This window comes from Gymnogyps californianus, chromosome 27 (genome assembly GCF_018139145.2).
Source record: "Gymnogyps californianus isolate 813 chromosome 27, ASM1813914v2, whole genome shotgun sequence".
NCBI lineage: Eukaryota > Metazoa > Chordata > Aves > Accipitriformes > Cathartidae > Gymnogyps > Gymnogyps californianus.
In genome coordinates, this window is record NC_059497.1 from 7,453,618 (window position 1) to 7,594,587 (window position 140,970).

The 140,970-nt window shown below is 54.0% G+C and overlaps 3 protein-coding genes across 4 annotated transcripts; all 3 read right to left on the bottom strand.

The window, feature by feature from the left end:
* Positions 1-5,159: 5,159 nt before the first annotated feature.
* Positions 5,160-54,400, bottom strand: CACNA1S (calcium voltage-gated channel subunit alpha1 S). 2 transcript variants are annotated; one of them, XM_050911592.1, is made up of 44 exons: positions 54,240-54,400; positions 49,345-49,450; positions 40,278-40,417; positions 39,578-39,711; positions 38,832-38,984; positions 38,335-38,540; positions 37,630-37,733; positions 35,697-35,845; positions 34,607-34,688; positions 33,915-34,075; positions 32,951-33,176; positions 32,178-32,385; positions 31,728-31,848; positions 31,123-31,237; positions 30,910-31,003; positions 30,075-30,144; positions 29,698-29,830; positions 29,282-29,411; positions 27,660-27,719; positions 26,926-27,032; positions 26,407-26,494; positions 26,035-26,142; positions 25,132-25,184; positions 24,714-24,860; positions 24,228-24,429; positions 22,627-22,785; positions 22,173-22,283; positions 21,580-21,663; positions 18,494-18,550; positions 16,370-16,498; positions 15,650-15,715; positions 15,030-15,121; positions 14,366-14,525; positions 13,686-13,813; positions 13,146-13,242; positions 11,621-11,723; positions 10,402-10,503; positions 10,155-10,279; positions 8,959-9,087; positions 8,019-8,218; positions 7,174-7,238; positions 6,591-6,700; positions 5,887-5,991; positions 5,160-5,638 (listed from the first exon to the last, which is right to left on the bottom strand). In XM_050911592.1, the coding sequence occupies exons 1-44, from the start codon at positions 54,398-54,400 to the stop codon at positions 5,378-5,380; spliced, it is 5,541 nt and encodes a 1,846-aa protein (XP_050767549.1). In that variant the 3' UTR covers positions 5,160-5,377. The 2 variants fall into 2 exon arrangements, with proteins under 2 accessions (XP_050767549.1, XP_050767548.1); XM_050911591.1 differs by having other exon boundaries at positions 5,887-6,003.
* A 4,488-nt stretch (positions 54,401-58,888) lies between these two features.
* LOC127026293 (lysozyme C-like) lies at positions 58,889-61,269 on the bottom strand. The gene is made up of 4 exons (XM_050911466.1): positions 61,116-61,269; positions 60,612-60,770; positions 60,293-60,371; positions 58,889-59,890 (listed from the first exon to the last, which is right to left on the bottom strand). The coding sequence occupies exons 1-4, from the start codon at positions 61,267-61,269 to the stop codon at positions 59,830-59,832; spliced, it is 453 nt and encodes a 150-aa protein (XP_050767423.1). The 3' UTR covers positions 58,889-59,829.
* A 14,970-nt stretch (positions 61,270-76,239) lies between these two features.
* LOC127026122 (olfactory receptor 1020-like) lies at positions 76,240-77,174 on the bottom strand. The gene is given in 2 exon segments (XM_050911190.1): positions 76,240-76,385; positions 76,388-77,174. Coding segments are annotated over 2 exon segments (933 nt in total).
* Between the last annotated feature and the right edge of the window lie 63,796 nt (positions 77,175-140,970).

Consider the following 140,970-nt stretch of genomic DNA (forward strand, 5'->3'; position numbering starts at 1 on the left):
AAGTGCGCGCCCCGCACAGCCCCTCCCCACGCACACACACGCCCGCATCCCCCCCCGGTCGCACCCCACCTCCCACGCACTCGCACTCTCACACGGACTCACACTCACACGCAGTCATACACACACACACACACACACACACACACACGCTCACACTCACCTCCACATCTCCCCCACGGAGTCACCCGCACACACTCCACACAAAGGCATCCTGCCCCCACCCCGCACACACAGACACATTCTCTCGCACACACACAGACGCACTCACACACACACACAGAGTCTCTCACACACACGCACTCTCACATACAATCTCACACTCACACACACTCATGCTCACACTCACACACACACACTCACCTCCACATCCCCCCACGGAGTCACTCTCACACACTCCACGCAAAGGCATTCAGCCCCCACCCCGCATGCACAGACACATTCTCTTGCACACACACACTCACACACACACACTCACACACATATACACACGCACACACAGACACTCACACTCGCACGTACACACACACTCACACACATACACAGACACTCTCACACTCACACATACACACACACACACTCACACACACACTCTCACACACACACTCACACACGCAGACACTCTCACACTCACACACACACTCTCACCCGTCGGTCCCTGCTGCCCCCTGCTGGGCCAGCGGCTCCGCGCCCGCCTGCGAACTGCTGTACCGAGCTGTACCGGGCTGTACCGAGCTGTACCGGGCTGTACCGAGCTGTACCGAGGTGCACCGAGCTGTACCGAGATGTACCGAGCTGCACCGAGCTGCACCGAGCTGTACCGAGCTGTACCGAGCTGCACCGTGCTGTACCGAGCTGTACCGAGGTGCACCGAGCTGTACCGAGCTGTACCGAGCTGCACCGAGCTGCACCGTGCTGTACCGAGCTGTACTGAGCTGCACCGTACTGTACCGAGCTGTACCGGGCTGTACTGGAGCTGTACCAGCGTCTACGGGGGCTGTGCAGGGACGTACCGGGGTGTACCGGTGCTGTACAGGGCGTCCCCCCCCGGGGACGGCAGAAGAGCAGCCCGGGGTCCTGCAGGGTGGGTGCTGCCCGTCTCCGAGAAGGAGCGGGCCCCCGGCAGATCCTGGTGTGGAAGGACCCCCGGGGGGCTGGGGGACCCCGGGGCAGCCATCAGCTGCCTGCCAGCCCAGTGCAGCCAAGTGCAGCCCAGCGCAGCCCAGTGCCAGTCCAGTGCAGCCTGCATCAGCATAGTGTAGCCCGGTTCAGCCCAGTGCAGCCCAGTGCCAGTCCAGTGCAGCCTGGATCAGCATAGTGTAGCCCGGTTCAGCCCAGTGCAGCCCAGTGCAGCCCAGTGCCAGTCCAGTGCAGCCTGGATCAGGATAGTGTAGCCCGGTTCAGCCTGGTGCAGCCCAGTGCAGTCTGGTGCTGCCCAGTGCATCCCGGTGTGGCTCCAGTCCAGACCTGACTCCCTTACCAGCCCCTGGAACGCACAGGATCTCGTTCCCCCTGGCCTCTGCCTGCCCTCTCCTGCCTGCCCTTCTGCCTGTCCTGTCCCTGAGCCTCTGCCTGTCACCCAGCTCCTCTGTTTCCAGGTGCAAATGGGAGAGGCCTGCAGCCAGCCCCGGTGGCTCTGGTGCTGCTGGGGGTAACACTGAAGCTCTCCCCATTCCTGCCCACGAGTGGGACACAAGGAGGGGGCATCACGTCCCTGTGACAGCCCACCCCTGCCATTGCTGGCATGCAGCCCCCTGGGCGGCCCCCAGCTCCCCGCTAGTGGACAAACACCGGGACACCACGGTGAGGGGCTGGCAAAGGCGGCTTATCGGCAGCGGCAGGAGCTGGGCAGCCTGCAAGAGACCACTGCGTGTAAATGAGGGTGCAGGTGGTGCTGGGTGTGCACACAGGCGGAGGCAGGGTCACTCAGCACAGCTGTCAGCCCACACGCTGCCCCCAGCCACCCACCACTGACGAGGCCATGCTACGCTTGGCGCCGAGGAGGGAAACACCTCCCTGCAAAGGCGTTAATGACAGCCCCAAGTGGTCCCCAGACCAAACCCTCCAGCCCCACTGTGCCGATAAAGGATGTTTCCAGCCTGCTCTGGGGTGCGGTGACTTGGTTTGGGACAGGGGACAGAGAGCAGGACCCTGCAGGTCCCTGCCCCTGCAAGCAGCAGTGCCTGGAGGAGGACGGAGGTGAGTGACCACCTCGAGGACTTTTCTTCCCATATGGTTGGCATCACTCAAACATCTCCATGGCTTCACCTGGTCCCATCCCAGAGCTCTGCAGTGTGGGGCAATGACATCATTGAGCAGCAGGAGCCAGCGCAGGGCAGTGCTCAGCTGGGTGCTCCTGTCAGAGCCACTGGGACTCGGGGCTGGTGACCCTGTGGGTTGCCCAAGGCCGTGGCGAGAGCTCGTCCCAAGAGGACAGGGGGTGAGGCTGACGGCATGGGCATGACAGGACAGTGCCCAGGTGCCAACATGGCTCTCCAGCACGCCCAGTCCGTACTGTGTGGCTGTGGGGGCCAAGCAGCAAGCTGGGCACCCACGCAGCAGAGGACGGTGCCTACAGGGTGACTGGCTCCAGACTATGAGCTGCTCTCAGGAGGCTAGCGAGGGGGACATGTCCAGGGCCCATCAGGGAGCAGGACTGGGGACAGGCAGGCGCCAAGGAGCTGAAGAAGTCCTGTCCTGGCTTCCCTGTCAGTTGCCTTCACGCTGCTGGGGCTGATGCCAGATGGATGTGCTGCGCTGTGCTAGCAGTGCGGGCAGAGCCTGTGCTGCCCAGGGACAGAGGGAGCCTCTGGCTTAGCAGGACAAAGCATCTCCCAGCCGGAAGCAGGTGTGGGACCCACAGGGGAACCCCAGCTCTGCAGGTCGGTGTTGATGTCAGGGTGAACAGCAACGGAGTGTGAGGGGAAACTGAGGCACACTGAGGTTTACTTTGAGGAGCCCAGGCTGTGTCCTGGGAGAGGTTGCCCATCTGCTCTGGGACAGCCAAGACATGCCAGCACTGGTGGCTGACAGCTAGTGAAGTCAGAGCTGTGCCCAGCGCGGAGCCCAGCACCTGCCCTCTGCTCTGGGGTCTGGATGCCTTCACCTCAACAGCACCGTCCCTTCACCCCATCAGCTCGTGCTCCTCCTGAGGCTCCCAAGGTACCAGAACCATGTGCCATGTGTGCACGGGGCTCTGTACCCTGGGGGAGCTGGCTTGGCATCTGCTGGGATGGGTAAGTTCCAGGGCACCTCATGCTGGTACAGCATCATGGGGATGAGCAGGATACAGCGTGACTGTTGTCCTGCAAGGATGTGAGGAGCTGGCATTTCTCTTCCTTTGTGCTGGGGGGCCATGTTTGCAAGGACACCTGGGTCGGGGGGACTTCCCACCCTGAGCTGCTGTTTTTTCTGAAGCTGGACCCTTCCCCACCAAAGCTCCAGGCAGAGAGGGGCAGTGACCGTGCCATGGTGTTGCTGGCCCTATCTTCCTACTTCTACCCTTGTGCCACCCATGTCAGAAGCCAGATCTGTCCCGCAATTCAGCTGGAAATCAACTCAAGAAAGACCACTTCAGATGCTAGTTTGGGGCAAATCAGCCCTGGTGCAGCCCCAGACCCCAGCAGAGGTTGTAGATGCACTGCCCCATCACCAGACTCTGTCCCCACCATAGTGTCACCCTTCATGTTTGGAGTCCCCTGTGAGCACCCACCTGCCTTGGAAAGTGGCACACACAGTCCCACACCTCACTAAAGGGACCAGGAAACCACCAGCATTCACCTTGTAACTAAATGAAACACATCCTTGACATACCCTTGGCAGAGCAGATGCCAGAACCTCACTGGCAACCACCTCGTGCCCCTTCAAGAGCGGGTGGATGTGTTTGTGAGTGTGTGTGTGCGTGTGTGTGTGTGTAAGGGGGTGTATGTCCTGCCCCAGGGCAGGGAACCAAGAGCAAGGGATGCAGCGGCTGTCCCTACGCTATCCCTGCTGATTGCCTGCATCCCCTCAGGGGAAAGCTGTCTGCGCTGCCATGTCCCCTGTACAAGATGGGCTCTCCAGCACTCGGGCTGCAGCTGGAGCTCAGCAACAGCCATTTCCTTTTTATTAAGTTAACAAATAAATGCCCTGCTGGAGAGCAGGCAAGCTCTATTGATTCAGCACCTCCCCTGGGACCCATCAGTTTGCTGCATTTTAATATATATTAGGCAAGGAAGAGCCCTGCGTTGCCCAGTTTGACTGGGCTGGGGGCCCTCTGGAGCAAGATCCCAGCAAAGAGATGGCCTGGAGAGACGGGGCTGCCCCAGTGCTCAGCACCCAGACCCCACCTGGGGCACGGAGGTCTGTAAAGCCAAACCCCTGGGCAGACCCATTCCCGGAGAGGAATAACCTCAGCTGCTACTTGATACCAGGCAGCAGTGGACAGTGCACAGGCAGTGCTGGGCAGTGCTGGGACGGGCATGCAGCAAGCGCTGTGCTCCCCACGCTCTCCTGGCTGTGGCATCTCTGGCCTGTCCCCTGCAAAGCAGTGGGGATGTCTGTGTGGCTGGATGAGACCCTCCTGTGGGCTGGGCTGAGTGGTGGGTGCCTAAGCCCAAGAGCCGTGTTTGGAGATACCTGAAGGGACAGAAATCGCACTGCAGTGGCCGACTCTCCTCTTGGTTAGACCCAGGGCTGCTGCACTGACCTGGACATGCTCTCACGCCTCTGCCCCATCCCCAGTTTTTTACCCAGCTGGGAGAGTAAGCCAAGAAGCCCCCAAGCCTCACTCTGGCACAAAGCCTGTGCCTGCCTGCTGCCCCAGCCCAAGGTAGATCTGCCCAAGCCACTTGTCCTCCTCCCCACAGGACAGGCTTGGCTTCAAGCAGGAGGAACAGGCTCCAGCAGAGATGTAAGGACACTGGGTCCAGCTGCTGGGATATCAGGAGACCCCCAGAGCTTGGCACCCTCAAAATGGCTCGTTGAGGCATGAGCACTTGGGAGCAGGGACAGACCTCCCTCAGCATGGGGACTGGAGGCTGCCACATCACTGCCAGCTCTGGTTAAATGTGGTCTCGCATTTGCAGCCTCCTCCCCAGGCTGGGCTAGGCAGCCGTGGACACAGTCTCTGTGGGCAAGGGGGCAGAGGAAGGAGGGGACAGGGGGATCCACGGAGTCACACAGCAGGAACACTTTAATGACCTGTCCAGCTCTTGCAAGACCCTGCTGGCACAGCATTGTCCTGTCCTGCACCCTGGAGACCCGGCCCAAAAATCCTCCTGCAGCTGGACAGAGCCCACCGGGACCCCAGGCAGAGAGGGGGAGCAGTGCGGCATTGCTCCACTAACACCCTGCAAGCTCCTGAAGGGACTGTGCCCGCTGGGCTGCATCGGCAGGTGGCTCACAGGCGAGTGGCAGCAGTGGTCTTTTGGGAGGGGGCTGCACTGAGCCCTGGGGAGCTGGCTGGTGATGCGGCCAAGGTGTCCTGGGGGGCAGAGCCAGTTTTTGTACCCTGCAGGGTTTCTCTTCCCTTTAGCAGCTCCACGGCTGCTTTCTCCACTTCATCCATCTCCAGCTGGTTGCTGGCCGCCATCTCGTCCCTGGTCACTGCTACGAAGGATGGGTCACGGGCCAGAGCTGCAAGGCCCCCGGAGATCAGAGCCTGCAGCAGAGGATGGGGTCACAGCCCAATGCGTGCTCAGTCTGTAGAAGTGTCCCTGGCTGCAAGCAGCCCACCCTCGCCTCCTTTTCCCTGCTGCCCTCTGTGCTGGCACATACCTGCTGCTCACCCTCGTCTCTAAGCTTTCCCCTCCAACCTCCCAACGTGGCATTAGCATGGCACCCCTGCCAGCCCCTTTCAATCCCTGGCAGCCCTGTCTTTCCCTCTGCCAGGCTGTGCCCCTGCCTTACCTCCTGAATGAGAAAGGTGATGGCCGGGGTGGAGGATGTGCTTGGGTCACCGCTTTCACCCTGCTGGTACCCTGAGCTGGACGCCGTTCCCGTCACAGTGCCATCCTCTCTGGGCAGCTGGGCGAGAGGAGAAAAGAGCTGCAGCCTGGGCTTGGGCAATGCCCATGGAAGATCTCTCCCATGTTAATGTCGGGGCTGCAGGTACTGTCCCCAGCCTGGACACACACTCCCATCCTGCTGGAGCTCCTGGGTCCAGGGCACCACCCGCAATGGGACCAGCAGGGCCATGTGGGCAGAGAGAGCTGGGAACCAGCCCTTATCTCCTGCTCTGGCACTTGCCAAGCGATGAGGCACTGTGGGCACTGAGGCACTGCCAAGGGCAGCCAAGGCAGTGTGGGAGCAAACCTAACGCACCCCCTTTTTTCTGCCCTGGCTCTGGAGGCAGCCGGGAAGCCAGAGAGATGCTGCTTTGAGCTGTCCCAGCTTGGATGAGCAACCCGTGCCCACTGCAGCAGCGGGGTGGGGGCCCGGCTCCTTCCCTGAGCTGATCAGAAAGGAAAGCTCCAGCAAAGCTAGCTTCATGGCGGGGAGCCCCAGAGACCAGCTCCCCCCCAGCATGGCTGTGACAGCCTTTCCCAGGAGGGGAGGGAGGTTCATGCATGTCCCCCGCATTGCTGCCTCTGGACATACATTGCCCCCTTTACCTCCTGCGGGAGAAGGCGCAGCCCTGATGATGGGTGACCCCCAGAGGTGGCCCCTCGCCTCCTGCTTGGCCTCCGTTGCAGGCTCTCCATGGGTAAGGGGTAGTTGCGCTCTGGGAGAGGGAAAGGTGGGGACATCAGATGGGCACAAGAGCAAGGACACCACTGCCACCCAGAGCTGGGAACGAGTTAACTGGACTGGGGGAACCAAAGGGTTTAGGCGTTCAGGACCCACCGAAGTCCCAGTGCCTGCCCACTGCCCTGTGCTGGCTCCTCACTCATGGTTGGGAAGAAGTCCCTGTTCGTGGAAATGAACATGGTCTTGTGGCCCTGCTGCCTGGGGGTGGCCAGTCCTCCCCCAGCCCAAGGCACTGGCTCCATGCTCCATCACCCCGGAAGGTGGGAAGGTGGAAGGAAGGTCTCCTGGAGCTCCCCAGACAGGTCCTGCTGTGCTTGGGGCTCTCAGCTAACCTCCAAGTTGTTGGGGTCTGCGTCTCCTCCTGCCTGCCAACATCAGCCCCTTCCTCCTACCCTGGCCCTTGGGCTGGTCCAGATCCCCCAGAAGAGGAACAATGCTGAGACTCACTCCGTGCTGGACGCCTGGGTGCTGCTGGCACCGTCTTCCTCAGCACCTCGTCCTCGTACTCCATCCTGGCAAGGGCAGGCAGGTGGGTCAGCCTCAGCAGGGAGCACGCGCCAAGACCAGCTCCACCCAGGGGTGCAGCCCTCCCCACCTTCTCCACCCTGGGGAATGCAGCTGTGGGGGGCAGACCAGGAGGGGCACCTGGGATGGATGAACAGGGCGGAGACCCCAAGAAGTAGGATTAAGTAAATCCTCTTACATCAGTAACCCTTGTCCCTGTGCCCAGGCAGGTGCTGGTGGCCCCTACCTGGGCCTTGGCACTCAGAGATTGGTGGGGAAGGGGGAAGGGTCGTTCCTGCGATCCCTGGAGCCCTGCTGTACACCTCGATCCTCACGGCACCGAGATGAAGGAGCGATCAGAAGGACAAGAAGGGCATGTAGGGAGTCACACATGCTGACGTGCGGAGCGACACACCAGACCTGGAGCTACCCTGCATGTTCTGGGGACATTTCTGGGAGTGCCAGACTGGGGTCCAGGGACCAGCAAGGTGTGTCTGCCCTCCCTGTCCCCTTGCCTGGGCCCTGGCTCCCACTCCAAGGGCTGAGTTTCTGCACAAAGCTCCTGTGTCCATGGAGCCACTTCCACAGCCAGTGCTCGATTCCTCCCCCAGTCTGCAGAGACCTCGCTGCTGCAACTCAGCCACTTCTCCAGACCTTACTGATCCATGAAGAGCCCCTGGGCAAGACCGATGGGCAGCCAGCCGCCAGCACAGCCCTGCTGGGAGCTGCCGGGCACAGCCCAGCTCTGTCCCTCCTCGCCTGCCTACATGAGGCTCACCAGCCCTTACCCCTCCAGCCAGTTGTTGCTGTTGGCGTTGTTGATGTTGGTGTTGCCTTCCTGGGGGAAATCATCGAGGAAGACGGGGGAATCGAGGTCCTCACTGCCCACCTCTGTGAACTGCAGGGGCCTCTGGCTGGCCACGTGGGGCTGCAGGGGGCTGCTGGGCTCCAGGAAGCTGTCGACCTGGCCAAACAAGCCACCCGTCCTCTGCAACCAACAGGGAGGGCATCAGGGGATGGAGCTCTGGGCTGCTCTGGGGCCATTCCCATGGGAGGAGACATGTGGGGGTGCCCGTGGGAACAGTGGTCTCTCTGCTCGTCTCTCTGCTTGGGCCTCGCAGACCGCACGGTTTCAAAAGCCTCACTGCCCAGGTGGGGAAACTGAGGCACTGAGGGGTGATGGTCATGCAGCAGCACTGGGAGGAGAGCCAGCCCTGTGCGTGACAAATCCTGCCACCTCTGTGGGACAGCCTGAGCTGGTGGCACCTCTGGACACAACAGGAGGTGCAACCCTGCAACACCGCAGCTGCCCAGGCTGTCTCAAAGACTCCTAGGGAGTGGGAAGTGAATCTGTTCCTGCTCTGGTGATGATGACACCTGAGCTGTCCTGCCTTAGCCTGGCAGAAGGTGTGAATGGAGCCCTCCAAACCTGTGGGTAAACATTCAGCACACCCCTTCCAGGCATATGAGCAGGATCCTTTTACAGAGGGGAAACTGAGGCAGAGAGCAGGTTGCCCAGGATGACTCAACCAGGATGTCCTGATGCTCAGGGAGAGGAAAGAAGTGCTGATCCATCCTTGTAGTCCACACTACAGTCTTTCATGGTCAGGCTTACCTCTGTGGACTGTCCTCCAGCTGCTGGTAGCCATGCTGACCCACCACCAACACATCAAAATGGGGGCTGGGTGGGACCACCACCACCTGGGGTGCCCTGAGGGCTGCGCTCACCCTGTATATCCCTTCCTCCATGGCAGCCTCCACCATTGCTCTTTCCAGCTCCTCCTCAGCAGTCAGGTCCCCAGAAATGGCCCGATGGATTTCAGGAGCAGCTTCTTCTTCAATGCTCCTCAGCCCAGCCTGGTGGGGACAAGAAGGCATGGCTGGATGTGGCCTGGCCCCACCACCCCTCTCACTTTGGGCTTTGGAGAGGGAAACATGATGAAGCATGCTCACCTGGTAAGCCATGCTGCCCTGCCAGGTCTCCTACCAGGGACAGGCCATGGGTTGCCCTGCAACTGGCTGGCTCTGTGCTTGGTGAAACAGCTTCTGGGCTAATGCTGTCCCACAAAGGGGTATGCTAAGGGCAGCCTGACGAAGGGTCTGGCTGGTGATGCCCAAGGGGTAGCTGTGCCTTTGTCCCTGATCTGGAGATACCTGATCTGGGGCCTGGCTCTTTTCCTTGCCTTGCACCTTTGAGGCCTGGTCTTTTTTCTCTACAAGTGATTTCCTCCCTATAAGGTCAGGAGAGGCTGGGGACATCCCAGCTGCTCTGGCCAGGCACACAAATCATCTCCCATCCCACCCTGACAGCATCCTTCAGGGCTGCTGTGCTGGCTTCTCTGACTGCAGTGGTCCTGCTCAAGATCAGCCACATCAATCCCTCTCCACCTGATGTTGCACCAGATAATGAGAGATGATGCAGAGAGCAACAGGCACACAGAACTATCCACAACACTGCTAAGGTGAGGAAAGGGAGAAGGCCCTGGGAATGGAGAAGAGTAGGTGGATAAGGGCCTGGATGAGCAGCACTCGGCCCATACATTGGTCTGTGGTGGTGGTTTCCAGGTCTTAAAACTGCTTGGCGAGGCATCAGACCCTGCTGAGCCCTCTCTGCAGCTGAAGTCAGCGGGGCAGAGAGTCAAAAATCTCCTTTGCTTGCAGAGTCACCTACACCTTGGAGACTAAGGTCACCCTCAGCGGTGGAGTGCTCATGGCCAGTTCAGTGCTGGTTCACCTGGGGCCACCTCATTTCCAGAGCCTGAGGTACAGACGTCCCTATGCGTCATTGCAGCTCTGTCTCTCTAAGTCACCCTGGACTTTCCTGAGCTGGAGGAAGCCTCTTCTCTGACCTGCAGAGCTCCTCACCACACCCTGCCTGCCCCCAGGAAGGGTCACCCCTCCAACACCACCCACACGCTACCAACCTGGATCTCCACAGGGTTCTTCTTGGGCCGGTACCCATAATACTCCTCCTGGCGCTTCATGAACTTCCTGAAATGCTCTTGGATGAGGAAAGTAGCATAGAATTTGCCCACTGTCACCTCATCATCTGGAGGGGAGGAAACCAACCTGATGATACTGCCTATCACAAGGCCCCAAGTTGTCAGAGCAGCTGAGACCCCGAGCAGGTCTCAGCTCTGCCCCTCTGGGAAGTACCACCAGGTGACATACCTCCAATAGGTGGGATGACCTGGTCCAAAAGCTTCATACTCGTTCGCTTCCAGATTTTTTTGATAATGGCTCTGAGCTCCTCGTTGGCCTGCTCAAAGTTACCTGTGAGAAAAGCAAACAGGATAGAGCGGTTCATTCCCATGGGAACTTGAACATGAGTGAAGACAAAGCATGTGAAAACCTGGCCAGACTCCTCCAGGGTGTGACAGCTCCTCTCCAGCCTCCCCACCCAACAAAAATGAGCTTTGTAAGAATGAGGCTTTGATTTTAGCAAAAAGACTTTAACTATAGAGTGAGTCACACCTAGCGCTCTGGTGGAGCATTAGTGCCACCATCTCTATTCTGGTGATCAGCAACAGATTTCGACCTCCCCTTTCGTGTTCTCACAAGCTTTACCATTCCTGCTCGCCTGCAATCCCAATCTGTCCCCATGCGTGCTCCAAGATCTCCTGTGCTCCTCCCAGGGCTGCCAGCACTTCCCAGCTGGAGGGAAGGCACCCATGCCATGCTGCTGGAAGACGCCAGCCCCAGTGGTCCACCACTGCCCAGCCTCACCTCCTGCCAGAGCTGGCTGCCCCAGCCCAGCTACAGAGCTGCTCGTGTGATACTGCCTAACCCACAGGCATGGAAACAAGCTGGTGTGGCATCTTCCCAAGGCAGGGCTTCGCAAACCACGCAGCTGGCAAGGAAGGAGGTGAAAGCAACCCCTCCCCAGCACAGCTAAATTCAAAGAGGATCCATCGCCTTCCATTCCAGTTTGAGATTATAAATACATGGGGAAACACAAAACTGGAGCAGGTGGTGCTATGCCAGGGACAGGGGGAGATCAGACTACACTCAACAGTGTGGGAAGGGAGGCCAGTGGCTGTGCATTGTGGCAGGGATGGGAACTGGGTGAGAACCGCTCCTGAGCTGTTCAGGCTGAAGTTACACAGCTGGGGTGGCATTGGTTCACTCTTCAGGGCTGCAACACATGTGCCTGCAACTAATAATGTCCTCCAGGCTTGGCCTGAGCAGCCCCATGCATGTGCCCATGGTCTCTGGTCCAATGAGAGAACTAATAGCATGAAGCTGAGGGTTGCACCAGAGGGTCTAGCCCCACAGAAAAGTGCCCTGAGGTCCCTGGACAGTGTGGGGGAACGGTGCGTCGCCAGCACCCTGCAGCACAAGGAGTGGGTCACCCCATCAGGCTGTAGAGGCAGACAGGAGCATCGCTTACCTTCTGTCTTGATCTTGAGGGCTGTCCTCACCAGCGCAAAGAGGGTTGCATTGAAGGTGACGGTGCCGTCGCTGTTCAGGGGCATGTTCATGCACACTAGACGCTGCACAGCAAACCAGCAACTGTGAGCCCAGGTGGCAGAGCAGGCTGGCAGCTCCCCGCAAACACACAGCCTGTCCTGGCCGGAGGGCAGCCACACTGGCTGGGGAGAGGCTCTGCTCGGGGCACTGAGCTGCTGGCCAAGGAGCCCTCCCAGCTCTACCTGCTCTGCCCAGGCCCACGGGGCTCTGCACCACCGCTTGGAAGCACGTGGGCCAGGGGGAGCAACATCACTCATCCTAACCAGCCAGCTAAACCAGACCAAGCTGTGGGGACAGCCAGGTCAGATCTGTAGAAATAACCCAACCTATGGGGCACTGGTGCCATGGGAGAAAATCACAGAATCATAGAATCACTTAGGTTGGAAAAGACCTTTATGATCATCAAGTCCAACTGTAAACCTAATACTGCCAAGTCCACCACTAAACCATGTCCCTAAGGACCACATCTACATATCTTTTAAATACCTCCAAGGATAGTGACTCAACTGCTTCCCTGGGCAGCCTGTTCCAGTGCTTGATGACCCTTTCAGTGAAGAAATTTTTCCTAATAGCCAATCTAAACCTCCCCTGGCACAACTTGAGGCCGTTTCCTCTCGTCCTATCACTTGCTACTTGGGAAAAGAGACTGATACCCACCCTGCTACAACCTCCTTTCAGGTAGTTCTAATGAGCGATAAGGTCTCCCCTGAGCCTCCTTTTCTCCAGACTAAACAACCAGCCAGCAAGAGACACAGCGTTGCTCTCAGGGAGATGGGAGTCATTCTGTGTTGTACTCCACCCTCCAAAAAGTGCCCCAGGCTGCCGTGAGGGATCTGGGGATCAAACCTCCTAACAAGTTTGCCCAAGACCCACGAGGGTTTACACCAGTGCCTGAGCCCCTGCCCATGTGGTTTACACGTGAGCCTCACACAGGCCGTGGATTTGTGCAGAATGAGCTAAGCCAGGAAAAGTGTACTCATGCCTACAGAGCCCGTGTTTCCAGCTCTCTCAGTGCTATGAGCCCTTGGAAACAAACTTCTACAGCCCAGCTGACATGGCCAGGTACTCAGGCCCAGCATTGCCCTCCTGCACCAGATGCAAATGGGGGGCACCCCAGTGTGGCTTGGGAGTCCCTCTGCACTGAGGGCTCCAGGTCGGGCAGAGACCAGCTCACCAGTGCCATCCCCCTTGGTGTGGGGGTGAACACAGGCAAGTCCTTATCTTCAGGAGCCTGAAACACATCAGCTCCATGCAGGTTAACAGCATCTCTCCTTACCCCCAGAATACTCCTCTCCATTAAACACAAGAGGTCAGAGCATGCATATAAACCATGACACTGGGAAGCTGGCTGGATTGTCACCCTCAGCCTCCCCGAGGAGGATGCAGAGACAGCATGGGGAAGGTGCCCCTGTGCCCACACACCCTGCCACCCTCTTGGCTCTTACCTTACAAGCTACACGGTGTGGGCAGAACTTCCCGAAGCCCAGGGGAGGCTGGATACGTCTCAGCAGAGTCACTACATCCAAGTGTTTGATTCTGCCCCTGCGGAGGCAACAAACTGCATCAGCAGTGTGGTGGCAGACACGGGGCACAGTGGTTCGAGCAGGGGCTGGGTGGGTTCATCCTTGTAGCCTGCCCTGTGCTTCTGAGGTGGGAAAATCCCTACACTTCCCTATGCTTCTCTTGGGGAAAGCAGCTGCTCCCCATGGCACCGGACAGCAGATAAAGGTGTGCAGTGGCATGGGAAGAGTTGGCAGCATCACCAGGACTGGATAAAGTGGAGGCTGGAAGTCTTATGTCCCCAAACATTCTGATGGCTTGTATCAGCCCTGGAATATGCTGGCAAGTCCACATCCACCTCTGAGATGCTGGGATCTAACTCTTAGACAGTGCCACAGCTCACACTACTATGTGTGTCTCAGGGCAGTCCACCCCAGGCTCCCCATGGACCATCCCCTCTGTGCCACTCACCCCCTGTCACTCACTTGGCCTCGGGGTCATACTCAGCCCAGATCCGTTTGAACTCGTCCAGGTGATGGGGCCCAAGGATGGACCAGTCACGTGTAAGGTAGTCAAAGTTGTCCATGATGACGGCCACAAAGAGGTTTATGATCTGAGGGCAGAGGAGCGAGTGTGAAGGACGCAGGTTAGGTCAGGGCCAAGCACTCAGCAAGTCACTGGGCAGAGGGACAGTGACAGCCCTTGCAGCTGGCAGCATGGACCAAGGCAGTGCTGCCTGCAGGCCCCGGCCAGGGCCATGGTAAAACGCAGGCAGACATGTTGGGGAGAAGGGGCTTGGGTTACCCTGGAGCCACGGGATGCTGTGGGTCACCTCAGGGATGGGCCTCCCACCCAAGGAGATCATGTGAAAGGCTGGAGCAGGCACAGGGCATCTCTTCCCTCTCCACCCTTGCAAGAGCCAACACAGACACATCTGGACGGCAGCACATGTGGGCTGTGGGAAGGAACTAACGGGGGATCCTGGGCCTCACAGGAGTGCGGTGCCAGGTTTACAGCATGGCTGGGTAGATGGGCTGGGGGATGATGCCCCTAGGAAGAGGATGCTGTGGGCTCAGCCCCACGAGATGCAAGGCTAACTCAACACTAGGGGCTGCCCAGGGCCAGGACAGGGGTGCCAAAGGGAGCCCCATGGGAGCCAGCATACCAGGAAGGCGCAGAGCATGTAGAAGCTGATGAAATAGAAGTAGGCGAACCCCGTGCCGCAGGTGTACTCCTCGCCCTCGGCAAAGTCTGACTCGGGGTCACACAGCTTGCCATAGCTGCAGTCCAGCAGGATCTCCTGCCAGGCCTCGCCAGTCGCACACCTGGGGAGAGGGGATGACTGCTGGTCCCTGCCTGTCCTGGACGTGAGCTGGGCACGTACGGAGGGCTGTGGCCAGCCCAGCACACAAGGGAATGGGGAGCCACTGGGAAAGGAGCGGTCAGGATCCTGGGCTTGCTGTGCTGCTGTGGGGAGTCTGCTATTGAAAGCTCAAAAAAGTGAAGTGTTTGGAGTCAAGGAAAGCCTTGGGCTGAGCTCTTGCTTCCCCTTGAGTTTCTTCACAATTCACAAATTAAAATCCAGTCTGGGAAGGAAACATTCAGAACAGAACCCCAAAAGTGCCCCTCTCTCCTGCAGCTCAGCCACACCAGGCAAACTGACAGCCGCTCCTGAAATGCTTCCACTGCTGCAAGAGATTTTTCTGTAGGGCAAAAAAGAAATCAACTACAGAAATGCTGGTCTCCCTCACTCCAAGCTGGTAGGCTCCTGTGCCGACTCTGAGCCCAGCTCCCTTCTGGAGCTGCTCGCTCACCAAGACAAGACTGACCTGAAGAGCAGCAACACAGCTTGTGGAAAGGTTTGGAAGTTGTTGTTTCGGTTGATCTGGGTCCCGTCCACCATGGCAATCTTCCCAAACATCTGCAAATCACATTGTCAGGTCACCAGCACCCTTTTTCAGGCACCGACCACCCTCCAGAGCACCCCTGTCCCTGAGCACCTCTTCTTCTTGTTTACTTGGCTTTGGGTGTCCCCAAAAGAGACTGAGACCGGGGTGTGAGTGCTCTGGGGCTCATGAGCTCCTTGGACATTCCTGCCTATGCTGAAAATGCCCCTATCTACACTGTTCATCTGGGCCAAGGAGACAATTATGAACCAGGCACAAACACTGATGACTGTGTGTCTAGGTTGTGCTGTTGACTCCGAAAATGCTATTTGCTGTGTGCCTTCGTTGCCCTAGCTGCAGCCTGGGGATGGGAGGAGGCTGCTGGGGCTGTAAGCATCCTTGGAAACCAGGGTGAAATAGTCCCATCATGTGCAAAGTCCCAGGGAGTGCGTGGCAGAGGACCTAGTCCCTCTCTGTCCCATCTCCCCAGATGCTATCAGGCTCAGGGCCTGTTCAAGACCAGGGTCTTGTTCAAGACCAAATCCCACCCCTGTGCCTCTCACCTGCATGCCGATCACAGCATAGATGAAAAAAAGCATCACAATCAGCAGGGCTACGTAGGGCAGAGCCTGCGACAAAAGGACCATAGCTCGTGTGAGACACCAGCCCAGCATCAAGGCAATCCAGGGACAGGAGGCTGGGTCTGGAGCTACTGCGTGAGGCCAGCATCCAGGCCTCCACGTGGGGAGGGGACAGCTTACTTTCTGCCTGTTCCTCTAACCGCCCTCCCACTAGCCCCACTCTCCAGTTCTCATGCATGGGAGGCTTATGCCAACCCCCAAGGAAGCACTGGGTCTCTGCAGCTGGGACGAAGGCTGAGCACAACCCAGGGATGCCCAGGGCTGAGGGAGCTGCCCAGGCTCAGCGGCTGTGTGCTGAGATTCTGCAGTATGCCCTTGAGCTACCCACTTGGCGCAGAGCCCAGCCTTGCTGGGACCAGGGCTGATGGGCCTGGGCAGGCCCTGCCTGCTTGCTCAGCCCAGCTCTGACACGTGGTGATGACAGCCAGAGAGACCCCCAACATCTTCCCACCCATACAGGCAATGTTCTCCTACACAGCACAAGCCCCCGGTCCAGTCTGAGGCCATCAGCCTGCCGGCACTGGAGCTTTCCTCCTCTGCCTGGTGAGGACAGACTGCTGACTCAGCTAGCCTGAGGATCAGAGCTTGCTGCCAGCCCAGAACATGCGCTTGTCTGGGAGGGGAGCACTGTTCCTCACATACCTGGAAGGATTTGATGAAGGTCCACAGAAGGGTCCTGACACCTTCCCCCCGGCTCAGCAGCTTCACCAGCCGCATCACCCGGAACAGTCGGAAGAAAGTGATGGAGACGCGGGAGTTGTCATCGGGGTCCTGCAGGCAGAGCACAACACTTGGAGGGCAGCAGGTGCTGATGCCTCCAGGCAGACAAGGCAGGGTCCAGGTCTTGGGCGGGGAAGGGTAACAAGATTCCCTGCCCCAGGCACCAGTCATGGTCCCCACAGCCCTTGCCTGCACGGAGGACCAGACTGCAAAGGAGACGTGCCGGCACCTTCCCTCCAGCCTTCCCAATGAGTTCATCTCCCCAGCCCCACTGCCTCACATTCCTGCCCCCCAGGCTGCTTCGGATGCCTGGTTATGGGTATGAGAGCAATCCCGTTAGCTAGGGGGATGGGACACTGCAGGGGCAAAGGCATGCTGTAACGCAGGCTGGGAGAGCTGTGCTGTTCACCGCATGCCAGACAGGGCCACTCAAGGACAGGTTCAGGTCCCTCCAGGCTCCCGCCCAGCACGTACCATATGGGACACTCTCACCTCAGGGCCTATTTGTAAGGTGAGCTGTAGGCCAGGCACATGAAGGGTTAATGATGGCTGTTTAAGCACAGAAAGGTTGGTTTGAGAATGTCCCAGCAGGGCTCTCCTGGACCAAAGGAGGGACTGAAGGCAGGGTGGCTCTGGGGCGGTGCTGCCCAGTGTCACCCCTACCTGCAGTGATGCCTAATCTCTTGGGGTGGCTGTGGGCCTCCCCTTGGAGGGGCGAACAGCCATGTCTGAGGGCTGGGAACTCCTGGGTTCAAGGCAGAATGGGCAGGCAGGAGGGGAGCCAGCAGGCACAGCTCCTGGGCTCAAAGGGCCAGGTTTTGTCTGGGAGCTCCTGGGACACTGGCAGTTGGAGATGCTGGGGGCTTGGTCACCTGCTCCCTTGGTTGCTCCCGCATGGCACAGCCTCAACCCCAGCCTTTGCCACCAGGAACCATGAGCAGACCCTCCTGGCCTCCGCCAGGCACTGTCCATCCCGACTCTATCACTGCTTGGGATGCCTTTCCCACTGCCCCCTTGGCCTCCCAGAGCCTTACTGCTGCCACTGGATCCCCCTCACTCCCATCATCCAGCCCACCCGCTCCCAGCTATTTCAGGGCAACAAAACCCAACTGTAAACACCCCTCCCAGCAGCTCCATCTTCCCCAATCTGGCATTTCTGAGTTCCCAGGGCTGCAGTGAAAAATACCATCTCCTCTCCCCACCCCTTTCTTTTGCCTTTCACTCTCCTAGTGCCTAGCACCTGCCCAGCGAGCACGGCAGTCAGGAACATCTCATCAGCTCCAGTGGACCATGTCCCCGCCGCTGGCACCTGCACAGTGCCCAGCGAAGCCCAGCTTCCCCTCCACAGTTCCCAGCACCAGGGCCTGGGACCCCTGGGACCCCTGGGAAGAGGTGCCTGGGACCCTGCAGCCAGCCCCTGCACATTTTCAGAGCTCCTACAGGAGCTCCTATGGGCCAACCCAGGGCACCCCACCCCACTGCACCCCCATGGTGGTCTCAGCCACCAGTGCAGGGCTTGGCCCACTCAGCCCCCCAGCACATGAGGCCAGCAGCCACGGGACAGAGCCAGCTCCCTGGGGGAAGGCACAGCGCAAGAGTCGCCCCTCTAACCATTCCTCTGGCTAACAGTGTCAGAGGCTGCATTCATGCAGGCAAATCCCTTCAGGCCTTACACAGACAGGGTGATGGTCAGAGGAACCTCAACAGCCAGGGACACCTTTGTTAGATGCTCCATTCAGGTCAGATATCGCAGTGCCGGGGAGGGGGATGGTGGAGGGCTGGGCTGGGCTGGGCCAGCAGATGGACCCAGGAGGGCTGGGGAACAGCCCGGCACATCTCAGGGTGGGAAGGAATGTCTGTGTGTGGGGTGTCTTGCCCCAAGTCCCTCTCAGCAAAGGGAGAGCTACACCCCAGAGAGAGCAGCTGGGTCTGGTGTCTCTTAATGACATGCAGGACACATGCAAACACCGGCCACAGGCACGCTGGCATGGCCATGGGCAGCGAAGGGGACGGGGCACACCGCAAGCACATGCAGCTGATATTTACAATGCTATCACAGCCTCCACCAAGGCAGTACAATCCGCCACTGGATGCAAGAACAGTCTGTCAAGAGAACAAGAGAGTCAGCAGGAGAAGTGAGGCAGGACTGAGAGGGAGGGAGGGATGGGTGGTTGCAGAAGACGACGACACGGACACAGAAGAAAGAGTAAGATGGAAATGGAGAACAAGAGGAGGAGCATAGGAGAAGGACAGGCAGAGACCCACCATCACTTGGGCTCACGGACAAGGTGAAGTGACTTTTGAGGGGCAGAGGCAGCAGATGGATGGCCAGGGAAACACACTGATGATGAGGGACTTACCCACTTCTGTGCCCCACTGCATCTCACCTGCTGTGACATATACATCTCGGGCAGGGGTGTATGGGCCAGGAAATCTGGGCCAAACCTCAGGACTGTGTCATTTTGCTGCCTCCATGGACACCCCCAGGTCTGGCCCGGGGCTGTGGCAGGTGGGATGTGGAGGCAAGCTGACCAGCTCAAGCCAACCCACAGCTCCTCCGCAGCAAGCTGGGCTGCTCTCAGCACGGCTGCTTGGACACCAGGATGAAACTGGTGCAGGTTTGCTGGGAGCGAGCACCGAGACTGGTACTCCCATGTGTCGGTAGGAAGCAAACCACTGCCCAGCACCGCTCACCCACTAACCGAGAGGCAGGAACTCCTGGTCTGCATGCACATCGGCATATGCAGGGCACATGCATTCACACGCAGAGGAGTGCTCACTCACACATACACACACGCACACAAACCCTTGAGGCTCCTCAAAGCTAGCCAGAGACACACTTCAGGGTACACTGGGGCAGGGGGACTCCTTCCCAGTGCAGACACCAACACCTGACCCTCGGTGGGGTGCCCCAGCCCCAGCGCCCCCCGCACAGACCAGGCTTGTTCCTGGGCGCCCAGCCACTGACTGCAGGAGGCTTTGGGTAGGCTGGGAGGGTCGGCCCTTGCGAAGGGGCTGAGCTTCCAGGGCAGGCAGTGCCAGGAGTGACACAGCAGCATGGACACTGCCAGCCCCCTACACTTCAGAGCTTGGGGTAGCACTGCCAGAGGGACCCCCATCCCTACTTCCCTCTTGCCCCAGACCCCTCAATACCCCCTGGGATCTGGGGGAACTCAATGATTCAACAGCCGTGAGGATATGGCTGTGGTGGCTAGCAGAGGGCTCCTGACAGCACAACTCTCCCCACTGCCTCACCCTGACAGCCACACACAGAGACATAAGGGAGGAGAAAACAGGCGGAATGGAAAGAGAGAGGAGGAGAAGACAGACTTTGCAAACCAGAGTCACGTGCCTGGGTGCCACCAGGAATGGCTCGGCTGCTGCGAGGTGTCACCCAGCACCCAGACCTGGGGGAGAGGACCAGGGAAGCTCGTATAGGACCATTCCTGAAATCCTGCCTGGCCTTCTGCACAGCCCTGCCACTGCCAACGGCATTGTGGCACACAGAGCACAGCACCTGGGTCAGTCCCTGCCAGCCCAGCACCAGACTCCGCTGGGCGTTTGTGACCTGTGTCCCTGGGCATCCCCACAGACCCATGGCCGAGCACAGCAGTACTCTGGCATCTGTGCCAACTGACCCAGCCTCTCGCTCCACAAGGACTGAAAATTTCTACCCAGTGCAGGGCCTCGAGCACCCTTTGCACTTCATTTCTGAGTGACAACAGGATGGGGAAGGAGGTAGCACACTAGGAAATGATACCCTACAGGCAATGGGAAACCAGGTCACAGGTGCAGAGAGCCGGGGGGCCAAGGATGGGGTCCTGGAGGACCTGGTGACAGATGAAAGCTGCTGGCACTGGCATGAAATCTGGGAGCCCGTCAAGGCTGAGAAGCCCAGAGGCTAGAGGACAGCAGTATCGATATGCAGGGCTGTGCAGGGAGGAGCCTGTTGCTGTCACAGGGGAGGAAGGTGCATGGTTTTGCTCATCCCAGCTCTGTGAGGCCTGGACCACCCTCCAGAGAAGGTGGTGACTGCCACCAAGGGCCCCTGAACACCCTCTCCTCCCTGGCACAGAGAATGGCTGAAGGTCACCCTGCGCAGGGGTGGCAGTGGCAGCAGCTCTGCCAGATGCAGCCCTGCAGTGCACCAGAGCTGGCAAGCCCTGCTCCCGAGAGGAGACGGCATGCGAGGTCACTAGAGAGGGTTAATCTATAAACTACTCGATCCTACAGCTGCTTCTAGAGTTACCATCAGATCTGCTAAATGCAGCATATGATCTCCCGGTGCAGAGGGGCATTTTCAGTGCCAGACACAGTGTGGATGTCCCAGTGCTATGAAAGGCAGTGGCATGCTGGCTTCCTAGCATTGCTCTGAAAATGCTCCCAGCAGAGCACTGACCATATAGCCACTGCCTGCAGCCACCCAGCCATGTAGTTTATATGGTGTAGAGCTCCTGAAATAGTGTATAGAGTATACGCATGCACACATATACAGTCAGTATGTGTATATGTATGGATCACTGTACAAAGGGACACACACAAAGCAAACGCCTTGAAATTCGATGTGTCTGATCCTCCCCTGGCATGGGACAGCAGTGTCCTGTGGGTACAGGGAGCTGTGGAAACCCTTTTTCTTCCCACCTGCACTGATCTGAAGCTGGACCCGTGGGTGACTGCCTGTCCAGGCGCACGCACAGGGAAGACAGGCAGGGTGAGTGGGGCAGGGGCTGGCACGCATCCTGCTGCTCATGGTCCAGTCCTGAGTGTGTAGACTATTTTCCATAGGATCACAGTGCCTACAAATTCAGGGGACGGGAGCGGAGGCGGCAGTGTGACATGTCTGCCGGCTGGGGATGGTCCCCTATGTTTAATCAGTGCTTTAAGGTCCACAGGGCCACGGCTGTGACCTCCACACACTCATGCCACAGGCTGATCCTAGCTTGTCCCTCAGAACCAAGCAGAGCAGGGAGAGAGGAGACGACACCAACACTCTGCAGAGCTGGACACCACATTGGCATCCCTGTCTCGCCCCAGGGCAGGCACTGCGGCACAGCCTCAGGTGGGTGCTGGCAGCGGTGCTATGTGGGGTGCTCTGTGGGGACACCCTTGTGCTCAAGCAGCCTGACACTTACGTCAATCTCACTGAGGATGACGTCAATGATGCTGCCAATCACTATGAGGAAGTCGAAGACATTCCAGGGGTCTCCGAAGTAGCCCTGCCAGGAAAGAGCCAGAGAAGAGGAGTGAACATCCAAGAGTTAAGTCAAGGAGGACACAGATGCTGGAGCCCAGAGGAAGGAGTGCCAGAAAGATCACCAGTGACCTCTGGCATCTCAGGGAGAGCCAGAAGAAGGGATGGTGGTCAGACCTTGTAGTCTCTGGTCAATTGTTTGGTCCTGTCTTGCAATGGTGTGAAATGAGGAGGGTGGATTGAGGTGGCTAGAGCTATGACCCCACCAGTGACAGATGACCCTGAAGATGGGAGCAATGGCCGGCCGGATTGGGTTGGATTTGGCTAGTAAGGGTAGCCCTCACAAACAGTAGTCCTTCCAGAAACTCACAGGTCCTCTGCATGGGAGTCCCCAGGGGTCTGACAAGGAGAAGTTCTCTGGAGTTGCAGGCCTGGGCGTGCTTGTTCTTGAGAGATGCCAAATGCAGGGTAAATGAACCACCCTGGCCTGGCCTGAGGCCCTCTCCTGCTCTCCAGACCATGCCCTCCTCTCACCTTGGCTTTAAAGGCCATGAGCTTGAGGATCATCTCCAGAGTGAAAAGGATGGTGAAGGCCACGTTGAGGATGTCTGAGATGTGGTTCATTTCTGCAGACTGGTTGTAATGCTGAGGAGAAGGCAGAAGGAGCCACGTTAGCCCACAGCAGGTCCAGCCTCCGTTGTGAGCTCAGAGGTGTGTGCTGGATGCAGATCCCCCTCCCACAGACCTATGGCTCAGCAATGGTCAGCAAAAAGGAAATTTCCTCCCTGCAGCCCCTTCTCTGGGGTCCCCACATCCAACCAGCCCCACTTTGCCCCTATCCCCAGGGGTGCTGAGCACACACCATGAGCTTTGCTGTGTAGGAAAGACCTCCTCCCCAGAAACTCTCTTGGAGGTGGCAGGGCTGAGCTAGCCTGTCCGCTGCTGTGGACACCCCTCTGCCACCCGTGGTGGGCACTGTGCCCCTTACCTGCATGCCCAGGCAGATGGTGTTCAGCAGGATCAGGAAGAACATGAGGTACTCAAAGTAGGAGGAGGTGACCACATACCAGATCTGGTACTGGTAGGGGTTCTTGGGGATGTAGCGCCGCAGCGGGCGAGCCTTCAGCGCATACTGCACACACTGGCGCTGGGGAGGGGAGGGCAGGTGTGATCCCACAGTGGGGCACAGGGCAGTGCCAGGGGCACAGGCACAGAGTCAGCACCACCAGCAACACTGCACGTCCCCACAGACACAAGCTGGATCCCCCCTTTCTCTCTCAGCCCAGCGGCATGGGCCGGGGACAGCGATGGTTCAAGTATCTGCTGTGCTTTCTGCAAATACACCCCCAGAGCACCCACATGGGACCAAGCTTCCAAAGCCACCGCTTGCCTCCAAAGATTGCCACGCTGCCCTTGTACCGACCCCTCCAGTCCTGAGCCCGCCTCGTTATCACAGTACTTTCCCAGGGTCTCTCAGGACTGGGCCAATAGCAGCCTGAAGACATCACATGAACCAGGGGTGAAGGAGGCACTGAGTTTTCTCTCTGCACCTGAGAGGTGCTGAGCAGGCCCTTCCCTCCCCAGAAGGCCAGGGCCATCTCTGCTGGGTTCATGTGCAGCTCACATCACCCCCGGCACCCTCAGCTCAAGGTGCCCGTGCTGCCTCTGCAGTTTGCTCAGCACATGAGCATGCCAGCACCTCCTCTGGGCCAGCAGGCATCCCTGTCTAGCTGTCCTCCCCAGCACATGCCACGTCCTCTGCTGATGCCAGTCTCACTTCTGCTGGTTTCAACCTTGATGTCCCCAGCCAGAATCACAGCATGACAGCATCACAGAAGGGCTGACAGTGGAAGCTGCCTCTGGAGCTGGTCTAGTCAAAGTTCCCTGCCCAAAGCAGGGCCAGCTAGAGCATGTTGCCCAGGACTGTGTCCAGCTGGGTTTTGAATACCTCCAAAGATGGAGACTTCACAACCTCTCTGGGCAACCTGTTCCAGTGCTTGACCACCCTCACCATAAAAAAGGGGGTTTTTAATCTTTAAATGGCATTTCTTATTTTCTCCAGTTTGTGCCCGTTGGCTTTTGTCCTGTCACTGGGCACAACTGAAAAGAGCCTGGCTCCACCTTCTTTACACCTTCCCATGAGGTATTTATACACATAGGTAAGATCCCTGTGAGCCTTCTCTTCTCAACACCAGACTCAGCTCTCAGCCTCTCCTTGTATCACAGATGCTCCAGACCCTCAGTCATCTCAGTGGCGTTTTGCTGGACTCACTCCAGTACGTCCATGTCACTTTTCTACTGGGGAGCCCAGAACTGGGCACAACCCTCTGCTCCTGCTCAGTCTGGGCACCCTACCTGCACCAGAAGGCCCACTCCCTGGTTCTGGTCCACTCTGCCCTTCCCTTGGAAGGCTTGCGTTGTGCCAGGCATGGATCCAGCTGACCCTGCCCCAGCAGCGAACAGACCTGGGGCAGGTTCAACTCATCTGCACCAGCAGTGCCACCACTAAGGGCTGATCCAAATCAGCCAGCCCCAGCAGTGCCAGATCCAGGGCTGGTCCACCTTGCCCTGTCCCAGCAGTCTCATTACCTGGTTCTTGTCCAGCTCACAGTTCTTGTACTCGCTCTCCCCCTGCTCCTGGAAGGTGACAATGACAAAGCCCACAAAGATATTCATCATGAAGAAGGCAATGAGGATGATGTAGATGATGAAGAACATTGCAATCTCCACCCGGTAGTTGTAGATAGGGCCTGTATCCTCAGCATTAGTGTCAATGGCCATGTACAGCAGCCTACAGGAGGGAAAGCGAGGCAACAGAGATCCTAATTAGGTGGGAAAGACCATCTCTCTCCTCTCAAAGGTTATGGAGAGCTCTGGGGACATCCCAAATCCAACAACGGTGGGACAGGGCTGCTGGGGTGACCTTGTCAGCTCCACAGCCACTGCCAGGATGGCTAGCCCTTGCTCCTCAGCCTGGGCAGCTCTTCTTTCTTTACCATGGTAAAGGCGTGCGGCAGTGACCTGCTCCCAGCACAGACCCATCCCTCGGCAGGCCCCACGCACAGCCAGACTCACTCTGGCCAGCCCTCGAAGGTGGAGACAGTGAAAAGTGACATCATGGCTGAGAAGACGTTGTCGAAGTGGAAGTTGCTGTGCAACCAGACACGCTCCTGTAGCTCAATCTGTGTGGGGTCCCCATCCACGTAGTTGACGAAATAACCCCTGCAGCAGAAGGGATGCGGTGCTCAGTGGGCAGGGTCCCCTTCAGCCCACCCGCTGCAGCGCTGGCCCAGGGCTCTTTGGTCCCTGAGAGGGGAGGATAGCCCTGTGCTTGTTTCTGATTTACCCCAGGGTGAGGGAGAACGGCACGAGACCTCAGCTCCGCTTTTTGGATGCAACATCCCCATGCAGGAATTCAAGTGGCCCCTGCCACACACACCCCTCCCATCCCTGGCCACTGCCCTGCTGGGGCTGAGCTGCAGAGACCTCTTACCTGCACTCCTTCTCTGTCATCTTGGATGGATCTGTGCATCTATAGAACTTGCCCTGCATTTAACAGAGATCAGAAGAGGCTAGGATTTCGCCGTGAGTTCAGAAGCCCTGGGGAGTTTTGACTTTTTCACAGCCCACAGTCAGTTCCCACCCTGCCTCCGTGCTGACTCTGGCCCCTGCCTCACACCACCGCTGCCTTGCCCACTCTGCATGCCAACGCAACCCAGTTCACAGGGTGTTTCAGGAGCCATGGCAGACCCTGGGGTCAATCCCAGGCTGAGACAAGTAAAAGTTGCCCAGTGATGGGAACATATCTCCCAGGGCCCTGAGCTGAGACCAATCTAGCTCATCCTATCTGGGAGCCAACTATTTGGAAAATAGGGAAGAAAGCAGTAACCATAGAATTAACTAAAATTAAGGTATGCTGACAGGTTTGCTCAGTCTGCAGGGTGTCCTGAAAGCTCTCCCCACATCGGCTGGGAATTTAAGCTCAACAAAGCTGAGCTCAGCCAGGGCCAGCTCTGCCTTGGAGCAGCCAAGGTCCAGAGAGCAAGAGTGGTGCTGTGAAAAAGGCAACACTTTGCATCTAAAGTGCAGAGGAAGTCAGAAGCACTTGCTGCCTTAGAAAGGGGAAACTGAGGCACTAAGTGGGGCAAGGCAGCTGGTCCCTTTACCTCTGCTGTTTGGACCTGACAGAGTCCTGGGTGTTTCCTGCCCTCCTCCCACTGCAGGCTCTTCTGCCGGGAGGTCTGGTGCAGGCAGGTCTTCTTGCAGAGCACAGAGAGTACGGCCTGTGCTGACCTCAACACTGGGAGACACCATCCCCAAGGGCTATGACTAGAAGAGCCTGCCCAGGATATGCCTGAGAAGAACGTCTCTCCTGCCAATCTGAGACACCTCTCACCTTGAAGAGCTGGACGCCGATGCAGGCAAACATGAACTGCAGCAATGTCGTGACGACCACAATGTTACCGATAGTCTTGATGGCCACGAACACACACTGGACCACATGCTGCGGAGGTCGAGGACAGCGCACATGTGAGCATGCCTGGGGCAAGCCCCTGCTGCGTGTCCCACACCCTTTCACTGCAGGGATGGGCCCCAGGAAGAGCAGGAGCCTGCCGAGAGCAGTGGGATGGGGCAGACCCCTTCCACAGGCAGGGAGTGGGAATTGGGTTCCTGGCCCCGCAAACCCCACAGGGCACGATGCCTGCCACATAACCTCCTGTGAGGACTTGCATGGGCCGAGGACCCCCAGCCCCAGCCTCCCTCTTACCTTCAGCCCCTTTGCCCTGTTAATGGCTCGCAGAGGCCTCAGCACCCTCAGCACCCGGAGGATCTTCACCACTGAGATGGCACTGGACCTGAGAAGGAAGGCAGAGCTGAGATGGGGCGATTCTCCTGCCCAGGCCAGCCTGGCACAGCCCCACCAAGCAGCCATGGAGGCCAGGCTGGGACCAGGGGTGAGGGGCAAGGGATGGCAGAGACACGTGGATGTCACTAAGCCATCACCCCACATAAGGCCAAGGGACACTGGCAGCTGGAGAAAGCATCTTCAAATTGAATTCCTACCCAGATCTTCACCTTTGACACTCAAGGAGTTCGCCTCCCTGCCCCCCAGTTGTCCATGCCCTGTCCCCCTAAGCATGACTTTATGGACACTAACACATGGGCTAATGCCCAGCCCTTGGGCTGGCTGCTCTTTCTGCATCCAGCACAGAGAGCTGCAGCACCCCAGCTGCCCTGCCAGGCTAAACAGACCGGTGCCCACCCCGTGAAGCATGGAGGTGCTTACTCGATTCCCATGGAGATGAGGGAGACAGCGACCACCAGCAAGTCGAGGATATTGAAAGAGTTCCTGCAGAAGGAGCCTTTGTGCAGGAAAGCACCATAGGCTGTCATCTGGGGAGCAGAAGGAGTTAGGAGAGAGGCCAGGCAGGGCTCAGGGGCATGGTCCCTCCACAGCCCTGGGGCAGACAAAGCACGAGGGGCTTCTCACAGCTCCATGGCCTGGGGACCCTATCCTGTTCAGACCTCTACCTCTGCAGCCAGGGAGGAAGCTGACTTCAGCTGGAAATCCTCTGTACTGTACTGGCTGGAGACAAAACACTTCCCAGTCATTCAGCAAATTAAAGAGGAGAAGAGTAAAGAGACTTGGAGTGGGAGCAACATGCAGCAGCTGCTTGAATTATTGTTTTACTCCACAGATATCCATTGCATTCTCTTTCTCAATGTTTTTCTTAAGGGCATGTCAGAACGAAAATGCTGGTGCCATGGCCCATCTGTCCCTGTGTCACAGCACAGCTGACTTGGCTGCTTGACCTCACTTGAGGGGACACGGGGCCTCTGGGGCAGGTCACACACCACCTAGACTGCCTGAACTCTGGGGACGTGAGGATCAGCTGGCAGCTTCTCCTCGCTGGGACCTCGAGCTTGCGCCCAAAGAGCATGAGTGCCCATGGCCAGAAGAGTCTAGACCCCAGTGCTGGGTCATGTGCATGGCCAGGACCACGGGGCAGAGGGACTCACCTTCAAGACGATTTCGACTGTGAAGACAGATGTGAAACCAATGTCAAAGTATCCGAGAATCTGGGGACAGAAGCACCAGAACTGGATGAGATTTGGGTAATATGGGAAATGCTCCAGTGTGTTCAAATATCCTGGCATTGTGGTTTTGCCCTCCACTCTGTGGACTGGGGAGTCCCTCTAGCTCAACAGAGCCTGCAAACCCAGTGCCAAGAGGACTCCTGAACTTCCCTCAGCTTTGCTGATTTTCCCCAGTGCATGATCCAACCTGCAGCCTGGGACCAAGCTCTCATTTTCCAAGTGAGTGAGGAGCTCTCATTTTCCAGTGACCTGATTCACCTGAAAGCATCTGATCCCCAAAAGCACTGAGTGCCCTGGGAAGCTGGTCTCATGTGAGACCCTCCAGTCCGTGCCAGACGCTGCACCGGTGCAGACCCATTTGTGCCTTGTGTGCCTAGACCTGTGGCTACCACTGCTCCATGCCACCAGCATTTCAGGGTCCTGCACGCACCAGTGGTTCAGTTTGCCACCTGTGACGGTGTGCTCGCCCCGCAGCCTGACCTGTATTTCCCATAACCCTGCTCAAATGATAACCACCAGTGGCAGTCGTAATGGATGCGTTTGGTTGTGTGGATTTGGGGGAGACAGATAACACAATAGCCAAGGGCTAATTTGAGCAATGCACCCACCTAACCATAGTGCCAGTCAATGTCCGACTCAAGCCAAATTTGGAAGAAACTAACATCTGTAGTAGGTATGTAAATATGACTATAAGTCAACTATCTTACTCCATAAATAGTGGACAGCCCAGGGCCCATTGAGCTCTCCTGCATGGCAGCGGGCTGCATGCCAGGATCTTCTCTTCAGTAGCGACGCCTCTCAAGGTTACTCCTCGAGGCTGAGAGAATCCTTATGGTGTCAGATACTCGGTAAGTGAATTGGGAATAAGCATGCTGAAACTTTGAAATTTTAGCTAAGTGATACAAAGGATTGAGCGTGCACACATAATCCTGTAGACATAAACCAGTGGCCAAGTCTGGGACTAAGTCTGGATCCAGCCGCACCTAAACTCCTCTCTGAGAAGGAGTTTAGAATGCAAAGGGGTCCTTTCTGAACCTCATGACTCAACGGGAGGTCTCCCTGACAGTTTTGTCTGACCCTGCCCTCTATGCAGCAAATAATCAAGTGTACCTTGCCATCGAATCTTGTTAAACCACTGTCACATTTACTATCAAACTTTGTTAAATTGCTGTTTTATATCAATAAACATATTGCTACTTCTCTCTTATGAGTGAAGTGCGTCACTCCATCCACGACACCACCTCACAGGATGTCCCTATCCCCAATAAGCCACCACAGCCTTGAACCAAGGTAATCTTGCACACCCTGTCAGGTGGATCTCTTCACCCAGAAGTAAACTGAGACATAGAGCAGTAAAAACTTGTCCCACCTGTGCCCTGAATGGAAAACACAACCAGCCTCTCCTCCCAGAGTGTACTGCCCTCCCAGAGGCAGGGATGAAATCACAGCTATCTGCCTAGGCACAACATCTGGCAAGCAAGTCTCTGCTGACTGGGGAGCTGGGGGTCTCCACCCATCCCAACCCTCCACAGCTACACAGGCACCTGGTTGCGGAAGGACTCAGCCCGGATGGGATCCTCGGCTGCCAGCGAGATGCTGCTGAGCAGAATGAAGAGCAGGATGAAGTTGGTGAACCAGGTGGCGTTGACAATTCTGTGGCACAGCATCCGAAACCTGTCAGGGACAGACACAGCATGAGATGCTCTGAGGGGCCAGAGGGACATCAGATAGGGCCATGGTAGCCTGGAAGAGGGTTATGGCTAAACCTTGAGGACATGAAGGCCCTAGGCATGAAGGGATGTCTATACCAGCCCTTCCACAGAGAAGACTTTTCCCAGTGAGCTGGCTCCCTTCAGAGCTGGCTGTTACGCACAAGTAGGACCCCACTGGGAAGGGTCGGTGCCAGAGGTACCCGAGCCAGCCCTGGCTCCACAAGGCAGGGAGAAGGGTCAGTGCCTACTTGTTGGTTGGGCTGAAGATGAAGAAGGAGCTGGCTTCAGGCATGGGCACGGCCTTCTCTTTCAGCTGTAGCTCTGCAAGGGGACGTGGCCGAGGACTCAGGGGGATTTCAGGCTCATCTTCCTCATCGTCACCTGCATGGTGGCCACAAGCAGGGAAAAGGAAAGAATCACCCAGAGAGGGAGAGGGAATGTGACCTTATGGACAATCCTCTGATCCTGTGATCCTGATTTGGCATCTGTGCCAGAAGGACCTCAGTACCCCGAGGCTGGTGGAGGGTCACCACATCCTTCGCTCCTCACACAGCCAGGGTTCTGGCATCATCCCTCTGCAGTGCCTCCCCAGCCTTCCTGCTGCCCTGCCAGGGACAAGTCTTACCTGGAAAATCTGCAGAAGGGTAAGGGTCTTTGATCTCATTGACATTGGATTCAAATTCGTCCACTTTTAACTGAAACAAGGGAGAGACAGAGAGGAGGACATGCAGCTGCGTGTGCCAGTATTGCTGCCAAATGTTGCATGTTGGCCAGACCCTATCATCTTGGAAGCCATGTGGGGCATTTGGCCCGTACAGCACCAAGCACATGGAGTCCTGGCCCAGGATGGAGCAGGGTGAGGAGAAACACCTCAGGGATGCTGCAATCTGAGCAAAGAGCAATACCAACAGGATGGGACAGGGGAATGTGTGCTGGGCAAGAGCCTGGGGCCATGCACCTATACCATGGGTGGAATAAGACATGGGGTGACTCCTGGTTGAGTTCCCATGGGGCATCTCTGGAAAGTGGATAGGGAAGTAGCTGCTGGCCAGATGCTTGTAAGAGGCAGCTCAGCACACAGTCAGCACACCTGAAGAGAGCGTTTTGCATACAGGGGGTGCTGGTGCAGACATAAAGGAGGTCTGGGATGCTGCTGACCTGCTCTGCTTCCCTCCACACTGGTGTGCACCAGCCCATTTCAACCACTGACAACTGGCTGTGGCCAAGGAAATGAATCAGAGGAAAAGTATCCCCAGGAATGGACCTGTTTCACCAGGCAACATGTCCTGCCTGCGCCCAGAGAGCCCCCATCACCAGAGGGTACTAAGGCAAGGAGCGATTCTGGCCCAGAAGAGTCCAGACCCAGGCTGGCTCCAAGCCTTTGTCAGTCCTGGCTGGTGGGAGGAGGAACGTGGTCCATCACCAGGAGCTCCCCAAGGCCCAGCCCCACCAGCACTGACCTTGGCTGTTGTAGGAATCCCTTCTCCCTTTGCCTTCTGCTCAAGCTTCTTTGCCAGCATCTGCTTCTCATCTTCAGACTTCTCTGGGTAACCTCTGAGTGGAGAGGAGAGCAGGAACTGAACTCTGGGCAGGGGCATGGCCAATGCTGTTCTGTCCCCCCACACCAAAGTACCTGTTTGGGAGCTCCCACTGCCAGGGACTGCAGCACTCACCTGGACATCTTTCGCCGCTTGCGTTCCTCTGCTTTGGCCTTCTGGGCTAAGGTCAGGCTCTCAGCCTCGGCCAGGTTATCAACTGCGATGGCCAGGAAGACATTTAGGAGGATATCTGGAGGGACAGCGCTAAGGACATGCACTTGGTTCCCCTTTGGAGGATGTGGCCAGAGCTGTCCATGGCCTCCAGGGTGCCCTGAGAAGCCTTCCTGGAGTTGAGCCCTTGAGATAACCCTGGGTGGTGATCCCTAACCCTGCACTCATCCTTGTGAGTACTGAGCTCTGGGCTGGCTGCCCTCTTGCTGCCTTAGCTCAGTCCATCCAGCTCAGTCTTGTTACTGCATTGACTGATGGCTCAATCTATGCCTGCCAGTCATCCAAACCTGCCCCGTGGTGTGCTTTCCTCCATACTCTAGACCCCAGCCACCACTAATGCAAGCCCTGAAGCCTGTGGTTTGTTCCCCTGCTGTTCAGAACCGAAAAGCGTAAGGCAAGCACTGAAAAGCTTAAGGAAGCCCCCCTTTCCCTGCTTCACAGTCCTGGGTAGCTGATGCTATGGGGCTGGGTACAGGGAGCCTGGGCCTGGCTTCGCAGGCAGAGGATACAGTTCCCACAGACGAAGAGGATGATGAAGTAGATGCAGACCAGCATGCCAGGAAAGGACGGGCCCCCGTAGGCCATGATCCCATCGTACATGATTGAATTCCAGTCCTCTCCAGTCAGGATCTGGGAGCAGAGCAGAAATACGGACTCAAGAGCCCCCATAGCAGAGCACAGCAGAACCCCACAGCTCGATCCTGCCCTCCTGGCTCCAGCCCCAAACCCTCACAGCCCCTACAGCCCCACGGCCAAACCCCACCTCCCTGCTCAGCCCTGAACCTGCACTACTGCTCGTGACTCCAGTCTCATTTCCCTGCTCCTGCCTCAAAGCCACATCACCTCCCACAAACCCACATCTCTCTGAGCCCCAGCTCTTGCCAGGAGACCCACGGCCCAGGAGAGACTCCCAGCACCCTGTCCTCCAGCCCCCTGCTGCACTTCCCACAGCCCCATACCTGGAAGACACTGATGAGGGCCTGGGGGAAGTTGTCGAATGTGCTGCGCCGCACTTTCATGTCCTCGAAGTCAAACTTGCCCCCAAAGAGCTGCATGCCCAGCAGCGCAAAGACAATGATGAAGAGGAAGAGGAGGAGGAGCAGAGAGGCAATGGAGCGGACCGAGTTGAGCAGGGAGGCCACCAGGTTGCTCAGGGATGTCCAGTACCTGGGGAGAGGAGAGACAGGAGTGTGTGGGAGGTGAAAGAGTGGGGAAGGCTGTGGGCAGGACCAGGTAGGCGCAGGGAACAGACCGCCTGGCCCAGGGCAATGTGCTGGCAGCCCAGCAAGGGAGGCTCTGAACCAGCACCACTCACAGGCTGGACACTGGGACTGCTCCAGCCAGGCCCCCGGAGGTAGAAATGAAGCTCCAGGCGTGGTGTGACAGGCAAGACACCCTGCTGCCTGCACAGGGCACCAGCAGGCAGGATGGGGAAGGGGGATGAACACACAGCAGGTTGGTGCCAGAAAGAGAAGCCAGGAGTCGTGGCCCACAGCACCCCTATTTACAACACCCCAAAACCCAGAGCAAGAGAGGGACCCCAGGAGACTCCCAGCAAGCCCTGCTCTGTCCTCCTCGCCACTCATGTCCTGGAGACAGAAATCCCCAGCTTGGCCTTGTTCCTCCATCCAGGAACTACCAGCTCTGCTCATGCTGCAGCCCTCCCCAGGGACAAGGCCAGTGATGCCTGGGGACTGTGAGCCGCCAGCACCCACAGAGCTCCCTCCCCAACCTGGTGATCTTGAAGATGCGGAGGAGCCGGATGCAACGCAGCACAGAGATGCCCAGGGGTGACAAGGTGCCGAGCTCCACCAGGATGGTCTCCAAGATCCCCGCACACACCACGAAGCAGTCGAAGCGGTTGAAGAGCGACATGAAGTACTGGCGCAGGCCCAGTGCGTACATCTTCAGCAGCATCTCAGCCACAAAGAGTGCTAGCAGCACCCGGTTGGCATTGTCTGGGGTGGGAGATCCAGCCCATCAGAGCATGGACCTCTTAATCTCAGCATGGCACAGCAGGAAGGGAAGGAGGGCAGTGCTGCTCACCTCCCGTCTCTGCCCACCAAGCCCGGAGCTGCAGCTGCAGCAAATGCTTTTTTTCAGGGAGCACACAGGAGAGGAAGATGAGGAGAAGAGTGATGTGCAACTGTGTGCTTGTACATGTGAGAGTGCGGCTGTACTGTGTATGTGAGTCCATGGAGTGCGTGCATGTGTACGGGGCTGTGCGTGTGTGTGTGTACGTGTGGCTGTGCTGTGTACATGTGTGCATAGATGTACTCCATGTGTCTGTGTGTGTTTGCGTGTATGCGGGTGCAGGTAGTGTGACTGCATGCGTAAATGCGTGTGGCTGTACTGCGTGAGTGCATGCAACGTGTGTTTGTGTGTACTATGTGTGTACAGGTATAAATGTATACACTCTATGTGTGTTCACCATGCAAAACCTAAGAATATATACACTGTGCATATATAACCGTATGCACCATGCATGTTCAACGCGCAGTTGTGTGACAGCGCAGTGGGGATGGTGTACACACACTTGTGTGCAGGCTGTGTTTGTGTGCATGAGCAAGTCTGCATGTGTCTACTAGCCCCCGTGTCATGCCAGTGTGGCTGTGCATGCACAGTAAGAGTTCACACATGTCTCCAGGGCAGCAGGGTGTCCCTGGCCCTCCCTCTCCCTCAGGCTCTTTGCTCACCTTGCACCAGTGTCAGCCATTCTGGCTGGAAGTGGTGCTCAGAGGCGATGGAGAGGGTGTTCAGTGCCACCAGCAGGATGACAAGCCAGTAGAAGAACTTGGACTTCACCACATCTCTGCACTTCCTACGAAACATTCGGTTCCAACGCCTCCACTGACGGCTGGAGAGATGGCCAAAGGGTCAGCAGGGCTGGCCAATGGGTCCTGCCCAGCCCGGGGCTGTGCCTGCAGACTGCAGAGCAAAGCCAACCCTGCTCCCTTCTCCAGGGGCCTTCCCTGAAAAGGGCTGAGGAACATAACCCTGCCCCGGCACTCGGTGCATTCACTCAGGCATTGCAGTTCATTCACACAAACACCTCCTGGCCCCTTTTTGGCCTACAGACACCTCTGGTTGGCTGCAACAGGCCCAGCTCCTAAATCCCAAGACATGCTGCACGGGCCATGAGAGGATGCTTGAAGCCTGGTCCCAAAGTGAAGAGGCTGTTCACCTTGAAGTGGCTTTTTGCCGGTACCAGAGCAAAATTCCCTGTTTGCTGTCCACAATGTTTGCATCTCCTCCTGAGCACACAGCCCCTGGCTCTCCCCCAGAAACCGGTGGCTGACAAGAAAGCCTGGCCCAGCCAGGACAGCAAGCGAGAGACTGTGCAAGCCCACATGCAGAGCAGCAGATGGTTCAACCAGTGCATACTTACAAGTAGAGAATCCACTTGTTCATGCCCTCAATTTCATACAAGCTCTCTGTCTCTGACCCTCCTTCATCTGATGGCATCATACCTAAGGAGGCAATGACATCCCAGGCTTTCCTTGGACCCCTTGGGAAGAACATGTGGGACGGAACCTCTCCCAGGAGCACATCAGGAAGAGCTTCCCCATCAGAAGTGAAATCAAAAAATGCTGTCCCAGGGAGAGAGCAGCAAGAGTTTGGGTAGAAGGTTTTGAGTGTCAGGTGCAAACCAAGTAGGAGGCACCAGGAACACCTGCCCTGCAGCAAGAGCAGCAGCAACCCAGAGAGGCAGCCTGAAGAGACAGCAGTGTGTATGTAGGCTCCCTCAGTGCAAGACACTCCCAGCACGGAGAAAACTGGGGTCAGTTGTGATCTGAGCAAATGCTGAACAGGAGGTTTGTAAAAGCACTGGCCACAGGTGTGGAAGAGGCATTTTGTCTTTCCCACTGTTTCCCAAGGCTCTTTGCACACATATATCGCTCAGCTTGAGGCATCAAAAGTTATTTCACTAGGCAGGGTGGCATAGCAGATACAGTGGCTCAGTGGCAGAGCTCCCCAGGCCTTGCTGAGCCTTTGGCTAGATGCCTGTATATTCACCTACTTCCCCGAGCCATTTCTAATCCCTTAAAATTGTCAAGCAATGGCAAGAAATTCATGCATCTGTTAGTGTGCAAGCCAGTAACCCTGCACTCTGCCTCTGCACACAAAAGTGCACATGCTCCTCATGGCTTCTCACGGCCATTTCAAGTGCACTTTGCCAAAGGAGACCTAGGCCTTGCTAGCAGTCTGCAAATATTAAATACAGTGGTTGAGGTGGAGATTTAGCATGAGGGCCAAGTTATTGTTAGTTTGGGTCAGATTCAATAAAATGATTCAAGAAAGAAAAAAGAAGAGGAAGGAAACTGTTCTGCAGAAGTCAAAGCATTTTGTTTCATAGGTTTTCAAGCAAAACAAGTCTTTGTGACTTCTCCAAAAGTCTCTACCCTGCCTCTCTAGGATGGTCAGTGTTAGGAACCCAACCCTCATGCTAAGGGTCTTTGACCAAGCAGAACTGGTACCTTCTCCCCTGGCCCGGTCACTGTCCATGACCTCAGCGTGGGTGATCCAGTCCATGTAGCCCTTCAGATCCTCCTCCAGCTGCTGCTTCTCCCGCAGCTTCTGAAACGTGCCCCGCGACTTGGCCTTCTCACGCTCTTTGGTGAACTCACTGGGACAAGGCAAGCAGCAGAGTGAGACTCAGGAGGGGGACAGCGTGGAGGTCAGGTACCACAGCCCTGTGCCAGGCCAGTCCTTGCAGAAAGGAAAAAGCCTGAAATACCCTACCACCTAGTGCTACCACTAGATTGCTCTAGTGGCTTTCCTCTTTCTTGGCCCTGTTCCATGATGCAAGATCATGGGGGATCATCACCTGATGCCTGATGGCAGGCAGGGTTTCTTCCCCACCACTGGCTGCTCTTTGGGAGCTCCTTGCTGCAGGATGCCGTGGTTGGACAGGCCAACTAACGCTAGATGTTGGAGGCTGTGGGAGTTCTCCAGCCCTGCTAAGGATTAGAGCAAGTGGGGTCTCACCCATCTGGGGGGCAGAAAGTTGCCCAAAGTCCTCCATGTGGGGAAGGTGAGCTCATCACATGGCAAGTAAACAGGATGTTCTTTTCATGGTAACATGGAAAAGACAGGTCTGCCAATGCAGGGGGTCCCAGTCTTCTCATTCTTTTTTAACTAATTTCTTTTCTTTCCTTTATCTGGCAGAACTGTAGATCTGCTGCCCAGCCAATCTGGTGTTGCCATGTGTTAGTAATGGGTCTCAGATATCATAACAATAATTAGACATGCTAAGCCTCAGGACTTGTCAGGCCTTGTCTGGATTTTCCTGATCTCAAGCATATTTCAGCTATATTTGCAAAAATATTTCAGAAACTTTTGCTGTGCCTGCAACTTACTCTAGGATCAGATGACTATTGTCCAGCTCATCCTCTTGTTACAGCCAACTTCTTGTAAGGGTCAGCTGCCTGTGGTCTGTCTTGTGGTTTTGAGCTTGTTTTAGTTATATTAATACCCAATTTGTTTTAACCTTGTGCAGTTGTATGGTCCTTGCCATAGAAGAGGACTAACAAATCCAAGTAATTAGGGTATAACTAACCTTGTGAACTAATAGAGATGATGAGTGTGATCCACTTGCACACACAGGATTGAAACATATAAAAAAAGACCCTGAGCCTACACAGAACTGAGAAGAAAAGCCCCCCTCACTCCCCAGGACAACACACACTCCCCAGCAACAAAATTGGGATGCTGGCACCGCACCACAGCAATGCATAGTAGGTTGAGCGTCGCAGCAGAGATATTTTGTGCATAGCAGCTTTAACTGTACTGCTATGGGAACTAGCACTAATTGAATCATTTGGCATAGAAGTGTTATGATCATTGTAACCAGACAGATGATAGCTCGTTGTTGTATTTGGATGAGGCTGTTGAAGCATTAATTAGACTAACAATAATTCTCTTGGATCCCTTGCATTCATATCAAAGGTGGTTTTTTTAGATTGGCCATAAAGAAATCGTGTGCGCTCACAACAGGATGTCAGTGCTGTGGGTACCAGTGAGAATGAGCGTCTCGACCCACAGCCGTGGGGTAAGGACCGCTGCTTTGAGCTCCCTGCTCAGCTTCTTTTGTTGTGAGTGCTGGCAGACCACACTACAAACATCTAATAATGTGCTCCATGGCTGTGTTTGCTGACAGCTGCTTGTGCTACAGGGAAAAGATTTCTGTGTTAGGTGTTGAGCTAAAACTTCAGTCATGGACACTAACACAAAAAGTAACTAAAGGCTCAGGATTTCTAAGCATGCAAAAAAAAGGGAGAGGAATGGGAGAGGAAAAGGAACAGAGACTTTTCCAGGCTTTCTTCTTGTATAGTTAAAACCAGCGAACATCCACACTCTGATCACGTTCACTGATCTGCTGGCAAAGAGAAAGGACAGGGTGGCACTTACCCGCTCAGCACCCCCAGCACCAGGTTGAGAACGAAGAAGGAGCCAAGCAAGATAAGGCTGACAAAGTAGATCCAGGGCCATTCATTCCCAATGGCATCATTTACCTGGCAAGGAGCAGCAGATGAAGCATTCTGAACACATTGTCTGCCGTCTGTCTCCCCTTAGGGCCCCCTCAACAGCCTCTGGGAGCTTTGCCCCCTCTAAAGTGAGTGCTTGGGATGGTAGCAAATAAACCTGACTCTGAGCCCTGTCTCCTTATGACTGCATCTGGATTTAGCGGAGGTAAAGCCAGACCCAAGCATTTTGCGAGCAGATTTAAACATCAGTCCCATGCCTAAGCCTCAGCCAGACAGTCTCCCAAGGACTGCAAAATATGGGGTTTTGCTGGAGAAGCATCCACCAGCCTGCCATTGCTGTGCCTGGCCTGTAGCCCTTCACAAAGGTGGGGAACTGGAGCACCCTCCTGTCTATCTGGAGAGCAAGGACAGCTTGGGCAGTGCCTGCAGAGACGCAGAAGACATGCCTGGTGCATTATGGGATGTGCATCACAGTATGAAGCTTGGTGGGGGCAGGATGTCTGTCACTGGCAGAGAGACCTAGCCCTGCTATGGGGTCCTGTGTCCTGGAGGGAATTCCCCACTCTGAGGCAGGACCAGCAGTCACCTCTGCCGAACTGGGCACCAAGCCCAAGCTGCTGGAGCCTACCCAGTAGAGGACTTCGGTCCAGCCCTCCATGGTGATGCACTGATAGACAGTCAGCATGGCAAAGCCAAAGTTATCGAAGTGAGTGATGCCGTTGTTGGGCCCCGGCCAGCCACTTCGGCACTCAGTGCCATTGATGGTGCAGTGTCGCCCGTGGCCAGAGTTGGTGCATGGGGCTGGCTTCTCTGATGCCACGGTGGCAATCACATCTGAGGGGGAAAGCCAAGGTGTAAGCAGCAGGTCAGGTAGAGCAAGTAGAGCAAGTCCCAGCACCTCCCAGCCTCCTGCAGAAGCTTTCCAAAAGGGGCCCCTTTCACCACCTCCTCACACCACGTACCATCACCAAGCTGTGTGCTGTACCAAACATCCTTCGGTCCTGCCACACTCCCAGGCCCGACGCTGTCAAGACCAGACTTTCTGCTACCCACAGAACCTCTGTGGTCCCCACAGCAGCCACACAGACACATCTCTGCCATATCAACCCCCTGCCACAGCCCTACCTGTCCCAAGGTAGTAGCAGGTCTTGTGCATCTTGCCCTTGAAGAGCTCTTGCCCTACAATGGCATAGATGATGATCATGAAGAGGACCAGCAGGGCGATGTGGAGCAGGGGCACCATGGCCTTGATGATGGAGTTCAGGACGACCTGAAGGCCTGCACCGAGGAGAAAGGAGAGGAGGTCAACCACTTCCTAAACAGCTTTCGGTGCACCTTGCATTCCTGCCAGCCCCTGTGACAAGCAGCCTCTGAAATGCCCCATGCCAAGGGAAGAGCGGCACAGGCGGGTTGGGACTGAAATCTCTGAAGCAAAAAATCCTTTCTCTACCCACCATGCAAGCATGCGGAAGACCCGAGCAGAGCCAGGCACCAGGCAGTGCTGGAGGCTGCTTCATGCCCCTCCATTTGTTCTGTTGCTCTCATCCTGGCTGTATTCACATGAATTATAGGAGAAGGAGATCCCTGCCCTGAGAAACTAGGGTGAGGTCCTGGCCCCTTCCACACTGGCCACCCAAAGTGCTGACACTGAGCCATGGAGGGAGCTATATGTGTGCCGACCTGCAGATCCCGTGTTGAAAACTGCAAGCTGTAGGGATGAGCAAGAACCTGTGGCTCCTCCACACCCACCTTGTGGCTGGGCTTGATCCAGCAGCAACAAGAAACCTGCCCCACGGCCCCCCACCCTGGCCAGGCACAGAGGTTCAATCCACCCGCCAGCCCTTCATGCTGGCAGGGCACCCAGCACCCACTCGGCACTCCGGACACCAGGCGCAGGGGTCTCAGCACACGAAATGCTCGCAGGGCCTTCACGTCAAAGCCGCCTTTTCCCCCTGAAGTCCCTCCCTGCTTCGCATTGACCTGCTCCAGGGTCATGGTGATAAGCCTGAAAGAGCCGGGGCACAGAGCAGGGAAGGAAGGGGGAGAAGCAGAAGGAAGGACAGGGAGAAAGAGAAGGGCATGAGGACGGAGACCAAGAAATCTGAGCTAAGGATTCAGAGCTCTGCAGGCAGGAAAGCGAGGGACAGGACTCTGCCAGCCGCCATCAGCCTGACCCAGGGAACAGCTCTTGGCTAAGTCCAACTCCTGGGCACACTTGTGGCTGGGCACCCCTCCGCTGGGTGCCACCTTCACTGCTGAGCAGCCGGGGGCCCTCCCACCCCCTGGTTCCCAGTGGACCCTCTCCCTGTGCGCCAAACCCCAGAGAACCCCATGCCACTCCCATTCTCCAGGGCAAGGAGACCTAAGAGGCGTTAAGGAAGAAACAGGAGTTAGAGAGGATCCCAGGGGACGTCAGGGCATAAAAAAGGGACCCAGGGGAGAAGGCCATGAACTGAGCCTACGAGTTGCTCCCAAACCCACCGCAGTCACTAGAAAAATCAATGTAGCTGATGGGCTATGGACCAGGCCTGCTACAAGCTGAGCACCAGCAGCTTCACCTCCTTGCATTACCCTAGAGACACGATGGAAAAGTCGAGCACGTTCCAGCCGTTTCGGAGATAGGCATCCGTATGGAAAAGAAACCCGTAGGCAATTATCTTGAGCATCGCCTCAATGGCAAAGAAGATCAGGAAGGCGTATTCGATCTTCTCCTGGGGATTGGAAAGGCAAGCAGGAGAGGATGCTCTGTTAGAGCAGACTGTCACCTCCCTTGGTATCACCACCATGCACGGCTGCCCCCCACATGTCTCTGGATCAGCCCCTGCTGCCAACCCATCTGTGATCTGCCATGCACACCAGGCAGCACTGTGGCTACCCTAGGCAGGAAGGGGTGGCATGCTGAGCCACCACATGCCACTCTCTGGCCTGCAGCATGATCTCCTGCATCCCTTCAATGGCACGCTGCCAGGACCATGTCCCTGGGCTATGGGTACCTGTTCTTACAAACTACGCAAGCAAAGCCACCACTTCCCAACCCAGCACCCAAAGGTGCCTGGCCCAGGGCACTGCACATCTCTGGTTCTTCTCCCTGCTGCCTCACCCTCCCATTGTCCCATAGCCTTCCTCCCACAGGCAGCACTGACGCCTTCTCCTCATCATTTCCAGCTTGCTGGGTCTGTCCTGGAGACACCACACAGTCACCATGGGACAAGCCAGCTGCATTGTGGCTTCCCTTGTGCCCTGGGCTCCCAGGGAAGTGAGGCCTTCAGCTCAAGACCTCCTGCCTAATGCCAGACATCTGCCTGGCAGAGTGAGCTGCTAGAAACTGGCCTGGGGGGTCTGCTGGGCAGAGGCATTGCACCCACTCCCAGGCAGGACCTGGCACCCCACTGCAAGGGCTCGGCAGCCGCAGGGCCCAGAATAGCTCGTCTTTCCCCAGAGTGCGGCCAAGAGCTGCCTGTGCCCACCTGGTTCTGCCTGTCACTGTGATCGCTGCCCTTGCTGCTGATGGCCCTTTCCAGACTGGGATTAAAATCCCTCCGAAGCAGCCAGATGGATGGGGCTATTTATATTTCTGGTTTTCCATGGCCCCTCTCCTCCATCTGCACCCCATGAAGGGCAAGGAGCATCCCTGCTTGGGCTCTGCAGGGAATTGCACCCAGAAAGGCAGAAATATCTCTCTGAGACCAAACTGGGAGCGGGTCTCCACTGGAGAAGGCTGCAGTGCTGCGAGCACACCTTCCTCCCAGGGTCCCTCTGGCTTGCCAAATGGAAAATGCTGTCCATTTAAGAAATCAGGGCCAGGGCTCAGACAGAAGCATTGCTTGCTCAATTACCACATCCAAAAGCAGTGGCCATGCCAAACGTCCCTGTATGACTGTCACCCATGCAAGTGCCAGTTGCTTGTTGGATCTGAGGGCAGCAACGCTAAGAGCAGAGACCTAAGCATTGTGATTATTGGTGTTATCAGGGCTCTGTCTTCAAGGTTTTAGCTAAGGCAACTCAATGCCACCCACCTCCCCCCCTTATCAGTGACAGATCCCACCTAGTCTGTCCCCAAAAGCCTGTCGTTGCAATCCCAGACATGTAAACACAACAATCGTGAGGATCATTTCAGGTACGGAGGGACTGCAGAGCCGCACCAGCTGCCAGTAGTGTGGTGGGGTATCTCCCCTGCTGTAAATGGAGGACAAACAGGGAAGCCTACTGCAAGCTACAGCAGCCCTGCAGCTGCCAAGGCCCAGGCTGGTGAGTGTCAGGATCCAACCTAGAGCCCCAGCATTGCAAAAGCTAATTCCTTGCCCTGCTTCATCCAGCAGGACAGAATCAGGCTCCAGGGTCTCTGACTAGCAGCAATCTCCCTCTAAAAACCCCTTGCCCAGAATCAAAAGGTGACTTGCTATTCCTCGGAGGTCCCTTTGAGAAGCCCAAACCAGATGAATAGTGCTTTGGCCAACTCCAACAGTATTTGCCCACCATGTACAGCCAGTGAACAGCAAGGTTCAAACCTGGGCCAAGCGAGAGCCAGCAGGCAGCCCCCTGCAACCTGGCTACGTTCCCTCCATCCTGGGAGAGGCAGTAATTGCAAATTTCCTTACAGTACCAGCTCACTGTTGCGCTTTGCAGACCCAGCCACACACACAGAGCTGGATCATCCTGATGTGTCCTGCTGGTGTAACCCCTCTAGTACAAGGAAGAGTCTTTGCATGGCCAGTATGAAGGTTCTATGCAGTGATCCACCAGTGCTGGCTGGAGGGATCCCCCATCACCTGTCCTACAGCTGCGGGTCCAGCTCCCCCAGCTTATCTGGCTGTAACCTGTGGGCAAGTGCTGATGTTAGCAAAGCAAGAGGAGCCAGACCCTGACTATGAAGACATCTCACAAGCATCTTTGTCAGTGGGCTGAGGTGGTGTAGCCTTTCAGTGGGGCAGGTCATGGCAAACTCTCTCTGGATTCTCCAAGTGGTAGGTGTAGCTGCAGGACACATACTGGCAATGAAACTCATGTGGCCACAAAGCAATGCCCTGAGCCAGGGCAAACTTACTGTTGCCTCCAGATACCAGTAGAAAGAAGCTAAGGGATATTTTGTCCTGGCAGACTTTATACCAGGTCAAGCACCGCATGTCCTGCACCTGGTGCAGACCCCACTTCGTGTGCCCGGGCTGATTTGAGAAGAAATCAGTCATGCACTTCCCCCAGCTCTGGTGCTGCCCATGTTGCAGGTCAGCATGGAGACTGTGCACTCATGACCCAAGTGGCCACCCTGTGCCTGTGCCATGAGGGAGACACGGCAGACCCTGCAAGCCAGGCACACACCGTGTACAGGCACAACTCCACTGATTTCATTGAAGTCCTGGCCAGTTCCTAGCAGCTGAGGACCCACTCTGTGCCACTGCCACCCACCGTCCCCTCATCACCCCCGGAATTCAGAGCTGGCTACCCATGGTGGGAGGCTGCTTAGGGAAGGGTGGCAGGGCTGCCTGGCAGAGCTGGGATTGGGTGTATGAAGAGCCCAGCCTTCAAAAAGCCACTATAAAAGATGCAGGTCTTTATAACACACTGGGCTGCTACACACACACATGCTTCAACCATGTTAGGGGACACAGAGTAACCTGACCTCTGGGTGCTCACTGAGCTGCAGGAATAACAGCGTGCACCACGCCGATGCAATGCAACATGACACAGCTCCAGCCTGCTCAGCAATGTCAGCTACCAGCCTCCACAGCCACACAGGGCTCTCCGGAATGAGCCACAGCTCTATGTCCCCAGTGTCACCTCGCAGGGAATAGCAGGAGCAGGGCTTGGATAAAGTGTCGCAGCTGGCCAAAGTGGGGGATAGGTGGTGAGAGGACAGTGTGACCATAATACAGTCAGATAGCTACCCTTGCTTCCCAGCAGAAGACAGCTGCGTGCAGCAGGACTCACAGCACTCACACTCCTCCCTGACCCCTCCAAACTGTCCCCAGCCTCCTGCCCTCCTCTGTGCCCTCTGTTCCTGCTCCTGCACCATCAGCCCCTGCACCTCCCCTAGAGCCTCTCAGTCCCAGTCAAACCCTGCTCCCCTTTCCCCCTGCAGCTCCAGTCCCCATCACCTCACATCGCCCTTTGCTGCTAGGCTGAGGGGTGGCCCTTGCCATGGCTGAGGCAGTTCTCACAGATCACAGGAGGTCTCCCCATAAAAATGTTTTTTGCACGTGCACCAATGGGTTGACCAGGATGCATGCATGGACTGCCTGCACCAGGACATGCAGGGCAGGTAGCTGTGCTGCCAAAGTCTTTCATAAGGGCTTTTTAAACATAAAACACCCATAAGGGTGTTCTCCAGAGGCTTGCAGCAACCATGCTTTGCAAAACTGAATAGCTCTGTGTCTTTCTCCCCTTCCCCTGAATGTAGATGAGACAAGCCCTGCAGATGTGAGAGGGAGAAGGGGACAGGACAGCTAATGAATGTATGGGAACACAGTTACAGCAATCTCATAGGCTCCCCTTCCTTTGGAAATCAAGATAAAAATGAGGGCTGGAGCACAGGAAGGCTCCTTTGAGTACGTGGTGGGAAACCCTGGTACCTGGCACGGAAAGGGCACAGTGGAAGGCAGGCAGGCCCCTCAGGGCTGCTGCGAACCATGTCCAGGAAGAGACATTGAAAGAAACATTTCTGCTTCTCACAGTGGCCTCTCTCATAGCACGGGGAGCACGTGGGATGAGGAGATGTGCAGGAAAGAATTTGGGAGAGTTTTTGAATGATTTGCACAATTTTTTTAGAGCAGGTGGTTGCACTAGATGATCTCCAGAGGTCCCTCCACCCTCAGCTGCTTTGTGATGCTGTGATTTTCCTGCCATATCCCCCAGCCACAGCTCCTCCTTTCCCATAAACAAGTGACAGACCTGGGCTTGACAAACCCCAGGGCTGCAAAGACAGGAACCAAAAAAGCAAAAAACCTCTCCAGCAGCTATGCAAGCATGTAGGCCAGGCCCTACAACGAGTTGTTCCCCATTGCGTCTCCCTTACTCGCTGTCCACACCTCCTCATTGCTCCATGTCCATTCCCTGTCACACCAGCTGCCCCATGTCTGGTCAGGTGTCTGTGGGACACCTTGGTGGCATTCCTGAGGGTTGTCCCTGGACTAGATGCCCTAGGTCTGCTTGATTTGAAAAGGCTTTGCTGGGTGCTACCACCTCAACCAGCAAAACCATGGACAGGAGAATGATTTGGACACAGTATGGACAAGGGCTCAGCTGACACCTGTCAGACCCAGAGTGTGGAGAGCCCAACTAGAGGAAGAAAAATCCAGAGGAGATGCAGCTAATGCGCCGTTCTCCAGGGCTGGGTGCAGTCGGTCAGCAAGGTCCCTTCAGAGGAAGCCTTGCTGTAGAACTGGGGACCATGGGGCATCCTGCTCAATGGAGCAGGCTTTGGAAGCTGCTGTATTTTTACTGCCATTCAGGACAAGTGGTCAGCTCTCCTGGCCAAACTGGAGAGTGAGAGCTGTGCGCCAGCAATGGGCAGCAAAAGTCACAGCTGGGATCTGTGCAAAGGGGAGGTGAAATCCTCTCGCCAGGTCTGTCCACGGGGGAAAGAGCTTGAAAGAGGGCAACCTCATGACGGCAGGGCTGTATATGAAAAGGCTCCTGGGGTGGCCGAGCACCCATGAGCAGGGCCAGGAAGGGACAGCAACAGGGAGATCAGAGGGGCCTGGCTCAGCTGCCTACCCAAAACCCCAGGTTGAGCCACAGAGGCTGCCAGGCTTGCCAAGCCACAAGCTGGGCAAGGTGCCGGCCCTTGACAGTGGCCCCAGCCCAGAGTAAAGGGGAGGACTGAGGCAGGGGAAACTCATACAGCTGCATCTTTATGTGCATCCCTCAAGATGCTGGGTGAAAGAGCAACAGTAGTTTCTGAAGTCCCACGTACTGAGTCTGTACACGGAGATATGCAGGCGTGTGGTCTATTCTCACAGCTATTAGAGGACTCCAGGAGATCAAGGGTGACCCCAGGCTCTAGGAAAGCCACATGTAATCAGGACTTCCCTGCAGTTAGTATCCCATGCCAGCCTCAAGGGACAGACACCTGACAGCAAGTACTTGCACTTCAAAACCCACACTGGACCAGCAATTTCTGCTCAAGGACTGCTAGACACGAGTCAGCTACCCAAACACAGCTGTTTGCAGTGCTACTGGAGATGCCCTGGGCTACACAAGACCGTCCTGGGGTGGCAGATGTTACACAGGACCCACAAGCAAGTCATACCCCTCCAGAGCAGCAGATGGAGGTCTGGGACACCCGCAACAGCATCAAATGCCCATATTCCTGTAACTGAATTGTGCCTGGGGCTGTGTTCAGGCTTTAAAACACAGGGGTCGCCTGACCCCCGTGGCTGAGATACAACCCAATGCAACCCAAAATGGCAGGATTTTCAGAAGCATACTCCTTTATGTTAAACATCTGTTCTACCTAAACATAAAGCCATTATCTGTGATACTAAGAGTGCCTACACATAGGCCATTACCTGTGTTATTAAGAGTGTCTTCTGGTGAGAGCCACTCACCAGGCCCCATGTTCTACCTGATACGCTTACAAAGCACATGGGACTCAGCCCAGCTGCTTTTGGATGCTCTGAAAGGGTGGCCTGCCTCTGAGCAGTCACCCTTGGGTCCCATTAGTGGGGAAAAATAAGTACTTTAGTGTGTGCAGCATGTCAAACACCACCCACCAGAACTGCAGGAGGAGACCAACTGCCCTAGGAGACAAACCCTACTCTAAATTTGCCTTTATTTCTCCATTGACCATAAACAGAGTCCAGGCAGCCAGCTCACATGCAGACATCTGTATTTTCTTGGGTGAATCCCCTTGAATAACCTGCCTTGCTAAACACATTTCTGAACTTGCTTGCTCCTGGAGCAAGACTTCTAGTGAAAGACAAAGAGCACAATTTGGAGATCACTGACAATTTTGGAAACTGAAGTCCAAGTGAAAATAAATGCTGTGAATTTTTGATCGAGTTGAAAAGTCAAAATCATTTCATCAGGGTCGAAGAAAATATTTTGATTTCATTAGAATTAGACAAAATTAGACTAAAACAGCGTTACAAAAAAAATCTTCTGGATCAGAAGAAATCTAATCTAAAAAGAATAATAATGAAATATGTTGAAATTAAACAACTGTATTTCTTCCAGGATAAAGCGAAACACATTCATAGATTTACAGGTTATTAAATATACTTTTTTCACCCCCCAAAATGAGTTCTGGTTAACAAAGCTTTCATGAGACTAACTCTAAATCTAGTGTAAACTCTGTGTGCAAATCTTCCCTGGGTGGTCCTGGAAAGACAGAGTCACAAGCTTGGCTGCTCTCCAGGGTTTTCAACCTTGCAGGAAGAAAGTGGCAGCAGAGGTCTCCCAGGAGAACCTCCCTTCCCGAGACTCTCCTTGCTGGAGACCCTGAGCTTTAGAGCAGAGTGGCTTTCACTGCATTAAGTGCCTGGGATGCAGGAGGCTTCTCTGAAGGAAGCTCGGGCTGGACAGGCTCCTGCACACCTATTAGCGGTGAGCTCTGATGAGAGTGAGCCTCGATCCTGCCTCCACAAATAACATGGGGCAATGTCCTCACTGCTCTGACTCAGTTTCCCCTCACACGTTTTGCCTCCTCAACAATTTCAAGCTCTTTAGATAAACTCAATCTTCTCTGGAGAGGACTGGGCAATGAAGAGAGGCAATTAAAAAAGCGACAGGGAGAGATTAAATGCACTGCAGCATCTCTCTGCTGCAGGAAGAAATGCCTCCAACAAGCCTTTGTTGGACTACCTGCAGGCCTCGTGCAGAGCACAGCCCGATACTCGAGGTGATGGGGGTCTGGCTCAGCTCTTAGCTGGGATTGCTCCTACAAAGCCACCAGAACATGATGACAAAGGGACATGCAGAGCAGGGATGAAAGAACAGAAGCCTGGGGCTGCCAGGCTCCTGATACAGAGGGCTGTTGGCATGACAACAGGCTGAAAAATCCCCCAATAGGATATAGCATAAGTAATCTAATATACAATAAATATAAAAGGATGAAATTTCATTTATACATGACATTACTCAGTACACACCTGCCTGCCTCCCATTAATGAGAAAGGCTGTTGGTCCTTCTTGGGCAGCATCAGTCCCTGCCCAGGAGCACTGCGAGGCAGGTTGCTGCCAGGTTGTCCCCCCGTCATGCCACAGCCACATGCTGCTGGGTTTTCTCCAGCTTTGCCCTTGCAGGTGTCCTGGTCTCAGCCAAATCCCAAACCCACTCCCAGCGGGAAGCCCCCATCCCCGCTGTCCCCACCTCCTGCTTTCCATGCTCAACCTGCCCCAGTTTTGCTTTGCCTCTTTAATCTCTCAGCTGAGATAACTGCACCTTTCAAATCCTATTATGCCCCCTCAGCCAGGGAAGAAACCAAAACCAGCGTCTTGAGCTTAACTCTGCCCTGAGCTCGCAGGTGTTAGAGAAGCTGGTCAGACAGCGCACCGGGAGGCTGAATGAACACCCCAGGAATTAACTCTCTGTGGGTACTTTTAATTCCCCTCCTCTGTTGACCTATCTTGGTTTTATTTTTAAAAGATGTAATAACACAATGCCAATAGTGACCCCTTTTCTTCTTTTTCTGAGGAAATGAGAAGTAAACACTATCTTCACTGCCACTAAAAGCCTGTTGAGAGGGAAAGAGACAAAAGCAGTTCAAGAAACTAAAAATTGCACAAGTAAAACCTTACTTTGTACTTTCTATCTCAGATTTTTTGACTGCTTTAATATTTTTCCCTCCAGAGTCTCTAAGGAACAGGCAAAAAACAAGAAAGGTGCTTTTTTAAGTCACAAGTTGCCAGCAATACCTGCACACAACACACCCCACCCCAACACTGAGGAGTCCTGAAATTAGCAGAAGAGAACATTTCATTAAAAAGGGTGTATTTAGATGCTTTGATTCAATCACCAAACAGACTCTCAATGGAAATCAATGTGGATTGAACCACAGTGGGGATCTGTAGAGGGGAAAGGGGTGGCAAACTAAAAATAGTGCAAACTATTGATTTGGATCACATCAAAACATCTTATTCCAGGCGAAATGGAGTGACTGGGAAAAAAAAAAATGGAATAACTGATTGGAAAGGAGCAACGTCTCTGCTTAACAGAGATGGGTTTTTTCCCCTCTTAAATAAGAAGTACCAAAATTAAAATACAGTTTTGAAATGAAAGGTCAGAAAATTTTATTCCAAAAATGCTGAAACAAAACATTTCAGCCTTTCTGGAACAGGATGTTTCCTTTTGGAAGTGTCACGATAAAAAATTGAGGGAATTTGTTCTTTTTTTGGCATCAATTCTTCCTTCCTGTGTACTTCACACACCAATCTGCTGCCTTCGATCTCAACCTAGGGGTGGTTTCAGCCCCACTGAAAAACCGTTTTGCAGTGGTTTCTCCACCACTCTGCCTCCCTCTGACTTTGCAGCATCTCTCACTGGACCAACGACACCTGACTGCACCCCACATGGCAGCAGCAGATGCCCCCACTACAGGTATTACCATCTTGCACCCATGCACACTGAGCGACCAGCTCCACAGAGCCCTCAGAGCCGAGCACCCGGCTGTGCAGCAGGACGGTGGGGAGGGCTGTGCCTTACCAGGCTGGAGTTGGCAACATTGGTGTCATCCTCAGGCATCGGCAGGTAGATGGCCAGTGCAACACAGTTGGCAAAGATGGTCAGGAGGATGATGATCTCGAAGGGTCTGAGAGGAAGCGTTAAGGAGTGGAGACAGGAACGAAAAAGCAGGTACAGCCCTGCCCCTGCCTTGTCCTGTCTGGGTATGTGTGGGGAAACCCCACTGGCTATGGGGAAACAACCTCGCACTCCCAGAGCACCAGAGAGAGCAGTCAGACTTCACCCTCTGCACATCCTCAGTTGCTGCCCATTTCTTGGGTCCCCGGGGAGGGAGGGAATGGACCAGGATGAGATGCAGGGCCTGGACACTCAGCACATGGCTGCTGGAGAGGGGCAGCTTTGGCACAGGACATATGGGGAGGGGGCACAAATTAAAAGGCTAGAGTGGAGGAATAACAAAGGGATGAGAGAGCTGGTAGTTTCCCCCTCCTCATCTTTCAGAGAATCATCCTGAAGGGTCAGGACCCTCTTGCGTAATGTAGGCACTTAACCAAAGCATCACCCTTCGGAGTATGCTGGCCCTGGCTCCCTCTGTACTCACCATCCATGAGGGAGACGCTGTTGAGCAGCAGATCTCAAGTGGGCCGTGTCTCCCTCACTAGAAGGTATCTAGGGGCAAGACAGCTCAGCCAGGGTCTCCTCTAGCAGAATGTCCAACTGCTAACGTCCCCGGGTGTCCTACAGCCTCAGTGCCCCAGTGCAGGCAGTGCTCCTGTGACTGTCCCCAGGAGCGCCACAGGCTGCAAGTAACCAGAGTGCTCAGCCTGAGCTCTGTCCCACTCCCTAGAAGGTGGAAATGTGCTGTTTGGGCCCTATGACACCTCTGAACAAGTGGGGTGACTTGCTATTTTCCCCTGAAGGCCCTAGGACAGGCTCTTGGTCACTCCCAGGCTCCTGCTGCTGTCACTGCTCTGCTGGGCCACTGAAACCTCATGGTCAAGCTTCAGCTATCATGTTCCTGAAGCCCCAAAAGAGCTTACACTCCAGCCCCAGGACCTCATCCACGGCCAGGCTCTCACCCCAGGGACCCCACTCTCTGTTCCTCCCAGCGTGGTCTAAACCTCTTACCCTGTGGTACCCTGAGAGTGCAGAAGACATCTGGTCAGAAGAAGCCAGCCATCATCTTTTGCTGCCCCTATGCTGGTCACATCCAGGGCCTGCTGCAACTCTGAAGTGCTTGTGCCCAGCAACTGCACCATGCAGCTATGCACATACCTAAAAGCAAAGGGGTCTTTTCCACTCATCTAGTGGCCTTGTGCTGCCAGAAGACAGCTGGGTACAGCATGACACAAAAAACTCCAAGAAACATTTTTGGTCACAATGCTAATCTCAAAGTTTCCTGGCCAATAATGTTTCTTGACGAGTACATCTCAGTTGCCCCTGATCCATTTGCCTTGCCTGTACCCCTGGAAGCCACTGAAACTAAAAGCAGATGGAGGAAATGAAAATGTTGGTCTAGCTGCCCACTGGGCCAGACCCACCTACAGTGTAAATCAACAAATAGTGACGTAAATCAGCACACTCCCCTCCAGCCCCTTTCTCTTCTCCATTGTCCGACCAGCCAACATCCACACTTACGACCACAGCCAGCAGCTACCCCCTTAAACTGTTTTGAGATCTCTCATCCCCATCCCCACCTGTAACTACCAACCTGCCATCACGGGCGAACTGGTAAATCTCACCCAGCAGGTACAGAGGTTCCAGTACAAGACAGGATTTCCCAGCATCCCCATGTCACTTTGGGTAGACCTTCCAAAGGAGAACAGCTCCCAGGAACACACTCTGTGGGAACACCTACAGCTCAGCCATGCAAACTGATGCCACTACAGAGCCCAGCACAGCCCTCAAAACTCAGTACCCCAGCAGAGAGACCCTGCAGCCATACTGACATTTCCCTACACCATGGTTAATCAACTAATTAGCTCAGCTTTCCAGACAGTTATGCTGAGGCCTGCCTTGGGCTGCGGTGGCCCTACCACTGTCCATTCCAGCATCATGGGGCAAGGGGCACCTAGGGAGCATTCTCTCCACATTGACCTGCTGAGCTGGCTGAGTGCTGTCAGTTGTGTCCTATGCTCATCACAGGTTATTTTGCCTTTTCTGGACCCTTCTATCCATTAACTTGATGACACTTTAAAAACTAAAGTCAGCTGGAAAAGCTGTTCCTCTCTGTGTTCCAGGTAATGGGGCAGAGCCCAGGGGTTAGAGGCTTCCCTGCCTGCTCTGACAGGGTGAGATGAGTAGCCCTCCTTGAAGGATGACCTGGAGCTGGAATCAGCTTGCTGCTTGTGAGTCTGTGAGTTTGGCACTATTATTAGGTAGAAATGCAGTGGGACAGATTGAACCAAAAAAGAAGCATGTAGTGTCACTGGGCACGGTGTCTCTGCCCCTTGCCACTGAGCCAGAGCCTCAACATCCTCCTCATGTCCTTGTCCTGCAATCCCACTTCTTGCTCTCCAGCAGCCTCCTGCCACACAGCATCCAAAGGTCCCAACATCTGCCTTGCAGCAGGAATTAGGCCCTTAGTGCCTTGCAGCTCTGTGGTCCTCCAGGGTCCCTAGACTCCTCACCCATCTGCCTTGAAGTCCTCCTGGCTGCAAAACGACCTGGAATAGCAGGGTGACACCACAAAGCCAGACATGTCCCAACAACCATCAACTTGCTGGGCTAGCTGTTGAGCACACAATACCCAGCAATTTGCAGAGTACCCAGATTCCCTTGTGCTAACAAATGTGGTTTTTGAGATGTGAGCAAATTTCAGCATAAAAACCCCTCTGCTTCAAGCCAGCCTGACTTTCACCCACCCTAGGCTGAGTGCAGTGATACTCCCCACTCACCAACTGCCTGGAAAAGACCCCGTCCCACTCCTGTGGCTCAGCTTTGTGCTCTGACAGCAGAAGCTATACAGCAGAGATGGGCCCAAGGAACAGGAATATGTACTGCCATACTGAACCCAGATGCCAGGTATCCCCACAGAAAATGGTCACAGCTAATCTCCCCTTGGCAGCTTGTCTGGCCCTGAAGACCATAACAACTCACAGGAACTGGAACGACCCTGTCATGCCTTGCAAACCCTGATCCGTGAACGAGGGCAGCCAGGTGCATTGGGGTATAAATACAGCCAGGTGCAAGAGAGGTGCTGGAGAAACCCAATGCCCTGGATCATTTGTCCTGCACAGGTCAGAACCACCTGCACCTGCAACCTTCCTGGTGGGACACCCACCTCTCCCCTCCACACTCCCCTTCCAGGGCACCAATGTGGGAAAGACCCCAACTGTGCTACGCGCTCTCTCTGGCATGCGTTGGCCCAGGAGGAGGAATGTGTTTGAGCATGTTGGAAGATGTAAGTCCTATTTCCAGCTCTTCCCCTGCCACTAGGGTGTATGCACAAGTTTCTTCCATACTCAGTGCCTATTTAAGACACAGTTCCCTTCCATGTGCTTGTAAAACAACCCAGTCCTCATGCCAGAGAAGCAGAAACAGAGAATTCCCCAATTTTAGCTCTGTTCCCTCTCCTCGAAGGACAGAGAGCCCCTTTGCAGAGAAGGAACAAGGGCTCAAAATCCATGGCCAGCACAGCACCACCAGAGGTGTGAGCATGCCCTGAGTGCCTGCAAACGGGCACCCTGGGCTTTGAACAAGATGGCATCTCCGGCAGTGTTGAGGCATGGTTTTGGTGTCCCTGCGGCACTACATATACAGCAACACAGCCAGCGTAAGGTGACCAAGCCACCTCCAAGAGGAGCAAAGCCTGGCCAGGTCTGGGATGATCCTGCCAAGGCCAGGAACATGCAAATATGTTCAGCAACTGAAACGAGAAAAGTTGGGGTGGAAGAACTAGATTTGCTGGAAACATCCCCAATTTCCATCATTTTTCCTTGAGCCCAAATGTTTTGCTGAAGCCAAAGTGAAATGTTTCATCTCCCATCCTCTTCCCTTCCATAAAGTACAGATGAACAAAGCAATATCCAATGGCCTAAAATAGTTCCTGGATGGGTGGCAGAAACATGACGTTTTGGTATTTCCGAGCTATAACGCCCCAGTGAAAAGATGGCCAATCAAAGATCAACCACCCAAAACCCATCCCTAAATTAAGCCAGATACTGCCCCTCTGAACAGTATCACTCACAAAAGCCTTCACCTGTGGCAGCAGTGCCGGGGAGGGATGGGAAAGGGGGGCTGAGAGGACAATGGTGTCGGCAAGGATTTGGGGGATGCTGGCCAGCCCCCACAGCCAGGGCAGGGAGCAGCTGCGGGATCAGGCAAGCAGTGACACACACACAGAGCCATCCCAAGCAGCTCGCCATGGTCTCGCTACCCACCCCCAAACCTCTCCCCTGGGGCAGCCTGTTGTCCCCAGCTCCATCCTCAGCTCCTGCTCCCCGAGCCTGGCCCTCCTCCTCTGCCTGGCCCCATCCCCACCCCAGGATGGGCACTGTGCCCCCTCCTCACACACCAAACCCTCTCCCCTCCCAGCGGGCTGTCCCCTGCTTCTCCCCAGCACACCTTGTCAGCACAAAACGTGTTCACTCCCACAAGTCCCTTGCCACCCAGGCTGTCCCTGCCTGTCCCCGCACCACCCTACCGAAGGTCCCTGTGGCGTGACCCACTTCTCAGCCCCAGCTTCCCCCACAAGCCTATTCATGTCCCCAGTTTGCACAGCCATTGCCTTTGCCAATGCATCCTACCGGGGCTCCCTGAGTGCCTCGTTGCCTTTTACAGACCCAATGAGACAGCCAGCACAGGCTGCTCCTGCCTGCAGCCCAAGAGGTCCTGCTCCCCAGCACCCCTCCCCAGCACCCCTGCTCACAGGCACACACATGGGTGCTCCCAAGCCCACGCAGCCAGAAGGATACTTCCACTCCACGATGCTGATGCATGCCTTGCGCAGGGGGTTTTGCAGGGTTAAGCAGAACAGAGCCCTGGCTGGTCGGGGTGCTGCTGGCGGCACTGGCTTCTTGGACTTCTCCTTCTGTTGCCTCTTCTTCACGTCATCCTGGGGAGAAGCAGGCTCCATGGTGTTTCTCCCCTAGCTGTTTCTCCCCCTCCTGCCCCACGGCCAAGCCCCCCTTCCCCGGGTCCCAGCCAGCTGGAGCTCCTCTGGATCTCCCTTCTTGCTGAGCCTGTCTCCTCCGCGCACCGGAGGAGGCGGTGGGGGAGTGGGGGCTGGAGCCTGCACTCGCATGTACAAACACACAAAGCATGAGTTTAAATTTAGATCCCGGCCTGGCTCCCGGGTGCTGTCACAGCTCCTGAGGCAGCAAAAGGGCCCCTGCAGCTGTTGCTTCTTTACCCAGTGCATCGGGAGGCAGGCGAGTGCTTCGCATGCCACTGACCCAGGCTGGGGGTGCAAACAGGCTGCCCAGCGATGAAAAGAAAGGCTGCCAAAGAAAAGTGCCTTTGTCCCAGGTCAGCTCTTTCCCCAGCTCACCCAGTCTCCTTTGCCTGAACTGGGAAGCTGGGCTGCCTGGGGCAACACGTGAAGCCCCATTTACTGAATCACATTATTCAGGGTGAGATGGAGAACCGGACTCTGGCCAGTTCCCAAAGAAGGTTACCCCACAAACTGATCAATCTCCTCTCTCTGCGGGATTTCACCTTCATTTGATGCAAACTGTTCAGTTGAACCCTGGACCCTGTGATCCTGGGGCTGTAGGGCCTCTGGGGCTGGGTCCATCTCACTGACAGGGTCTTTGACCCCAGCCTCAGAGCTCCAGGGAATCACAGTGAGTCCAAAAAGTGCTCTGGCTTGCTTTTCTGGAGGGGCAGAGGAAACCCTTGGCTGGCACCAGTCACTCACTCAACCCCTTGCTCAGCCTCACCTCCCCAGTCCTGCTTGCGGGGTATGGAGGATGCCTGGGGATGCAGGAACCCAACAAGCCTAGGCTGGATTGTGTCCTGGCAAGTTCAGCTGGGCTTGGGAAAGCCCAACTGGATGAATGGTATGAACAGTTATGGTAACTCCTGAGCTGGAAGGCAGGCAGGGAGAGAGGCAGGTTATCAGCACCTCTTCACAGCAGGGGAAACTGAGGCACCAGGAAGGGTTGCTCTTGGGGTTCTCCTGGGGTTTCCTGGACTGAGTCAGCAAAATAATTGCAGGAATCTTATTAGTTACAGTTATGTCCCACGCCAAATGGTATCCCTGTCTCACAGAGATGTTACAGTCTAATGTGACTGACTAGCTGTGCCCCAGTCAACCCCATGCATCCCAGGAAGCTGCTCTACCCACTGCACACTGCCTTGCTCAAAGCTTCCTCTCCTTTGCTTTGCAGGGTCATTCCACTGTGGAGGGAAACGACTTCGCAGCTGTGCAGCAGGCTGTATTGAGGGCCAGGAGGGCCACAGTGCTGAGGGAACTGATCACTCCCTGCCCATGGCAGGGAGATAGCACGGGAGAGCAGCTCCTGCAGCTGCTCCAGCCAGTTTTGATGCACTTTGGAGGAGGGGGCCCTCAATTATAAAGGGTTAAATTAGTAACCTGCCCCCTCCTACACCACTCTGCCGCATTTCATGCAAATCAGAGTCAAATCATTCCTGCTGAGGGCTCCAGCCCTGTCTCCGTGTGAGGCAGGCCCACGCATGTTCCCATTTCTCATTTAGTCTTCCCTCTTCCCCCTAAACCGTAGTGAAAGCCAGGAGCCATATTTCTGCTGCTGCCTGTGCAGGAGAACCTGTCCCAGGGACAGCAAGGATGTGGGGCCCATCTAGCGGTGAGCCTGAGAAGAAACATCTGCCCTTTGACTCACCCTGGAAAAGTCTCAGAGGAAAAGGGCAGGGTGAATGAGTTAGGGCTGCACAGCCTGGTGCAGGCAGGGGCCTGTGGAGAGGACACTCAAGGCCTCTCTGATCCCCTCTACACCCCTTTGCTCACACACTCTGCGTGCAGCTGCTGGCAACTGCTCGCCACCTTGCTGTGCTCTGTATTTTGCACAGGGCTGTGCTGGCAACCATCAACCTGACGTGGGTTTAACAAAACACGCTGCAGCGCTCTGCTCAATGGCAATGTTCCTACCTGCCTGGCAGAGAAAGACTCCTTCCTCGTGAAACCTCTTCACATCCATCCTCATCTTCCTTGCACACTTCGTGGGCTTTCATGTTCATCTCCTGCTCCATCACTGCACAAAGAGAAGGCCTTAGGAAGGGCCCCAGACGCAGTGGGCCCATGACAGAGGCCTGCCACACTAGCTGGGCTTCTCCTGCCCCTGTGAAAAGCAGGGATGGAAACGCTGCCTGCACTGCCCATTCTCCAGCAGTGGCCACACCAACGAACACCTCACACCTCCTGGCACGCACAGACGTGTGTTCATGCACCTCCCGAAAGCTTCCCCTTTCCCCAGCCCAGGCACCTCCCCGCTTCGCCGCCCGGCTCCCGCAGGACCTTGCCCTGCCTGTCCCTCGGGGCTGCCTGAGCCGGACAGACAGATGGCAGCAGGCAGCCCGTCCCACTCCGGGCCCACCACGGTCTCTTCCTCCCACACGCGCCAGCCAAAGGCCGCGACTGCCCACGGGAACCTTCAGCTGGAGCTGGAGTCCCGGCAGCGGCTCCTCCCGTGCCGTTGGTGCCCGGGGCAGGACGAGCCAGCCTAGGGCCACCGGCCGGGGCCCCGGGGCGGCCGGACCGGAGCTACCCCTGGCCTGGGCTCTCTCCTCAGCGGCCCCGCGGAGCCGAGCCGAGCCGATCCCAGCCGAGCCGATCCCAGCCGAGGCGAGGCGAGCCGATCCCAGCCGAGGCGAGGCGAGCCGATCCCAGCCGAGGCGAGGCGAGCCGATCCCAGCCGAGGCGAGGCGAGGCGAGGCGAGCCGAGGCGATCCCAGCCGATCCCAGCCGAGGCGAGGCGATCCCAGCCGATCCCAGCCGATCCCAGCCGAGGCGAGGCGAGCCGAGCCGAGCCGAGCCGCCAGCGGGAAGGGGCGGCCGCCCCGAGCTCGACCCCGCTCGCGCCCCTCGGCCAACCCCGCTCCCGGCTCCGGCCCCGGCCCCACCCCCGCTCCCGCCCCCGACTCCGCCCCCGCCCGCTCCCGCTCTCGGCCCCGGCCCCGCTCCCTCCCGGCCCCGCTCCCTGCCCCGCCCCCGGCTCCGCCCCCGCCCTCTCCCGGCCCCGCCCCCACCCCCGCCCCCGCCCACTCCGGCCCCGCTCCCGGCGCCGGCCCGCTCCCGCTCCCGCCCCGGCCCCACCCCCGCTCCCGGCCCCACCCCCTCTCCCGCCCCCGGCTCCGCCCCCTCCCGCTCCCCCTCCCGCTCCCGCTCCCGGCCCCGCCCCCGCCTCCGCCCCCGCCCGCTCCCGGCCCCGCTCCCGGCATCGCGGCTGCGCCGGGAGCTGCTGCGGTGCCAGGCGGACACATCCCTGGAGAGCCCCCGGCCCGCCCCGGGAGCGGGAGCAGCGCTCCGGGCCACCTTTGGGATGGGGGGGCCCCCCGACGCCATGGGGGCAGGTGGCTGCTGGAAGGACCACGGGAGTTCGCGAGGTGGCGTGGGGGCAGCCGAGACCCGCGCGGACACACGCGCGTGTGCGTGTAAGTGTGCGTGTGAGCGAGGGGGTCTCTGTCAGCAGGGAGTGGGATGTGGCCTCGGGGGCTGGTGTATCCAGGTGCCAGCAACTGGGGAGACTGGGTGGGATCTGGGGGCAGCTACCGGGCAGACAAGGGGCTCTGACCCAGCTGCTGGAGGGAGCTGCATTGCTCACCTGTGTCTGTGTACATATATATACATATATGTGTGTATATATATATTTTTTTTCCACTCAAGGACTAAGGGACCTTCATTCTGATCAGCCAGAGAGGGGAACAGGATGAGGCCACTCGTGCTGTTTGTGTTTTTGTGAGTGCTGAGTGTGTGGCCAGTCATATACATATGTGTATATACATGTGTATATATACAGATATACATATGTATATGTATATATAGATGTGTTGGTGTCAGTGTGTGTGGGCGTGTGCGTATGTGTGTGCCTACTGGGAACCCATGCTCAGCCTTGCTCCTGGTTGGACCTAGGGTTATGGAGCTGCGGCAGGATTCAGCAGCCCCTAGCAGCGACATGTTGCATTTGCATGGAGTTTACTTCCACAAGCCCTGATCTTTTCTTGTTGAGTATGTCCTTGGAGATGCACACATGGTCTTAATTTTTAGGTAGACAGAAAGCATCCCTTTACCAGGGTTGAACCCACAAGCAAAAACCCCAGATAAGAAGGTTTGTTCAAATCCCCAAATAGGTGAAAAGTACCTGCACTGAAGACAATGACAAGGTAAGGCTTTGACTCAAGTTTTTTTTGAGTTTTCTCAAAAACCTCATGGATGCCAGCATGTAAAATAGGTCTTGAGTTACTTAATGAGAGAATGAAGTCTCCTGGGTCATGGGAAGGGAAAGAGCCACTGTCTGCCCTGTAGCTGGGAAGAGGGTCTTCTGGCAAGGCTACTTTGAGCATTTTTTTTTTTTTTTTTTTAGATTCAGCCATCTAAATAAACATGCCTTTCATAGTTGGTTTATACATTCACATAAGACAAGAGTTAAAGCATCCCTTTATTGCATAAACATAAAAGCAGTCACTGCTCACCAAGCAGCAGAACAAAGCATATGAAGAAGCAGACATGTTTTCAGTGTTGTCACCTTCCATTTGTGCAGTTTCTGGATTCAGCCTTCATTTGGAAAAAGGACTCGTGACCTAAATGGCAAAATATTTCCCTTTCCTAATTGGCTTTCCAACCCATTATTTCCTCACAGAAATGCTGCCTGCATCTTTCCTAGACTGTGTTTGATCTAATACCTCAAAGGATAAGAAAAGCCATATTCAGCCAGGCCAGATGTCCATACACTTCAGTGCCCTGTCTCTCACACCAGCCAGGAGCAGACGCTCGGATAAATTTAAGGAGCAAGGTCATGTTTCAGCATAGTTGTCTCTCTGTGTCAGCTAACTGTACTACCCAGCTCAGTCCGTGACTGTGTCCTAGTTATAAGGCAGCTGCAATTATGCAGGTCTTATAACTAATATAGCATTCATTAATTTTCGTATTTTCTACACTCAGATAAGAAAGAACAAAAGAATGAAAGAAGGTAAGGGAGGGAGGGAGGGAGGATGGGAGGAAGGGAGAGGTCAAGGAGAAGAGAGAAAGAGACAAAAAGAGAGAGAAACCCTAAACTTCGGTAAGCCCTGTTAGTCAGGACAACAAAATCTTGAGACAGAATTATGCAAGTAAATGGCTGAAACTCCACCTGTAATGCCCTTCTGCTAAGCTTTGTTTCTACTAAGCCATCAGCCTTTAAGTTCTTTACTTGCATTGCAGTAGCGCAAAGTCCTCATAGTGTTAACAATAGCCAGCACACTTTCTACCTTCATAATATGTTGCTTTTAATTCCCCACACCCATCTATTTTCCCTGGCCTCCACGCCATACACCCTCACTCTTCACCACTGGTGATCCTGAGAAAACAGTTGCTGCTTGTGGAGTGAATTAGCAACCCTTGACATAGGAACTCAGGTTTTTGCCCTTGCAATTGTTTCTCCAGCCGTACCTGGAAAAGAATTACATGATGTATGATGAGGAGTTGGATAATGATTGAATTGGTTATAAAACCAAACTTGGTTAGTCTTTGAGAGTCTTGGGTGAAGAAAGCTGGCCATGAAAGATATGAATCAATGAAAATTGTGATGAGCTCAATCTAGGGAGCTGGGGGAAGGGAAGGAAACAAAAGGGGGAGCTCTGGGAGGGGAGGGAAATTTAGGGAGTTAGAGCAGGTGCTGGGAGCCAGGACTCCTCAGTCCTCCTTTCAGCTCTAGGAGAAGGAATGTGCTAAACTTTACCAAATACAGCTTCTCACCCATTGTCGTCCCCCCCCGCTCCCCCAGTCAACAGCAGGATTTTCTTTTGTCTCCTCTGCCCACTCTTCCCTAGTGCCCACTGCAAATATCCTTACCAGGGACTGAGGCCATTAGCCTCTTGAGCAATCTTCTTGGCACACTGAATATCATCCTCAATATTATCATCTTGAAATTCTGTAGAGAAGGGAGAAAAGGTCAGTATGAAGGAAAGAGGGATAGAGGGAGAGCAGGGATAGATGGGCAGAGGGAAAGGTGTTCATCAGGAAGGGTGGGTGGGATACTGAGGAGATGGATGAATAGAAGGACACATGGAGAGAAATGCCCAGAGCAGCTTCTAGGCAGATGTCACAGACAGATCAGGGTGCTTTCATAGAGTGGACAAAGAAAGGCTCTTTGTTCTCTCCCACCACTTACTTGAGCAACTGATATGGCAGACATTCTTGGATCCACGGGTCTTGCCATCCTCACACCAGTACTGACTGTTGATCTGAAAGATCCCATAGTCCCTGCTTGCACCATTGTTATGAAACGCTTTAGTGTTGTAACTGCTCTCATGTTTTACCAGGCAGATCCCTGCAGGAGGAAGAGAGAGCCCAGAGGAGGAACATCAAGGTATGCTCAGGGTAAATAAGAGGAAAGAGATGAAGGGATCAAGGATGAATGAAGAGCTGGAGAAGTAATTAAACTGGTGATATTGTAAGTCTGAGAATTGGGTGGATAAACGCTTGGAAGGATAAAGCTCTGGATGGGTATTTGTTGTGTAAGCAATAGAAGGAGGAAAGTAAGGGGATGAGGAAGAGAGATGACAAAGTCAAAGGAATGGAGGGACAGAATAGTACTGCTGGAAGATTACAAAGAAGCTGAGAGGCACAAGGGTGGTATAGGCAGAGAGGTGCAGTGGGAGCTCATTATACTCACAGTCAGCTACAGTTTTGCCCACAAAGCCCTCAAAGCCATGCTGACGTAGGATCTTCACCAAGTCACATTGGGGGATGACTTTTCCCTGGGTGCCTGGCAGAGCCAGGCCAAGGAAGACAAGAAGAAAGCCAAAGAAGAGCATTGACTTTCTCATAATGCAGTCCACAGCAAGGAAGTGCCAAAGCGACTTGAGCTGTCTGTCTGTCAGGACTGCCTTCAATGCTAGCCTTTTATTCCTGCTCCCAGGAGCAGGACCAACTGGCTAGCCAAGCATGTCTGGGAAGTGTGGGAGGCCTTTACAGTAACAAGCTAATAAGGAAGTGGGCCAAAAGCCAAAGACAATTCCTGGAGGATGCCAGTACCTATTTCACCAGCTCTGCAGGGCTGGGGCACGTGCATGCCACAGACAATCCAATAATCCCTAGTTCAATATTCCAAAGGCCAGAAGTCAGGGACAGAGCTGCTCCAGGAAAGAAATTTAGGGATAGCATTGAGATTATGGTTATGGTTGCCACAGGAGTTGAGCTCCTATTTACCTGTGAGTAAAGGCTGGGAAAACCCCAAGAGTCACATTTACAATAATGTAAAAGACTGAGTTTACAATTAAATTATAGTTACCTGTGGGTTAGGACCAGCCTTAGGTTTAGTCTATTGATGCAATGTAGAATTGTCCTAAGATTTGAGGGTAGGGTTGCTATAGGGACCATTTTTGGGTATCGCAAGAATGGAGGTCACCCCAGGTTGCTCTAAGTGAGGCTACGCATGCATTAATTTTAGGATACTGTAGTTACCAAATCTTGAGGCAATCACCAACTTGGTGGTTGGGGTTATGGACACTTCATGGATCAAAGGCTGTAGTTACCTTGTGTGAGTGTCACGGTTTAACCACAGTAGGCTGCTAAGTCACTCGATCTCTCCCCCCCGGTGGGATGAGGGAGAGAATCAGAAGAGTGAAAGTGAGAAAACTTGTGGGTTGAGATAAAGACAGTTCAATAGGTAAAGCAAAAGCTGTGCTTACAAGCAAAGCAAAATAAAGAATTAATACACTACTTCCCATCGGCAGGCATGTGTTCAGCCATCTCCAGGAAAGCAGGGCTTCATCACACATAACGGTTACTTGGGAAGGCAAATGCCATCACTCCAAATGTCCCCCCCTTCCTTCTTCTTCGCCCAGCTTTTATTGCTGAGCATGATGTCATATGGTATGGAATATCCCGTTGGTCAGTTGGGGTCAGCTGTCCCGGCTGTGTCCCCTCCCAACTTCTTCTGCACCCCCACCCTACTTGCTGATGGGGTGGTGTGAGAAGCAGAAAAGGCCTTGACGCTGTGCAAGCACTGCTCAACAATAACAAAAACATCCCTGTGTTATCAACACTGTTTTCAGCACAAATCCAAAACACAGCCCCATACAAGCTACTATGAAGAAACTTAACTCTATCCCAGCCAAAACCAGTAGAGTGGCTTACTGTTACCCTGGGGCTGGGAATGATGTTGTCCTAGAGGCTAGGCTAGGATGGAGGCTTCTCAAGGGCCACATTTCAAGGTATACTCAGTGGCATTGAGACTGGTAAAAAAGACTTTATGTTTGGTAAGTGAGCTTAGAGCTTACTAGAGCACACTAGTAGTTTACAAGGCAGGACTGGGAGCCATTCTGGCCCATGTTTGTTCCCACTGTGGGAAGTAGCAGTTCTGGGGTTCTGACTTTCAGATACCTACTAAATTAGTCATATACAGCTTTTAAAGACATTAGCACTCTGGTTCACACACCATTCACATCTCCAATGGCAGACACGTGGACACAGCAAAATGTCAAAGTGCCAGAACACCTCTATTTGCAGATGCCTCAAAAGAAACTGTAATTTTTACTGAAATCTCATACTGCCAGTGGTGTCTATTATTAAATGACATGAGACACTTTCCAAAGTGGCTAGTGACTGTAGATGCCTCATTCTGGAGGTGTCTTCTTTCCTAATCTTTTATGCAGCGTGACTTATCAAAAACGGCTAAATGTGTCAATCTGAAAACCCACCCTTTGTCAGCTTCTTCATGAAGGAAGCAATACCTCTGGCCAAGCTTAACCTAGAGACATCCTGCTGTCAAAAGCAGCTGTCAGGCGGTGCAGGACACATTCTCATGGTGGTAAAAGAGCTTCCTCCTGCGCATGATTGCATTGCCTATTTGCTTCCTTTTTGGACAGAATCCTAGTCCCACAGATGTTCCTGGTAAATGTGGAGGGGAAGAGGACAAATCTTCTAGCTGACTGGGGGTGGCCTTCCAGGTCAGTTCCTGACTGGTACTGGGCCATGGCTCATCTGAACCTAAAGAAGTCCAAAGACGGCACAGAGAGGAGGAAACGACCAAAAGATGAGTCTGTGCATCCCAGAGCACCTCCCTTGCAGACAGGGAGGTGCGAAGACAATGTCGGGTAAGAATTTATTTAGGTATTGGGAATTGTGTCAGGGAACAAGCGTACAAGAATTAACATGATTATTAGGATAATTGTGACAGAACGTCTCCTTCATATGAGCAGGTGCGAAACACAGATTGTGTTTATGTCCCCAGCAAAAGCTGAGAAGCAAGGATAATGCATTAGAGAGTTTGGCAGGTTACAATTCTGTTTATTTCTGTGTGTGAGAAGGTGATGAGAAAGTACAGTTCCAACTGTCAACTTCCTGAGCTTTTGACCACCAAGGCAGGGATCCAAAGGTCCCATTGCAGTCACTTCTGTGAGACCCAGTGCCATTTGCATTGAAAAGCAAACTTCCCATTGGGGTAGAGATATGGAGAGAGTCAGGGTAGGATTCAGTTACCAAAAGGCATGTGTCAAGTGTCTTTTGAGATGTCCTAGGTATCTGAAAGTGGCCTCAAGTCACTGATTCAGATATACATGCATTTCCTCTAAGTACTGTTTCATATCTGACAGATCCACACAGATGTTTCAGATATCCTGAGCTGTCTCAAATGGCACTAGATGTCAATGTGTAGGCAATGAACCTTCCCTAAATGCCCTGCCTCCAAGGCCCTGTCAGTCTAATCTGTAACAGCATCCCACTTCTGCTCCAGACCTGGGAAATCCAAGGTTTAGCTCTCCCTGCTTGTGGTGGGTTAGCCTGGCTAATGGCCAAACTCTCACCCAGCTGCTCACTTACTGACCTTCTCAGTGGAACAGGGGAGACAATAGGAAGAGTGGCAACAAGAAAGCTCATGGGTTTGTTGTAAATAGGTTCTAAATAGTTGCAAAAGAATTTTAGATATAGATTAACCAAGTATGCAGGAGTTACGCCATTTCTACACCTGCGTCCTTGAAGAATATCAGAAACTGGTGAGAACAGACAAAGAAGGCAGAAGCTGTGACAAACTGCTTACCAAGTACAAGCAGGCCTACATACCAAAGATTAGCAAGTCTGCATACCGAAACAATACGTGCTAAAAGGGCAAGATGTTCCTCAGTATCAGTATTGTACCCCCTGGCTCTGCTGACTGAATTACAAAACAAACTGCACGATATGAGCCAACTCATAGCCGTATAAGGAGAGAAACTCGAGTTCATCACTTGAGAAACCACCAGAGACCACTAGAGACCCCCCCAAGACCTCTGTGGACGCCCCTAAGAGACCCAGGACCCATGTGTAAAGACTATGCAGATATTATAATTAGTTCTGGGAAATGTAGTGAATATGTATGATCATTCTGGGAAATATAGTACATATGTATATTGAAGAACCATATAAGGGGTGGCTGATGCAATATGCAGTGTGCATGTTAGGTGGAGCAATCCCCCATGCACCCAGCATCGAATAAAGTAATGCCTGCTCTTTAAGACAGTCTGTGTTAAAGAGTTTGATTCCCGAATTTCGGTGACAGGTTGAGATAAAGACAGGGAGGTTGCTTACCAATCATCGTTGTGGGCAGAACAGACAACTAGAGGAAATTTAGCTTTATTTATTTATTTCTTCAGCCCTTTCCCAGACTCAACTTCATTCCTTCACTGCTGATACCTCTAGCCCTCCTGAGCAGCACAGGAAGGATAGGGGGATTACACTTGGTACATAGTGGTTCCTCTCTGCTGCTCCTTCCTCCTCACACTTTTCCTCTGCTCTGGCAGGGGCTGTACTCAGGCTGCAAGAGTATCTGCTCCACCATGAGGTACCTCCTCCTCCCCTTTCTTCTCTGACCTTGGTGTTTCTCCTGTTTTTTCTCAGTCTTTTTTTTTTCTCTCCTCCTCTCCCTGTGTGGCATTTTCTACCTTTTCTCAAATATGTTATCACAGAGGTGCCACCAGCTTTGCTGACGGGCTCAGCTTTGGCCAGCCCATTACTTTGGGTCCATCTTGGAGCTGGCTAGAACCAGCTATCCCCAACACAGGGGCAGCCCCTGGCCTCTTCTCACAGAAAATGGCCTGCAGCCCCTCCTGCCAACACCTTGCCATGTTGTCGTGGTTTAACCCCAGCCATCAACTCAGCACCACGCAGCCACTCGCTCACTCCCCCCACCCAGTGGGATGAGGGAGCGTCCTGATTTCGGCTGGGATAGAGTTAATTTTCTTCTTAGTAACTGGTAAAGTGCTGTGTTTTGGATTTAGTGTGAGAATAATGTTGATAACACGTTTATGTTTTAGTTGTTGCTAAGTAGCCCTTATCTTAAGTCAAGAATTTTTCAGTTTCCCATGCTCTGCCAGCAAGCAGGTGTGCAAGAAACTGGGAGGGAGCACAGCCAGGACAGCTGACCCGAACTAGCCAAACAGATATTCCATACCATGGAACGTCATGCCCAATATATAAACTGGGGGGGGTTGGCTGGGAGGGGCGGATCGCTGCTGGGGCGTCGGTCAGCGGGCGGTGAGCAATTGCATTGTGCATCACTTGTCTTTTCTTGGGTTTTATTTCTTTTTTGTTGTTGTTGTTATATTCCTTTTCATTACTAGTATTATTATTATTATTATATTTCATTATTATTATTGTTAGTATTATATTTAACTTTAGTTATTAAACTGTTCTTATCTCAACCCACAAGTTTTACTTTTTTCCCCAATCCTCCTCCCCATCCCACTGGGAGGGGGGAGCGGCTGCGTGGTGCTTAGCTGCTGGCTGGGGTTAAACCACGACAGGGAGAGAATCGAAAAAAAATATAAACTTGTGGGTTGAGATAAAGATAGTTTGATAGGACAGAAAGGAAGAAAAATAATAATAATAATAAAATGACAATAATACTAAAAGAATTAGAATATACAAAACAAGTGATGCACAATGCAATTGCTCACCACTCGCCGACAAATGACCAGTCAGTTCCCGAGCAGCAATCTGCCCCTCCTGGCCGACTCCCCCCAGTTTATATACTGGGCATGACGTCATATGGTATGGAATATCCCTTTGGCCAGTTTGGGTCAGCTGTCCTGGCGGTGTCCCCTCCCAACTTCTTGTGCCCCTCCAGCCTTCTTGCTGGCTGGGCATGAGAAGCTGAAAAATCCTTGACTTAGTATAAACACTGCTTAGCAACAACTAAAAACATCAGTGTGTTATCAACATTATTTTCCTACTAAATCCAAAACACAGCACTATACCAGCTACTAGGAAGAAAATTAACTCTATCCCAGCCGAAACCAGGACACATGTAAATCCAATACACTGCTTAACCCAACAGACTTAAGTGCTCTCACAAGGGGCGATAATACCCACATGCTTCTGTAATATATTCCGTTCCCCTCATGCTATGAGGAACGGAAACCTCCCACCACATTTAATTATTTCTAAAAATAATATTAGCAGAATCGTTGCCATTGGAAAGGACCCCTGAAGATCTTCTCATCTAATCTGTTCTAAGTATTGCTACCTTCAAAATGAGGCAAGGTAGCTCAGCAGCTTGTCTGGTGAAGGCTTGAAAATCTCCGAGGATGGAGATTGCATGTCCTTCCTGAGCCCATTTCAGGGCTGCACCATTCTTGAAGAGAAGGATTTTTTCATTATGTTCTGTTGGTATTTCTCCATTTGCAGCTTGTGCCTGTTCTCTCTTGGCCTTTCACTGTGCCCCTCTGAGAAGAGTCTGGCCCCATCTTCTCTGCCGCCACACTTCAGGGTTTCAAAATCTGCTATTGGATCCTCTCTTCAACGTCTCTTCTCTAGGCTAAGTAAGCCCAGTTTCTGCAGCCTCTTCACAAATGTTTGGGTTCCATTTCTCTGACCATTGTGGACACATGCTGTTGGCCTCTCTAGAGCTTGTTGGCACCTTGCTTTTCCTGGGTGGCTCACCATGGGTTATAGTATGCAGATGCTGCAACACAGGTGGCAGGTAGGGCGGAACCATCACTTCCCTCAATCAGTGAAGCCCACACTGAGGTTCATTACTACAAGTGCACATGCTAATTCATGTTCAACTTCTTGTTGATCAGGATCTCCAGCTTCCTTTCTGCAGAGCTGCTCCTTGGGCGGTCAGTCCTTAGCCTGCCTTGCTGCATGAGGCTATTCTGAACCAGGAAAAAAGCAGGACTTGACATTCGCTTTTGCTAAATTTCATGAGGTTTCTGACAGTTTCTGCCAGATAACTGGCAGCTTGTAGGCGTCCCTGTAAATGGCCACCATGCCTCCAGTATTTTAACCATTCAACCCTCAATTTGTTTTTCTCTGCAAACTAACTGAAGACGCGCTCTGTCCAGTCTCCATTCTGTTCATGAATATGCAAGCGGTATTAGCTCCAGTATCAGCCCCTGCAGAAAATTACTTTAAAGTGACCACCACTAAAACTTAGAATCATCAACCACTACATTTGGAGGCTCATCTTGTTTTCACCCACCTTGCAGTTCACCCATCCAGCCCTTATAACCTGAGTTTCTCATCCAGGATATTCTGTTGGAAGCCTTATGAAGGGGGAAGGTACATAAGCACTGCTTTCCCTTCAGCCACAGAACTAGCCATTTCATCTTAGAGGACAATCAAGTTGTTCAGCCACAATTTGCCCTTGGTCAATCCACACTGACTGTTTCCACTCCCCTTCTTGTCCTTCATGTACCTGGCAGTGGCTTCTGGGAGGACTGAACCCATGATCCTCCCAGGGACTGAGGTGAGACTGACTGCCTTGTAGTTCCCTGGATCATTCTTTCCTCCCATCTTTTTGAAGATGGGCTTTTTTGCCAGTCACCAAGAACCTCTCAAAGTACCACTGCTTTCCAGAGATGTTAGAGAGTAGCCACAATGATATTGGCTATATCCTGTAGCACCTTCAGAGGCATCACACGGGGTCTCATGGACTGATGCATGTCCAGCATCTCTAAGTCATTCCTACATGGACCTCCAGCTACTGTGAATAGAATAGAATAGAATAGAATAGAATAGAATAGAATAGACTATTTCAGTTGGAAGGGACCTACAACGATCATCTAGTCCAACTGCTTGACCACTTCAGGGCTGACCAAAAGTTAAAGCATGTGTGGTGGGTTGACTCTGGCTGGACACCAGGTGCCCACCAAAGCTGCTCTATCACTCCCCCTCCTCAGCTGAACAAGGGAAAGAAAATATAACGAAAGGCTCATGGGTCGAGATAAGGACAAGATCACTCAGCAGTTACCGTCACAGGCAAAACAGACTTGACTTGGGAAAAGAAAATTAATTTAATTTATTACCAATCAAATCAGAGTAGGATAGTGAGAAATAAAACCATATTTTAGAACATCTTCCCCCACCCCTCCCTTCTTCCCAGGCTTAACTTTACTCCCGAGTGCTCTCCCTGATGACTCAGGAGGAAACACAGAGTGCTGGGAAGGGAGGGAAGTTCCCAGCTTTGAGCGGGACTTGGTCCTGCCAGGCACAGGGTGGACATGGGCAATGGTTGGGGGAGGCTGCAAATAAGAAGTTACTCATTACAGGAAGGAGGTAAAGACTTATGTCAATGCACAAGCCAATTGTTAAAGGAATGGCTGATTAGATGGCTGACCTAAAGGAAATTGCATTACTGGAAAAGGGATTGCGATAACATAACAGTGCAGTAGTGGAATTTGCATAATAGACGATGACACTTTTATTATTCTAATAAAGAATAACCACAATCATAATAGAACTATTAGATATAACATGTAGTTAGAGCTCCCATACTTTTTTTAGGACATGGGATGGGCTGAGGTACTCCATGCCACCTGTACCTTGGGTTTCGATGGCAAGAGCTGCTCGCAGGTCTCCACACCTGCTGGTGAGATTTGGAGAGCTACACAGACTGTAGACTTGACATTAGGAATGAGAAGCTAATGGAGGCTGAACTGGGAGGCTGAACTGTCCTGAGACACACACCATTGATGCACTGCATCAGTGAAGCTGACCACAGTGATAAACAATGGGTGGCATATCCCACATACTATGAGAGCTCTGGCCTTTGTGGGGCTATCATCACACACATTTTCTCCCACTATGGACCTGGTCCAGCCTGTGCCAGAGTTGTGTAATACAGAAAGAAGTGAAGGTTTGGAGAGTCCCTAACCATATCTTCCCTAGTGTGGGTAATAGTTCTCTTCTACAGACTCTGTCATGAGGCACAAGGGCCTCAGGGCAGATTGCATCAGTAAAGCCTGAAGCCAAGAAGTCAGTGAGTAGAAGTCAGCCTTTCCCAAGTCATTTGTCACTAGGTCCCCTGCCTCATTCAGCAATGGACCCACATGCCCCTTAGCCTTCCTTTTGCTGCCCACATACTTCTAGAAACCCTTTTTGTTGCCTTTCATATCCCTCAATAGTTCCACTTCCAACTTAGCTTTAGCTTTCCAAATACCAGCTCCATTTGGGCAATGTCTCTATATTCCTCCTGGGTAGCTCATCCCTGCTTACACCCTCTGCATCCTTTTTTCATCTTTTTTTTGTGTGTGTGTGTGTTTGACCTCGCTCAGGATTTCCCTGTTCATCCACAGAGACTTCTTGTCACACCTGTGCAGCTTCCCACATATCCGACTATACCACTCATGGTCTTGGGAGGTCCTCATTTAAGTTTTACAAGCTGTTCTGGGTGCCTTTGCACTTCACAGCAGTTTCCCATGGAGGAAGAGAGTCTCTTGGAATCACACATCAAACCTGTATTCTTCCTCCGCCAGAGAGGAAGTGAATTGTTAGTGGTCTGCACAAATATAGACTTGCGTGGAAAATTATCATCAAATCCTTCTCTAAACCAAGGTTTCAGCTTCCTCAGAGTTCTACTTCCCACAAAATGTTCCACCAATCTACCATGTTTCCCACACAGATATCATCATAGTTCAAAGTTGTGAACTGGTCACCAACTATTTTGCTTTCCCTTTATCCAGCTTTAGTGATAAGGTATGTAATGTCACTTCTGCTGTGTTTCTTGCTTAACACTGTAAAGAAACTTGCAGAGGAATTGTTCAAACCAGTGTCCATTATGACAAATAGATCATGGTTTTGAGCATTTATGTACACTAATGCAAGCAGCATAGGGTGTAAACTTGAGGAATTAGAAATATGTGTGCATTTCCACATTTATGATCTTGTTGGGATCGTGCACACATGGTGGGATCGCTCACACGATTGGAGTGTTGTGATGGAGAGATACTGGTTCTTTAGAAAGGATAGTATGGGAAGACAAGGAGGGGGAGTTGCCCTTTATGTGAGAGAGCAGCTGGAGTACATGGAGCTCTGCCTGGGGATGGGTGATGAGCCAACTGAGAGTTTATGGGTTAGGATTAAAGAGAGGACAGGTATAGACAACATTGTAGCGGGTATCTGCTATAGGCCACCTGACCAGGAAGAACAAGTGGATGACAGATAGGAGCAGCCTCAAATTTGCAGACCCTGGTCCTCACGGGGGACTTCACCACTCCTATATCTGTTGGAGGGACAACACAGCAGGCCATAAGAAATCCAGGAGGTTCCTGGAGGGCATTGATAATAACTTCCTGACACAAATGATTGAGATGCCAATGAGGAGAAGTGCTCTGCTGGACCTCATACTCACAAACAAGGAAGGGCTCTTTGAGGATGCAGCCTTGGCTGCAGTAACTATGAGATAGTGGAGCTCAGGATCCTGAGAGGAAGGAGCAGGGGAAAAAGCAGTATCACAAACCTGGACTTCAGGGGAGGAGACTTTGGCCTCTTCAGGGGTCTGCTTGGAGCAGTCCCATGGGATAAGGCCCCGGAGGGAAGAGGGGCCCAAGAAAGCTGGTTAATATTCAAGGATCACCTCCTCCAAGCTCAAGAGTCGTCCATCCCGACAAGTAGAAAGTCAGACAAAAATGCTAGGAGGCTGCATCAATGAACAGAGAGCTGCTGGCAAAACTCAAACGTAAAAAGGGAGTATACAGAAGGTGGGACCAGGGACAAGTAACCTGGGAGGAATGTAAAGACACAATATAGTCAGCATGGATTCACAAAGGGGAAGTAATTCTTTACCAACTTGATAACCCTCTACAATGAAAAGACTGGCTTGGTAGATGATGGAAGAGCAGTGGATATTGTCTACCTTGGCTTCAGGAAGGCTTTCAACATTGTCTCCTAAAAGATCCTCAGAGAGAAGCTGATGAAGGATGGACTGGATGAGCAGACACTGAGGTGGATTGAAAACGGGCTGAATGGCTAAGCCCAGAGGGTGGTGATCAGTGGCACAAAGCCCAGTTGGAGGCCAGTAACTAGTGGTGTACCCGAGGGGTCAACACTGAGTCCAGTCCTGTTCAGCATCTTCATTAATGATCTGGATGATGGGGCATAGTGTACCCTGTGTTTACAGTCCCCCACTACATTATTGCCGCTAAGTTGGAGAGAAATGGGTTTGATGGATGGACTGTTAGATGAATAAAGAACTGGCTGGATGGCTACGTCCAAAGAGTTATAGTCAATGGCTCAATGTCCAAGTGGAAACTAGTAATGAGCAGTGTCCCTCAAGGGTCCGTACTGGGACCAATACTATTAAATATCTTCATTAATGACATGGATAGCGGGATCGAGTGCACCCTCAGCAAGTTTCTGGATGACATCAAGCTGAGTGGTGCAGTCGATGATACACTTGAGGGAAGGGATGCCATCCAGAGGGACCTGGACAGGTTGGAGGAGTGGGCCCATGCAAAGCTCATGAAGTTCAACAAGGCCCAGTGCAAGGTCCTGCACATGAGTCGGGGCAATCCCCACAATCAGAACGCACTGAGGGATGGGTGGATTGAGAGCAACCCTGAGGAGGACTTGGAGCCCAGAAAGCCAATCATATCCAGGGCTGCATCAAAAGAAGCATGGCCAGCAGGTCAAGGGAGGTGATTCTCCCCCTCTACTCTGCTCTGGTGAGACACCACCTGGAGTACTGCATCCAGCTCTGGAGTCCCCAGTGCAAGAAAGACATGGGCCTGTTAGAGCGGGTCCAGAGGAGGCTACAGAAATGATCCAAGGGCTGGAACACCTCTCCTGTGAAGAATGGCTGAGAGAGTTGGGGTTGTTCAGCCTGGAGAAGAGAAGGCTCCGGGGACACCTTACTGCAGCCTTTCAATATATAAAGGGAGCTTATAAGAAAGATGAAGGAGACTTTTTACCAAGGCCTGTAGTGACAGGACAAGGAGCAAGGGTTTTAAACTGACAGAAGGTGGGTGTAGATTGGACATAAGGAAGAAATGTTGTACAATGAGGGTGGTGAGACACTGGAACGGTTTGCCCAGAGAAGTCGCGGATGCCCCATCCCTGGAAGTGTTCAAGGTCAGGTTGGATGGGGCTTTGAACAACCTGATCTACTGAAAGATGTCCCTGCCCATGGTGGAGGGGAGTTGGACTAGATGGTCTTTAAAGGTCCCTTCCAACCCAAACCATTCTATGATTCTATGATTCTACCCTCAGCACGCTTGCTGATGACACAGAACTGTGAGGAAAGGCTGATATGCCAGAGGGTTGTGCTAGCATCCAGAGGGACCTCGACAGGCTCGGGAAATGGGCTGAGAGGAACCTCATGAAGTTCAACAAGGGGAAGTGCAAAGTCCTGCACCTGGACAGGAACAACCCCCTCCAGTATATGCTGGGGGCTGGAAAGCATCTTTGCAGAAAAGGACCTGGGGGACGCCAGGTTGAACATGAGCCAGCAATGTGCCCTGGCTGCAAAGAAGGCTAATGACATCCTGGTCTGCATAAGGAGGACTGTTGCCAGCAGGTTGAGGGAGGTGATCCTTCACCTCTGCTCAGCACTGGTGAGGCCACACCTAGAGTGTTGTGCCCAGTTCTGGGCTCCCCAGTACAAGAGAGAGATGGACGTACTGGAGAGGATCCACTGAAGGGCCACAAAGATGATGAGCATCTCTCCTATGAGGAAAGGCTGAGAGAGCTGGGACTGTTTTATCTGCAGAAGAGACGACACTATGATAAACCAGTGCTTGCAGGAAGGAATTAACTTCCCACCCCGGTAATGAGTGAAACAGATAGCCATCATAATTGATCTCACAGTGACTGCCTTCTGCTGGCCAATCAGGTTGCTGCAATAAGAGTGACATCACAATACCCCAGCCCTGTCTGTCTTTTTACTTGCCAGTGCCTCTGCCCCTGAACTGTCATCTCTGCTGCAGGGTCTTTGTGATTCACACTTAATGACCTCAAAAATCTACCTGACCAGGGTGCTACAAATGAACTGACTTCACAATCAACATCCCAGACATTGTCTTGCACTTTTAATAGCAAATCTGCAGCTTGAAGAGAGGAAATAGGGAATCACTCAAGTTTTGTGAAACAGCCGCCCTGTGTGATGGGGAAAGACTGCATGTACATACTGGAGTCAGTCAGTGGAGGGAGGGTAACAGCCAGAAGTTTTCTCCTACTAGACATATCAGTTCAGATAATACAGACAGATAACTAGGGCCTGGCTTGTAGTTTAGCTGACTAAAAGGAACATGAGAAATTACTAGACTGCTGGAGGTCGTTGGTTCAACCTCTCACCCAAAATATGATTAATTTAGACCAGGTTGCTCAGGGCTTTGGTCTAGCCAAGATTTGACTAGCTCCAGCGATGGAGATTTCACAGCCACTCTGGGCCTGTTCCACTGTTGGAACACCCTCGTGTTAAAAACATTATGCTTATACCTGATGTGAATTTCTCCTCCTCCACCTTGTGCCTGTTGCCACTTGTCCTATCACTGTACACCTCCAAGAATCTGACTTGATCTCGTCTATACCCTTCTAGTGAACAGCTGTAGGTAGCAATAAAATCTCTACAGCCTTCTCTAGGCTTGAATGAAGCCACTTATCTCAATTTCTCCTAGTACACCATGCACTCCCAGCCCTAATTGTTTTGGACTCGCTCCAGCATGTCCCTGTCTTGTATTGGGGAGACCAAAAGCCAGGTACAATGCACCAGATGCAGTCTCATAGGGGCCCTTAGACAGACCTCCATATTTTAACTGCAATATTAGGTTAAATTAAAGATTCCACATTTGTCTGGCACATAGTTAATCCTTCCCTTGGTGCTTTCAGCCTTACTGCTCTACTTGAAGACTGAGGTTCAGCCTTCAGCCACTGATGGAGATGAAAACAGCAGAGTTCTACCTAAACCCAATAGCATGAGCTGTTTACTTCTGCTGTTCCCTCTTCATTGAAGAGCCTCTGAAGTTCTGAAAAAGGACCTGGATAGTTCTTCATGTTATTTTTTGTATATGAAGTTTCAAGCATTTATTTTCACGTTGCTTTAACTGTTCTTGCTGGATAGAAAAAGCATGTATTTCAAAGTGAGGAGATCAGCCAGAGGTGGCTTATGAAGATGTTGCTCAATATGAACAGCAAGATATATTTTTCTGAGGGAATAGCCTAATACTTATTTAATTGGAGAAGCATTTAAGGATTTAAAAATATATCTTCTTGCCAGAAACACTGACAGCTATGACACTGATCTTCAGAACAGACTGAAGGCCATGAGCAATTCATATTTCCTACTCTTTTGAGTGTCTCCCTCAAAGAAACCAGAAAATAGTTTGAGATTCTGTGTTCCTTCCCTTTTCCTTCCTGTTGGTTTTGTGTCTTGCTGTGTACTGGAATGAGAAGGAACACCACTGGGTAGCACTGGTTACCTGTTGGTTACAAAGACTGGATAATTGACCATATTCAGAGGTATCGTCAGCTCTTCTCAGTTTTTCCTGGCATACCAAGCACCTCCTGTGTTCCCCTGGCAGTTCTTGCCCCAGCTAGGAACTCATCAGATGAACAGTTCCCCCTCTGCTCTTGAGACAATGTCCCTTTCCACTCATTGTGTAGAAGAGCTCTCAGTGCAGCCCCAGTAGTGATCCAGAAACTTCCAGCATTTCTTGTATACCACCATTGCTCAGTCTGCCCACATATACTCTACTTTTCTGCACTTGCATATGTCTCACTACACAACAATGTCACACACTAAATGAACTTTCTACTCTCTACTCCCTCTTGTCCCCGGGGCTGGGCATGGCTACATGAGAAGACAGCAGGACTGAGAGGAATCCTGGTAACTTGCTTTGTGAAAAGCTTTCTAAAGGAAGGCTTAAATCACCACTCCAGATTCTGGCCAAGTACATAAGGTAATGAGATGTTCCTGTTAAAAGATTTTCAAGAGCATAAACTAAACTGCAAACACTGGAAGTCTAAGAATGGGGAAAAGCCACTGGTTCTTCAGAATTGCAGGGAACTCTGCCAACCACAGAATGTCTCCAACCTGATAGCTGGAGACAACTGGATGAACTTGACCCACTGCAGTTTCTCACAAAGATCCTGGAGAAAAGCAGGAGAGGCAGTCGTGCAGTGAGAGCCACCGTAGGAAGGAGAAGGATTTTAGGGAGAGATCAAAGGAGTGCCAGGAAGAAGGGCAATACAATAAATCAGCTGGATAAGATTTGTTCCTAGAGAACTGTACAACTCTTAAGTTTTGTCTGTCTCCTTCAGATAACTCCCTCAGTCTGAAAGGGTAAAGTATACCAAATCCTTAGAGATATGTGCAGGTCTCCAACTGAAGAGGGCTAGGCACAGGTAGATAGGTCTTAAACCCAGAATTGTCTAGAAGTTAGGTTTAACACAATTAAACTGCTGGAAAGGAAGAGGCTTCTTTAGGCCCTTTTCTGGAAACAATTCACATAAATAATTCATTCAAAGAAGTTAGAATTATAGCACATCAAATTTGATGCAATCAAACCTGTATGCTGCTGAAAAGCCCAACCCAACATTACAATTCAGACAGAAGAAAACTTCCTTTGTACAGTCCTCCTGAAGGCCTCTTTCACCTCCTTGTTCCTCAGGCTATAGATCAAGGGATTCAGAACAGGGTTTGCCAAGACATAGAAAACAGAGATGATCTTGTCCTGATTGACTATTTTGAACTAGGCCGCAGATACATGAAAAAACCTGTTCCATAGAAGACCATGACAGCTATCAAGTGGGAGGCACAGGTGGAAAAAGCTTTGTGCCTGTCCTTCGAAGACTGAATCTTTAGGATGGCAATTATAATACAGGTGTAGGACATGAGAATGATCAAAATTGTAGACGTTGCCACCACTGTACTGCAGGTGAAATGAATAATGTCAATGACAAAGGTGTTGGAGCAGGACAGCTTCAGAACTGGAGGAGCATCGCAGAAGAAGTGATCGATGATGTTGGAGTGGCAGAAGGACAGGCGGAATACAACTGAAGTCTGAATGATGGCATTTATGCAGCTCACAGTGTACGAGCCAAGCACGAGGAGCACACAGAATTGCATGGACATGATGTTTGTGTAAAGCAGTGGGTTGCAGATGGCCACAAACCTATCATATGCCATCCCTGCCAGCAGATAACATTCACAGGATACAGCAATGCAGAACAAGAAAAAAAGCGTGGCACAGCCAGTGAATGTGATTGCTTTGATCTCTGCTGTTGAAGTCATCAGTGCTGTTGATGTGATGATGGCTGAGTAAGTCACACCCAAAAAGGCCAGGCTGCTGATGAAAAAATACATGGGAGTATGTAGGTGGTGGTCAGTCTGGATTAACAGGATCATTCCTATGTTCCCCACCAGGGTCATCAGGAAGAGCCACAGAAACAGCACAAAGAGGATGGCCCGTAGGTTAGGACTAGTTGTAAATCCCAACAGGATAAATTCAGTCATCATGGTTTGATTTCCATCTGCCATGGCACTCAGATGCACTCTCCTTTCCAGATGAGAAAGATCATGTCACACTGCAAGAGGATTCAGAAAAAAATATGACTATCAATACTTTGGTATAAGTTTGGCCACCTCTTGAAGGAAGTCTAAACTCCAGGTAACATTTGTTACCACAGTCTTCCTTCATGACCTTGTGGATCAGAAGCTTTCTCCAGTATATCTATACATAATTGAGAGTTTTTAATCATCTGTTTCTTCTGCTCCTGACTCTGTGTTATCACATCAGCCCATAAAACTTCAGCGGCACTTTATCCCCTAAATGCCTTAAAACAAAATAGGAAACAGACATTTGTTCAAGCTTCCAAGTACACCAGTTAAAATGCTGCTGCATGCTTGGATAAGGAATGCCTAATTCTGTATGAGCTCAGGGTCAGCTATATCACTAAATCAGGCTGAGTAACAAAATAACACTTAGGAATTGATTTCCATCATTAAGATTATACTTTTACTGACCTTAGTACACCTAACTTTATGGGCGGGGTTCATCTTTCTCAGAACTTGATGCAGATCTTTTTACCAGTTTGTTGTCAAACTACCCAGGACAGGATTTATCTAAATCAATATTCTAGGCTTCCTCTATTGTTAAAACGGACAGAGATACCACCAAATCATAATTCATCCCAAATATCATCCTTGCACTTTTCCAAAGAATGATTAATTACTCTGTGGAGGTACATATTTCGCCACTGATTATGAAACACGACTAGAGATTCTATAGAAGACACTCCAAAAGTCCATGTTAGAACTGGAAGATTAATTAAGATTTTTTTATTCTCTGTCCCAATGACAGCAGATTTGAATTCCTGTTAAATTTCTGAAGGCAACAGGCCTCTGGCAGGGCCTCGTTCAAACCCCTCAAGAATGCGATGCCTCACATGTGCTGTGGGAGGTGGAAGCACTTTCTTCCATTGCTGCCAAGAGGCTGGAGAGATTTTTGGTGCACTCCAGGCACTGACAACATATCCACAGACATCCACAACTAGTCAAGGAAGAGAAATAATAACTTACAGGTTATGAGTCATTTAATCTTAAAGAAAGTTTTAAAACAGTGTGTGTGAATTAAAACACCACAATACTTTTTATTTTCAATTGGCCTTAAAGGACTCCTAGACAACTGCCCTAACCTAAGAGGTGTACAAAGCCTCAGGTGGGTAAGATGAATCCCACTGTTTGTTTTACTATCCCTCTTCATTTTCCAGTTCAATATCAGTTCAGAGAATAAGCTCAGCCTTGGATGTGATGGTCTGCTAATGAACCCACTCCTGGACTCACATCCTTGAAGGCCTGTTTAGCAAAGTAATCCCTGTTTTTCAGAAAGCTACATTCACATTCTTTGAACCCTGGATTTCCATTTTTTCAGAGTTTGGGCTCTTCCTACTCTAGTTTCTGAAACCAAAAAGAAAAACAAAAAAAATGTTATTCACAGAGATTTGGAGTTAAAACATTTCCTGGACTTTTCAAATTTGCATGCAGGTACTTTCCTGCTGGCTAAGTAGCCATTAAATTTTTACAGTAATACCAAAAGCACTAGCTTCATAATTATCTCTTCACTATTGCTGACTATTCATGTGAAAGACTGCACAGAGGAAGTCGCCTGAGGAGTTCCAGAAGAGTGCAGCCTCTGTGACAATTACAGGCAAAAGAGACCGTTGATCATTCTGACTTTAAACACCACCTTTCCTTCCATACATTTATGGCAATCACCAGTCTTTCAGAGGTGCTTCTCTCTCTCTCCCCCCCACCCTTTCTCTCTTTCTCTCTCAATTACAGAATGAGCCTCAGAGAAATAGTTTAAACTATATATGTAAAAATAGTAAATAATTTTTATACCACTGAAGAGGACACTTACCTGAAAGAGATGCAGAAGGTAAGCTTCGTTTCACTTACTTGTGGGTGTCTGCACCTGTACTAAAGTGTTTAAAGTCCTGTTGCGATCAACAGACATCTAATCAGGGCTGGTAAGGGAGCTCAGGGTCTGATTACTCTCATTCTACCAGGACTCTTACATTTGGTCAGATAATAGTTCTCTCAGTTCCACTGACTGTATAAGGTAAATCTTCACTGTCCATCAGAGAGATTCTCCCTTCTTTGCCTACCCACCCTGAGGTCCATCACCAGCATGCTCACCGACCAAGGCATTCTCACCCAAGCAGCAATGGCTAAGTAGACTGTTTCAGTATGTTGAGGACATCAAATGGCATTTCTTCATGAACACACAATAACAACACACTGCAATAAATAAAGAAATAAAAGATGCCAAAGCGATACTCAGCATGATTAGGAATCTGTCTGCAGTAAATAATGTCTCTTCTCCCCAAAAGAAGAAATTATTGCCATTTACTGGGAAGAAAAGTGAACATCCTTTTACACCTCAGAGCCAGAACACCACCACTACTTTCTTCACAGCAGCCATCTATTCCAGTTGGAGACTTACAGAAGTATTTATTTCCACGGATGTCATGTGGTGATCATCTCCCTGGAGGACACTTGTGTATGAACATCATCAAGGCAGATGTCATTAGTATTACTAGAATACATGGCCTGTCTCCTTGGGGATAACTAACAACATTGCATCTCCCAAATGTGCATGATCTGCCTTTCCCTCTTTCTCTCTTCTCACTTTCAAAGTCAGATTGCTTTTGAAAGATCAAAATCTCAGTGTGTCAAATCTCCCCAACAAGGCAGAGACTTACAGGTAGGCAGAAAGAGTGGGTGATCCACATGCACACAATAAATGCTGGGCATACACTTGGATGCTGCATGCCTCCCTGCACTGCCTTGAACCTGTTGATTCTGTTCCAGACCAGGTATAAAATTTAAATTTGTATTCTCAGCAGCTCATATTAGGTGACTTAATAATATTAGGACAGATTAATAAAATACTTCACTACCTACTTTTCAGTCATCACAGCATAGTCATTTTCCTTCTAATTATACTGACTGAGTAATTAGTGGTTGCTCTTTGTAATCTTAGACCTGCCAAGAGTAGCAACATTTACCTGAGATGTTAGTTACAAATCACACAGAAAAGGCTGAAGTACTCAAAGCCTTCTTTGTCTTGGACTTCACCAAGGTCAGTGCCCAAGTCTCTGTGCCAAGAAGCAGCAATGAAGCAAAAGACAAGCCACCAACAGTAAAGGAAGGTCCAGCAAAGGGCCTCCAAGACAATTAGAGCACTGTAGCACTTGACTTACGATAAAAGGATGAAGAAATTAGGTTTGTTCAGTCTAGAGAGTAGAAAGTGCAGGGGGAATCTAATTACAGTTTTCAAATACCAACAAGTTTATCTCTAGAGAAGATTACAGTACTTCACAAGAATGCATAGTGATAGGACAAGAGGCAATGGATATAAGAAAAAATTCTCCACTGTGAGAACAAATAAACACTGGAATACGTTGTTCAGAGAAGTGGTGGAATGTACTTTGCTGGAAATTCTCAAGGCTTGGCTTCACAGGGCCCTGGATAGCCTAATCTAAGGCCCTGCTTTCAACAAGAGGTTGGAACAGATGATCTCCTCTGCTCCTTTCCAACCTAGACTTTTCTATGATTCTATAAAACTTGAGTCTTGGCTTTCTAATATTGGCACCTACACACCTGCAAGACTCCTGTCTGGTGGACCATGCAGATGTGAAGGTTACATTCAACCAAGGCCTGGACATTAACATCAGAAGGGCTGTTAGAGAATGGTTACACCTCCCAGCCTGTACATGCAACAGCTTACTTTACAACATCACAAAGGACAGTGACTTAGGAGTCATTCAGGTCCCAAGCTTATTACAGATCTGCAGGCTTACTAAGTACATGCTTAAAACACTCACAAGGTACCACCATTAAAAAAAACCCTTAGAAATAGGTGTGCAAAATTTTTTTATAAACTATGGATTTCTGTAAGAGATAACAAGGAAGCAAGAGCTCACATTACTGATAAAAGAGTCCCAGGGTTACTACTGCTATCTGTAATGCTGAGAACAAGCTGATAACTGGATGGGAAAAAAAACACACACACACATAAAACCTGATCCCATTTTCAAACCCTAGCAATTAAAGAAGACTTGGAAGGACTGACCCACTTGCAAAACCAGATGTGTGGAGTGAAACTTTTTGAAAATGACCCAGTTAATGAGAACTAGTTAAAGAATAATTTGCCACAGAAGCGCTGGTAGTGCTTAGCAGCTAACAGCAAATATATATGCTACTAGAGGATTTCTGAAGAGAAGGAGAAACAACAGCAACAAGAACTGCAGACACTGCTTGGCTGAAAGACAGGCTGCACACATACCCAAGAACACACACATCTGCCCAAATCACTTAGATAAAGTGACAAAACAAGTCTTTTTTATGCAGCATCCTGGTCAACACTACAAGAAAAGAGGAGTGGAAGGAATTTGTTGAATCCCACCTGAAAGAAATGAAGTGGAAATTTTGTTGTGAAAATAATTGGCCACTATTAGAACAAACTATCTACACTCATGGACATGGCCTTGGAAAAACTACATAATAGGAATGTCTTGGAGCAGATGAATAGAAGAAGTGCTCTGAGTTCTTGTTTTTCTCTATTGGCGGTGCAGGGAAGAGCACTCTGACAACTACACATTATGATCAGTGCTTAGTCTCTCAGATAGTCATCACTATCACCTAGTGTGTCTCTTCAGTGGATGACTGTGCTCTTTTCTGTGGACATTGATCGCATCTTCTCCAGCTTAGAGAAGTCTACAAACTTTGGATAATTTAATGCTACAGACTCTTAACAAAACTCCCTCATTCTTTTCATGACAGAATCATACATGTAGACATAGACCAGGTCATACAGACCACCTTTAACATATAAAAATTACCCCAAAAGGATCATTAATAGCCAAATATCTCATCATCTAAACCTTGATGATTAATGAATGCATAAAACCTATGTATTCTTTAGGAAAACTACAGCCATGGGAATGGGCTTGGCGGGTTCTGTAGGGGAAGAAGATGGTGGAGCTTGGCTCTAGTCTGGCACTATGAAGAAATATGAGACATGTAGAATGAGAAGAAGCCTGGCAAAATAGCACTGTTGATATATTTTTCACATAGCTGGTGTGGAGGAGGGGGAAGGTCCTGGTGCTTCTGGTGCCAAATACTGGACATGTGATGAGCACAAACCACTCCAAGGACAGGATCAGAGGGAGGCTAATGGGGGCATTACTTGTCAGACTGTACTGCAGGTATGTCATGGTTTAACTCCATTTGGCGACTAAGCACCACACAGCCACTTGCTTTCTCCCCCGCAATGGGGGGCGAGAATTGGAAGGCTAAAAGTGAGAAACAAACTCATGGGTTGAGATAAAGGCAGTTTAATAATAATAAAAAAAAATTAAAACACAATTGTAAGAAGAAAAAAAAAAACCCAAACCAAAGAGAGAGTAAAATAAAAACAAAGAAAAACAAGCAATGCAAAAGAAAACAATTGCTCACCACCAACTGACCAATGCCCAGACAGTCCCCAAGCAACGGCAGCCCCCACCAACCTCCACCCTCCAGTTTTGTTGCTGAGCACGACATCATATGGTATGGAATATCGCTTTGGTCAGTTGGGGTCGGCTGTCCCAGCTGTGTCCCCTCCCAACTTCTTGTGCACTCCCAGCCCACCCACTGGGGGGCAGTGCAAGGAGCAGAAAAGGCCTTGATGCTGTGTAAGCACTGCTCAGCAGTAACTAAAACATCCCTGTATTATCAACACTATTTTCAACACAAATCTAAAACACAGTCCCATACAAGATGCTATGAAGAAACTTAACTCTATCCCAGGCAATACCAGTACAGTGTTAGCAAAAAGGACTTGCTTGCATTTTCTTCTTTTCTTCTGGTTCGTGCACGGGTACTGGAAAGAAGGAAGCAGAAGTACACATGGTCATCTTCAGTCATTCCTCCATATTGCAATAATACTTGCCGCAAGTGACTCCAAAAGTCGCTTGGGTGTTCATCTGATCTTTGCCTCACTTCCTGAACTGTTTCCTAGTTAACACTGGTTTGTCCTGCAGCCTTTATTGCCATCACCAAATTATGGCAAGCTGTTTCACATGCAGCTCAGTCATTTGCATTGTAATAATCCCAATTAAGGTCTGCACTTGGCCAAGGCTATCTGTTTCCATCACAACTTGCTAATTCTCTATCTTTTTCCAATATCCGATTGCTATCTTCCGAATGAAATATTTGCTGCAACAGCACTTGAACATCCCTCCAACAGGGGTGATGTCCCTCTATCATTGTAGAGAATAGCTGTGTAGCCTTTTCCGGGTCCTATCGTACCTGGGGCATCTGTTGTGCCCATTGAGTCAAATCTCTGGGAGCCCATGGTCAATAAACATAGGCATGTAATTTTGGAGGGGGTGGTTGCTGTCCTGCTGCCACAGGCATTTCTGCAGCCAGATGAGCCATCACTGTCCCAATCATAGGAGCTTGCAAAGCAGGAGTGTGACTTTCAGGAGGAAGCGGTGGGTACGGCGTAGGGGTCTGAGCAGTAGCAGAAGCAGGTGCAGAGTGAAGCAGAGCAGGGGAAGAATTTAGACTCGAGTCTCCCAGCATTTTATTGTGCTAGCATCTGTCTTACCTTAGCCGAATCCCCATATCCCTCTGGTCGTTTAAAAGCCCCATTATTACAGACAAACCAGCAGTTCATTTGCTGAAGTTACTGATCCTCCAAGCATTGACATATCATTCATATCAAATGAACTTTCCAGGAGCCACTGCTCTGAGGGTGTCCCCTCCCGAGTTTCAGCTGACTACTGATCCTGACAGGGAACTATAGCTCATGCTTCACTGAGTTCTGAAGTACCGTTGATTTTCTTCCAGTTTTCCAGAATTTCTGCCAGCAGTGAACCCCCTTTTTCCTCACCTGTTGAACCCCCCCATGACTTATGCTGCTCCCAGTTTTAGTGCCTTCCCGGTGAAGGCGGATCCCACAAGGACAATTGGGTGAACTCACCCCATGCTGGTTGTATCGTATGAGGTAGCCATGCTCACCAGGTCGGAAATCTGCAGAGTCCCATCTGGGTCGCTGTCAGAGATCACTCATACAGATCTGACTTAGTAGTTAGTTTATTAGGTTCTAATCAGTAAATTTAGGTATGTAAAATATTTAATAAGTACAGATGGATTGGCAGTTAATACTCTATTATTTACTACAAAAAGTTGATATGGGATACAAAAGATATTGCTTAAGCTTACTATATGTATCTAAATGTTACACGCATCCAAAACAATGTCACTTACTAACCCATCGATGTCTGATGTTGAGTAAGGGATCTCTCAGCCTCAAGGGGTAACCTTGAGAGCTGTCCCTACTCAAGGGGAGATGACCGCTGTGCAGCCAGCTGCCATGGAGGGAGAGCTCAGGGTCTCATTAAGGCTGCTAATATTTATAGTGTGAAGTAGTTGGCTGCTAGTCAAACCACAAGTGTATGCATCCTCTTTTGTACTTGGGGGTCTCTGATAATCTGGTTTAAACCACTTTCATGTCCTTGTCCATGGTGCAGGGGCTATTTCGCCCATGGGTTCATGTTCGATCATGAGGCCTGTTGTTCCTTTATCAGCCTTAACCAAAGTACAGCCACCTTGATTAGCAGTTGAGTGTATCCGTCACAGTCACCAAATTGTTAGCAAAAAGGACTTGCTCACATTTTTCTTCTTCTAGTTCGTGTGCGGGTACCGGAAAGAAGGCAGCAGAAGTACAGACTAGCTAAAACCCCTTTCATTGCCAGCAATAAAGGTGCCTCTCAGCTGGGAGCCCAAGAAGGACCCTGTGTTACACTCTTGACTCTTTGTATACAATTTTAAGACTACTCACATACTCACTTTTACAATTTACATAACCTATTGTCTTTGGCCATGACATCACTTGTTACCATTCACTTTTGAGTGACCCCCCCCCCGTGCAAGCAGGCTTAATGCATATTTATTAGCTGAGTTTGCACTACTTTGTTGCAACTTTGCTGCATTCAGCTGGTTTGGTCTGGTTTCTTCTAACAGCAGACCCTCTTGTGCAAGCGAGGTCATTGTCGGTCAAGTTCTATTGCACATGTCTTTGAAGCCGTCTTTACATTGGAGCTTTTTCTTATGTAACAACAGCATGCGAAGGTGAGTTCTGATGAGGTATTGTTGCAATGGTGATTGTGCTCAGCAAAAGTAATCATGGGTTCAGAGCCTTGGTGTATGTGCTTGATCAAGGAACCAGTGGGGCAAAGACTGAATGCCTCTAAATCAGAATCACACCTGAACCAACCATACTGCAACATCACAGTGCCTAGATTGGATAACCGGCCTCCTTGCCTTGCCCCACCCCAGAGGGGACTGAGCCTGATACAGACAGCTGCACACATCAGGGTGGTCAGGGTGCGCACCGAGCCAGGCTGTCCTTCCCCTTCTGCAAACCCCATGTTCACGGGGAACCTCATGCAAAATTATTTGCAGAGAGTCTGATTCTGGGTCAGGGTTTCGTACACAGTGAGCAGCTCCCTCTCTGCAATCCACTGGAAGTCAGCGCTTGCTGCAAAATTTTGTCACTCAATTGGAAAGGCCTTGGGTGATGGAAGACCTCCTTCCTTCCATGGCACTCCACCTTCTCACTGGTGCTGCTGGTGGAGAACGAGAGGAGGTGCAGCAAGGAGCTACTGTCCCTTCTCACACATATAAGAGGTTGACCTGATGGCTAGACTTTCCTTTCACCATAGTATCCACTACCCCAACCTGGAATATATTAATTGAAATTATTTCACTCCACTCAAACCTGGAATATACTACTAGAAGTTATTTTTCATGTAATTTTCTTTTCATATAAACTCACTGGTGTTGTGTATTCCGGAAAATTGCACAACTTAAAAAAAAAAAAAAAGGTTCAGTGATATTTGTGAAGAAGAACCCACGAGTGGTTATCAAATGAAAACAATGCAGTCTTCCTCTTGGGAACTCTGAGAGCTTCCCCCACAGTCCAAGATTAAACTAATATATTTCTATCAGTTCACGGTCATGGTTAGAGGTGAGATACCTAGCTAAAAGCCCTTTGCTCCTATCCACAGTGTGGCTGTGTATTGGTTACAAAGGAAGAGACTGTCATAGTGCTCTGTGCTGGGGTGGGGGGTCATGGTGGGAGGGGAGAGAGAGGGGGGAACGGTGCACTTTTCCTTCTGGATCTCCATAAGAAATACCTGACAACCAATGGCTTAATAAAAGAGCTGGTTTAATAACACAGGATAAGAAGAGGAATATCGATAGTGAGTAAATCTTACATCCCTTCAGCTGCTGGATACCCCATGTCTGACACAGTGCAGCATCAGAGGGATCCCGGATGGATTTTCCCACAGCGCTGTGCAGATCCCGTTCATGCAAGGAAGCTCCTCCTTTTTGGTCATTCACACTATTCTATAATTTACTTACAAGAAAACAACTCTGTTCCTAGAAGATGTTCACATGAGAACTTCTTGCTGCACTGTTAGATAAAGGCAAGGCCATGCAGGTGACATGATAACCAGCATAGAGTGGGAGCTGCCCACAGGCTCCTCTGTTACAATGAGCTGCTGAGGTTGTCCTGCAGCCAAAGGGTTTGTGCAACCCAGCAGGGCCTGAAAGACATGCTGGACACAGAGCGCAGCGCAGCAGAGCACAGCTCAGGTTAACTGTAACGTGGATCATTGACGCCTCGATGCACAGTAGTCTCCCAGTCGGATCAATACCTGTTTAAACCACTATAGAAGGAATTAATGAATTGCCATGTGCTATTTGGGATGCAGTGAGAGCATGCCACACGAAGAAACGAGGAAAGTTCTGATTTTTATGTAAATAGTGAGCTGAGAGGTAGTATTTAGCAATTCTATTGATTCCTTTTCCTCTTTTACATAAATAACTACAATAAGGGTCATATATCAATACCAACTAATCAGCAAGTTCATTTTAAATTAAATTCCCCACATCAGATGGTTTTGCCTATGACAGTAGACGGTGGAGAAGGCAGGAAAACCTTCATTTATCATAGCTTATAATTGGAATAATTGGCTTAGCTGTGAATTTCTGGAAAGAGCCTTTGATTCTTGTTTTAGAAACTGTTTTTTTATTTGTTTGTGTGGGTGCTTTGTCTTTATGTATCTGCCAGTGTTAAGTGTACCCTGCAGATCTGCTAGTGAGCCAGGACTGCCAAAGAGTGGTGGGTCCCCACTGCCTGTGTGCTTGGGAGAGAATGTGAACACTGTGTGAGCAGTATGGCATGGTGGTGGAAAAGGAAGGGACTGAAAGAACCTGAAAATATTGGACCTGGGTGGGAAGATGACCAGGACGAGATGGGATGGTACCACGATCCTGTACCTTGGAGCCTGGATCACCACCTGGGCTGCTCTGGGAGCAGTCAACAAAGACAAAACATCTGAGCTGCTGCAGACTGGGATCCTGAAACCTGGGATGGTGCTATTTGGGACTGTGATGATGAAGGAAAACCAAAACCAGTCAGGCAGCCTCTCCCACCATAGTTAAGCAGATTTGTGAGCATCATTCCCCAGCATGTGACTACTCACAGTAATTGACAGAGGATGAAATAAAGAATTTGTGGAAAACTTACAGCCTCTGCCCTCAGGAAACCCTATTGCAGTGGCTATGGTGGTGCTAGGAAAGCAGAGCAGGCAGTATACGACTGGTAGCTTTGGAAGGCAGTGCTCTCAGGAGTCTGGGGCCATGTACCTCATAAATGCTACCCTGCTTGATAGGGATGGACTTTGGAAAGTGGTTCATAGAGCGGTGTGTGGAGCAATGACCTGATCCTGCAACCCAGTGAATGAGATACTCTCCTGGAGGGACTGGGATAAGGGGATCAATCGACTACAGTTGCTCAGGCTGCTGGAGTGTGTTTATAAGCAATGGGGGAGGGATCTCCAAAAGGTCATGGTTACTGATGCCATGGCTTGAATGCTCTGATGGCTGGGCATGCTACCAAATTAATGCCCCTCTTTATCACCAAGTAACTTGATGGGATGTCCTGTTGATCAAGGAATGTACTTGTGTTAGGAGGGGGGGAGGAGGCCTGAGGATCAGCATAGGGTCAGCAGCTTAGCCAGAAGTAGTAATAAAGATTCAGCGAACTTCTTACATCTTCCTCCTACCTGTTGTGGTTTAACCCCAGCCATCAGCTAAGCACCACACAGCCGCTCCCTCACTCCGCTGCCCCCCCTCCCAGTGGGATGGGGAGGAGAATCAGGAAAGAAGGTAAAACTCGTGCGTTGAGATAAGAACGGTTTAGTAACTAAAGTAAAATATAATACTAACAATGATAACAAAATATAATAATAATAATAATAATAATAGTAATGAAAAGGAATATAACAAAAAAAAGAAAAGGGGAAAAAAAGGAAAAAAACCAGTGATGCACAATGCAATTGCTCACCACCTGCTGACCAATGCCCCAGCAGCGATCCGCCCCTCCAGGCCACCTCCCCCCAGTTTATATACTGGGCATGACATTCCATGGTATGGAATATCCGTTTGGCTAGTTCGGGTCAGCTGTCCTGGCTGTGCTCCCTCCCAGCTTCTTGTGCACCTGCTTGCTGGCAGAGCATGGGAAACTGAGAAATCCTTAACTTAAGATAAGCACTACTTAGCAACAACTAAAACATCAGCGTGTTATCAACATTATCCTCAGACTAAATCCAAAACACAGCACTGTACCAGCTGCTAAGAAGAAAATTAACTCTATCCCAGCTGAAAACAGGACACTACCCCTTGGGATATTCCTGAAAGAACCGGGACTGGTGCCCTCTGTTGATTGCTTCTGGTCCTGATCCACCAGCAATCCTTCAAACTGATTTCCTGGACCATAGTGAGCGGACTGAGAGAGGTGGAAGGTTGTGAATGTCTGGAGCTGGCATCTTAATCTACTCAGGAGAAAAACAACTGCAGAGCTACTCAGGGCTTCTACTGATTCTGATGCTGTGGGAAGCATTCAGGTAGACTCAGCCATTGTTCTCTTGGTGGCAAGAGTATTTGTCATAAGCAACTGAGGGGCTAGTGTCAATATTAAAAAAATAAATTATTCTCTTGAAGAAACAAGGGGTTTTGTTCAAAACATTCACTCTGGGGAGGGTGACTATTGCTGGACTCTGAGTTCTCCACTTATTCATTTGAGCCTTGCAAAGCTTTAACCAGACCCCAGAAGGAAGAGGTGTGTGCATTTTTGAGTGTGCATGTCTAAACCATAGCAGTAAGTACTGACACAATTTTGCTGTATTTCAGGGAATATTTCAACAGCAGAAGGGCATAAATTTAAATGGCTGTTGTGTACCGCATGGTGACAGCCACCAGGTGGAAGGGACTGTGTATCTTCAGCGAGCTGGTAGCATCCTCAGGATATGAGAGGATGCAGGCATGAGATATGAGGACTGCAGAAGTGATATATCTGAAGAGGCATACCGGGGTGGTTTCACATGGGCAGCTCAGTGGCAGCTGCTCTAGCCTGAGCAGGTCTTTGGTCTCCTCCTTTCATGCTGTTCCAGGACTGTGTCCTCAGTGTGACACAGTCACAGCAATTTGATTTTGTCTTATAGTGGCATCCCTGGGCTTTGTCAGGCCTCACGCTCTCCAACTAATAGTGCTTGGTATGGTCCCAGGCCTTTTACAGATGTAGATGCTGAGTTTAAACCTGAGCCTGAACAACAATCACTTTTCTCTCGTGACTCTTTATATTTCAGATGTAAGGGTAAAGTCCTCTAAGTTATTTCTGGGATCTTCTCCACACTTAACAAGGACTCTGCACTGCAGCTCATGTAACAAATGGCGTCTGTGAGACCCTCTGACAATGTCATTTCTTCTAAAATCAAATTAAAAATCAGGGTTTCTTTACAAGTTTTTTTAACCTTATGTGGAGGGTTTTACCTTAGCTGGATGCCAGGTGCCCACTGAAGCCGCTCTATCACTCCCCCTCCTCAACTGGACAGGGGGAGAAAAAATATGACAAAAGGCTCGTGGGTTGAGATGAGGACAGGGAGATCACTCACTAATTACCGTCACGGGCAAAACAGACTCGACTGGGGGAAATTAATTTAATTTATTGCCAAACAAAATCAGAGTAGGATAATGAGAAATAAAACCAAATCTTAAAACATCTTCCCCCTACCCCTCCCTTCTTCCTGGGCTCAACTTCACTCCCGATTTCTCTACCTCCCCCCTGCCAGGTGGCACAGGGGGACAGGGAATGGGGGTTGCAGTCTGTTCGTCACATATTGTCTCTGCCACTCCTTCCTCCTCACACTCTTCCCCTGCTCCAGAGTGGGGACCCTCCCACAGGAGACAGTCCTCCACGAACTTCTCCAGCGTGGGTCCTTCCCATGGGCTGCAGTTCTTCATGAACTGCTCCAGCGTGGGTCCCTTCCATGGTGTGCAGTCCTTCAGGAACAGACTGCTCCAGCGTGGGTCTCCTGCGGGGTCACAGGTCCTGCCAGGAGCCTGCTCCAGCACGGGCTTTCCGCGGGGTCACAGCTTCCTTCAGGCGCATCCCGAAGAGGGCTTTAAACTAAAGTTGCCGGGGGAGGGGAACCTCAATCCATCCCACTTCTACCAGTTTGATGCCAGTGCCAGCAATAGATACCCAGAGCCTGGAGAAGGATCACAGGTCAGCAGGAGAGCGCCTGAAAGAAAGAAGAGCAGCACAAAGGAATTCCAGCCACTCCAGCCAGTAAGTCAGCTTTGCTGGGGGCCCAACTTAAATGCCACTATGCAAACGCACGTAGCATGGGGAATAAACAAGAGGAGTTAGAGACGTGCGCGCTCCTGCAGGGCTATGATCTTATTGGCATCACAGAGACGTGGTGGGATGGCTCCTATGACTGGAGTGTTGGAATGGAAGGATACAGGCTCTTTAGGAAGGACAGGCAGGGGAGATGAAGTCATGTCAATGACCAGCTGGAGTGCACAGAGCTCTGCCTGGGGATGGATGAAGAGCTGACCAAGAGCCTATGGGTCAGGATTAAAGAGAGGGCAAGGACAGGTGCCATTACAGTGGGGGTCTGCTACAGGCCCCCCGGTCAGGAAGACCGAGTGGATGAGGCCCTCTATAGACAGATAGGAGCAGCCTCATGTTCACAAGCCCTGGTCTTCATGGGGGACTTCAACCGCCCTGCTATCTGTTGGAAGGACAACACAGCAGGGCATAAGCAATCCAGGAGGTTCCTGGAAGGCGTTGATGACAGCTTCCTTCTCCAAGTGATAGAGGAGCCAACGAGGAGAGGTGCTATGCTGGACCTTGTTCTCACCAACAAGGAGGAGCTGGTGGGGAATGTGAACCTCAAGGGCAGTCTTGGCTGCAGTGACCATGAAATGGTGGAGTTCAAGATCCTTAGGGCAGTGAGGAGGGTGCACAGCAAGCTCGCTACCCTGGACTTCAGGAGAGCAGACTTTGGCCTCTTCAGGGATCTGCTTGGTAGAGTACCATGGGAGGTGGCAGCTGGAGGGAACTGGGGCCCAAGAAAGCTGGTTAATATTCAAGGATCACCTCCTCCAAGCTCAGGAGCGATGCATCCCAACAAACAGGAAGTCAGGCAAAAACATCAGGAGGCCTGCATGGATGAACAAGGAGCTCCTGGACAAACTCAAACACAAAAAGGAAGCCTCCAGAGGGTAGAAGCAAGGACAGGTAGCCTGGGAGGAATACAGAGAAATTGTCCGAGCAGCCAGGGATCAGGTTAGGAAAGCTAAAGCCCTGATAGAATTAAATTTGGCCAGGAATGTCAAGGGCAACAAGAAAAGCTTCTATAGTTATGCCAGTGATAAAAGGAAAGCTAGGGAAAATGTGAGCCCTCTCTGGAAGGAAACGGGAGACCTGGTTACCCAGGACATGGAGAAGGCTGAGGTACTCAATGACTTTTTTGTCTCAGTCTTCACCCGCAAGTGCTCCAGCCACACCGCCCAAGTCGCAGAAGGCAAAGGCAGAGACTGGGAGAATGAAGAACCACCCACTGTAGGAGATCAGGCTCAAGATCATCTAAGGAACCTGAAGGTGCACAAGTCCATGGGACCTGATGAGATGCATCTGTGGGTCCTGAGGGAACTGGTGGATGAAGTTGCTAAGCCACTATCCATCATATTTGAGCAGTCATGGCAGCCAGGTGAAGTTCCCACTGACTGGAAAAGGGGAAACATAATCCCCATTTTTAAAAAAGGAAAAAAGGAAGACCCAGGGAACTACAGGCCAGTCAGTCTCACCTCTGTGCCCAGCAAGATCATGGAGCGGATCCTCCTGGAAACTATGCTAAGGCACATGGAAAATAAGGTGATTGGTGACAGCCAACATGACTTCACTAAGGGCAAATTGTACCTGACAAATTTGCTGGCCTTCTGCGATGGGGTTACAGCGTTAGTGGATAAGAGAAGAGCAACGGACGTCATCTACCTAGACTTGTGCAAAGCATTTGACACTGTCCTGCACAACGTCCTTGTCTCTAAATTGGAGACACATGGATTCGGCAGATGGACCACTTGGTGGATAAGGAATTGGCTGGATGGTCGCACTCAAAAAGTTGCAGTCAACAGCTCGATGTCTGATTGGAGACCAGTGACAACTGGCGTTCCTCAGGGGTCGGTATTGGGACCAGTGCTGTTTAACATCTTTGCTGGCAACATGGACAGTGGGATTGAGTGCACCCTCAGCAAGTTTGCCGAAGACACCAAGCTGTGTGGCGCGGTTGACACGCTGGAGGGAAGGGATGCCATCCAGAGCGACCTTGACAGGCTTAAGAGGTGGGCCCATGCGAACCTCATGAAGCTCAACAAGGCCAAGTGCAAGGTCCTGCACATGAGTCGGGGCAATCCCAAGCACAAATACAGGCTGGGCGGAGAATGGATTGAGAGCAGCCCTGAGGAGGAGGACTTGGGGGTGTTGGTTGACGAGAAGCTCAACATGACCTGGCAATGTGCACTTGCAGCCCAGAAAGCCAACTGTATCCAGGGCTGCATCAAAAGAATCGTGACCAGCAGGTTGAGGGAGGTGATTCTCCCTCTCTACTCTGCTCTGGTGAGATCCTACCTGCAGTATTGCGTTCAGCTCTGGGGCCCCCAACATAAGAAGGACATGGATGTGTTCGTGCAAGTCCAGAGGAGGGTCACGAAGATGATCAGAGGGCTGGAGCACCTCTCCTACGAAGACAGGCTGAGACAGTTGGGGTTGTTCAGCCTGGAGAAGAGAAGGCTCTGGGGACACCTTATAGCAGCCTTCCAGTACCTAAAGGGGACCTACAAGAAACCTGGAGAGGGGCTTTTTAGAAGGGCACATAGTGATAGGACAAGGGGTAATGGCTTTAAACTGAAAGAGGGTAGATTTAGATTAGATATAAGGAAGAAATTCTTCACTATAAGGGTGGTGAGACATTGGAACAGGTTGCCCAGAGAAGTTGTGGATGTCCTATCCCTAGAAGTGTTCAAGGCCGGGTCAGATGGGGCTTTGAGCAACCCGGTCTAGTGGAAGGTGTCCCTGACCATGAGAGGGGGGTTGGAACTAGATGATCTTCAAGTTCCTTTCCAACCCAAACCATTCTATGATTCTATGATTCTATGATCCACCTGCTTTGGCATGGGGTCCTCCATGGGCTGCAGGTGGATATCTGCTCCACCGTGGACCTCCATGGGCTGCAGGGGGACAGCCTGCCTCACCATGGTCTTCACCATGGGCTGCAGGGGAATCTCTGCTCCGGTGCCTGGAGTACCTCCTCCGCCTCCTTCTTCACTGACCTTGGTGTCTGTAGACTTGTTTCTCTCGCATATTCTCACTCCTCTCTTCCAGCTGCTGTTGCACAGCAGGTTTTTTTCCCCTTCTTAAATATGTTATCCCAGAGGTGCTACCACCGTCACTGATTGGCTCGGCCTTGGCCAGCGGCGGGTCCGACTTGGAGCCAGCTGGCATTGGCTCTATTGCACACAGGGAAAGCTTCTAGCAGCTTCTCACAGAAGCCACCTCTGTAGCCCCCCCGCTACCAAAACCTTGCCACGCAAACCCAATACACCTTATTTACCTTATTTACCAGATTCTGGCAAGGGGAGGGGGTAGATAGAAGAAATCTGCAGAGCAGGAGCTCTGTGGCACCAAAATACATGTTCTTTACAAAGAACCATCTCTGAGGTTATTTCTTTTGCCAAGCAGGTCAGCGTCTTTAGTCAGCTCTATGTCTTCCCAGCAAAACAAAGCAGCTTGAAAATAAGATTTGTTCAAGCATATTTAAATCTCCATCTCTAAAAGAGTTCAATGCAGTAGTCAGCTTTGCCTGACACTTAATCTTTAAATAAGCCCACAGAGTGATCACTTTGCTGCCAGGTCAGGTTTTCTTGATGTAAAATAAAGATATTCTAGAAATCCTGCTGGTTTTTCCTGGACTTTTTTCCTTTGAGGCAGTCTATTGCTATCCCCGAGTTTAAGGCAATAATCAAGCCTGACAGTTTACTCTGAGAACTGCTATTTTCAAGGACTAATTGTTAGACTTTAACAATGTGCAGTGGAGCCAATTTAAAGATGCTCTTGAACTTATTTGTGAATTTACATCTTTGCGATTTGCCAGGCACAAACTTCTTAACTGTATCTACTGAGAGCTTCTTAAAACTATCCCAAGCCATTTCCTGGAGAAACAAACTAATTATATGAAATTGCTTGCTTTAACTCTTCAGTCACAAGCCCCTTGAAATTTTAACCTCTTTGGAACCTGCACTGGGTTTTCTCATCGAACCCAGAATGATTACTTCAAATTAGTACTAGCAATAATCTGCACAATTTTCTCTTAGAAAAGCCCAAGAAATCACTAACAAATATTTTTTCCTAAAGAAAATCTTTAACATTTGCATTTAACAGTGTGAAAAGAAAAAAGAGGAGAGGAGAGGAGAGGAGAGGAGAGGAGGGAAGGGAAGGGAAGGGAAGGGAAGGGAAGGGAAGGGAAGGGAAGGGAAGGGAAGGGAAGGGAAGGGAAGGGAAGGAAGGGAAGGGAAGGGAAGGGAAGGGAAGGGAAGGGAAGGGAAGGGAAGGGAAGGGAAGGGAAGGGAAGGGAAGGGAAGGGAAGGAAAGGAAAGGAAAGGAAAGGAAAGGAAAGGAAAGGAAAGGAAAGGAAAGGAAAGGAAAGGAAAGGAAAGGAAAGGAAAGGAAAGGAAAGGAAAGGAAAGGAAAGGAAAGGAAAGGAAAGGAAAGGAAAGGAAAGGAAAGGAAAGGAAAGGAAAGGAAAGGAGAAACTAGGAAATTAATTGTATGATCTGTGATTGTGAAACTGTAAAGAAGAAACAGCTGAAATGTATAACTTTGGTTCTGATGTGAAATGTTACTGATTTTCCACTAACAGACACTGACCCATGGTCCTGTGTTCCATCATCTTTCCCTTCTGCCTCCCTAGCACAGGCCTGTCTAAAGGGGATATCTCTTAATGCCTAGCAAAAGCAGAATAGCAATCGAAAAATTATGTTTTGAACTCAAACATCTATCACTGCCCAGGTTATGAAAAATACTCTCCCAAAAATATATAGTTATAGACATACATATAGATGTATATAAAAAAAAAATCCTTTAATTATAATAAGATTGGAAGTCTATACCAGCCTAAATCCCATGAGAAGTCCAGGTACTACAAATAGAAAATTGGCAGATAGAAAATTGGAGTCCTTTCCCATTTTAAAATCTTCATTGTGCTAGATGGCCTTGTGACACCAAAACACCCTGAAAGAAAAGACCTTGAGTCTCAAATTGTTCCAGTGAGCCCAGATCTGGATATGAAGAAAAAATTCAACACTGCAAGGAATAAAAGTGTCTCAAGTTGGATGGGTATATTCCAAAAGTTACCCAGTTTTCTAATGACATCTGGTGTGTTAATTCTGCCCATTTTATTGTCTCCCCTTCTCCCTCCTTGAGGACAGTAGGCCAAAAAAGATGGGTTGCCTTAGTGAATGGATTACTAGAGGCAGCCAAATGACCATGACTCCAACATGTCAGAGTCTTGGAAAATCTGAGTTGGGTAGTAGGGGTGGTGACTTTGAAGGAATAGGGAGGATAACAACTTTCTCTCAAGAAAAAGTTATGTCTTCAGTTTTCTGTGGTTTTCATAGCGGTTAGCAAGTCCCAGCTCTTCAGCTTAGTCTCCTAAGCAATGAGCCTGAATGACCCTCCTATGCTCTGGCCAAAGCATAACTTCCCTCAGCCTTGGCAGAACGCATATGCTAAGAAGACTGTTTGCCATCCTGCTGCTAGTTAGTAATTCCTTCATCACTTTGGTCAGTTGAGTTCAGCTGTCCTGGCTGTGTCCCCTCCCAGCCTCTTGTCCACCCCCAGCCTACTCACTGTGGGGGCAGTCTGAGAAACAGAGAAAGTCTTGATGCTGTGCAAGCACTGTTCAGCAATAGCTAAAACACTGGTGTGTTATGAACACTGTCTCAGTCATAAATCCAGAACACAGCATGATATAGGCTGCTATGAAGGAAATTAGCTCCATCCTGGTCAGACGCAGTACAATGTGTAAAAGGGTGTAACATGTTTGTGACCACAGTGGGAAGATAAGAGCATGACATAAATGGTATGAAATTAGAGGGGGGGATTGTACCGGTTTGGGCTGGGAGAGACACCCAACACCCTTGTCCCCACCCTCCACGCTCTGCAGGTCAGCCAGGAGATGGGCTCAGGCCCAGCCAACGATGACTGGCCCTGTGAGCGTGCCTGGCTCTCACCACTGCCTCAGGGGCCCAGCCAGAGCAGCCAGAGGCGCTGGCGTGCCAAGGGAAGGCTGTCGGGCGGTATTTGGGTGTGATCACCTGAGTAGGAACAGGCTTCCCTTGTCCAGCTCTGGAAGGGGGTTCCTGTGGGAACGGGCAGCGACGGCAGCATCCTGCCTGGGGCTGGGGGCTTGGAGCCTAGCCCTGCTTGGCCCCTCAAGCTCCACATCGCCATGAGGGGGCTCCGCCTCCCACAGTGGCCTGTGGGCCACTGCCAAGGACCACCGTGCCCCGTCTTCCTCAACAAGATGCACAAAACACCACAACAGCTCCTCTGGGCTGACCTAGAGACCCCAGTGGCTTCTTTGGAGCCCTGCTAACCCCACATGAGAACCCTGATAGCATCCTGGGATGCCCACTCACCAGCCCTATCACTCAGGAACCCCTTGGGATCTCCCAGCAACCCCCAGGAAATGCTCTTGCCTGCCAGCCAATTACCCTGAGCCCCTCCCAATACTACATGCTGTTAGACAGCTGCCAGGAACACGGAGTTCTAACCCTCCCCATCCCTGGAATGCTCTGGGCAGGCTTCCCGAGTGGACAGTGAGCCTGGCTGCCCGGCATGTCCTTAATGGAGAAGGTGCTGTACCCCAGGATACGATGTCCATGATAGCAACAACGGGAGGGAAAACCAAAGTGTTGCAAAATGCAGCACCTGGGGGACCGAAGAGTGTTAGATGGTGGAGCCCATGACGGGAACACCCCAAGGGCTGCAGAACTGGACAGCCTTTCTGGGAACCCCTGAGACAGTGGTCCATCGAAAAGAAGGACGGATCAGGGTCGTCCAAATGTCAAGGGGAGGTCAGAATAAGACGGGATGAAACGCTCAAAAATTCCCCGTCAACACTAATCATTCTGCCACAAAAGGACCCCTGACAGAGAGCAGCGAGATCTACAAGGGGGACGTTCATGGGGTGAGGAATGGGGTTTCCGACAGGCCAGTCAGACAGGCTCCCCGCAACCGTTTTACGGAAATTATGGGTTAATCAACCACCGGACAGCCTGCATGGTGGGAAGGTGCTAGACCAAATTGTTCCATCCGCTCCTCCGGCTCCGCTATGGGGAATGTAATGAGGGAACTCCCAGCCCCCGGCCCTGGGAGCCCCAAAGAGCTGTCCCAAGGACTGCTGGTTGCCCCGCAACCCCCGCCTGCAGGCTGCCCAGTAGCCATGTCACCGGGCACTCCCGTCCTCCCTCCGATGGATCTTCTTGCACACCCCACTTTGGAGACAAATCTTCTACACCGACCTGAACTGCCACATCATTTATTCCCGCCCTCCCCCCTGCCCCTTTTCTTCTTTTTTAGTTTTGTCCTTCTTTTTCTTCTCTGGTTTCAGTTGAGGCTTTCTGGTTTTGCCATCTTCCCGTGAACCTGCACTCGATAAATGCAGGTGTACGCTGGGTTTCCCCAGTTGCTCTTCACAACAAGTTTGACATATGAAAAGGCTCTGGGAAGCGGCGTGTTCTGTGAAGAAAAGCAGGAAAAGGAAAGGAGAAGTTAAGAGCGACAGTGCAGTCAACGTATCTCCCCCTGCTAGCCCTGGTCCTGCTTGGGAACAAGCTCCCGAAAGTGGGTGGGAGTGGCTGTGGAAATGTGAGGCTCGCTGCTGCTACCGGGGCTGCTGGGGAGGCTGGGGAGATGGGAAGGGGGAAGGCACCTGGCATCCTCTGCATGCCAGCCTGCCTGGGGCTGTGTCTCCCTTCCCTCTGCCCCTTTGCCTCTGCTGCTTGCTCTGTGCTGACAGAGAGGCCGGGGAGGTGCTCCCATGTGTGGGGCCGCTGGTGTGCAGCCCCACCAAGCTCCCGCTGTCCACTCTGCCTGCCTTCCTCCTGGCAGGCCTGAGAGCACCGGGAGAGAAGGGGCATGCTATGCTGGGAGGAGAGGACACTGTCCAGCCTGCCAGCAGGCCACAGGATGGAGCGACGGTGCTGCCCCATGGCTTTCGCAACCAGGCATCCCTGTTTCTCCACGGCACAAAGACATTGCTTTGGTGGAGCGGCCACGTGTGCAGCTGGCTCTGCTGATGGCAGGGGCTGCAGCCAGGGATCTCTCAGGGCTCGTGCTCCCACGGGCGTGACCCTGCCCTTGCTATCCTTTTGCTACCACCACCGCATGCTACTCAGCCCTTCCCAACCCCGCCAGGTCTCCCTCGGTGGTGGTCTGGGCCCCTGTGCCCAGGGAGAAAGCATTCAGCTCCTCCTGCCACGGACTTGCAGGCAAACCTGGTTTGCTCCCTGGCATCTTGCCTCCGTGTGTGGACCGTACCTTCAGAGGGAAGGTCTGAATGGCCTCTTTTGCCACGTTGTACATGAACGTCCCAAGGAGAGTTTCCTCTTCCACGTCCGCATCCACTCCCTCAGGGACAAAGCACAAGGAAGGCAGCTCAGACTCATCCCGACCAAGAGGGGACGTACGCACTGGATCAGCCCTCTTATCTAGCCAGCCTCTCCTGGGGCTCGAGCAGTAGTCTAGCACCGGTCAGGGTGGAGCTCGGTCTCCGCCTTGAGTTTTGGTCAAGAACCCTGAGGTGCTTTGGCCGGAATAAGTCTTGAGAGGGATGAAGTATCTAGAGCCCTGGAAGTATCCTGCTAGGGCACTGCAGTGCTCAGGAGAGAGCAGGACACAAACCTCAGAGGATGCACAAAAGCAAGCAAGTTCCGGTCATGGCTTTCCCCCAGGGCCAGACGCCAGCCCAAAGCGCCCGGCAGAGACTTACAAAGACAGCGACGTCTCTGGGGGCGCTGGTGACGGTCCCAGATGGAGAGATGTCTTTGGAGATGTGCTGCACAGTGACGGCAGTCAGATGGACTCGTGCTGGCAACCTGATGACCACCTGGCCCTGATGCCCTTGTAAAGGCCAGCAGTTGCCTGGCAAAATATCCGGCTGCAACCAGAACGCGAGAGCAATGAAGTGTGAGAGAGCATTGGGGCCAACACAACTGCTCGTGTAGCTTGAAGCATAGGCGCCGGCGTGTCTGTGGGGTCTATTTCAGCTCGAAAATGAGGCGCCTGTGAGGAAATGGACACAAGCAGGAGGCCGCCTTCCCTGCCTGATAAAGGGGGCTCTCAGTACTACGGAGCAGAGGAGAATACCGGTTATGAAACCATCCTAGTCAGGGCCTTACAGAAACACCTCTCTGCCCAGTGCCTCTGCAGGGCGCCCCCCGCCTCCCACCTCCCAGCCCCAAAAAGGCCCCCTTAGGGATGAGTGTGGCAACGGGGTCACCAGGATGAAAGTCTTTCACCCAGCTGGGACAGAGGACTGTGGGCCGGATACAGCAGTTCCGCTCAGTTCAGCTCTGTTCCCCTCCCAAGGGCAACCACGGCTTTCTAGCAAGCCCAGCCCTGTGTTTGAGCTTTGGTTTCAGGAACCTGATCAACACTGTGGGCTTGAGCAGTACCACTGGACGGAGGGGAAAGCCCCTGAGGTCGGTCCCCAACTTCACAGGAAGGAAGGAAACCAGCACTGATGATTTCTGCTACCATACCTGCAAAATAGTATCAGGAGGGTTGGCAGTGCGAAAGAACCATAAAACCCTGCAGCCCCAATTCTCTTTGCACTCGTAGGTCTCGGAAGTTCTCTGCACGTCAATGGTGGCACCTGTAAGGCAGGGAGAGCGGATGACTGCAAGAGGCCACAGACTAGGAGGACTTGCTGCTCAGACGCTATTTCTGACACTGCCGGCCAGCTCCACGTCTGTCAGTCCTGTCCTCATCGCCACGCTGCTGGGGGTGCCGAGCTGTGCAGGGCAATGATGGTATCCGTGTGCCTGGTGACTGCTTCTCTCACAGCGCCACAAGGAGAAGGTCTGAGGGTGCTGGGAGACAGCAGGCGCCCATGGGAATGACAGCAGCCCAAAGCTGAGGCCATGCTGTGTGGGCACCAAAGGATGCTCCAGCCGTTCCCTTTCCAAATGCAGTGCAGAGGAAGAGAGCCCCTCCATCAGCACAGGAACGTATGCGGGGGCAGCGCCAGAGGCACCTGCGCAGAGGCCGAGGGCAGGACCGGGAGGGAGTCTGAGAGAGCCACTCTGCCACAGCCTTGCTCTTGGACCCCAAGAAGCATTTAAGCTCCCCCACGGTGGAGAGCAGCGCCTGGAGCACAGGCTCCTTTGGGGACTGCTACAGACAAGTGCAGGGCTGCGAGACTGGGCTGCTTGTGTCCATACCAGAGCTTTTCAGGGCCCAGTCAGACATCTCGACGTAGACTTCCGAAGCCATCTCAGACACTGCCTGGTTCACTTCCTGAACTTCCTGGGAAAGCCACAAAGGAACACAGAAAATGACCACATCAGTGGGCAGTTCGGCGTGGCTCCTAGCGCCCGGAGAGGCAAAGGGTCAGGGTCAGAAACGCAAGGCAAGCCTTGTCCGCAGAGCTGAGAGACTCTCTGCTGCTGACATGAGCCACGAGGACTGAGGAACAGTATCCGTGGCCATGGCCGTGGTGGGTTGATGAGGGTCCCCACACCCTCGTCCCCACCCTCCACGCTCTGCAGGTCAGCCAGGAGATGGGCTCAGGCCCTGCCAGCCATGACTGGCCCTGTGAGCGTGCATGGGTCTCACCACTGCCTCAGGGGCCCCGGCAGAAAAGCTGGAGGCGCCGGCGTGCCAAGGGAAGGACGCTGGGAGTCCTCTGCTGCCTGAAGCGGCCCGGTGAAACTGGGCCTGGAAAAGTGCCTGTGCAGCGCAGAAGCTCACCCAGCAAGCCCCTGGCAAAGGCTGGCTTGCAGCGGTCAGCAGTCCGATGCCACCAACAACCCCAAGGAGTGCCTTCTCTCTTGGGTTCTGCCCAGCCAAGCCTCCCCTCCCCAAACTGCAGGGTCACCTTCTTCGCACTGCTCATCTCCGCCCTCAGTTGAGCCACCTCCTCCAGCAGAAGCTGCGTCTTTTGCCTTTGCTCCTCCAACAAAGCGTGAAAATTCCTGCAGGAACAGGAAAGCACATCTTGTCAGAGAGCGGCCATTGCCCTCTGGGCAGTGTCTGAGCTCAGCAAGGAGCAGAGACACGTGTGCTTTCCCTGCTTTGCGAGTGCTTCCCCTTCCTCCCCAGGCTGAGCAAAAGGCAAAGGCAGGAGGCAAGTACGGGAGCCCTGGCTGTAAGGAAAATGAGTGCAGGGAGCACAAGGTCAGCTAATGCTTCCGCACAGAGCCAATCCCAGCTCAGGAAACATCTCTTACCTCAGGGTCTTCAGTTCTGATGCAGACACCCATCTCAGCTCCTGAAAGGGAAAAACGCTCCGTTAGAGAATCCACCAGCAGAGCTGCCGGGGCTTCCCAGGAGAGGCTTCTCTAGGAAGACACGGCAAAAAGCTGCTGCTTCTTTGGGTCACCCTGCGTGGAAGCACAAGAGCCCGTGATTTATCGAGCCCCCGTCAGCAACGCTCCCTTGCAGGAGGTGCCTGTCCCACAAGAGTCACTGACCTCTATCAGTCCCTTTGCCCGCATTGTCCACACTGGCAGTGAGGTCCCGCAGTAAACAGCAGCTGCAATTCACATCACCAAGAGAGTTATTTGACTAGGGTTGCTAGCGATCCCTGCGGTCGCGTTGTCTCCTCCCTGTTGCCTTGGGGGTGGGGCAGCAGGTTAGCTGAGGAGGTGGGGAACGTGGGGTGCAGAGAGAGGATGTGCCTCCGACCGGGAGCCATCACCCCAGGCTCCAGGGGACTGCGCAGCCATGATCTTCAGGTGTGCTCGCTGCCCCAGAGCTCTTCCCCATTTCCCTCACTGCTTCAGTGAGCACCCACACCAGGCTGCATGGGCTAGGCGAGGAACCTGTCCATCGGTCCCCCTGCACGGCCCCTCTGGGAATCCCCAGTTCAGGCCTGGAAATACATACGCCCTTCTCTCGCAGACTTGCGGACTAAGCAAGCCATTTGGTCCAGTGGCCAGAGCAGCAGCATGGCTGGCAGACTACCACTCTTCCTGGTAGTCCAAAAGCAAGTCCCAGTCAAGGACATACTCAGGAAGCACTTGGGCCACGGGAGTTTCCACACATACGGGCCAGAAAGGAAAGCTGGCCAGCTGAAAGCTGGCATCCAGCACAACCAGGCTGTCGCTCTCAGATGTTTCCTCATGCAAACTCACCAAGAGCCATTGGGAGCAACAAGAAGATGACTTTCCAGAACCTCTTCTTCTGCAGGGCCATCTCTTGCCTGGAAAAGAGGGAGTCCTGTGCCTCTCAATCTCTTGGGCAAACCCCTTCACAGGTGCATTTCCCTTTTCAGGCCGAAAAGCCACCATTTTGGAAGCCTGCTGCTGACAGAGAGCTGACAGAGCAGCGCCCAGGAGGAACACGATTTCTGTCCGCACTTTTCAACACTGCCGGCAGCTCTTCCCCAAAGGAAGAGCTCCAGGAGCACTTTCCAAAAGGGAATGAAAAGAATGCCGGCAAGTAAAGAGGTCGAGCAAATGGAGACTGCTTTTCAGCAGTCTTTCTGGTGTGGACCTTGCACTCTCTTGGGCTGAGAAAGCAGGCCTGGTCTCACTTGCGATCACACAGCTCTCTCTTAGGGGTGTTTTTCCGCATGGCTGGGAAGTGCCAGAGCCTTGTCCGGCTTTCCTCCCAGAGCCCTCCCAGACCTACGCGGTCTCTTGCCACAGCTGGGGAAAACCCTTCCCCTGCAGAGGCTTGGCTCTGCACCCGAGCATATCACCATGCGGCAGTTTGTCCTACCACGGCCAAAGTTTGGGTCTCCGGCAAATGCGTGGGAGTGAGACTGCCGAGGGGCTTTGCTCTTGCTTCTCACTGAGAATGGCCGCAGCACGAGCAGCGCCCGAGCTTCGTCGCCCAAGTGGGAGCGCTGGGCAGCTGGCTGGGGGAACACCCCCTGCTCTCCCCTTTGCTTACGCTGGCCCTCAGACATCCCCTTTCTCCCGCCGTCCACAGCAGAAACAGGTAGTACGTACATGGCGAAGATGCACATGCTCAGCAGATGTCTCCACAGAGAGACAAGGGCACCTGCCAGATGGCAGGCACGGCTGAAGACTGTCCCTGGGCAAGGAAACCAGAGAAAAGTTAGGCCTGTCTCCTGAGGTCTCTTCTCTAGGATGCCCAGCCACGCGTGTTTCGGCTCCCTGTGGGGAGGCGGGCACCTAGTCCTACACACTCCCTCCCTGGAGCGAAGAGCAGGGGAGCCTGCCCTCCTCCTGCCACTTGAGACATTTGGCCAGAGCTCTGGCACAGCGCAGCTCTCCCAGTTCACCCCCTTAACAGCTGTTCACTTAACAGCAAGCACCAGTGCTGAGCTTACTTGCACTTTCTGTGGCCTTCTCACGCCACTTTGCAGGCCCTTGAGTGGCTGGGCTGGGAGCTGGCTGCAAAAAGCGTGTCACCAGCTCCACCTCCGTGCAGAGGCTCCTACGGGAGGAAAAAGAGATATGCCGGTTGCCCACTATCCCCACGCTATGGGAGCTGAGGCCCTTGCCAGAAGTCGGCCTCCAGAAGCCTCCCAGGGGACGTCCCAGCTGCAGCAGCGAGAGAGGGCAGCACAGCTGGGCTGCTTCCAGGGGTTCCCCCTCTCCTTTCCCCATCCTTTGCTTTACAGGCCTACAGTGGCAGAAGAGGAAGCAAGCTGGCAGCAGCAGTCCCCTGCCACGGGCAGCCCACCTGGCAGCGCAGCCCGATTCATACCCCGTCCCTCCCTGCTCCCTGGCCCCTGGCACCTATTTGGCCCTTGGCAGGCACCTCTCAGTGACCATTCGCGGCGGGGACACAGGCTGCTGTCCCCCACCGCGGCCCCCCACCTCTTCCCTGGGCGCTGGCGGTCTCCCAACCCCTCTCCTCCCCACACAGCTGCCCCCCTCAGCCAGGCAGGACCGTGCCTCGATGTCCCGAGGAGGCCAGTCTCAGGTCCCAGGGCCTTGGCCTCCCCGTGCACCAAAACCTCCCCATGCAGCAGGGCTGGGCTCCAACCCCTGCTGCACGAGGCTACCGCCTCCCCAAAAGCCCGTGCTGCACACTGGCTTTTGGCCGGGAGAGCGAGCCAGGCTTTCACCTGAGACCCACCCCCACAGAAGGGGGGCTTCGAAAGCCACAAGGCGCTTCTTCTGAAAAACTCTGTTGGCTTCCCCATTCTGCTCTGTGCCCCACTGTCCGTGTTAGGCTGCATCCCTGCCACCACCCCAACCTGACGCCCCGGGCAGGAGCACCCACTTCGCACCTACTCGTCTGGCAGCGGCTTGGCCCCGCTGCCTCCCCTGCCGGCTGTTGGTTGGCCTGGTTCCCCAAGGAGCCCTTTGAGGCCCCTTGGCGTCTTCTCTGGGGGGCCTTTCTCCTCACCATCTCTGGGCAAAGGCAGGCTCCCCGCTCAGCTCTTCCCCCTCAGCCCTGGCAGTCTGGCCTGCCCAGGCAAAACCAGCTCCGGCGGCAGCAGCCCTACGCCGCTCCCCAGCAGGAGCCCGCCTGCGCAGGGCAACAGCCACACGGCAGCTGTGGGCTCCTTGCCCGTGCGCCACTGGGCTGTGTGGGCGGCCAGCTCTGACCTCACAGTGGCATCTCTGACGTCACACGGGCTCCGCAGGGCTGAGCAGAACGGGGAGACCCTGTGGGCTCCCCTGGGGCAACACGGCTGCCGCCCGCCAAGGCACAAACGGACCCTCGACAGAGAGTAGCAAGATCTACAACAGGGACGTTCATGGGGTGAGGAATGGGGTTTTGGAAGCCTGCTGCTGACAGAGAGCTGACAGAGCAGCGCCCAGGAGGAACACGATTTCTGTCCGCACTTTTCAACACTGCCGGCAGCTCTTCCCCAAAGGAAGAGCTCCAGGAGCACTTTCCAAAAGGGAATGAAAAGAATGCCGGCAAGTAAAGAGGTCGAGCAAATGGAGACTGCTTTTCAGCAGTCTTTCTGGTGTGGACCTTGCGCTCTCTTGGGCTGAGAAAGCAGGCCTGGTCTCACTTGCGATCACACAGCTCTCTCTTAGGGGTGTTTTTCCGCATGGCTGGGAAGTGCCAGAGCCTTGTCCGGCTTTCCTCCCAGAGCCCTCCCAGACCTACGCGGTCTCTTGCCACAGCTGGGGAAAACCCTTCCCCTGCAGAGGCTTGGCTCTGCACCCGAGCATATCACCATGCGGCAGTTTGTCCTACCACGGCCAAAGTTTGGGTCTCCGGCAAATGCGTGGGAGTGAGACTGCCGAGGGGCTTTGCTCTTGCTTCTCACTGAGAATGGCCGCAGCACGAGCAGCGCCCGAGCTTCGTCGCCCAAGTGGGAGCGCTGGGCAGCTGGCTGGGGGAACACCCCCTGCTCTCCCCTTTGCTTACGCTGGCCCTCAGACATCCCCTTTCTCCCGCCGTCCACAGCAGAAACAGGTAGTACGTACATGGCGAAGATGCACATGCTCAGCAGATGTCTCCACAGAGAGACAAGGGCACCTGCCAGATGGCAGGCACGGCTGAAGACTGTCCCTGGGCAAGGAAACCAGAGAAAAGTTAGGCCTGTCTCCTGAGGTCTCTTCTCTAGGATGCCCAGCCACGCGTGTTTCGGCTCCCTGTGGGGAGGCGGGCACCTAGTCCTACACACTCCCTCCCTGGAGCGAAGAGCAGGGGAGCCTGCCCTCCTCCTGCCACTTGAGACATTTGGCCAGAGCTCTGGCACAGCGCAGCTCTCCCAGTTCACCCCCTTAACAGCTGTTCACTTAACAGCAAGCACCAGTGCTGAGCTTACTTGCACTTTCTGTGGCCTTCTCACGCCACTTTGCAGGCCCTTGAGTGGCTGGGCTGGGAGCTGGCTGCAAAAAGCGTGTCACCAGCTCCACCTCCGTGCAGAGGCTCCTACGGGAGGAAAAAGAGATATGCCGGTTGCCCACTATCCCCACGCTATGGGAGCTGAGGCCCTTGCCAGAAGTCGGCCTCCAGAAGCCTCCCAGGGGACATCCCAGCTGCAGCAGCGAGAGAGGGCAGCACAGCTGGGCTGCTTCCAGGGGTTCCCCCTCTCCTTTCCCCATCCTTTGCTTTACAGGCCTACAGTGGCAGAAGAGGAAGCAAGCTGGCAGCAGCAGTCCCCTGCCACGGGCAGCCCACCTGGCAGCGCAGCCCGATTCATACCCCGTCCCTCCCTGCTCCCTGGCCCCTGGCACCTATTTGGCCCTTGGCAGGCACCTCTCAGTGACCATTCGCGGCGGGGACACAGGCTGCTGTCCCCCACCGCGGCCCCCCACCTCTTCCCTGGGCGCTGGCGGTCTCCCAACCCCTCTCCTCCCCACACAGCTGCCCCCCTCAGCCAGGCAGGACCGTGCCTCGATGTCCCGAGGAGGCCAGTCTCAGGTCCCAGGGCCTTGGCCTCCCCGTGCACCAAAACCTCCCCATGCAGCAGGGCTGGGCTCCAACCCCTGCTGCACGAGGCTACCGCCTCCCCAAAAGCCCGTGCTGCACACTGGCTTTTGGCCGGGAGAGCGAGCCAGGCTTTCACCTGAGACCCACCCCCACAGAAGGGGGGGCTTCGAAAGCCACAAGGCGCTTCTTCTGAAAAACTCTGTTGGCTTCCCCATTCTGCTCTGTGCCCCACTGTCCATGTTAGGCTGCATCCCTGCCACCACCCCAACCTGACGCCCCGGGCAGGAGCACCCACTTCGCACCTACTCGTCTGGCAGCGGCTTGGCCCCGCTGCCTCCCCTGCCGGCTGTTGGTCGGCCTGGTTCCCCAAGGAGCCCTTTGAGGCCCCTTGGCGTCTTCTCTGGGGGGCCTTTCTCCTCACCATCTCTGGGCAAAGGCAGGCTCCCCGCTCAGCTCTTCCCCCTCAGCCCTGGCAGTCTGGCCTGCCCAGGCAAAACCAGCTCCGGCGGCAGCAGCCCTACGCCGCTCCCCAGCAGGAGCCCGCCTGCGCAGGGCAACAGCCACACGGCAGCTGTGGGCTCCTTGCCCGTGCGCCACTGGGCTGTGTGGGCGGCCAGCTCTGACCTCACAGTGGCATCTCTGACGTCACACTGGGGCTCCGCAGGGCTGAGCAGAACGGGGAGACCCTGTGGGCTCCCCTGGGGCAACACGGCTGCCGCCCGCCAAGGCACAAACGGACCCTCGACAGAGAGTAGCAAGATCTACAACAGGGACGTTCATGGGGTGAGGAATGGGGTTTTGGAAGCCTGCTGCTGACAGAGAGCTGACAGAGCAGCGCCCAGGAGGAACACGATTTCTGTCCGCACTTTTCAACACTGCCGGCAGCTCTTCCCCAAAGGAAGAGCTCCAGGAGCACTTTCCAAAAGGGAATGAAAAGAATGCCGGCAAGTAAAGAGGTCGAGCAAATGGAGACTGCTTTTCAGCAGTCTTTCTGGTGTGGACCTTGCGCTCTCTTGGGCTGAGAAAGCAGGCCTGGTCTCACTTGCGATCACACAGCTCTCTCTTAGGGGTGTTTTTCCGCATGGCTGGGAAGTGCCAGAGCCTTGTCCGGCTTTCCTCCCAGAGCCCTCCCAGACCTACGCGGTCTCTTGCCACAGCTGGGGAAAACCCTTCCCCTGCAGAGGCTTGGCTCTGCACCCGAGCATATCACCATGCGGCAGTTTGTCCTACCACGGCCAAAGTTTGGGTCTCCGGCAAATGCGTGGGAGTGAGACTGCCGAGGGGCTTTGCTCTTGCTTCTCACTGAGAATGGCCGCAGCACGAGCAGCGCCCGAGCTTCGTCGCCCAAGTGGGAGCGCTGGGCAGCTGGCTGGGGGAACACCCCCTGCTCTCCCCTTTGCTTACGCTGGCCCTCAGACATCCCCTTTCTCCCGCCGTCCACAGCAGAAACAGGTAGTACGTACATGGCGAAGATGCACATGCTCAGCAGATGTCTCCACAGAGAGACAAGGGCACCTGCCAGATGGCAGGCACGGCTGAAGACTGTCCCTGGGCAAGGAAACCAGAGAAAAGTTAGGCCTGTCTCCTGAGGTCTCTTCTCTAGGATGCCCAGCCACGCGTGTTTCGGCTCCCTGTGGGGAGGCGGGCACCTAGTCCTACACACTCCCTCCCTGGAGCGAAGAGCAGGGGAGCCTGCCCTCCTCCTGCCACTTGAGACATTTGGCCAGAGCTCTGGCACAGCGCAGCTCTCCCAGTTCACCCCCTTAACAGCTGTTCACTTAACAGCAAGCACCAGTGCTGAGCTTACTTGCACTTTCTGTGGCCTTCTCACGCCACTTTGCAGGCCCTTGAGTGGCTGGGCTGGGAGCTGGCTGCAAAAAGCGTGTCACCAGCTCCACCTCCGTGCAGAGGCTCCTACGGGAGGAAAAAGAGATATGCCGGTTGCCCACTATCCCCACGCTATGGGAGCTGAGGCCCTTGCCAGAAGTCGGCCTCCAGAAGCCTCCCAGGGGACGTCCCAGCTGCAGCAGCGAGAGAGGGCAGCACAGCTGGGCTGCTTCCAGCGGTTCCCCCTCTCCTTTCCCCATCCTTTGCTTTACAGGCCTACAGTGGCAGAAGAGGAAGCAAGCTGGCAGCAGCAGTCCCCTGCCACAGGCAGCCCACCTGGCAGCGCAGCCCGATTCATACCCCGTCCCTCCCTGCTCCCTGGCCCCTGGCACCTATTTGGCCCTTGGCAGGCACCTCTCAGTGACCATTCGCGGCGGGGACACAGGCTGCTGTCCCCCACCGCGGCCCCCCACCTCTTCCCTGGGCGCTGGCGGTCTCCCAACCCCTCTCCTCCCCACACAGCTGCCCCCCTCAGCCAGGCAGGACCGTGCCTCGATGTCCCGAGGAGGCCAGTCTCAGGTCCCAGGGCCTTGGCCTCCCCGTGCACCAAAACCTCCCCATGCAGCAGGGCTGGGCTCCAACCCCTGCTGCACGAGGCTACCGCCTCCCCAAAAGCCCGTGCTGCACACTGGCTTTTGGCCGGGAGAGCGAGCCAGGCTTTCACCTGAGACCCACCCCCACAGAAGGGGGGGCTTCGAAAGCCACAAGGCGCTTCTTCTGAAAAACTCTGTTGGCTTCCCCATTCTGCTCTGTGCCCCACTGTCCATGTTAGGCTGCATCCCTGCCACCACCCCAACCTGACGCCCCGGGCAGGAGCACCCACTTCGCACCTACTCGTCTGGCAGCGGCTTGGCCCCGCTGCCTCCCCTGCCGGCTGTTGGTCGGCCTGGTTCCCCAAGGAGCCCTTTGAGGCCCCTTGGCGTCTTCTCTGGGGGGCCTTTCTCCTCACCATCTCTGGGCAAAGGCAGGCTCCCCGCTCAGCTCTTCCCCCTCAGCCCTGGCAGTCTGGCCTGCCCAGGCAAAACCAGCTCCGGCGGCAGCAGCCCTACGCCGCTCCCCAGCAGGAGCCCGCCTGCGCAGGGCAACAGCCACACGGCAGCTGTGGGCTCCTTGCCCGTGCGCCACTGGGCTGTGTGGGCGGCCAGCTCTGACCTCACAGTGGCATCTCTGACGTCACACTGGGGCTCCGCAGGGCTGAGCAGAACGGGGAGACCCTGTGGGCTCCCCTGGGGCAACACGGCTGCCGCCCGCCAAGGCACAAACGGACCCTCGACAGAGAGTAGCAAGATCTACAACAGGGACGTTCATGGGGTGAGGAATGGGGTTTTGGAAGCCTGCTGCTGACAGAGAGCTGACAGAGCAGCGCCCAGGAGGAACACGATTTCTGTCCGCACTTTTCAACACTGCCGGCAGCTCTTCCCCAAAGGAAGAGCTCCAGGAGCACTTTCCAAAAGGGAATGAAAAGAATGCCGGCAAGTAAAGAGGTCGAGCAAATGGAGACTGCTTTTCAGCAGTCTTTCTGGTGTGGACCTTGCGCTCTCTTGGGCTGAGAAAGCAGGCCTGGTCTCACTTGCGATCACACAGCTCTCTCTTAGGGGTGTTTTTCCGCATGGCTGGGAAGTGCCAGAGCCTTGTCCGGCTTTCCTCCCAGAGCCCTCCCAGACCTACGCGGTCTCTTGCCACAGCTGGGGAAAACCCTTCCCCTGCAGAGGCTTGGCTCTGCACCCGAGCATATCACCATGCGGCAGTTTGTCCTACCACGGCCAAAGTTTGGGTCTCCGGCAAATGCGTGGGAGTGAGACTGCCGAGGGGCTTTGCTCTTGCTTCTCACTGAGAATGGCCGCAGCACGAGCAGCGCCCGAGCTTCGTCGCCCAAGTGGGAGCGCTGGGCAGCTGGCTGGGGGAACACCCCCTGCTCTCCCCTTTGCTTACGCTGGCCCTCAGACATCCCCTTTCTCCCGCCGTCCACAGCAGAAACAGGTAGTACGTACATGGCGAAGATGCACATGCTCAGCAGATGTCTCCACAGAGAGACAAGGGCACCTGCCAGATGGCAGGCACGGCTGAAGACTGTCCCTGGGCAAGGAAACCAGAGAAAAGTTAGGCCTGTCTCCTGAGGTCTCTTCTCTAGGATGCCCAGCCACGCGTGTTTCGGCTCCCTGTGGGGAGGCGGGCACCTAGTCCTACACACTCCCTCCCTGGAGCGAAGAGCAGGGGAGCCTGCCCTCCTCCTGCCACTTGAGACATTTGGCCAGAGCTCTGGCACAGCGCAGCTCTCCCAGTTCACCCCCTTAACAGCTGTTCACTTAACAGCAAGCACCAGTGCTGAGCTTACTTGCACTTTCTGTGGCCTTCTCACGCCACTTTGCAGGCCCTTGAGTGGCTGGGCTGGGAGCTGGCTGCAAAAAGCGTGTCACCAGCTCCACCTCCGTGCAGAGGCTCCTACGGGAGGAAAAAGAGATATGCCGGTTGCCCACTATCCCCACGCTATGGGAGCTGAGGCCCTTGCCAGAAGTCGGCCTCCAGAAGCCTCCCAGGGGACATCCCAGCTGCAGCAGCGAGAGAGGGCAGCACAGCTGGGCTGCTTCCAGGGGTTCCCCCTCTCCTTTCCCCATCCTTTGCTTTACAGGCCTACAGTGGCAGAAGAGGAAGCAAGCTGGCAGCAGCAGTCCCCTGCCACGGGCAGCCCACCTGGCAGCGCAGCCCGATTCATACCCCGTCCCTCCCTGCTCCCTGGCCCCTGGCACCTATTTGGCCCTTGGCAGGCACCTCTCAGTGACCATTCGCGGCGGGGACACAGGCTGCTGTCCCCCACCGCGGCCCCCCACCTCTTCCCTGGGCGCTGGCGGTCTCCCAACCCCTCTCCTCCCCACACAGCTGCCCCCCTCAGCCAGGCAGGACCGTGCCTCGATGTCCCGAGGAGGCCAGTCTCAGGTCCCAGGGCCTTGGCCTCCCCGTGCACCAAAACCTCCCCATGCAGCAGGGCTGGGCTCCAACCCCTGCTGCACGAGGCTACCGCCTCCCCAAAAGCCCGTGCTGCACACTGGCTTTTGGCCGGGAGAGCGAGCCAGGCTTTCACCTGAGACCCACCCCCACAGAAGGGGGGGCTTCGAAAGCCACAAGGCGCTTCTTCTGAAAAACTCTGTTGGCTTCCCCATTCTGCTCTGTGCCCCACTGTCCATGTTAGGCTGCATCCCTGCCACCACCCCAACCTGACGCCCCGGGCAGGAGCACCCACTTCGCACCTACTCGTCTGGCAGCGGCTTGGCCCCGCTGCCTCCCCTGCCGGCTGTTGGTCGGCCTGGTTCCCCAAGGAGCCCTTTGAGGCCCCTTGGCGTCTTCTCTGGGGGGCCTTTCTCCTCACCATCTCTGGGCAAAGGCAGGCTCCCCGCTCAGCTCTTCCCCCTCAGCCCTGGCAGTCTGGCCTGCCCAGGCAAAACCAGCTCCGGCGGCAGCAGCCCTACGCCGCTCCCCAGCAGGAGCCCGCCTGCGCAGGGCAACAGCCACACGGCAGCTGTGGGCTCCTTGCCCGTGCGCCACTGGGCTGTGTGGGCGGCCAGCTCTGACCTCACAGTGGCATCTCTGACGTCACACTGGGGCTCCGCAGGGCTGAGCAGAACGGGGAGACCCTGTGGGCTCCCCTGGGGCAACACGGCTGCCGCCCGCCAAGGCACAAACGGACCCTCGACAGAGAGTAGCAAGATCTACAACAGGGACGTTCATGGGGTGAGGAATGGGGTTTTGGAAGCCTGCTGCTGACAGAGAGCTGACAGAGCAGCGCCCAGGAGGAACACGATTTCTGTCCGCACTTTTCAACACTGCCGGCAGCTCTTCCCCAAAGGAAGAGCTCCAGGAGCACTTTCCAAAAGGGAATGAAAAGAATGCCGGCAAGTAAAGAGGTCGAGCAAATGGAGACTGCTTTTCAGCAGTCTTTCTGGTGTGGACCTTGCGCTCTCTTGGGCTGAGAAAGCAGGCCTGGTCTCACTTGCGATCACACAGCTCTCTCTTAGGGGTGTTTTTCCGCATGGCTGGGAAGTGCCAGAGCCTTGTCCGGCTTTCCTCCCAGAGCCCTCCCAGACCTACGCGGTCTCTTGCCACAGCTGGGGAAAACCCTTCCCCTGCAGAGGCTTGGCTCTGCACCCGAGCATATCACCATGCGGCAGTTTGTCCTACCACGGCCAAAGTTTGGGTCTCCGGCAAATGCGTGGGAGTGAGACTGCCGAGGGGCTTTGCTCTTGCTTCTCACTGAGAATGGCCGCAGCACGAGCAGCGCCCGAGCTTCGTCGCCCAAGTGGGAGCGCTGGGCAGCTGGCTGGGGGAACACCCCCTGCTCTCCCCTTTGCTTACGCTGGCCCTCAGACATCCCCTTTCTCCCGCCGTCCACAGCAGAAACAGGTAGTACGTACATGGCGAAGATGCACATGCTCAGCAGATGTCTCCACAGAGAGACAAGGGCACCTGCCAGATGGCAGGCACGGCTGAAGACTGTCCCTGGGCAAGGAAACCAGAGAAAAGTTAGGCCTGTCTCCTGAGGTCTCTTCTCTAGGATGCCCAGCCACGCGTGTTTCGGCTCCCTGTGGGGAGGCGGGCACCTAGTCCTACACACTCCCTCCCTGGAGCGAAGAGCAGGGGAGCCTGCCCTCCTCCTGCCACTTGAGACATTTGGCCAGAGCTCTGGCACAGCGCAGCTCTCCCAGTTCACCCCCTTAACAGCTGTTCACTTAACAGCAAGCACCAGTGCTGAGCTTACTTGCACTTTCTGTGGCCTTCTCACGCCACTTTGCAGGCCCTTGAGTGGCTGGGCTGGGAGCTGGCTGCAAAAAGCGTGTCACCAGCTCCACCTCCGTGCAGAGGCTCCTACGGGAGGAAAAAGAGATATGCCGGTTGCCCACTATCCCCACGCTATGGGAGCTGAGGCCCTTGCCAGAAGTCGGCCTCCAGAAGCCTCCCAGGGGACGTCCCAGCTGCAGCAGCGAGAGAGGGCAGCACAGCTGGGCTGCTTCCAGCGGTTCCCCCTCTCCTTTCCCCATCCTTTGCTTTACAGGCCTACAGTGGCAGAAGAGGAAGCAAGCTGGCAGCAGCAGTCCCCTGCCACGGGCAGCCCACCTGGCAGCGCAGCCCGATTCATATCCCGTCCCTCCCTGCTCCCTGGCCCCTGGCACCTATTTGGCCCTTGGCAGGCACCTCTCAGTGACCATTCGCGGCGGGGACACAGGCTGCTGTCCCCACCGCGGCCCCCCACCTCTTCCCTGGGCGCTGGCGGTCTCCCACCCCTCTCCTCCCCACACAGCTGCCCCCTCAGCCAGGCAGGACCGTGTTAGGCCGTCCCCCCCCCCCCCCCCCCCCCCCCCCCCCCCCCCCCCCCCCCCCCCCCCCCCCCCCCCCCCCCCCCCCCCCCCCCCCCCCCCCCCCCCCCCCTGTCCTGTTCCTCCTGCCACCCCAACCTGACGCCCCGGGCAGGAGCAGCCCACTTCTCACCTACTCGTCTGGCAGCGGCTCAGCCCTGCTGCCTCCCCTGCCGGCTGTTGGTCGGCCTGGTTCCCCGAGGAAACATTTGGGCCCCTTGGCATCTTCTCTGGGGGGCCTTTCTCGTCACCATCTCTGGGCAGAAGCACGCTCCTCGCTCAGCTCTTCCCCCTCAGCCCCAGTAGTGTGGCCCGCCCACTGGGCAAGGCCAGGCCTGCCCAGGTCCCTGGGCCCCTCTCAGTGCAGTGGGCCGTCCAGGCCGCAGAGCTGCTGGTGCATCCCTTGATGGCAGGGAGGCCCTGGCAGCAAAGGGCGCTTGGGGGGCTTGCGGCAGGCTGGGCGGCTCTCGCACTCGTGGGGCAGGGTGGTATTTGGGTGTGATCCTCTGGCAAGGAACGGGCTTCCCGTGTCCAACTCTGGAAGGGGTTCCTGTGGGAGTGGGCAGCGATGGCAGCATCCTGCCTGGGGCTGGGCCCCTCAGGCTCTGCATTGACATGGGGGGGGGGGGCCCTCCGTCTCCCACGTGGATAGCCTCTAAATCTGTGTCCATATTTGAGTACAAGAGCTGCTACAGCATTGCAAACACACAAATATAATTACCAAGGCACAGCCACACAGTAATATTCCACAGAATATTCTCCTAATCCAGATTCCCAGTATCCAGCATGTGAGCCAAGACCAAACCTCTTGGAAACCCATGGAAGTATCATCTTGCTGTACCTTATGTAATGAACTTACTTGTTGCCAAACATCCTTCATATCTGTTGAAATTCGTCGTGACTCATCTACGTAAACGCAACAACTACTATTTAGGATGGCACATCCTGCTCCCTGGGAAGCTAGTAAAACATCCAAAGCCATGTGGTTCTGGAGAAGTACTCCAGATAACTGTGTCAGTTCTTCCTGGAGTGCAGTGATTGCCTGAGCCGTATTATTTGTCATCCTCTCTGTCGATGCTGAAATATTAAGTGCAGCCTTTCCCAAGCCACTTACTCCCAGCCATGGTACAAACCATGGTGCAAAAGAATGAAACGCAGTTGGTCGGGTAATTAAATTGGTCGGCTTATCTACAGTTCTTTCCACACGATGTAAAAAAGTTCTGAGCCACGAACCAGGGGGATGACTAGAGGGAAATTGGATGGCCGGTACTACTAATCCTAACGGGCATTTTCCCCACCACACAGAAGGTAAAACTTGCCAGGCTCTATGCCCACAGATCCAATACCATCCGGTAGCCTCTGGGACCGGGCAGGCTCCTAACATTGTGTACCTTGGATACCTACCTTCCTGGGGGGCAGTGGTGTTTATTTCAATTGTATCGCTACAGATGGTAACACGACCTACTCCTATAGTGGACTTGCAAGTCTCTTTAGCTTCGACACAACTAGTACAATTGGAAAAGGGCACCTCTGTTTCCCGTGCCGGAGTAGTAACGTTTTGTGCAAATGTCGTATTGGCCCACGGTGATGAGGACATACTGTCCCAAAAGTCCTTCACCACCGTTTTGCGTCCTTCAAATGGGATTCGAAGCATTGGGTAACCCTTGTGTGTGGACTGTGGCAAGGCTGCGCATACCCAACAAGGTTCTGAGGTAGTCCTTATTTTGACCATTGATTGAGTTCTATTAAAGAAAATATTATCAGCTCTGTCATTGGCAGTTGGACTGAACAGTGCGATTTTACTGAAGGACAAATGTAAATGCATATGTAAATGAGATGATTCAAGAGGATATGGAAGTGCCATGGGATGTGGGCTGCTAGCTCCCTGCCTTTCTTGACGTTGCAGATGATGTTGAACCTCAAGGAGTTGGAGGAGAGACTACCTGCTCAGGGCTTGTGGGCATAAGAGACGGAAAAACGTTGAAGACACTCTGTGATTCATCCTGCAGTCTCAAAACTGCCAGTGTAATCCACACTCAGGTACAATGTGGGCTGGCTCTGTCTATCTTGGAAGGAGCTCTCTTTAAAAAAACCCAGGAGGTCCAGTCTGGGAAGTAGAGAATAAAATCTTTTGTTTTCCTTTGCTTTCGCGCGCGACCTTTGCTTCTGCTTTATTAAACTGCCCTTATCTCGACCTACGAGCCTTTCGTTTCATTTTCTCCCCCTGTCCAGTTGAGGAGGGGGAGTGATAGAGCGGCTTTGGTGGGCACCTGGCATCCAGCCAGGGTCAACCCACCACAGGAGTGCAGCAGTGACCCAATCTACGCTGCCTTTGGTGCCCAATAACTCCACGCAACACACCACCTCTCCTGTCCTAAGTGACCACCATAACAGATGGAGCCAAAAGCCATGAGCAAAACGAAGCAGGCACCCATTTTATGAATGCTTTACTAGGGGCCACCCCTGGCCAATAGCTTAAGGGAATTGCATCCGTGTATATATCAAAGTACAGAAAGAGGGCTGGTAGTTAATGAGGATGTACTGGATAGTGTGGCACCTGAGCATGACATAAATGGTATGAAATTAGAGGTGGGGATTGTACCGGTTTGGGCTGGGAGAGACACCCAACACCCTTGTCCCCACCCTCCACGCTCTGCAGGTCAGCCAGGAGTTGGGCTCAGGCCCTGCCAACGATGACTGGCCCTGTGAGCGTGCCTGGCTCTCACCACTGCCTCAGGGGCCCGGCCAGAGCAGCCAGAGGCGCTGGCGTGCCAAGGGAAGGCTGTCGGGCGGTATTTGGGTGTGATCCTCTGAGTAGGAACAGGCTTCCCTTGTCCAGCTCTGGAAGGGGGTTCCTGTGGGAACGGGCAGCGACGGCAGCATCCTGCCTGGGGCTGGGGGCTTGGAGCCTAGCCCTGCTTGGCCCCTCAAGCTCCACATCGCCATGAGGGGGCTCCGCCTCCCACAGTGGCCTGTGGGCCACTGCCAAGGACCACCGTGCCCCGTCTTCCTCAACAAGATGCACAAAACACCACAACAGCTCCTCTGGGCTGACCTAGAGACCCCAGTGGCTTCTTTGGAGCCCTGCTAACCCCACATGAGAACCCCGATAGCATCCTGGGATGCCCACTCACCAGCCCTATCACTCAGGAACCCCTTGGGATCTCCCAGCAACCCCCAGGAAATGCTCTTGCCCGCCAGCCAATTACCCTGAGCCCCTCCCAATACTACATGCTGTTAGACAGCTGCCAGGAACACGGAGTTCTAACCCTCCCCATCCCTGGAATGCTCTGGGCAGGCTTCCCGAGTGGACAGTGAGCCTGGCTGCCCGGCATGTCCTTAATGGAGAAGGTGCTATACCCCAGGATACGATGTCCATGATAGCAACAACGGGAGGGAAAACCAAAGTGTTGCAAAATGCAGCACCTGGGGGACCAAAGTGTTAGATGGTGGAACCCATGACGGGAACACCCCAAGGGCTGCAGAACTGGACAGCCTTTCTGGGAACCCCTGAGATGGTGGTCCGTCGAAAAGAAGGACGGATCAGGGTCGTCCAAATGTCAAGGGGAGGTCAGAATAAGACGGGATGAAACGCTCAAAAATTCCCCGTCGACACTAATCATTCTGCCACAAAAGGACCCCTGACAGAGAGCAGCGAGATCTACAAGGGGGACGTTCATGGGGTGAGGAATGGGGTTTCCGACAGGCCAGTCAGACAGGCTCCCCGCAACCATTTTACGGAAATTATGGGTTAATCAACCACCGGACAGCCTGCATGGTGGGAAGGTGCTAGACCAAATTGTTCCATCCGCTCCTCCGGCTCCGCTATGGGGAATGTAATGAGGGAACTCCCAGCCCCCGGCCCTGGGAGCCCCAAAGAGCTGTCCCAAGGACTGCTGGTTGCCCCGCAACCCCGCCTGCAGGCTGCCCAGTAGCCATGTCACCGGGCACTCCCGTCCTCCCTCCGATGGATCTTCTTGCACACCCCACTTTGGAGACAAATCTTCTACACCGACCTGAACTGCCACATCATTTATTCCCGCCCTCCCCCCTGCCCCTTTTCTTCTTTTTTAGTTTTGTCCTTCTTTTCTTCTCTGGTTTCAGCTGAGGCTTTCTGGTTTTGCCATCTTCCCGTGAACCTGCACTCGATAAATGCAGGTGTACGCTGGGTTTCCCCAGTTGCTCTTCACAACAAGTTTGACATATGAAAAGGCTCTGGGAAGCGGCGTGTTCTGTGAAGAAAAGCGGGAAAAGGAAAGGAGGAGTTAAGAGCGACAGTGCAGTCAACGTATCTCCCCCTGCTAGCCCTGGTCCTGCTTGGGAACAAGCTCCCGAAAGTGGGTGGGAGTGGCTGTGGAAATGTGAGGCTCGCTGCTGCTACCGGGGCTGCTGGGGAGGCTGGGGAGATGGAAGGGGGAAGGCACCTGGCATCCTCTGCATGCCAGCCTGCCTGGGGCTGTGTCTCCCTTCCCTCTGCCCCTTTGCCTCTGCTGCTTGCTCTGTGCTGACAGAGAAGGCCGGGGAGGTGCTCCCATGTGTGGGGCCGCTGGTGTGCAGCCCCACCAAGCTCCCGCTGTCCACTCTGCCTGCCTTCCTCCTGGCAGGCCTGAGAGCACCGGGAGAGAAGGGGCATGCTATGCTGGGAGGAGAGGACACTGTCCAGCCTGCCAGCAGGCCACAGGATGGAGCGACGGTGCTGCCCCATGGCTTTCGCAACCAGGCATCCCTGTTTCTCCACGGCACAAAGACATTGCTTTGGTGGAGCGGCCACGTGTGCAGCTGGCTCTGCTGATGGCAGGGGCTGCAGCCAGGGATCTCTCAGGGCTCGTGCTCCCACGGGCGTGACCCTGCCCTTGCTATCCTTTTGCTACCACCACCGCATGCTACTCAGCCCTTCCCAACCCCGCCAAGTCTCCCTCGGTGGTGGTCTGGGCCCCTGTGCCCAGGAGAAAGCATTCAGCTCCTCCTGCCACGGACTTGCAGGCAAACCTGGTTTGCTCCCTGGCATCTTGCCCCCGTGTGTGGACCGTACCTTCAGAGGGAAGGTCTGAATGGCCTCTTTTGCCACGTTGTACATGAACGTCCCAAGGAGAGTTTCCTCTTCCACGTCCGCATCCACTCCCTCAGGGACAAAGCACAAGGAAGGCAGCTCAGACTCATCCCGACCAAGAGGGACGTACGCACTGGATCAGCCCTCTTATCTAGCCAGCCTCTCCTGGGGCTCGAGCAGTAGTCTAGCACCGGTCAGGGTGGAGCTCGGTCTCCGCCTTGAGTTTTGGTCAAGAACCCTGAGGTGCTTTGGCCGGAATAAGTCTTGAGAGGGATGAAGTATCTAGAGCCCTGGAAGTATCCTGCTAGGGCACTGCAGTGCTCAGGAGAGAGCAGGACACAAACCTCAGAGGATGCACAAAAGCAAGCAAGTTCCGGTCATGGCTTTCCCCAGGGCCAGACGCCAGCCCAAAGCGCCCGGCAGAGACTTACAAAGACAGCGACGTCTCTGGGGGCGCTGGTGACGGTCCCAGATGGAGAGATGTCTTTGGAGATGTGCTGCACAGTGACGGCAGTCAGATGGACTCGTGCTGGCAACCTGATGACCACCTGGCCCTGATGCCCTTGTAAAGGCCAGCAGTTGCCTGGCAAAATATCCGGCTGCAACCAGAACGCGAGAGCAATGAAGTGTGAGAGAGCATTGGGGCCAACACAACTGCTCGTGTAGCTTGAAGCATAGGCGCCGGTGTGTCTGTGGGGTCTATTTCAGCTCGAAAATGAGGTGCCTGTGAGGAAATGGACACAAGCAGGAGGCCGCCTTCCCTGCCTGATAAAGGGGGCTCTCAGTACTACGGAGCAGAGGAGAATACCGGTTATGAAACCATCCTAGTCAGGGCCTTACAGAAACACCTCTCTGCCCAATGCCTCTGCAGGGCGCCCCCCGCCTCCCGCCTCCCAGCCCCAAAAAGGCCCCCTTAGGGATGAGTGTGGCAACGGGGTCACCAGGATGAAAGTCTTTCACCCAGCTGGGACAGAGGACTGTGGGCCGGATACAGCAGTTCCGCTCAGTTCAGCTCTGTTCCCCTCCCAAGGGCAACCACGGCTTTCTAGCAAGCCCAGCCCTGTGTTTGAGCTTTGGTTTCAGGAACCTGATCAACACTGTGGGCTTGAGCAGTACCACTGGACGGAGGGGAAAGCCCCTGAGGTCGGTCCCCAACTTCACAGGAAGGAAGGAAACCAGCACTGATGATTTCTGCTACCATACCTGCAAAATAGTATCAGGAGGGTTGGCAGTGCAAAAGAACCATAAAACCCTGCAGCCCCAATTCTCTTTGCACTCGTAGGTCTCGGAAGTTCTCTGCACGTCAATGGTGGCACCTGTAAGGCAGGGAGAGCGGATGACTGCAAGAGGCCACAGACTAGGAGGACTTGCTGCTCAGACGCTATTTCTGACGCTGCCGGCCAGCTCCACGTCTGTCAGTCCTGTCCTCATCGCCACGCTGCTGGGGGTGCCGAGCTGTGCAGGGCAATGATGGTATCCGTGTGCCTGGTGACTGCTTCTCTCACAGCGCCACAAGGAGAAGGTCTGAGGGTGCTGGGAGACAGCAGGCGCCCATGGGAATGACAGCAGCCCAAAGCTGAGGCCATGCTGCGTGGGCACCAAAGGATGCTCCAGCCGTTCCCTTTCCAAATGCAGTGCAGAGGAAGAGAGCCCCTCCATCAGCACAGGAACGTATGCGGGGGCAGCGCCAGAGGCACCTGCGCAGAGGCCGAGGGCAGGACCGGGAGGGAGTCTGAGAGAGCCACTCTGCCACAGCCTTGCTCTTGGACCCCAAGAAGCATTTAAGCTCCCCCACGGTGGAGAGCAGCTCCTGGAGCACAGGCTCCTTTGGGGACTGCTACAGACAAGTGCAGGGCTGCGAGACTGGGCTGCTTGTGTCCATACCAGAGCTTTTCAGGGCCCAGTCAGACATCTTGACGTAGACTTCCGAAGCCATCTCAGACACTGCCTGGTTCACTTCCTGAACTTCCTGGGAAAGCCACAAAGGAACACAGAAAATGACCACATCAGTGGGCAGTTCGGCGTGGCTCCTAGCGCCCGGAGAGGCAAAGGATCAGGGTCAGAAACGCAAGGCAAGCCTTGTCCGCAGAGCTGAGAGACTCTCTGCTGCTGACATGAGCCACGAGGACTGAGGAACAGTATCCGTGGCCATGGCCGTGGTGGGTTGATGAGGGTCCCCACACCCTCGTCCCCACCCTCCACGCTCTGCAGGTCAGCCAGGAGATGGGCTCAGGCCCTGCCAGCCATGACTGGCCCTGTGAGCGTGCATGGGTCTCACCACTGCCTCAGGGGCCCCGGCAGAAAAGCTGGAGGCGCCGGCGTGCCAAGGGAAGGACGCTGGGAGTCCTCTGCTGCCTGAAGCGGCCCGGTGAAACTGGGCCTGGAAAAGTGCCTGTGCAGCGCAGAAGCTCACCCAGCAAGCCCCTGGCAAAGGCTGGCTTGCAGCGGTCAGCAGTCCGATGCCACCAACAACCCCAAGGAGTGCCTTCTCTCTTGGGTTCTGCCCAGCCAAGCCTCCCCTCCCCAAACTGCAGGGTCACCTTCTTCGCACTGCTCATCTCCGCCCTCAGTTGAGCCACCTCCTCCAGCAGAAGCTGCGTCTTTTGCCTTTGCTCCTCCAACAAAGCGTGAAAATTCCTGCAGGAACAGGAAAGCACATCTTGTCAGAGAGCGGCCATTGCCCTCTGGGCAGTGTCTGAGCTCAGCAAGGAGCAGAGACACGTGTGCTTTCCCTGCTTTGCGAGTGCTTCCCCTTCCTCCCCAGGCTGAGCAAAAGGCAAAGGCAGGAGGCAAGTACGGGAGCCCTGGCTGTAAGGAAAATGAGTGCAGGGAGCACAAGGTCAGCTAATGCTTCCGCACAGAGCCAATCCCAGCTCAGGAAACATCTCTTACCTCAGGGTCTTCAGTTCTGATGCAGACACCCATCTCAGCTCCTGAAAGGGAAAAACGCTCCGTTAGAGAATCCACCAGCAGAGCTGCCGGGGCTTCCCAGGAGAGGCTTCTCTAGGAAGACACGGCAAAAGCTGCTGCTTCTTTGGGTCACCCTGCGTGGAAGCACAAGAGCCCGTGATTTATCGAGCCCCCGTCAGCAACGCTCCCTTGCAGGAGGTGCCTGTCCCACAAGAGTCACTGACCTCTATCAGTCCCTTTGCCCGCATTGTCCACACTGGCAGTGAGGTCCCGCAGTAAACAGCAGCTGCAATTCACATCACCAAGAGAGTTATTTGACTAGGGTTGCTAGCGATCCCTGCGGTCGCGTTGTCTCCTCCCTGTTGCCTTGGGGGTGGGGCAGCAGGTTAGCTGAGGAGGTGGGGAACGTGGGGTGCAGAGAGAGGATGTGCCTCCGACCGGGAGCCATCACCCCAGGCTCCAGGGGACTGCGCAGCCGTGATCTTCAGGTGTGCTCGCTGCCCCAGAGCTCTTCCCCATTTCCCCTCACTGCTTCAGTGAGCACCCACACCAGGCTGCATGGGCTAGGCGAGGAACCTGTCCATCGGTCCCCCTGCACGGCCCCTCTGGGAATCCCCAGTTCAGGCCTGGAAATACATACGCCCTTCTCTCGCAGACTTGCGGACTAAGCAAGCCATTTGGTCCAGTGGCCAGAGCAGCAGCATGGCTGGCAGACTACCACTCTTCCTGGTAGTCCAAAAGCAAGTCCCAGTCAAGGACATACTCAGGAAGCACTTGGGCCACGGGAGTTTCCACACATACGGGCCAGAAAGGAAAGCTGGCCAGCTGAAAGCTGGCATCCAGCACAACCAGGCTGTCGCTCTCAGATGTTTCCTCATGCAAACTCACCAAGAGCCATTGGGAGCAACAAGAAGATGACTTTCCAGAACCTCTTCTTCTGCAGGGCCATCTCTTGCCTGGAAAAGAGGGAGTCCTGTGCCTCTCAATCTCTTGGGCAAACCCCTTCACAGGTGCATTTCCCTTTTCAGGCCGAAAAGCCACCATTTTGGAAGCCTGCTGCTGACAGAGAGCTGACAGAGCAGCGCCCAGGAGGAACACGATTTCTGTCCGCACTTTTCAACACTGCCGGCAGCTCTTCCCCAAAGGAAGAGCTCCAGGAGCACTTTCCAAAAGGGAATGAAAAGAATGCCGGCAAGTAAAGAGGTCGAGCAAATGGAGACTGCTTTTCAGCAGTCTTTCTGGTGTGGACCTTGCGCTCTCTTGGGCTGAGAAAGCAGGCCTGGTCTCACTTGCGATCACACAGCTCTCTCTTAGGGGTGTTTTTCCGCATGGCTGGGAAGTGCCAGAGCCTTGTCCGGCTTTCCTCCCAGAGCCCTCCCAGACCTACGCGGTCTCTTGCCACAGCTGGGGAAAACCCTTCCCCTGCAGAGGCTTGGCTCTGCACCCGAGCATATCACCATGCGGCAGTTTGTCCTACCACGGCCAAAGTTTGGGTCTCCGGCAAATGCGTGGGAGTGAGACTGCCGAGGGGCTTTGCTCTTGCTTCTCACTGAGAATGGCCGCAGCACGAGCAGCGCCCGAGCTTCGTCGCCCAAGTGGGAGCGCTGGGCAGCTGCCTGGGGGAACACCCCCTGCTCTCCCCTTTGCTTACGCTGGCCCTCAGACATCCCCTTTCTCCCGCCGTCCACAGCAGAAACAGGTAGTACGTACATGGCGAAGATGCACATGCTCAGCAGATGTCTCCACAGAGAGACAAGGGCACCTGCCAGATGGCAGGCACGGCTGAAGACTGTCCCTGGGCAAGGAAACCAGAGAAAAGTTAGGCCTGTCTCCTGAGGTCTCTTCTCTAGGATGCCCAGCCACGCGTGTTTCGGCTCCCTGTGGGGAGGCGGGCACCTAGTCCTACACACTCCCTCCCTGGAGCGAAGAGCAGGGGAGCCTGCCCTCCTCCTGCCACTTGAGACATTTGGCCAGAGCTCTGGCACAGCGCAGCTCTCCCAGTTCACCCCCTTAACAGCTGTTCACTTAACAGCAAGCACCAGTGCTGAGCTTACTTGCACTTTCTGTGGCCTTCTCACGCCACTTTGCAGGCCCTTGAGTGGCTGGGCTGGGAGCTGGCTGCAAAAAGCGTGTCACCAGCTCCACCTCCGTGCAGAGGCTCCTACGGGAGGAAAAAGAGATATGCCGGTTGCCCACTATCCCCACGCTATGGGAGCTGAGGCCCTTGCCAGAAGTCGGCCTCCAGAAGCCTCCCAGGGGACGTCCCAGCTGCAGCAGCGAGAGAGGGCAGCACAGCTGGGCTGCTTCCAGGGGTTCCCCCTCTCCTTTCCCCATCCTTTGCTTTACAGGCCTACAGTGGCAGAAGAGGAAGCAAGCTGGCAGCAGCAGTCCCCTGCCACAGGCAGCCCACCTGGCAGTGCAGCCCGATTCATACCCCGTCCCTCCCTGCTCCCTGGCCCCTGGCACCTATTTGGCCCTTGGCAGGCACCTCTCAGTGACCATTCGCGGCAGGGACACAGGCTGCTGTCCTCCACCGCGGCCCCCCACCTCTTCCCTGGGCGCTGGCGGTCTCCCAACCCCTCTCCTCCCCACACAGCTGCCCCCCTCAGCCAGGCAGGACCGTGCCTCGATGTCCCGAGGAGGCCAGTCTCAGGTCCCAGGGCCTTGGCCTCCCCGTGCACCAAAACCTCCCCATGCAGCAGGGCTGGGCTCCAACCCCTGCTGCACGAGGCTACCGCCTCCCCAAAAGCCCGTGCTGCACACTGGCTTTTGGCCGGGAGAGCGAGCCAGGCTTTCACCTGAGACCCACCCCCACAGAAGGGGGGGCTTCGAAAGCCACAAGGCGCTTCTTCTGAAAAACTCTGTTGGCTTCCCCATTCTGCTCTGTGCCCCACTGTCCGTGTTAGGCTGCATCCCTGCCACCACCCCAACCTGACGCCCCGGGCAGGAGCACCCACTTCGCACCTACTCGTCTGGCAGCGGCTTGGCCCCGCTGCCTCCCCTGCCGGCTGTTGGTCGGCCTGGTTCCCCAAGGAGCCCTTTGAGGCCCCTTGGCGTCTTCTCTGGGGGGCCTTTCTCCTCACCATCTCTGGGCAAAGGCAGGCTCCCCGCTCAGCTCTTCCCCCTCAGCCCTGGCAGTCTGGCCTGCCCAGGCAAAACCAGCTCCGGCGGCAGCAGCCCTACGCCGCTCCCCAGCAGGAGCCCGCCTGCGCAGGGCAACAGCCACACGGCAGCTGTGGGCTCCTTGCCCGTGCGCCACTGGGCTGTGTGGGCGGCCAGCTCTGACCTCACAGTGGCATCTCTGACGTCACACTGGGGCTCCGCAGGGCTGAGCAGAACGGGGAGACCCTGTGGGCTCCCCTGGGGCAACACGGCTGCCGCCCACCAAGGCACAAACGGACCCTCGACAGAGAGTAGCGAGATCTACAACAGGGACGTTCATGGGGTGAGGAATGGGGTTTTGGAAGCCTGCTGCTGACAGAGAGCTGACAGAGCAGCGCCCAGGAGGAACACGATTTCTGCCCGCACTTCTCAACGCTGCCGGCAGCTCTTCCCCAAAGGAAGGGCTCCAGGAGCACTTTCCAAAAGGGAATGAAAATCATCCTGGGAAGTAAAGTGGTCGAGCAATTGAAGACTGCTTCTCAGCAGTCTTTCGGGTGCGGACCTTGCTCTCTCTTGAGCTCACCAGGCCTCTTCTCACTTGCGATCACACAGCTCTCTCTTAGGCGTGTTTTTCCGCATGGCCGGGAAGCGCCGCGCTGCTGGCTGGGGATCACTCCCTGCTCTCCCCTTTGCTTACGCTGGCCCTCAGACATCCCCTTTCTCCCGCCGTCCACAGCAGAAACAGGTAGTACGTACATGGCGAAGATGCACATGCTCAGCAGATGTCTCCACAGAGAGACAAGGGCACCTGCCAGATGGCAGGCACGGCTGAAGACTGTCCCTGGGCAAGGAAACCAGAGAAAAGTTAGGCCTGTCTCCTGAGGTCTCTTCTCTAGGATGCCCAGCCACGCGTGTTTCGGCTCCCTGTGGGGAGGCGGGCACCTAGTCCTACACACTCCCTCCCTGGAGCGAAGAGCAGGGGAGCCTGCCCTCCTCCTGCCACTTGAGACATTTGGCCAGAGCTCTGGCACAGCGCAGCTCTCCCAGTTCACCCCCTTAACAGCTGTTCACTTAACAGCAAGCACCAGTGCTGAGCTTACTTGCACTTTCTGTGGCCTTCTCACGCCACTTTGCAGGCCCTTGAGTGGCTGGGCTGGGAGCTGGCTGCAAAAAGCGTGTCACCAGCTCCACCTCCGTGCAGAGGCTCCTACGGGAGGAAAAAGAGATATGCCGGTTGCCCACTATCCCCACGCTATGGGAGCTGAGGCCCTTGCCAGAAGTCGGCCTCCAGAAGCCTCCCAGGGGACGTCCTGCTGCCTCCCCTGCCGGCTGTTGGTCGGCCTGGTTCCCCGAGGAAACATTTGGGCCCCTTGGCGTCTTCTCTGGGGGGCCTTTCTCGTCACCATCTCTGGGCAGAAGCATGCTCCTCGCTCAGCTCTTCCCCCTCAGCCCCAGTAGTGTGGCCCGCCCACTGGGCAAGGCCAGGCCTGCCCAGGTCCCTGGGCCCCTCTCAGTGCAGTGGGCCGTCCAGGCCGCAGAGCTGCTGGTGCATCCCTTGATGGCAGGGAGGCCCTGGCAGCAAAGGGCGCTTGGGGGGCTTGCGGCAGGCTGGGCGGCTCTCGCACTCGTGGGGCAGGGTGGTATTTGGGTGTGATCCTCTGGCAAGGAACGGGCTTCCCGTGTCCAACTCTGGAAGGGGGTTCCTGTGGGAGTGGGCAGCGATGGCAGCATCCTGCCTGGGGCTGGGCCCCTCAGGCTCTGCATTGACATGGGGGGGGGGGGCCCTCCGTCTCCCACGTGGATAGCCTCTAAATCTGTGTCCATATTTGAGTACAAGAGCTGCTACAGCATTGCAAACACACAAATATAATTACCAAGGCACAGCCACACAGTAATATTCCACAGAATATTCTCCTAATCCAGATTCCCCAGTATCCAGCATGTGAGCCAAGACCAAACCTCTTGGAAACCCATGGAAGTATCATCTTGCTGTACCTTATGTAATGAACTTACTTGTTGCCAAACATCCTTCATATCTGTTGAAATTCGTCGTGACTCATCTACGTAAACGCAACAACTACTATTTAGGATGGCACATCCTGCTCCCTGGGAAGCTAGTAAAACATCCAAAGCCATGTGGTTCTGGAGAAGTACTCCAGATAACTGTGTCAGTTCTTCCTGGAGTGCAGTGATTGCCTGAGCCGTATTATTTGTCATCCTCTCTGTCGATGCTGAAATATTAAGTGCAGCCTTTCCCAAGCCACTTACTCCCAGCCATGGTACAAACCATGGTGCAAAAGAATGAAACGCAGTTGGTCGGGTAATTAAATTGGTCGGCTTATCTACAGTTCTTTCCACACGATGTAAAAAAGTTCTGAGCCACGAACCAGGGGATGACTAGAGGGAAACTGGATGGCCGGTACTACTAATCCTAACGGGCATTTTCCCCACCACACAGAAGGTAAAACTTGCCAGGCTCTATGCCCACAGATCCAATACCATCCGGTAGCCTCTGGGACCGGGCAGGCTCCTAACATTGTGTACCTTGGATACCTACCTTCCTGGGGGGCAGTGGTGTTTATTTCAATTGTATCGCTACAGATGGTAACACGACCTACTCCTATAGTGGACTTGCAAGTCTCTTTAGCTTCGACACAACTAGTACAATTGGAAAAGGGCACCTCTGTTTCCTGTGCCGGAGTAGTAACGTTTTGTGCAAATGTCGTATTGGCCCACGGTGATGAGGACATACTGTCCCAAAAGTCCTTCACCACCGTTTTGCGTCCTTCAAATGGGATTCGAAGCATTGGGTAACCCTTGTGTGTGGACTGTGGCAAGGCTGCGCATACCCAACAAGGTTCTGAGGTAGTCCTTATTTTGACCATTGATTGAGTTCTATTAAAGAAAATATTATCAGCTCTGTCATTGGCAGTTGGACTGAACAGTGCGATTTTACTGAAGGACAAATGTAAATGCATATGTAAATGAGATGATTCAAGAGGATATGGAAGTGCCATGGGATGTGGGCTGCTAGCTCCCTGCCTTTCTTGACGTTGCAGATGATGTTGAACCTCAAGGAGTTGGAGGAGAGACTACCTGCTCAGGGCTTGTGGGCATAAGAGACGGAAAAAACGTTGAAGACACTCTGTGATTCATCCTGCAGTCTCAAAACTGCCAGTGTAATCCACACTCAGGTACAATGTGGGCTGGCTCTGTCTATCTTGGAAGGAGCTCTCTTTAAAAAAACCCAGGAGGTCCAGTCTGGGAAGTAGAGAATAAAATCTTTTGTTTTCCTTTGCTTTCGCGCGCGACCTTTGCTTCTGCTTTATTAAACTGCCCTTATCTCGACCTACGAGCCTTTCGTTTCATTTTCTCCCCCTGTCCAGTTGAGGAGGGGGAGTGATAGAGCGGCTTTGGTGGGCACCTGGCATCCAGCCAGGGTCAACCCACCACAGGAGTGCAGCAGTGACCCAATCTACGCTGCCTTTGGTGCCCAATAACTCCACGCAACACACCACCTCTCCTGTCCTAAGTGACCACCATAACAGATGGAGCCAAAAGCCATGAGCAAAACGAAGCAGGCACCCATTTTATGAATGCTTTACTAGGGGCCACCCCTGGCCAATAGCTTAAGGGAATTGCATCCGTGTATATATCAAAGTACAGAAAGAGGGCTGGTAGTTAATGAGGATGTACTGGATAGTGTGGCACCTGAGCATGACATAAATGGTATGAAATTAGAGGTGGGGATTGTACCGGTTTGGGCTGGGAGAGACACCCAACACCCTTGTCCCCACCCTCCACGCTCTGCAGGTCAGCCAGGAGTTGGGCTCAGGCCCTGCCAACGATGACTGGCCCTGTGAGCGTGCCTGGCTCTCACCACTGCCTCAGGGGCCCGGCCAGAGCAGCCAGAGGCGCTGGCGTGCCAAGGGAAGGCTGTCGGGCGGTATTTGGGTGTGATCCTCTGAGTAGGAACAGGCTTCCCTTGTCCAGCTCTGGAAGGGGGTTCCTGTGGGAACGGGCAGCGACGGCAGCATCCTGCCTGGGGCTGGGGGCTTGGAGCCTAGCCCTGCTTGGCCCCTCAAGCTCCACATCGCCATGAGGGGGCTCCGCCTCCCACAGTGGCCTGTGGGCCACTGCCAAGGACCACCGTGCCCCGTCTTCCTCAACAAGATGCACAAAACACCACAACAGCTCCTCTGGGCTGACCTAGAGACCCCAGTGGCTTCTTTGGAGCCCTGCTAACCCCACATGAGAACCCCGATAGCATCCTGGGATGCCCACTCACCAGCCCTATCACTCAGGAACCCCTTGGGATCTCCCAGCAACCCCCAGGAAATGCTCTTGCCCGCCAGCCAATTACCCTGAGCCCCTCCCAATACTACATGCTGTTAGACAGCTGCCAGGAACACGGAGTTCTAACCCTCCCCATCCCTGGAATGCTCTGGGCAGGCTTCCCGAGTGGACAGTGAGCCTGGCTGCCCGGCATGTCCTTAATGGAGAAGGTGCTATACCCCAGGATACGATGTCCATGATAGCAACAACGGGAGGGAAAACCAAAGTGTTGCAAAATGCAGCACCTGGGGGACCAAAGTGTTAGATGGTGGAACCCATGACGGGAACACCCCAAGGGCTGCAGAACTGGACAGCCTTTCTGGGAACCCCTGAGACGGTGGTCCGTCGAAAAGAAGGACGGATCAGGGTCGTCCAAATGTCAAGGGGAGGTCAGAATAAGACGGGATGAAACGCTCAAAAATTCCCCGTCGACACTAATCATTCTGCCACAAAAGGACCCCTGACAGAGAGCAGCGAGATCTACAAGGGGGACGTTCATGGGTGAGGAATGGGGTTTCCGACAGGCCAGTCAGACAGGCTCCCCGCAACCGTTTTACGGAAATTATGGGTTAATCAACCACCGGACAGCCTGCATGGTGGGAAGGTGCTAGACCAAATTGTTCCATCCGCTCCTCCTGCTCCGCTATGGGGAATGTAATGAGGGAACTCCCAGCCCCCGGCCCTGGGAGCCCCAAAGAGCTGTCCCAAGGACTGCTGGTTGCCCCGCAACCCCCGCCTGCAGGCTGCCCAGTAGCCATGTCACCGGGCACTCCCGTCCTCCCTCCGATGGATCTTCTTGCACACCCCACTTTGGAGACAAATCTTCTACACCGACCTGAACTGCCACATCATTTATTCCCGCCCTCCCCCCTGCCCCTTTTCTTCTTTTTTAGTTTTGTCCTTCTTTTTCTTCTCTGGTTTCAGCTGAGGCTTTCTGGTTTTGCCATCTTCCCGTGAACCTGCACTCGATAAATGCAGGTGTACGCTGGGTTTCCCCAGTTGCTCTTCACAACAAGTTTGACATATGAAGAGGCTCTGGGAAGCGGCGTGTTCTGTGAAGAAAAGCGGGAAAAGGAAAGGAGGAGTTAAGAGCGACAGTGCAGTCAACGTATCTCCCCCTGCTAGCCCTGGTCCTGCTTGGGAACAAGCTCCCGAAAGTGGGTGGGAGTGGCTGTGGAAATGTGAGGCTCGCTGCTGCTACCGGGGCTGCTGGGGAGGCTGGGGAGATGGGAAGGGGGAAGGCACCTGGCATCCTCTGCATGCCAGCCTGCCTGGGGCTGTGTCTCCCTTCCCTCTGCCCCTTTGCCTCTGCTGCTTGCTCTGTGCTGACAGAGAAGGCCGGGAGGTGCTCCCATGTGTGGGGCCGCTGGTGTGCAGCCCCACCAAGCTCCCGCTGTCCACTCTGCCTGCCTTCCTCCTGGCAGGCCTGAGAGCACCGGGAGAGAAGGGGCATGCTATGCTGGGAGGAGAGGACACTGTCCAGCCTGCCAGCAGGCCACAGGATGGAGCGACGGTGCTGCCCCATGGCTTTCGCAACCAGGCATCCCTGTTTCTCCACGGCACAAAGACATTGCTTTGGTGGAGCGGCCACGTGTGCAGCTGGCTCTGCTGATGGCAGGGGCTGCAGCCAGGGATCTCTCAGGGCTCGTGCTCCCACGGGCGTGACCCTGCCCTTGCTATCCTTTTGCTACCACCACCGCATGCTACTCAGCCCTTCCCAACCCCGCCAAGTCTCCCTCGGTGGTGGTCTGGGCCCCTGTGCCCAGGGAGAAAGCATTCAGCTCCTCCTGCCACGGACTTGCAGGCAAACCTGGTTTGCTCCCTGGCATCTTGCCCCCGTGTGTGGACCGTACCTTCAGAGGGAAGGTCTGAATGGCCTCTTTTGCCACGTTGTACATGAACGTCCCAAGGAGAGTTTCCTCTTCCACGTCCGCATCCACTCCCTCAGGGACAAAGCACAAGGAAGGCAGCTCAGACTCATCCCGACCAAGAGGGGACGTACGCACTGGATCAGCCCTCTTATCTAGCCAGCCTCTCCTGGGGCTCGAGCAGTAGTCTAGCACCGGTCAGGGTGGAGCTCGGTCTCCGCCTTGAGTTTTGGTCAAGAACCCTGAGGTGCTTTGGCCGGAATAAGTCTTGAGAGGGATGAAGTATCTAGAGCCCTGGAAGTATCCTGCTAGGGCACTGCAGTGCTCAGGAGAGAGCAGGACACAAACCTCAGAGGATGCACAAAAGCAAGCAAGTTCCGGTCATGGCTTTCCCCCAGGGCCAGACGCCAGCCCAAAGCGCCCGGCAGAGACTTACAAAGACAGCGACGTCTCTGGGGGCGCTGGTGACGGTCCCAGATGGAGAGATGTCTTTGGAGATGTGCTGCACAGTGACGGCAGTCAGATGGACTCGTGCTGGCAACCTGATGACCACCTGGCCCTGATGCCCTTGTAAAGGCCAGCAGTTGCCTGGCAAAATATCCGGCTGCAACCAGAACGCGAGAGCAATGAAGTGTGAGAGAGCATTGGGGCCAACACAACTGCTCGTGTAGCTTGAAGCATAGGCGCCGGTGTGTCTGTGGGGTCTATTTCAGCTCGAAAATGAGGTGCCTGTGAGGAAATGGACACAAGCAGGAGGCCGCCTTCCCTGCCTGATAAAGGGGGCTCTCAGTACTACGGAGCAGAGGAGAATACCGGTTATGAAACCATCCTAGTCAGGGCCTTACAGAAACACCTCTCTGCCCAATGCCTCTGCAGGGCGCCCCCCGCCTCCCGCCTCCCAGCCCCAAAAAGGCCCCCTTAGGGATGAGTGTGGCAACGGGGTCACCAGGATGAAAGTCTTTCACCCAGCTGGGACAGAGGACTGTGGGCCGGATACAGCAGTTCCGCTCAGTTCAGCTCTGTTCCCCTCCCAAGGGCAACCACGGCTTTCTAGCAAGCCCAGCCCTGTGTTTGAGCTTTGGTTTCAGGAACCTGATCAACACTGTGGGCTTGAGCAGTACCACTGGACGGAGGGGAAAGCCCCTGAGGTCGGTCCCCAACTTCACAGGAAGGAAGGAAACCAGCACTGATGATTTCTGCTACCATACCTGCAAAATAGTATCAGGAGGGTTGGCAGTGCGAAAGAACCATAAAACCCTGCAGCCCCAATTCTCTTTGCACTCGTAGGTCTCGGAAGTTCTCTGCACGTCAATGGTGGCACCTGTAAGGCAGGGAGAGCGGATGACTGCAAGAGGCCACAGACTAGGAGGACTTGCTGCTCAGACGCTATTTCTGACGCTGCCGGCCAGCTCCACGTCTGTCAGTCCTGTCCTCATCGCCACGCTGCTGGGGGTGCCGAGCTGTGCAGGGCAATGATGGTATCCGTGTGCCTGGTGACTGCTTCTCTCACAGCGCCACAAGGAGAAGGTCTGAGGGTGCTGGGAGACAGCAGGCGCCCATGGGAATGACAGCAGCCCAAAGCTGAGGCCATGCTGCGTGGGCACCAAAGGATGCTCCAGCCGTTCCCTTTCCAAATGCAGTGCAGAGGAAGAGAGCCCCTCCATCAGCACAGGAACGTATGCGGGGGCAGCGCCAGAGGCACCTGCGCAGAGGCCGAGGGCAGGACCGGGAGGGAGTCTGAGAGAGCCACTCTGCCACAGCCTTGCTCTTGGACCCCAAGAAGCATTTAAGCTCCCCCACGGTGGAGAGCAGCTCCTGGAGCACAGGCTCCTTTGGGGACTGCTACAGACAAGTGCAGGGCTGCGAGACTGGGCTGCTTGTGTCCATACCAGAGCTTTTCAGGGCCCAGTCAGACATCTTGACGTAGACTTCCGAAGCCATCTCAGACACTGCCTGGTTCACTTCCTGAACTTCCTGGGAAAGCCACAAAGGAACACAGAAAATGACCACATCAGTGGGCAGTTCGGCGTGGCTCCTAGCGCCCGGAGAGGCAAAGGGTCAGGGTCAGAAACGCAAGGCAAGCCTTGTCCGCAGAGCTGAGAGACTCTCTGCTGCTGACATGAGCCACGAGGACTGAGGAACAGTATCCGTGGCCATGGCCGTGGTGGGTTGATGAGGGTCCCCACACCCTCGTCCCCACCCTCCACGCTCTCCAGGTCAGCCAGGAGATGGGCTCAGGCCCTGCCAGCCATGACTGGCCCTGTGAGCGTGCATGGGTCTCACCACTGCCTCAGGGGCCCCGGCAGAAAAGCTGGAGGCGCCGGCGTGCCAAGGGAAGGACGCTGGGAGTCCTCTGCTGCCTGAAGCGGCCCGGTGAAACTGGGCCTGGAGAAGTGCCCGTGCAGCGCAGAAGCTCACCCAGCAAGCCCCTGGCAAAGGCTGGCTTGCAGCGGTCAGCAGTCCGATGCCACCAACAACCCCAAGGAGTGCCTTCTCTCTTGGGTTCTGCCCAGCCAAGCCTCCCCTCCCCAAACTGCAGGGTCACCTTCTTCGCACTGCTCATCTCCGCCCTCAGTTGAGCCACCTCCTCCAGCAGAAGCTGCGTCTTTTGCCTTTGCTCCTCCAACAAAGCGTGAAAATTCCTGCAGGAACAGGAAAGCACATCTTGTCAGAGAGCGGCCATTGCCCTCTGGGCAGTGTCTGAGCTCAGCAAGGAGCAGAGACACGTGTGCTTTCCCTGCTTTGTGAGTGCTTCCCCTTCCTCCCCAGGCTGAGCAAAAGGCAAAGGCAGGAGGCAAGTACGGGAGCCCTGGCTGTAAGGAAAATGAGTGCAGGGAGCACAAGGTCAGCTAATGCTTCCGCACAGAGCCAATCCCAGCTCAGGAAACATCTCTTACCTCAGGGTCTTCAGTTCTGATGCAGACACCCATCTCAGCTCCTGAAAGGGAAAAACGCTCCGTTAGAGAATCCACCAGCAGAGCTGCCGGGGCTTCCCAGGAGAGGCTTCTCTAGGAAGACACGGCAAAAGCTGCTGCTTCTTTGGGTCACCCTGCGTGGAAGCACAAGAGCCCGTGATTTATCGAGCCCCCGTCAGCAACGCTCCCTTGCAGGAGGTGCCTGTCCCACAAGAGTCACTGACCTCTATCAGTCCCTTTGCCCGCATTGTCCACACTGGCAGTGAGGTCCCGCAGTAAACAGCAGCTGCAATTCACATCACCAAGAGAGTTATTTGACTAGGGTTGCTAGCGATCCCTGCGGTCGCGTTGTCTCCTCCCTGTTGCCTTGGGGGTGGGCAGCAGGTTAGCTGAGGAGGTGGGGAACGTGGGGTGCAGAGAGAGGATGTGCCTCCGACCGGGAGCCATCACCCCAGGCTCCAGGGGACTGCGCAGCCGTGATCTTCAGGTGTGCTCGCTGCCCCAGAGCTCTTCCCATTTCCCCTCACTGCTTCAGTGAGCACCCACACCAGGCTGCATGGGCTAGGCGAGGAACCTGTCCATCGGTCCCCCTGCACGGCCCCTCTGGGAATCCCCAGTTCAGGCCTGGAAATACATACGCCCTTCTCTCGCAGACTTGCGGACTAAGCAAGCCATTTGGTCCAGTGGCCAGAGCAGCAGCATGGCTGGCAGACTACCACTCTTCCTGGTAGTCCAAAAGCAAGTCCCAGTCAAGGACATACTCAGGAAGCACTTGGGCCACGGGAGTTTCCACACATACGGGCCAGAAAGGAAAGCTGGCCAGCTGAAAGCTGGCATCCAGCACAACCAGGCTGTCGCTCTCAGATGTTTCCTCATGCAAACTCACCAAGAGCCATTGGGAGCAACAAGAAGATGACTTTCCAGAACCTCTTCTTCTGCAGGGCCATCTCTTGCCTGGAAAAGAGGGAGTCCTGTGCCTCTCAATCTCTTGGGCAAACCCCTTCAGAGGTGCATTTCCCTTTTCAGGCCGAAAAGCCACCATTTTGGAAGCCTGCTGCTGACAGAGAGCTGACAGAGCAGCGCCCAGGAGGAACACGATTTCTGTCCGCACTTTTCAACACTGCCGGCAGCTCTTCCCCAAAGGAAGAGCTCCAGGAGCACTTTCCAAAAGGAATGAAAAGAATGCCGGCAAGTAAAGAGGTCGAGCAAATGGAGACTGCTTTTCAGCAGTCTTTCTGGTGTGGACCTTGCGCTCTCTTGGGCTGAGAAAGCAGGCCTGGTCTCACTTGCGATCACACAGCTCTCTCTTAGGGGTGTTTTTCCGCATGGCTGGGAAGTGCCAGAGCCTTGTCCGGCTTTCCTCCCAGAGCCCTCCCAGACCTACGCGGTCTCTTGCCACAGCTGGGGAAAACCCTTCCCCTGCAGAGGCTTGGCTCTGCACCCGAGCATATCACCATGCGGCAGTTTGTCCTACCACGGCCAAAGTTTGGGTCTCCGGCAAATGCGTGGGAGTGAGACTGCCGAGGGGCTTTGCTCTTGCTTCTCACTGAGAATGGCCGCAGCACGAGCAGCGCCCGAGCTTCGTCGCCCAAGTGGGAGCGCTGGGCAGCTGGCTGGGGGAACACCCCTGCTCTCCCCTTTGCTTACGCTGGCCCTCAGACATCCCCTTTCTCCCGCCGTCCACAGCAGAAACAGGTAGTACGTACATGGCGAAGATGCACATGCTCAGCAGATGTCTCCACAGAGAGACAAGGGCACCTGCCAGATGGCAGGCACGGCTGAAGACTGTCCCTGGGCAAGGAAACCAGAGAAAAGTTAGGCCTGTCTCCTGAGGTCTCTTCTCTAGGATGCCCAGCCACGCGTGTTTCGGCTCCCTGTGGGGAGGCGGGCACCTAGTCCTACACACTCCCTCCCTGGAGCGAAGAGCAGGGGAGCCTGCCCTCCTCCTGCCACTTGAGACATTTGGCCAGAGCTCTGGCACAGCGCAGCTCTCCCAGTTCACCCCCTTAACAGCTGTTCACTTAACAGCAAGCACCAGTGCTGAGCTTACTTGCACTTTCTGTGGCCTTCTCACGCCACTTTGCAGGCCCTTGAGTGGCTGGGCTGGGAGCTGGCTGCAAAAAGCGTGTCACCAGCTCCACCTCCGTGCAGAGGCTCCTACGGGAGGAAAAAGAGATATGCCGGTTGCCCACTATCCCCACGCTATGGGAGCTGAGGCCCTTGCCAGAAGTCGGCCTCCAGAAGCCTCCCAGGGGACGTCCCAGCTGCAGCAGCGAGAGAGGGCAGCACAGCTGGGCTGCTTCCAGCGGTTCCCCCTCTCCTTTCCCCATCCTTTGCTTTACAGGCCTACAGTGGCAGAAGAGGAAGCAAGCTGGCAGCAGCAGTCCCCTGCCACAGGCAGCCCACCTGGCAGTGCAGCCCGATTCATACCCCGTCCCTCCCTGCTCCCTGGCCCCTGGCACCTATTTGGCCCTTGGCAGGCACCTCTCAGTGACCATTCGCGGCAGGGACACAGGCTGCTGTCCTCCACCGCGGCCCCCCACCTCTTCCCTGGGCGCTGGCGGTCTCCCAACCCCTCTCCTCCCCACACAGCTGCCCCCCTCAGCCAGGCAGGACCGTGCCTCGATGTCCCGAGGAGGCCAGTCTCAGGTCCCAGGGCCTTGGCCTCCCCGTGCACCAAAACCTCCCCATGCAGCAGGGCTGGGCTCCAACCCCTGCTGCACGAGGCTACCGCCTCCCCAAAAGCCCGTGCTGCACACTGGCTTTTGGCCGGGAGAGCGAGCCAGGCTTTCACCTGAGACCCACCCCCACAGAAGGGGGGGCTTCGAAAGCCACAAGGCGCTTCTTCTGAAAAACTCTGTTGGCTTCCCCATTCTGCTCTGTGCCCCACTGTCCGTGTTAGGCTGCATCCCTGCCACCACCCCAACCTGACGCCCCGGGCAGGAGCACCCACTTCGCACCTACTCGTCTGGCAGCGGCTTGGCCCCGCTGCCTCCCCTGCCGGCTGTTGGTCGGCCTGGTTCCCCAAGGAGCCCTTTGAGGCCCCTTGGCGTCTTCTCTGGGGGCCTTTCTCCTCACCATCTCTGGGCAAAGGCAGGCTCCCCGCTCAGCTCTTCCCCCTCAGCCCTGGCAGTCTGGCCTGCCCAGGCAAAACCAGCTCCGGCGGCAGCAGCCCTACGCCGCTCCCCAGCAGGAGCCCGCCTGCGCAGGGCAACAGCCACACGGCAGCTGTGGGCTCCTTGCCCGTGCGCCACTGGGCTGTGTGGGCGGCCAGCTCTGACCTCACAGTGGCATCTCTGACGTCACACTGGGGCTCCGCAGGGCTGAGCAGAACGGGGAGACCCTGTGGGCTCCCCTGGGGCAACACGGCTGCCGCCCACCAAGGCACAAACGGACCCTCGACAGAGAGTAGCGAGATCTACAACAGGGACGTTCATGGGGTGAGGAATGGGGTTTTGGAAGCCTGCTGCTGACAGAGAGCTGACAGAGCAGCGCCCAGGAGGAACACGATTTCTGCCCGCACTTCTCAACGCTGCCGGCAGCTCTTCCCAAAGGAAGGGCTCCAGGAGCACTTTCCAAAAGGGAATGAAAATCATCCTGGGAAGTAAAGTGGTCGAGCAATTGAAGACTGCTTCTCAGCAGTCTTTCGGGTGCGGACCTTGCTCTCTCTTGAGCTCACCAGGCCTCTTCTCACTTGCGATCACACAGCTCTCTCTTAGGCGTGTTTTTCCGCATGGCCGGGAAGCGCCGCGCTGCTGGCTGGGGATCACTCCCTGCTCTCCCTTTGCTTACGCTGGCCCTCAGACATCCCCTTTCTCCCGCCGTCCACAGCAGAAACAGGTAGTACGTACATGGCGAAGATGCACATGCTCAGCAGATGTCTCCACAGAGAGACAAGGGCACCTGCCAGATGGCAGGCACGGCTGAAGACTGTCCCTGGGCAAGGAAACCAGAGAAAAGTTAGGCCTGTCTCCTGAGGTCTCTTCTCTAGGATGCCCAGCCACGCGTGTTTCGGCTCCCTGTGGGGAGGCGGGCACCTAGTCCTACACACTCCCTCCCTGGAGCGAAGAGCAGGGGAGCCTGCCCTCCTCCTGCCACTTGAGACATTTGGCCAGAGCTCTGGCACAGCGCAGCTCTCCCAGTTCACCCCCTTAACAGCTGTTCACTTAACAGCAAGCACCAGTGCTGAGCTTACTTGCACTTTCTGTGGCCTTCTCACGCCACTTTGCAGGCCCTTGAGTGGCTGGGCTGGGAGCTGGCTGCAAAAAGCGTGTCACCAGCTCCACCTCCGTGCAGAGGCTCCTACGGAGGAAAAAGAGATATGCCGGTTGCCCACTATCCCCACGCTATGGGAGCTGAGGCCCTTGCCAGAAGTCGGCCTCCAGAAGCCTCCCAGGGGACGTCCTGCTGCCTCCCCTGCCGGCTGTTGGTCGGCCTGGTTCCCCGAGGAAACATTTGGGCCCCTTGGCGTCTTCTCTGGGGGGCCTTTCTCGTCACCATCTCTGGGCAGAAGCATGCTCCTCGCTCAGCTCTTCCCCCTCAGCCCCAGTAGTGTGGCCCGCCCACTGGGCAAGGCCAGGCCTGCCCAGGTCCCTGGGCCCTCTCAGTGCAGTGGGCCGTCCAGGCCGCAGAGCTGCTGGTGCATCCCTTGATGGCAGGGAGGCCCTGGCAGCAAAGGGCGCTTGGGGGGCTTGCGGCAGGCTGGGCGGCTCTCGCACTCGTGGGGCAGGGTGGTATTTGGGTGTGATCCTCTGGCAAGGAACGGGCTTCCCGTGTCCAACTCTGGAAGGGGGTTCCTGTGGGAGTGGCAGCGATGGCAGCATCCTGCCTGGGGCTGGGCCCCTCAGGCTCTGCATTGACATGGGGGGGGGGGGCCCTCCGTCTCCCACGTGGATAGCCTCTAAATCTGTGTCCATATTTGAGTACAAGAGCTGCTACAGCATTGCAAACACACAAATATAATTACCAAGGCACAGCCACACAGTAATATTCCACAGAATATTCTCCTAATCCAGATTCCCCAGTATCCAGCATGTGAGCCAAGACCAAACCTCTTGGAAACCCATGGAAGTATCATCTTGCTGTACCTTATGTAATGAACTTACTTGTTGCCAAACATCCTTCATATCTGTTGAAATTCGTCGTGACTCATCTACGTAAACGCAACAACTACTATTTAGGATGGCACATCCTGCTCCCTGGGAAGCTAGTAAAACATCCAAAGCCATGTGGTTCTGGAGAAGTACTCCAGATAACTGTGTCAGTTCTTCCTGGAGTGCAGTGATTGCCTGAGCCGTATTATTTGTCATCCTCTCTGTCGATGCTGAAATATTAAGTGCAGCCTTTCCCAAGCCACTTACTCCCAGCCATGGTACAAACCATGGTGCAAAAGAATGAAACGCAGTTGGTCGGGTAATTAAATTGGTCGGCTTATCTACAGTTCTTTCCACACGATGTAAAAAAGTTCTGAGCCACGAACCAGGGGATGACTAGAGGGAAATTGGATGGCCGGTACTACTAATCCTAACGGGCATTTTCCCCACCACACAGAAGGTAAAACTTGCCAGGCTCTATGCCCACAGATCCAATACCATCCGGTAGCCTCTGGGACCGGGCAGGCTCCTAACATTGTGTACCTTGGATACCTACCTTCCTGGGGGGCAGTGGTGTTTATTTCAATTGTATCGCTACAGATGGTAACACGACCTACTCCTATAGTGGACTTGCAAGTCTCTTTAGCTTCGACACAACTAGTACAATTGGAAAAGGGCACCTCTGTTTCCCGTGCCGGAGTAGTAACGTTTTGTGCAAATGTCGTATTGGCCCACGGTGATGAGGCCATACTGTCCCAAAAGTCCTTCACCACCGTTTTGCGTCCTTCAAATGGGATTCGAAGCATTGGGTAACCCTTGTGTGTGGACTGTGGCAAGGCTGCGCATACCCAACAAGGTTCTGAGGTAGTCCTTATTTTGACCATTGATTGAGTTCTATTAAAGAAAATATTATCAGCTCTGTCATTGGCAGTTGGACTGAACAGTGCGATTTTACTGAAGGACAAATGTAAATGCATATGTAAATGAGATGATTCAAGAGGATATGGAAGTGCCATGGGATGTGGGCTGCTAGCTCCCTGCCTTTCTTGACGTTGCAGATGATGTTGAACCTCAAGGAGTTGGAGGAGAGACTACCTGCTCAGGGCTTGTGGGCATAAGAGACGGAAAAACGTTGAAGACACTCTGTGATTCATCCTGCAGTCTCAAAACTGCCAGTGTAATCCACACTCAGGTACAATGTGGGCTGGCTCTGTCTATCTTGGAAGGAGCTCTCTTTAAAAAAAACCCAGGAGGTCC

What these genes read in the sequence shown, in the direction of transcription:
- CACNA1S (XM_050911591.1), bottom strand. Translation starts at nt 54,400, where the DNA reads ATGGAGCCTGCTTCTCCCCAGGATGACGTGAAGAAGAGGCAACAGAAG. An exon ending in CAGTCGAAATCGTCTTGAAG is followed by an intron (nt 27,033 to 27,659) that starts GTGAGTCCCTCT and finishes TCTGCTCCCCAG; the next exon opens with ATGACAGCCTATGGTGCTTT. An exon ending in TCATGGCCTTTAAAGCCAAG is followed by an intron (nt 21,664 to 22,172) that starts GTGAGAGGAGGG and finishes CTTTCCTGGCAG; the next exon opens with GGCTACTTCGGAGACCCCTG.
- LOC127026293 (XM_050911466.1), bottom strand. Translation starts at nt 61,269, where the DNA reads ATGAGAAAGTCAATGCTCTTCTTTGGCTTTCTTCTTGTCTTCCTTGGC. An exon ending in GGGCAAAACTGTAGCTGACT is followed by an intron (nt 60,771 to 61,115) that starts GTGAGTATAATG and finishes TTCCTCCTGCAG; the next exon opens with GGATCTGCCTGGTAAAACAT. An exon ending in GCTAATGGCCTCAGTCCCTG is followed by an intron (nt 59,891 to 60,292) that starts GTAAGGATATTT and finishes ATTCTTTTCCAG; the next exon opens with GTACGGCTGGAGAAACAATT.